Source organism: Crotalus tigris, unplaced genomic scaffold (genome assembly GCF_016545835.1).
Source record: "Crotalus tigris isolate CLP2741 ecotype Arizona unplaced genomic scaffold, ASM1654583v1 scf7180000017764.6130737, whole genome shotgun sequence".
NCBI classification, from domain to species: Eukaryota; Metazoa; Chordata; class Lepidosauria; order Squamata; family Viperidae; genus Crotalus; species Crotalus tigris.
In genome coordinates, this window is record NW_024096618.1 from 5222063 (window position 1) to 5345662 (window position 123600).

General features: G+C 41.4%; 2 protein-coding genes and 1 pseudogene across 3 annotated transcripts; all 3 read left to right on the forward strand.

Annotated features, from left to right (window-relative positions):
- Positions 1-1580: 1580 nt before the first annotated feature.
- Positions 1581-22705, forward strand: SAMM50 (SAMM50 sorting and assembly machinery component). Its single transcript, XM_039341360.1, has 15 exons — positions 1581-1716; positions 2314-2424; positions 3175-3276; positions 4097-4184; positions 6257-6363; positions 6866-6996; positions 9219-9306; positions 10335-10463; positions 10803-10874; positions 12509-12595; positions 14553-14623; positions 17527-17594; positions 19711-19857; positions 20029-20170; positions 22079-22705. The coding sequence occupies exons 1-15, from the start codon at positions 1696-1698 to the stop codon at positions 22122-22124; spliced, it is 1410 nt and encodes a 469-aa protein (XP_039197294.1). The 5' UTR covers positions 1581-1695; the 3' UTR covers positions 22125-22705.
- A 4004-nt stretch (positions 22706-26709) lies between these two features.
- Positions 26710-84769, forward strand: PARVB (parvin beta). 2 transcript variants are annotated; one of them, XM_039341361.1, is made up of 13 exons: positions 26710-27271; positions 54956-55045; positions 56721-56791; positions 59790-59892; positions 62169-62309; positions 66525-66640; positions 67445-67503; positions 70378-70397; positions 71620-71681; positions 72792-72860; positions 73966-74067; positions 80424-80496; positions 83819-84769. In XM_039341361.1, exons 1-13 carry the CDS (start codon positions 27172-27174, stop codon positions 83893-83895), a joined length of 1083 nt encoding a protein of 360 aa, XP_039197295.1. In that variant the 5' UTR covers positions 26710-27171; the 3' UTR covers positions 83896-84769. The 2 variants fall into 2 exon arrangements, with proteins under 2 accessions (XP_039197295.1, XP_039197296.1); XM_039341362.1 differs by lacking the exon at positions 26710-27271 and adding an exon at positions 46572-46633.
- A 37643-nt stretch (positions 84770-122412) lies between these two features.
- On the forward strand, positions 122413-122563 carry LOC120307102 (annotated as a pseudogene).
- The last annotated feature ends 1037 nt before the right edge of the window (positions 122564-123600 follow it).

A 123600-nucleotide genomic window follows, 5' to 3' on the forward strand; every position in this document is an offset into this window, starting at 1 on the left:
CGGTTAGAAAATTTTACTATTAACAGAAATACAAAAGTGGGCAGTAGGTATAAAAAGGTTGACTACCCCTGGAATAGATATTGGAATGAATAGAATAGAATAGATATTGGAATTAATAGAATAGAATAGAATAGAACAGAACAAAACAGAACAGAATAGAACAGAACAGAATTCCTTATTGGCCAAGTGTGATTGGACACACAAGGAATTTGTCTCCGGTGCATAAGCTCTCAGTATACATATAAGTAATAGTGATAATCATGATCATATACAACATGAAAATACATTCCTCATAAGTTGTGAAATACAACACTTCATCATAAATCATAAGATGCAACACTTAGTGGTAGTCATAGCTAAATACTAGCTAAGATAGATGATGTCATATCCTTCCCTCTCTGTTGAGAAAGCGCTGTTCACTTTTGATATAGCCCAGAGGTTTCAAACTGTCAGCCCACAGGCTGGATGCATCATGGTGAAACCGCACCCACCCCATTGCTGGCAATGGAAAAAAAGTCATGATATGTCGCAATACATCACACATGACATTGCAAGTGAGACACTCCTGACATAGGTGCTCTCTTTGACCCTTCTTTTAAACCAGTGGTTCTCAACCTGTGGGTCGGGACCCCATTTGGGGTCGAACGACCATTTCACATGGGTCGCCAAACAAGGCTGTCCGCCATTTTCCCCCCCTTTTCTTTGGCCACGCCCCTGGCACCCGGTGATGTATAAGTGGTTAGGGGGTCACCACAACATGGGGAACTGTATTATGGGGTCGCAGCATTAGAAAGGTTGAGAACCACTGTTTTAAACCATGGTTGAAAAACCAGAAAGTCCAGTTGCCTCTTGAAAAATCACCATTGGCACACCTCTTTAACATTGCCAAGTTTGAAAAACACTTTTCTGGTGGATCCTCTATTGAGCAAATGAACTCTCAGCCTTTGATCCCATGATTTTACAGTTCTACAATTACAGATAGTCCTTGATTTACAACAAGTTGTTTAGTCACCGTTCAAAGTTATAACTGCACTGAAAAATGTGACTTATGACCATTTTTCACAGTTACGACCTAGGCAGCATCCCCATGTTCTCATGATCAAAATTCAGATGCTTGGCAACTGGTTCATATTTATGACGATGACAGTGTCCCAAGGTGATGCGATCATCTTTTGCGACCTTCTGACAAGCAAAGTCAACGGGGAAGCCAGATTCACTTAGTGTCAGAGGCGACCAGGAACTTCTGCTCTCACCGCCCAGCCTACCTCTCAGGGTTGTTGTCGTACCGAGAAGCAAATGGAAAACTCGGTATGAACCCCTTTAAGATACGGGAGGAAAGGCGGGGCTACAACCATCAGCCGGAGGGCAGCGAAGGGGTTTTTTTCGGCGTACCTTTGCTGCCCTCTAATGGCCGCTCGGGCCTCTCGCGGCTTAGGCCCCGCTGCCCTAGGAGAGAAAGAGCCGGTCGAAAGAACTGCCGGAAGTGTTGGCACAAGGGTCTTGGCTAAAATGTCTATCTCTAAAGTCTCACACAAGTGCTGAGGAACCGATCTCCTTCCGCCCTTTTTCTTCTTCGGGCCAATCAGGAAGGACCATCGCCTCGAAGCTTCCGGAAGTGGAGAAAGAGGTGTCTCGCGAGGGGCGGCCGCTGCGCATGCGCGGAGGGCGGAGCGGGGAGCGTTCGAGGTCGAGGCCATGGGGACGGTTCACGCGCGGGTAAGAAGCGCTCGCCCGGCTGACCTTGGGGGGGGGAATCGTGGAGGGGGGAACCCTGTGACCCACGGTGGTCCTCTGGTTGTAAATGGAAGACTACCTGTATTGGTTCATGAGTTATTCACTGTGGATTCTGGTGAGCCCAATAATAAACCCTTGACCTAATGTGCAAATTATTCTCCATCTATGCTGGCTGACGTATTCTGGAAGTTGAAGTCCACACATCTTAAAATTGTCACAATTGAAAATGTCTTAACTTAAGACTCAATAAGTGCTGAAAACTACAGGTGAGTGTCGCAGTGAAGGAATTAAGGAGATGACAGCTATGGAAACAAACTCTGGTGCCCCAAGCACTGACTTGTTGTCCTTCATGGTTAACCCAGGGCTTGTCTGTAGACGCCCCAACTGCTTAATATTTGTAATGAAATAGTGATGCACACCTGTGTTGCATGAATGCATTACCCCTTGTACTTAGGTTTGCAGTGTAAAGGATGGCAATGCTACCTAGTTAATATATACACTTGTTTTTGGAAAAAGAAACAGATCAGTAATCCAGCAGTTTATTTGATTGATTATAAGCTATTGAATCTGCATTTTCAGAGTTTGGAGCCTCTTCCCACGAGTAGTCCTGATTTTGGTGCTATAGGTGAAGAAGCAGAACTTGTGGAGGTTGAACCAGAAACTAAGCAAGAAATTCTTGAAAATAAAGATGTAAGTATTAGGGTTACCTGCCTTCCCCTTGATTATGTAGACCAAGGATCCCCAACAGGTAGCAGTCTGTCCTGTTAGAAACCTGGTGAGCAGCAGGTAATTGCATGAAGTTTCATCTGTATTTGCAGCCGCTCCTCAGCATGAGCATCATTGCCTCAGCTCCACCTCAGAGGAGCACAAACCCTACTGCATACAGCGCAGGAGAGGGATCTAGGTTGTGAACTGCTCTTCCCCTCACCCAGTCTGTGGAAAAATGGTTTTCCATCAAAAGGTGGGGGACCACTGATAGAGTACTGTAAGGTATGCAATAAAAATGATTGCTGTTACAAATGATGCATCTTTAAAACAACAGTGCTTTGTAGATTTAGAAATGACACCTTGCATAAATTCAGGTGGGGTAATGTAGTTAAGTATTATTATTTTTTAAAATCTTAAAATACTTCTTTGGGGAAACATACAAGAAAAAGATGAAGTATTTAATGTTTTTATAAGGGAGGCATTTGTTTGATTTAACTTAACAAATAAAATCCTGGGCTTCAGTTTTGAAGGAACAATTAAAAATATTGGTCTTCTCACCAAAATTGCTTAGTCTAGAATACTCCCAACTTTTAGGTGGGAGAGGATCTGCTTAATATTGAATGTATCTCTTCACAAAATCTGTGTCAAAATCTTCATGCTGATGGAATCTTTACTAATGCAGTAATTTCTAATATCTGCCCATTATTTAATACTTGTTACTTTGCTTTTTAGGTTATCGTTCAACATGTCCACTTTGATGGACTTGGAAGAACTAAAGATGATATTATCATGTATGAAATTGGTGAAGTTTTCAAAGCTAAAAATCTGATTGATGTGAGTACTAAACTTCCCTAACACACTTTCCAAAAATCTCAACAACTACATTGCAGTAACATCTTTATTTAATTCCATAGAAATTTAGAAATGGGATCAACTTGTGTGTCAGAATCTTGCAAAACTTTACTTAAATGTTTTTGATATTTTGGAAGCAGGTTCTGAGCTATATCAATTTGGGATTGTGGAAAGATACTGATTTTTTTTTTCTGATGGACACAGATTTACGAATTTCAGGGATTACTTGTAACATAGTGGTATATAGAGCACTTCAGTATGAATTATCTCAAACTCAGCCTCTGGTTTGAGTATGAAATGAGCTGCCACAGGCATTTTAAGCTTCAGTGTTGCATACTTTCATTAAATTACATGAAACATTCAAGAGTTAATGGCAGTTTCTTTGTGTAGCTTTTCCGTGTTGCCGTGATCTTTTCCTACCCTTCAAAGGCAGTAGAAATTCTGCATCTGATCTTGAAATCTGGATCAGTAAATTACTGTATATAATATGTACCTGTGCACATATCTGAGAAAAGGAACTGATTTTCAAGACAGTAAAATATCTTTGGGGAGTTGGTTATTTTTTTTTAATGGAAGGATAAATACATAATATGTAGTCCAAAGAAATTAAAACCAGATTTTGTAGTTTCTGTACAGTAGTTAGGAAATCCAATTTCTTTTATGAAAATGCAGAGCTCACTGAGTTAGCTGTATTAATTGGCACCAAATTAATGGATGTCAGTTTAACACTTTGGTATTGGAGATACTTGTACTACTTTGATTAAGTTTTGATATGTGAAGCTAAACCTTTTATATTTTGAAGGTGATGAGGAAATCGCATGAAGCTCGTGAAAAGCTCCTTCGGCTAGGAATATTCAGACAAGTTGATGTACTAATTGATACATGTCAAGGTAATAATAACAGAATAATAGAGTTGGAAGGGACCTTGGAGGTCTTCTAGTCCAGCCCCCTGCTCAAGCAGGAGACCCTATAGCATTCCAGACAAGTGGCTGTTCAGACTTTACTTAAAAGCCTCCAGTGATGGAGCACTCAGAACCTCTGAAGGCAAGCCGTTCCAGTGGTTAATTGTTCTCACTGTTAGGAAGTTTCTCCTTAGTTCTAGGTTGCTTCTCTCCTTGATTAGTTTCCACCCATTGTTCACTGCTCTTTGTGCAGTCTACTTTTGAGCAACTCTTCCCAGAATCACATAGTGCAGAACAACTGATAGAAAACTAGGCACTGCTATTTCACTCTAGAGCAGTGTTTCCCAAACTTGACAATTTTAAGGCATGAGGACTTCAACTCCCAGAATTCCACAGCCAGCAACGCTGGCTGTGGAATTCTGGGAGTTGAAGTCCACATGCCTTAAAATTGTCAAGTTTGGGAAACACTGCTCTAGAGATTTTAGGTATCAGAGTACAAGCCATGTCAGCTAGGCTCTTCAGGAACCCGTTCGAACTCCCACTTGATGTAGTGTCTCCCAATTGATGTCAGGGTAGTTAAAGTGCTGTTTCCCCCTATTCTATCTGTTTATAGCTAAATCTTTTAACTTGCCAATCTTGGACCAAATTTATAAATAAAAATCAAGTGAAATAAAAAGGAAGAGTGCAACTTATACGTAGTAATAAGGCCCAGCTAATTCCACGGCCCAAGTCAAGGGATGAGTCTGCTCTTCCACCAGCTCTTCTTCCCATTGTGGAGAGGGAGGCTTGGGGATATCGGCAAATCTTCAAATCCTTTGCTGAGGATTGAAGCAGTTGCAGACTTCGTCCTGCATTTGCAGGAGTGAGCGTGCTGAAGAAGAGCGATAGGAAAGCGTGGAAGGGCCAGTCTCAGGCTTATCTTTCTTCCATAGGCTAGAGCAGTGATGGCGAACCTTTTAGAGACTGAGTGCCCAAAAACTGGCCCCGCCCCTATCCCTGCTCCACCCCCTGCCCCGCCCCCGTTCCGCCCCCATCCCCTGCCCCGCCTGCCCGCAGGGCCACTCACTGCCTCCAGGGCTCACCACAGATCGCCCAGGCAGCCCAGCAGCACTATGGCAGTCACACCCTCTTCCCCCACCCTGCAGCATCAACTGTGCACGATGGGGTGTGAGGGCAGAGTCTTGTCTACGCTGCCTGGCTGCCATGTCCTTGCCTGCGCTACTCAGCGTGGGCCACACTCAGGGGCGACTCTCCTTCAGGGGGGCTGCTGGAGAGGAGGGGGTCACGGGTGGAGGCGAGGATGGGCAACGGCACATGTGCCCACAGAGAGGGCTCTGAGTGCCGCTTCTGGCACCTGTGCCATAGGTTCACCATCACTGGGCTAGAGCTTGGATATTGCTTGCATGCCTGTTTTACCCAGTCCAATAGTCTTTCTAACGACTGTTGCACATTTAGGTGTTTCTTACTTGTTTTGAGGTCTGGTTTGTCCAAATGAGTTTTAAATTGTTATATTAAAAACATCCACTAAAAAGATCAGCGGTAGGACTCTTTGAAATTTCCATAGTATTTCTTAAGGAGGCAAAACCCAGTAACAGATGGAGACCTTTAAGTAGAGATCAGTATTTTAATCAACTATGTTAGAGCTTGAGCCTGGTGGATACTTGGAATCAGACTGCATATATTAGAGTGGGAAATTGGGTGGCCCCTGGGGCTGTCTGCCCTCACTCCCATCAGTACACGACTAGAGTTGGGGATGCAAAGGGTCAGGTGTCTGGAAATTCTTAACTTTCCCAATTGAAGCCTAAAAGAGAATGACGGTAATTTTCAGCCTGGGCCTCTTTGGTGCCAGTCTGGCCCTGTAACCATTACCCCAGCCTGCCCACCAAGCCTGTGGTATCACCGAGACAAGCAAATCACAACTAGTTTGCCCAGTTTTGACATGAAAAATTCTGTGTTAACTAAATCTGAATCTATCTCGCTGTTCAAATGGTGCATATCATTCTGGCAAGGGGGTCAGCACTGTTGTCTTTGCTAATAAATGCACATGTGTGTGGGTTTAGGTAATGACGCTCTTCCAAATGGATTAGATGTAACCTTTGAAGTAACAGAACTGAGAAGATTAACTGGAAGTTACAACACCATGGTTGGCAATAACGAAGGAAGCATGGTAGGTCTTGCATCATTGGCTGCTGCTGAGCGTCTGCTCTGAAATATGATAGCTAGGCCATTTGAATATAAACACAATTTGGCTTCATTTTGAGAAAGTAGTTTTCCAAGTGTACATTCTCCCATTTTTCCTGCTTATTCTATAATTACTTGGAAATACAAGTTCAAAGCTTTTAGATTAGTCCACCTTAAGCTAATGTAAGAAACAGAGTTGAGCACCACCCCCTACAGTTGGACATGACTGGGCTGGAGAAGTCTTTACCTTTACCATCTACCTCAGAGTAAGAGAACAAGAAGTAGTTTCTTTATTGTCTGGAGGAAGGTAGTTAATGTTTTGGTTGATAATAACAAAATACTGAACGATTAATGTTAAGAACTGAAGAATTGGGTTTTCAAGATTGCAGGAGAATGGAAGTTTTAAAAAGCTGACAGAGAAGCTAATGGTAGAGAGTGTGTGTATGTATGAGCCACAGTCTAGTTTAGCATCTTATCATGTTTTACAGGTCCTTGGACTTAAACTGCCTAATATTTTGGGGCGTGCTGAGAAGGTGACATTCCAGTTTTCCTATGGCACCAAAGAAACTTCGTACGGTCTCTCTCTCTTCAAGCCGCAGCCTGGTCACTTTGAAAGAAAGTAAGAGTTTTAAAGTACGTGAATGCTATGGGCATATATTTTAGAGTCTCTAAAGTTCCCATTAGGCTAGTGGTTCTCAACCTGTGGGTCGGGACCCCATTTGGGGTCGAACAACCATTTCACGGGGGTCGCCAAACAACGCAGTCCGCCATTTTTTTCCCCCTTTTCCTTAGCTGTGCTACTCCCTTTTATTTTATTGGCTTTTGAAAGCCAATAGAATAGACTCTCTTGAATAGAGTCTAATTCTATTGGCTTTCAAAAGCCAATAGGAATTGTCCAGGCTGTCTCTGCCCTGCTGAGCCCACCATAAGTCCCATTCTGCAAATGGTGCTGTACCAGTTGAGTAGTCCTCGACTTACGACCAGTTGGGGGGTCACGGCATTAAAAAGGTTGAGAACCACTGCATTAGACTAAGAGGGCTTATTTCCAAGGGCTGCTCTTTAGGTTTTTGTAAGGTTCGAAAGATTTTTCTTCAGAGTAAAGATAATTTTTTTTCCCCGGATTGTACCAATTCTGAGCCTGTTTTTTCCTTTTGTGTAAATAAAAGGTCAGCTGATTTCAGCTTTCCTGATTATTTGCTAGTGGGCAGGATGTCACACCATGCTTTGCATTTTCATTATTTATAACAGTGGCCCCCAACCTTTTGAGTGCCAGGGACCAGTTCCATTGAGGGCAGTTTTTCTGCAGATGGGGGTGGTGGTTTTGTGGATCCCGCACATGCGCAGATGGGGTTTTGCTCGCTTGCACAGCCTGATTCCTGGTACCAGCCCACAGCCCAGGGTTTGGGGACCTCTGATTTATAAGAAAGGGAAAGAGGATGTAGGTGGCCGTTGTTAGATACTAAACTATTGCACAAACTTCATTCTGCTAGGAGAGGAAGAAACCAGAGATAAACTTCAGTGTTCTTAAATAGATTTAATGTGTTAGCAGAAATCTTGAGCAAGTATTTAATTTTTTTTTAATTTATACCCAAAGATACCTTAGAAAGAAATCGTGCTGTTTTTGAACCAATAAACCTGTTTCTGCTTTTGTTTTCAAGGGAGGTTTGGCATGGAAATAATGGACAAGAATTGAAGTACTATTAAGTCTTTATAAAAATTGTTATCTGCCATTCTTTTCTTGAAGAGAACTGTGGCCGTCAGGTGATTGGGGAGAGGAAGGCAGCAATTCCTAAAAAATTGACATCTCACATTTTCCTGCCATTTGCTTCTTTGCACATTGGCACCAGACACTGAGAAAACTATTTGATTGCTGTTAATTCTCCAGTATAGGCGGGTAGAAAATGGTGGTGCCTAATTATAGTATAGACCCTGTGCATACGTGCCCGTCTGTCTGAAAAATCAAGTTCAGAATTCTTTCTTAAACATTTAGCTTTGGCCAAAGGGAATGTTTCGTCCAACAATTACATACCCACTTTATGGATAATTTCCTATATTCCAAGTTCCTCTGTCGAGATTATATTGTAATTTAATTTTGAATTAAGTTGTGCTCCTGGTGTTCATTTTCTGACATGAGTGAACTTTTAAAAGAACAAATGGATGTAGGATTATATAGCTGCTCTTTCTTGTTATTCATTAAGACCAATATTATACCATTATGATAAGAAATTCTGGCAAGATAATCTGAGTCTGCATTCTGCATTATATGAATAGTTCTTATTTTCTTTAAGTCTGGATCTTATCTAATCACTATCATAGATTTGAGCAATAAACAGATTATAGACAGGGAAGAGTCTGTTGTGAGGGTGAAGGCTGTTATATTACTGGATGCCATTCCTGGTGCCTTCCAGATACTTTGGATTTCCTCTCTCAAGCTGTGTTATTTAGATCCTGTCTTATAAATTTCCTGTTTCTTCCATGATGGAAAAATATTTCTTTGGCTAATACAAGCTTGGTTTTTATTACACTGGCACAGTCTTCAAATAGTTGTACCACAAACTAAATGAATGCAAATATCTGAGTTGTTAATATTTCATGAGATACCTAAGATTATTAAGCATTAAATTGTGGGCTACTGTTTTTAATCTATAAGGTTTTTCTTTTAACCCTAACCTTAAAAGCACAAAAAAAATACAACTCTCACTGCAATGGTATGTTTTGTTCTTTAGGGTCAAATCCTTCATAGAGACAAACGGAGTAGAAGTGTTCTTTCTTTCTCAAGTCTATGTTGGAATTTTATTGCAAGGTTTTTTTTATTACATTTGGTGTCTTGTTTGTTTCTAGCATTTCTTTCAATGTGTACAAAGTAACTGGACAATTTCCTTGGAGTTCCCTTCGTGAAACTGACAGAGGGATATCAACCGAAGTCAATGTAGGTAAAATGGAGCCACATTGTCCACTGGTTAGTGAACGATGGTGAATAACTGGGATGGCGCACAGTGCTTTTGACTGGATTTCAGAAAAGTGGTTTAGAGTTAGCAGAACAAACACCTGCAACTGTTTGAGCCTCTGGGTTTTCCAGTCAAATAGTGTAAAAGCCCATTAGGTGTGCCTGCTTATTTTGTGATCCTGGAGAAATAAAAACCATTAGGCAAAGCATACAGTATCTTTTTAGGAGTTGGATTTTGCTTTCATAAGCCAATATCTGGCCAAAGTGATGAGATTGTTGATGGGTTGCTCCTGTCAGATATAAAACACGCCATCGTCTGTGTGGTAACCAAATATTCTGTTGCCTGGGGAATTCTGGGAGTTGAAGTCCAGAAAAAAGTGGCAAAGGTTGAAAAACACTGATAAAGAGGTGGTTCTCGACTTAACGACCACATTGAGTCCAAAAATTCTGTTGCTAGGTGAGACATTTGTTAAGTGAGTTTTGCCCCATTTTATCACCTCTCTTGCCAGATTTGTTAAGTGAATCACTGCAGTTGTTAAGTTAGTCACACAGTTGTTAAGTGAATCTGGTTTTCTGTTGACTTTGTTTGTCAGAAGATGGCAAGGCGATCATATGATTCTGGGACACTGCAACCATCATAAATATGAGCCAGTTGCTGAGCGTCCAAATCTTGGTCACGTGACCCTGGGGATGCTGCAATGGTTGTAAGTGTGAAAAACGGTCATAGGTCACTTTTTTCAGTGCCTTTCAACAGTCACTAACTGAACGGCTCTAAGCCGAGCCTTACCTGTACTGTAGATTATGCAAACATGAACAGAAAATGTTTTACTGCTGTATACGTTTATATAATTTTGCTGATTGTTGATAATAAAGACATTCACTTCGTATAGGTGAATTCATGCTTTATGATATGAATTCAGTCTTCTTAACGTTAGTTCCACAAGCAAACAAATGGAAGATGGAGAAAATGTGTATTTTCCTCACCCAAAGTTTGAACTTATTTCTTTCAGTTTCCTATCTGGAAGACCAACCACACACTAAAATGGGAAACTGTCTGGAGAGAACTCGGCTGCCTTTCAAGAACGGCCTCATTTTCTGTTCGAGAAGAAAGTGGACACTCACTCAAGTCTTCCGTATCTGTAAGGCTTTTTAAAGTTTGAGTGTGAAATTTAAAGTAACGCAGTTTGCCAAATGGCGGCTATTTAATATGGTAGATGAGGCAAAATTTTTAGTGCTGAAAAAAAGGTTAATAAGATGAACGTTGCCCATTCTTGTCGAAAGAAACTTTCAGATCTACTCTTTCTGCAGAATTACGGAGACGTTTAGTTTAAAATTGCCAGAGGATCCATTTTTTTTCCTTTTGAAGGTCTCTAACAATAAAATAAAGAATAATACATTCCAAGTAACCTTTTCCCAACTTACAATGTTAGCATTTAATTCTGTCTCATAAAGCATCACATTTTGTTTCTTGTTTGTAGCATGCCATGGTAATTGATTCTCGAAACACTTCAATCTTGCCTAAACGAGGAGCTTTGCTGAAGATAAATCAGGTACGAATACCTCATTAACTGTAAGTTTCATTGTAATATGGAGAAAAATAATGCTTTTGGATGGGAACAGGGAAAATCCAAATAGAATGGGAAAATTGCATCTGGCAGGGGTTGGGTTTTTTTTTTGTTTGTTTGTTTGTTTCATCAAGTCAGTGTTGACTCCTGGCAACTGCTGGGTAAATCCTTGCCAATATTCTTGGCAAGGTCTCAGAAGTAGTTTGCCGTTGCCTCTTCCTAGAGCTGAAATAAAGGGATTGACCCAAGGTCATCCCAAATTGGCTTGTGCCTCAGGTGGGACTAGAACTCATGATCTCCCAGTTTCTAGCCTGATGCTTTACCACTACATAGCTCTGGCAGTAGCCTGTGAAAAAAGGGAACGGTGAATCCTTGTCAATCACAAATTAAACCTGAGCCAGCACCGTGATGCAGTTGCTGAAAAGGCCAAAGCTGTCTTGCGGTGCATTAAAAGAAGCAAGGCTTTAGATTGTGGGAAATAATTTTTTTCTGTGTCCTGTACAAATAAAAGAGACTATGTGTAAGGGTTGACGTGAGGGGTCCTTGCTGTTCTCTGAGCTTGCTTGTTTTCTTGCAGACGTTCATTACCCAAACTAAGAAACATCAGTGCAAGTAAGGAGTGTGGTTTGCTGTCAGTTTATATTCTGGTGGCTTGCCCTGTTGGTGGATTCGATCTCCCCACCAACACTGGCAGAACAAGCTAGACTAGAATATAATCTAACAGCAAACCGCACTCCTTACTTGCGCTGATGATGTTACCTAGTTTGGGTAATGAAACGTCAGCAAGAAAACAAGCAAGCTCAGAGAGCACCAAGAACCTCCTCTGTATCCAGTGTCCAGGTTTGGGCATCACAGTCTAAAATGGACATTGACAGACTGGCATTCAGAGAAGGGCCTAGAAACACAAGCCTTCCAGGAATAGTTAAAGGATCTAGATACGTTTAGCCTTCAAAACAGATGCTCAAATGGAAATGTATTAAGCCTTCAGTTAACTTGAAGAGTTGTCACGTTGGGGAAGACAGGGAAGGACCACAGCCCATAAGTTAGAACTCCAACAAAAGGAAGCTGAGGCTGGACATCAGGAGGAACTTCCTGACAGTATGACAGTCTGCTGTTGGAATAGGCTCCATGTGATGTGGCGAGTTCTACTTACTGGCAATCTTCCAAGAGACTGGGTGGTTGCTAGAAATGCTACACTGAAAGGGGATTGGACTAGGACAGTGATGGCGAACCTTTTAGAGACTGAGTGCCCAAACTGCTACCCAAAACCCACTTATGCTTTGTCGAGTGCCGGGTGGATGTGGCCAATTGGCTGGGCATGGCCCATTGGGTGGGACTAAAAAGTTCAATCAATTCCAACTTTGCAAGATCTTTTTTTCCCCGTGAGAAGTTGAAATTGACAGATAGAACCTTTTTTTTTTTTTGCACACGGCGGCAGAGGCCTAAAGCGAAATTTTTATAAAACCCAGTGAAGGCCTACGACTGGGGCGACGGCGCGCGTGCCCACAGAGAGGGCTCTGAGCACTAAATTTATTAGTTTAAAATCAGTAGATGATGAGGGACCCAGTTTATTGTCTCTGAATTCCCCCTTCCCAATCTCCCCCCCCCTTTTTTTCCAGGAGCTTGCTGGATATACTGGTGGTGATGTGAGCTTTCTGAAGGAGGATTTTGAACTTCAGTTAAACAAGCGCCTCATATGGGATTCAGTAAGTCCTCCACTTCGGTCTTTCATTCATTGTTCGTGGCAGGAAATGATTTTTCCTTCCTCGTTCATTTGGAATGTCCTTGTCAGACCTGCTGCCACTTAAACTTTTAAATAGAAACGATCCTTGGCTCCATTTGTTGGGAAATAATAATAATATGCAGTAATGCATATAGCCAGAGCTGACCATCGTGTGCCAAAATCCCTTAGTTTAACTTTTTTCTCCCTTAGTTACCTCCCATTGTCCACCCCGTGTGACCAGTCAGATTCAGCCAGGATGTTTTCATAAAGGTCAGTTCAAGTGCAGGATGGTGTGCAGCTGGTGTGCTGGGCGACCTTGAAGCAGCCTCTGGAACAAATACAGCACTTACTTTCGGTTCCCCCCTTGCTTTCCCCCCCTCATCTTAGTTCATGGCACTGAATAATAGGGAATAGTCTTATCACTGAATAGGAGGAAAGCACAAGCAAACATGGAGGTGGCAGCTGAGGGTCATAGCATAGCATGTTTAGAATTTTTATTTTTAATTGCATAACTTACAGCACTGAATGAATAGGTCAATGTAAAATCAGGTCCTTGCTTATACCAGCATTTCTCAGCTTTAAGATGGGTGGACTTCAATTCCTAAAATTCCCCAGCCCGCAAGCGAGTTGATTCTGGGAGTTGAAGTCCATTCATCGTAAAGCTGCTATAGCAGTGTTTCTTAACCTTGACAATTTTAAGGCATGTGGACTTCAACTCCCAGAATTCCACAGCCAGCATTGCTGGCTGTGGAATTCTGGGAGTTGAAGTCCACATGCCTTAAAATTGTCAAGGTTGAGAAACACTGTGCTAAAGTTAAGAAACTGGCTTATGCTGATGAGCTCTTTCAAAGAGAGGAGCTGCAGAGACGTTATTGCTTTGGGTATGTCATGAGGAGAGGTTTCACTCATAGGTTCTTGGATACAGCCGCTGCCTGTCACAGAACAAACTCTTCCGAACGTAAAGATGCTAAGAAAAAGACTCAGGCATGTCTTGAGCAGAGATTTCAAGCTGCTGCAGACCTGCTTGTCACAGCTTGAGACAGCTTGAGAGTCTCTGTGTTTATTGGTTTTTATATACTTTTTACATACATAGGCGTTACCGTCAAATGCTGACATTTTACATTCATAAGTTTAACCATGAGATGCTGACATAAAGTTTCTTCATTGGAAAAATTCCTTCATATAAGCAACTATTTTCTAGTAACATATTACCTGTTCAAAGACCAGGTAAAAACAAATACAGATAGATCAGAAGGAGAAAGAACTAACAAAGGCAGGAAGAGATAGGAAGGAACTTGAGCATATTATTTATTTAGGTAGGTGAGATATTAAGTCAAAAGGGGATGACCTGGCTGCTTCCTTGGGACAAAAGGTATCAAAAGGTTATGAGGTTTGTGGGGGGAAAGCATGGCAACTGCACGTGCAGTTTCCCCCACATCCGAAACCTAAAGCAGTTTCAGAAGTATTTGGTAATATCGTAATGGAAGTTTGGAGACAACTAAAACGTTTGCATGAGATAAAGCTGAAGTTATTTTCATGAGATTAAAAAACTGTTTGAAACCAATTCAAAGTGGTTGTATACAGGATGGTCAAGGAAATAATGTATGCGTCTGTTTTGACTGGCTTTTGAAAGTGGTCTCCAACTTTTTATCCTGCTTCCATCTCCCTAGGACCAGGGGTAGGCAACCTTGGCTCTTTTATGACTCGTGGCTCAGGAATTCTGGGAGTTGAAGTCCACGAGTCATAAAAGAGCCAAGGTTGCCTACCTTGCCCTAGGGAGATCTGTCAGAGCTTTTGGAGGGCACGGGTGCAGATGCTTTTCTGCAGTGGAAATGTTTATTAAGAAAAAAAAAGTCAGTTTGACTAACTGTTTTATTTTTTGCGTATTCTGAATTGTAAACAATAGCTTTTATGTAAAAGAATTCTGTTTTTTTCTGAAGGTTTTCTCAGCTTCTCTTTGGGGTGGAATGTTGCTTCCCATCGGAGACAAACCATCTAGTATTGCAGACAGGTAGGTAGAGCTGATTGGTGTGCTTTGGGTTGGATTTTTTTCTCCCTTACAGGTAGCGCATTTTTGTAAAATTCCCTTGACATATTTCATATACCCTCCCTGTTGAGATCCACAGAACCTATTCCTCCATTTGGTGCAATGTAGGAGTTTGCCGTTGAGCAGCGTTACCTAAACCAGTATTCTTCAGCCTCAGCAGCTTTCAGATGAATGGGCTTCAACTCCCAGAATTCAATTCAAAAGTTGCCGAGGCTGAAACCATGGATGATGTCCAGTCATAAAATCAGGTCCAGCCACTTACAACTGTTATGATTTATGATGAAAATTCCAGGCTGCGTTATGATTGCATGTTGAGGACTACTTATAATGGATTAAAAATTGTTTATCATGAGCATCATGGCATCCGGCCTTCTCAATTCCTGGCAAATAGATGGGGAAGAAATGGAGGTAGTGACAGATTTTATCTTCCTGGGCTCCAAGATCACCACAGATGGACTGCAGCCAAGAAATTAAAAGATGCTTGCTCCTGGGGAGGAAAGCTATGGAAAATCTAGACAGCATACTAAAAAGCAGAGACGTCACCCTGCCAACAAAAGTATGTATAGTCAATGCTATGGTTTTCCCAGTTGCAATGTATGGTTGTGAAAGTTGTACCAAAAGAAAGGCTGAGTGCCAAAGAATTGAGGCCTTTGAACTATGGTGTTGGAGAAGACTCCTGCGAGTCCCCTGGACTGCAAGGCGATCAAACTGGTCAGTCTAGAGAAGATCAACCCCGACTGCTCTTTAGAAGGCCAGATCCTGAAGTTGAAACTCAAATACTTTAGCCACCTAATGAGAAGGAAGGACTCACTGGAGAAGAGCCTAATGCTGGGAAAGATTGAGGGCAATAGAAGAATGGGACGACAGAGAATGAGGTGGCTCGATGGAGTCCCTGAAGCAGTAGGCATGAGCTTAAATGGACTCTAGAAGATGGTAGAGGACAGGAAGGCCTGGAGGAACGTTGTCCATGGTGTCGCGATGAGTCGGACACGATTTTGCAACTAACAACAAATAGCTAGCAGTCTTAATGGACTAGTATCGACTGTGCAGAAGAATATGAAGCTTCTGTTACATTTTTGCCAGTCAACAGTTTAAAAACAGCTTGTCTTAATAAAATAAGTAGATGGACTTGTTCCAAGAATCCATTTAATCAATCAGAAATAATCCAATTATAAAACTTGTTGCTATTTGTAAAATAAAACTGAGATGCAAGATGCAGATGTGAAATACATTTGCTTTATTTTAGCAGAGGAATGTTTCACTGAATTAACGATGAAACTCTGAATAATGTCCTGTGCAGGCCTTAGATAATTTTATATTTGGTGATTGATTGATCCATCTTTCTTAGTACTGATAGCGTTATTGTATTATTATGGTTCATCACGTAGTCAGCCAGATGTTCAGACTCAGTTTGACATTTTTGTCTACCTGTCGAGTCCTTTCCAAGGACCTGGGATAAGCAGATGGATATTTGTGGTGTTAAAGGTATTGCTGCAGGATGTAAGCTGTTCTAAGTAAAGCTGCCTTTTGCAACTGCCTGATGATGATTTGCCAATGCCAGTGGTATTCAAATGGTGCTTCAGTGGTTTTGGGATTGCATCCAAGGTGCCTAGTACTATTGGTAATATCTTTGCTTTCTTTTGCCATAGTCATTCTATTTCTGTTTGCAGGGAGGGGTTTTTCCGTTAGACTAGAATATAGAATATAGAATAGGACAGTGGTTCTCAACCTTTTTAATGCTTCAACCCCCAACCGGTCGTAAGTCAAGGACTACTCAACCGGTCGTAAGTCGAGGACTACTCAACTGGTGCAGCACCGTGTGCAGAATGGGACTTTTGGCGGGCTCAGCAGGGCAGAGACAGCCTGGACAATTCCTATTGGCTTTTGAAAGCCAATAGAATTAGACTCTATTGAAGAGAGTCTATTCTATTGGCTTTCAAAAGCCAATAGAATAAAAGGGAGTAGCATAGCTAAGGAAAAGGGGAAAAAAATGGCGGACTGCATTGTTTGGCGATCCCTGTGAAACGGTCGTTCGACCCCAAATGGGGTCCCGACCCACAGGTTGAGAACCACTGGAATAGGACCTTGGAGGTCTTCTAGTCCAGCCCCCTGCTCAAGCAGAAGAACCTATACCATCTCAGACAAGTGATGGTCTAGCCTCTTCTTAAAAATATCCAGTGATGGAGTGCCCACAATTTCTGGAGGCAAGCTGTTCCACTGGTTAATTGTCCTCACTGTCAGGAAGTTTCTCCTTAATTAATTAATTAATCTCCAGTTTTTTCTCTTGTATTTTGCTGTGTCAGGTATTCCCACATCCACTATCCAGACTTTTTTGATCTTTCTTATTGACAGTTGTGTAGCAGATGCCTATCTGTTTGAATTGTAAAGTCCCAGAGAGCGTTAGCTTTTTCGTTTTCTATTCTTCTATTTTACTTGCTCCATTTTCCCACCAGTTCTTGCTTACAGGCAAATGGTATTTCTTGCAGATCGACTAATGCACTCAAATCACAGGCATATGGCCAGAAAGAGTAAAATAATGCACTATTGTTGCTACTTTGTCATGCGATTGTTTGTTTGTAAAATATAACTATTTGATTAATAGTAATATTAATATACTAATTCAGTTTCAGTTGTTAATCAGAAAAATTCCCTCTCTTTAAGGTAGGGCCCTAGGTTTATTGCAGTACTTGCACTACCCAAGCTGCAAAAGTACAATGGGGGGAAAATGTCAAAATCATTCATAGCCAAGAATATATACAGCAGATTACACTGTAAAAGGTTCAAGTTACAATTATTCGCTTAGCCGTTTATAATTCAGACAGTTGTTTCCCTTCCTTGATTTTTTTTCCCCTCCACTTTTCCTGTAGATTTTATCTTGGTGGCCCGACAAGTGTACGTGGATTCAGTATGTACAGTATTGGACCTCAAAGCGAAGGTATGCATTTCTTTAAGCAATTCCTTTGCAGTTGTGTTAGAGACCAAACAATTCTTGCTGAAAGGTTGCTTAACATTTGAGCAGTTTTACTTGTAAGCTATAAACTTCCATCCTGGCTTGTTGAGAAAAAGCAAGGAAGTGTTGTGATTCCGTGCCAGCCTGTGGTCCCAACAGCTGAGTCTGAGGAATCTGAGGAGGAAGTGGAAGAGGCATTTGAAGGGCCATCAGGGTCAGAGGGAGGTTCTGATGAATTATAGGACTCACGGTTTGATGCAGAGCCTGGGCCCTCCAGTCGTGGTCCTGATAAAGCTCAGCTGTGTGAGGAGAATGAGTCAGATTCGGAGGACTCACATCTGATGGACATGCTAATTGATGCTGGCACACGCCGGCAATTAGCAAGAGTAAATCAGCAGCAGTCAATGCGACAACTCCAGGGAAAAAGGAGAAGGCACTGAGAGGCAACGCCTTGGGACTGCTGTATAAAAAGAGGAGGTGTGGGCGGTGCTGGTTGCTGAAGGCAACAGTTTGCAAAGTACTTCATGGGATTCTGTTCTGTTCGTCTTGCCTGTGACTACTCTTCCGTTTGCATCGTGTTTCATGTGGACTATTTCCTTCATTTGGATTGAGTTTGGCTGCTTTTGTTTCTGGATTATTTGGCAGGTTTGTCACCCATATTAAAAGGGGTTTGTTTTGTTTTAAGTCTCCAGCCTAGTTTTATCAATAGGGGTTTGGTTCTTGTGCCTTTAACAAGGACGGCTATAGGCTGGGATAGAACAGGAAGCTACGCTCTGGAGTCTGCCAGGATTTAGATCTAGAAAAAGAGGTTCTAATTCAAAGAAGAGGGAGATTTTCTTTCAGAGGCTGAGTAGTTTTCAGAACTGTGCCATCTTTGGCCTTGAATGAAGTTGTGGCCCCCAAGAGCACAATCACAATTGGAGTTCCTCCTGAGTTCTCAGATTCTGCTGACAGCGCAAGTGGAGACTGTGACGAAGGTGGCTTTTACACAGCTTTGATTGATGTGTCAGTTGTGAAATTGCATGGAATGGAATGCGCTGAACATAGTCACTTGCATCCTAGTTATGTCTAAATCAGAATATTGTAATTTGCTTTAGCTAGAAGTAAAGACTAGGATAGAGAAAGCTCGAACAGCATTCTCCAAAATGAAAAAGGACTTCTGCAGTCACGACATAAACCTAAGACTGAAAATCAGGCTTGTCAGATGCTATATTTTTTTTATCCTGCTCTATGGAGTAGAGAGTTGGTCTCTGACAGAAGGCCACCTGAAGAGATTAGAAGCATTTGAAATGTGGATTTACAGGCGGCTGTTACGTAGAAGCTGGGTTGACAAGATCAGAAATGAGGAGGTGATCAGCCACCTGGGAAAGCCAAGGGAAATCATCAAATCAATTAAAAAACGAAAATTAGAATATTTCGAACATGTGATGCGACACCCAGAAAAATACGGCATACTCCATTTAATCCTCCAGGGAAAGATTGAAGGCAAATGAGGTCCAGGCAGAAGAAGAACATCACGGCTTCAAAATCTAAGGGACTGGTTTGGACAAAACTCAGCAGCATTTTTTCATGCGGCTGCTGATAAAAACAGGATCGCCAACATCCGATAATGGATATGGCACAAGAAGAAGAAGAAGATTTAACTTCTGTCTAAATATATTAAATCTTACTTCATTCTTTGACAAAATGACTAAATTAGTACACCAGTGAAATGCTGTGGACATGGTATACTTCAATTTCAGCAAGGCATTCGACAAAGTAGATCACAACCTACTTCTTGGTAAGCTAGAAAAATGGAACAGACAGCATCACCCCCAGATAGATTTATAACTGGCTAACAAACCGTACTCAATAATACTGCTGTTGCTTTTTCTTTTTACAGATTCCTATCTAGCAGTTTAGTCTTCTCCATTGGGTATAATTGTGTTGCTGCAGTTTGCTAAGATTTATCAGACACTGCCTGAAACAGTTCATTGCATTTCTTGTGAGACAAAATATCTGCAAAGAAACAATCAATTTTTCTTTCAGATGAAGAAGAACCTTTGCTTTGAAAAACATCTCCTCGATTTGTAATTTGACAAATATTTTTCTGCTGTTTTAGGTGATTACCTTGGAGGAGAAGCTTACTGGGCTGGGGGTCTGCATCTCTATACACCGCTTCCTTTTCGGCCAGGTCAAGGTGGTTTTGGAGATCTCTTTCGAATGCACTTTTTTCTTAACGCTGGCAATCTCTGCAACCTTAATTATGGTAAGGGCTGGACTACTGCAATGCGCTGACCCTGGGGCTGGCCTTGGAAGAACGTTCATACGTTTCTAGGGTGCAAAATGCAGCAGTGCGGGGAGTTATGTATGCTCTGCAAGCTGCATTGGCTGTGCCAGTGTCTGGTGCTAGTCTTCCCATCTTCCTTTTACTTCTCAGGTGAAGGGCCAAAGGCTCACCTCCAAAAACTGGCCGAGTGCATCCGGTGGTCTTACGGGGCTGGCATAGTCCTGAGGCTTGGAAACATCGCACGATTAGAACTCAACTACTGTATCCCGATGGGAGTACAAAGTGGAGATAGGTACATTGGCATTTTTATGTTCCGTTTCTACAGCTCAGAACATACCCAAAGCCCTTTCATGCTTCAAGATGATAATCTCCATGTCAAGCAGAAAATACCTGGGTGCAGGCGTTTTTGGAATAGTCAAAACATCTGTCTATAACTTCAAAGAACGTGTTTCTAATTCAAAATGTTTTGTATACCCCTACCCTTGGGCTGACAGGAGCTAGATATTTTTGTTTGTTATTTTTGTTTGTTTTGTTATTCTTTTTCATTTGACCTAAAATCAAAATTGGGCCTTGAGGGCAGAAGTGTGTTCTAGCAGAGATAAATGCTCCTTAACTTCCTACGAAAAAGTATAGCTTTGATCCTAACATTGTCATAATCTGTTTAGATTACTACTGTAAGTCCACAGGCTTCTGTGTGAGATATAGAGAATTGGTTCTTTTTCAGCGATTGTAAAGAGCGTTCCGTCATTCTGAAAAGTAAAAGAATGAGCCATTCAGGATCACACTCTGATGTGTTTTGCACATTCCAAACCATTTTCAGGCACACAGAATAAGTTGCCTTTGTGAAACAAAAATAAAGGGACTCCTTTGATAACATTAGATCAGGGCTAGGCAGCCTTGGCTCTTTTATGACTCGTGGACTTCAACTCCCAGAATTCCTGAGCCAGCCATGCTGAGGGGAAAGGGAGAACTTTCCAAGCTGAGCCATGCTGGCTCAGGAATTCTGGGAGTTGAAGTCCACGAGTCATAAAAGAGCCAAGTTTGCCTACCCCTGCATTAGATTGATAAAATGTACTATAGAGACATTTGTCCCCCTGTCTATAGGAAGCATCCACAGCCTTTAGCTTTTAGATTTAAAACATTTATTTTTTATTAATGCTAGATGTTAGAAAAATGAAAATAGCTGTAGGAAATAGACCCTGAATCACAAAATAAACCTGTTGTACGCTCAATGGTATTAAAAATCGACTTCAAGGTTAAATCCTTTAGCAAATATATTTTTGTTCTTATTTTTCCTGGAGTTTTGAACAGTCTTAGAAAAAACATCTTTTTGTTGTTATTGTTACATCACTGGAAATTATAGATTGGCTGATCTACTTAGATCAGTGTTTCTCAACCTTGACAATTTTAAGGCATGTGGACTTCAACTCCCAGAATTCCACAGCCAGCATTGCTGGCTGTGGAATTCTGGGAGTTGAAGTCCACATGCCTTAAAATTGTCAAGGTTGAGAAACACTGACTTAGATCCATCTTGATCCAACCTGAAAACCATCAACTCTGTTTTGTGTTGCAGCAAGCAAACCAAATAAGAGGCTGAAAATGCTGGATTGAATTAGGTCAGCGGTTCTCAACCTGTGGGTCGGGACCCCATTTGGGGGGGGTCGCCAAACAACGCAGTCCGCCATTTTTTCCCCCTTTTCCTTAGCTGTGCTACTCCCTTTTATTCTATTGGCTTTTGAAAGCCAATAGAATAGACTCTCTTGAATAGAGTTTAATTCTATTGGCTTTCAAAAGCCAATAGGAATTGTCCAGGCTGTCTCTGCCCTGCTGAGCCCGCCAAAAGTCCCAGTCTGCAAACGGTGCTGCACCAGTTGAGTAATCCTCGACTTACGACCGGTTGAGTAGTCCTCGACTTACGACCAGTTGGGGGTCGCGGCATTAAAAAGGTTGAGAACCACTGAATTAGGTAGAGATGAGAAATTGCCCTTAATGTTGCCAGTATGATTTGTGATCTCTAGTCTGAATACTCAAGCTTACTGATGGAAGTTTGCAACAATTCTATGTTTATTTAGAAGGGATTGTTTCATGGGGCTATCCCTTGGGTCAGTACAAAAGGAGGTTTTATTTTCCAGTAATTTATTTATTTATTTGAAATATAGGAGTGAAACAAAGTGTTTTGAATTTTTTTTTTCTTTTCCAGAATATGTGATGGAGTTCAATTTGGAGCGGGAATAAGGTTCCTGTAATGTTGGTGGCCTTTTGCAGTGTTGGTCCAAAAGGAGCAGCTGAATTTCAAGTGTGATGGGGTGATATCCCATATATATATATTTTTTGAAATATAATTATGTATGAAGGATTAACTTCCATTAAAAACCCCAAAAATATTTTACGTAGTGTTTTACCTTTGATTTGGTCAAAGATAATGTGACCTTTTCTATGGCCTTCAGACCAAGGCTTTGATCCCATCACCCCAGTCATGGATACTGAAATCTCGGCTTCCAGAGAAAATACGAAGACTGTCTGGCAAATTGTCCCTCAACAGAGTGAAATCAGAGTGAAAGAAAAGAGATCATCCAGCTACTGCTACTTCTTGGTGACTTTTGCTAAGGAGAAGATGCAGCAGCAGGCAGCTTCAAGTGCTTGGTTGGTCTTTCTTTTTGAATAAATGCATGTGAGGAGGAAGAACACACTGTGCACGGATTCAAAAAGCTGTCTTTGAGATCATTTCTTTTTTAAAAAAAATAAACCTACATCAAAAGGTAGCACCTTTTCCATCTAAGACATTTTATTATTAAAAAGGCAGAGAATAAAAAATGTCATTACCAGGCAAAGTTTGTTACATTTCCCCAAAATACTTATTTTTAGCATGATTTCTGTCAGCTCTATGAGATAGACCAGATCAGGGACATGACTCACAGAATGACTAGAACTAAACTTTATTGGGATTGGCTCAGGTAGTAGAATCTAGCAAATCTCTCTGTGTTTTCTCCCCCTCCCCGGAAATGCTGGGGGGGGGGGAAGCAGTCTGAGTAATACTTCCTGGACTTGTTCCGCTATTGTTTTTCTCCTAATGGCTTCTGGACAACTTCTTTCAGGTCGTTTCCAAGCATCTCTTTGGATTTTCTGATCTTTATCAAAAAAAAGGATGCCAGGTCAGATGCCAAATGAGATGAGGTGTAGTTTAGTTCCAGCAAGATGGGTTGTATCTCCTTTATGTTGAATAAAAACATCTAACATTGTGGATTTCAAAACATATGATTATTTTTAAAGGCAGTCTTTCCCCCCCACCCACCCATAAACAGGTGTGGTGCATGAATTGGCTCTTTAGGTTACTTCCAGAATGAATGTGATAGTATATAGTAGTATAGATTAGGTAGATCAGCTCTCGATAATTTTAGAAATCACCATTGATAATAAAATGGAGCTTTTTGATTACCGGAATTGCGTTCTCTCACAAGAGACAACCTCAGTGGTTACCAGTTTCTCATTCTACATAACAGTCTTATTTAAATGACAAATGGCTGGCCTTAGTGTCCGTTTTCTCTAGGAATGTCATCTTTCTATGAATCCTTTTTCTTCTAAATAAGTCTTCTAAGAACAGGAAGGTTTTTTGTTGTTCTGAAATTTTGAAATCCTTTGCAAAGTTCAGGTGACTCCTGAGACAATTTTTTTTCTATTCTGCCTTTGAACAGTTCTTTGTGAAAATGATCATTTTAATGACATTTAGTAAGCTTCAGTACCTTTTTGCTAAAAGAATAAATACGTTTAATATTTGTTTATGTATAATTTCCTTATTACTCTCAGCAGCTTAGAGTTGTATAAGCAAACTAAATAAAAGTAAAGAGTGAAAAAATGCTGGTAAAATGCCCTTCTAAATTGCACTAAAGAAAGACCGGGGTGGGGGTGGGGAGGAATTCCTATCTGCTGCTCCTGTCCAGCAGCTTCTTTTAAATTTGTTGGTCTGGTCCTGAACCAGTTTGTTTTGCTCATTTTTTATTCTGCACATGAGCAGGAGAATCATGATCTACAGTCCTTTGCAACTAAAAGTAAAAGCTGATCCAGTCATGAAGAGCATGGATGAACAGGTGAAAAGGAAAACACGCTCTTTCTGAGTTTGATGATGATTTTACGTATCAGGACACAGTAAAAACCATCTGGTCCTTAGCAGTTCTTAAAAAGTAGGTAAATACAACTTCAGATGAACTACAACATATGACATATTACACCATGTCGTTGCTTCTTTTACAAAAAGAAAACCAAAATGGAGAAGCCATGTGTGGAAAAACTAAGTAAACCTTATGATTTAATAGCTTGCAGAACCATTTTTAGCAGTAATAACAATAAAGAATCATTTTCTGCATGACTATCAGTCTCATATCATTGTAGAGGAATTTTGGCTCACTCTTGCTTACAACATTGTTTCAGTTCATAGTATTTCAATTGGGTTGAGGTCTTGACAATGACTGGACCATTGCAACAGCTGATTCTTTTCTTTTTCAACCATTCTATTGTAGATTTGCTGATGTGCTTGGGATCATTGTCCTGTTGCATGACCCAAAGTCACCCAAGTTTTAGCAGTCAGACAGATGGCCTTGTATTAGACTCTAGAATACTTTGGTATACAGAGGAGTTCATGGTCAACACAATGACTGCAAGATGCCCAAACCATCACCTGTGGCTGCAAAACAAGCCCAAACCATCATCCCTCCACCACCACAGTTGATGTGAGATGTTTGTGCTGATACGCCGTGCTTGGTTTTCACCAAATGTGGCATTGTGTATTATGGCCAAACATTTCCATTTTGGTCTTGTCTGAACTATATTCAGTCTTTTTCTAATTGTGCTGCCATGAACGTTACCCTTTAACATGCTAACCAAGGCCTGTAAAGTCTTGAGATTTAACTTTGGGATTTTGCAATTTCTCTTGAGCATTGCATGGTCTGACCTAGGGGTGAATTTGTGGGATGTCCACTCCTGGGGAGATTGGCAACTGCCTTGAATATTTTCCACTTAACAAATAAATTTCCTCACTGTAGAATGATGGACTTTTAAGTTGTCCATCATTGGAAATGGCCTTATAACGCTTCCCAGATTGACGGGCAACAACAATTGCTTCTCCCAAGTTCACTGCTGATGTCTTTCCTCTTTGGCATTGTGTTAACACAAACCTCAATACTGGAGACCAGCAAACTCTGAAAACTTCAGCTTTTATAGAAGTAGTCACACTTGCTGTTGATTAACTGATCAAGGACATTTGATTAGCAAGCACCTGGCAGCTACCGTGTTTCCCAGAAATAAGACCTGGGTTTGGGGTTTTTTTGCCTCCAAAAGAGGCACCAGGTCTTATTTTCGGGGAATGTCTTTTCCAGTCTTACCTTGTGGCGGCACCGACAGCCCCGCCCAGTTGGTCCAGTTCGGCCACTTGCCACCGCTTGCATGCAGTGCCCCAGCCTTTAGTTTGCCGTCAGAGGCCTTCAGGAAAGGCCTCTGCAGCTGAGAACTGAATTCTGGATTAATGCGTGGGGGCCAAGGGGGTGGGACGCATGGGGCAGTTCCACCCCACCACCCCCGCCCTAGCTTGATTTTCAGGCATGTGCCTCGCCCCCAAAACTAGGGCTTATTTTGGGGGTAGGGTTTATATTAGGCTCACCCCCAAAAATCAAGCTAGGGCTTATTATCAGAGTAGGCTTTATTTTCTGGGAAACAGTACTTAGCCCAGGGGTAGGCCACCTTGGCTTTTATGACTCGTGGACTTCAACTCCCAGAATTCCTGAGCCACCATGGCTCAGCTTGGAAACTCCCTTTCCCCTCAGCATGGCCGGCTCAGGAATTCTGGGAGTTGAAGTCCACGAGTCATAAAAGAGCCAAGGTTGCCTAGCCCTGACTTAGCCTCTTCACACCTATGGAAGCAGTAAGGGTGTACTTAGTTTTTCACATATGGCTTCTCCATTTTGGCTTTCTTTTTGTAAAATAAATGATGACATGGAGTGTTGTTGTTCATCTGAAGTTGTATTTACCTACTTTTAAGAACTGCTAAGGAGCGGATGATTTTTACTATGCCCAGATACGTAAAACACGAGAGTGTATTTATTCACACGACTATTCACACGTCCATGATAGCAGGAGGAAAAAAAGTCTGGTTATCTCTTTCCTGCTAAAATATTTTATGAAAAGACACTCCTGGTTTTACAATACAGGTAACCCTCAACAGTTTGCTTAGTGACCAATAGAAGTTACAACGGTATTGAAAAAAAGTTACTTATGATCATTTTTCACACTTATGACCATTGTAACAATCACGGCCATGTGATTTACATTCAGATGGTTGACAACTGACTCATATTTATGACCGTGGCAGTGTCCCGGAGTCACGTGATCTGCTTTTGCGACCTTCTGACAAGCAAAAGTCAATGGGAAAACCAGATCCACTTAACAACCGTATTACTAATTTAACAACTGTAGTGATTCGGTTAACAAACGTGGCAAGAAAAGTTGCAAAATGGGGCAAAACTCACTTAACAAATTTCTCCCTTAACAACATAAACTTTGGACTCAATTGTCGGAAGTTGAGGACTACCTGTAGTGGAAATCAAATCCCCCCCCTTTTTTTCTTGGCCTCGGTAGTTTCCCATTGCTGCCTTCTTTGTCTTCCTAGCTAGCCTAACCTACAGCCCGGAGATTTCCTAGTGGTCCCCCGATCAGCCTCAACCCCAGGCTTGGCTCAATCAAGAGGCCTCAGCAACCTCCTCTCCCATCCCCGCCCCACCACGCCCCGAATCCTGTTGCAATTCGGAGTCGTTTTCCTCCAGCTTTAAGAAAGACACCGAGAAGCCGGGAACCCTTTGTCAGTCTTCAGGGCCAGGCTGGGAGGGAAGGGGCGGGGCAGCCCCTCCCGAAAAGAGGGACACCTCGTCTGGCAGCTGCAGCCGCAAGCGCCGGGGCGGGGGGCGGACGAGCGAGCGGGCGTCTCCGCGCCATTACCGGCGGGCTCTCGCCTCTCCGTCCAGCCCCCCCGAGCAGCGGCGCCTCGCTCCACCCGCGGCTCTCCCCTCACCGCCCGCGGACTTCCTCGCCGTAGCAGGGCGCTGTGAAGGGAGCCGGGCGGCGCGATTCCGCGGCGGCTTTCCTGCGTTCGCCGCGCCTGCCCGCTGAAGGGGCGGCGGCCAGGAGGGGTCAAGAGGCCGGCGCGCGTCCAGCCTCTCTCGCCCGGCGGTCCATGTAGCCCGGCGCGGAGAAGCGACTGTCCCGTTCGCGCCAGCCCAGCCCAGCCGAGTCCCCACCGCCGCCGCCGCGATGTCCTCCCCGGTGCGCTCGCCCCATCGGACGAGGAAGGACGAGTCTTTCCTGGGGAAACTCGGAGGGACGCTGGGCAGGAAGAAGAAAGCCAAGGAGGGTGAGTAGCCAACGGGGGGAGGGGGGAGCAATCGGCGCGCCTCTTTCCTGGGCTCCGAGCGCGGCCGGGACTACCTTCTCCGGCCCCGCTTCGAACGAGATCCGTCGCCCGCGGCTTGTGCGAAAGGCTTAGAGCCGGGCAGGTTAGGAACCATCCCAGCCGGAGCGCTCCGGGTGAGTAGCAGCTCAGGAGAGACCTTGTGGTGGAATGAATCCGTTTCCCGGATTTGAGTAAAGGGCACCACTGTGACCCGCCCCCTCCCCCAAAAAAACATCCTGCAAACATCTGCAACCCCTTGCCAGGTGAACATCAGTACCTGGATTGGGTATGTTGTGTTGAAGGCAGCTTGAAGCCTGTGTTGTGTATGGCCTCTGCTCCCGAAGAGAGCATCTATAGGTAGTTCTTGACTTATAATAGTTCATGTGGGGACTGTTCAAAGTTACGACTTGGCACTGGAAAAAGTGACTTATGGCCGTTTGTCACACTTCCAACCCATTGTGGTATCCCCTTGGTCACGTGATCAAAAGTCAGACGCTTGGCGACTGACTCATATTTAAGACGGTTTAAGACGGTTAGGCTCATGTGATCATCCTTTCTGATCTTCTGACAAGCAAAGTCAATGGGGAAACCAGGTTCACTTAACCAAGTTACTAACTTACCAACTGCAGGGATTCACTTAACAATTGTGGCAAGAAAGGTTGTAAAGTGGGGCAAAACCTACTCAACAAATATCCCACTTAATAACAAAAATTTTGAGGTGAATTCCACCAAGGAAATAGAGGTGAAGTCTTAAAAGTATCCTGTTTGATCCCTCCCTTCGGCTTCCCTTCTCTGCATTTCCAGTTACTTGGTGGAAATTTTCATAACTATTTGATCCATGCAAAATGATCCTGAGGGGCCTTCAGCTTCCTGGTTAATAGCATTTATGTATTTAGACAGAAGGACCCAGCTGAAATCTCACAGTGAGATTTGCTTTGCTTTTCTGGAGATCAGTAATACTGTCCTACTCTACAAGGTTGCTGCTAAGATCCCTGAGTTTATGCATATGACATAATGATGGTCATTTTTAAAATACCTGGCCAGAGAGTAGAAATTTAAGGGAATGTAGTTAGGTCAATAATTGAACTGGATGATCCCTGGCCTTTGTGTCACCAAGCTGTAGAAAGGGTTACACTGAAGTGGAGTTTTTATGATGTGCAATCAACTAGGTTGCAAAATGAGAATGTACAGATAAAATCTGTAAAACTGGAATTAACCCCAAAGGAGTCTTTTTTTTTTTTGCTTTTTAGAGACTTGTAACCTCACTGACCGTAAGAATCTTTTTATCTTGCTTTCTCTGAGTTGAGCTCCATACAGATTTAATACATCTATGTGTTTCATCTTGAGGGTTGCATTAGCAGCAGCAAATTTTAAATGGTTTGTCTTTTTCTAAGATAATTTTTCTACCTGACAGGCTTGCAGTTCTGAGATTTCTTGGTGGTCTCTCATCTTGAGATTAGCCAAGCTATGTGCAGATTAGCATTTATTGCCTTGACCGAGAGATGGGGGACTAACATAAGAAAAGATATGAATTCATGTATTTTTAAGAACGTTAACATTTTAAAACCAAAATGAATGGAGGTAGTTCCCCAATTTACAACTGTTCATTTGACAACACTATGTATATGTATATATCCAAACTAGACTGTGTTGTTCCTCTGTGTCATATATGTGTGTATGTGGATATATGCATAATCTTTTGTCATGTTTATGTAGTGTATATTGGTTACCCTTTGAGAGCTGAATGCAACAAAATTTCATTTTAATGTATGCTGACTGGGGTACATTTAAAGTAACAATAACATTTATTCTGTTCCAGGGGTCCTCAACCTGTCTGGGTTGGTGGCCCGGTGGGAAAGGAAGGGGCAGGCACCTTTATGCATGCATGCATGCACATACACGCAAATGTGGCTTCGTGTCCGTGCATGCAAACAGGGCTGTGAGCATGCGTGCTCCACAAATGGGGCTGCTAGCGCTGGCACGAGGCTTGTGGCTCAGCTAGAGCCGGTGTGAGGCTCGTGGCTCGCAGTTTGGCTAGCGCCGGTGCAAAGGGGGGTGAGTGCATATGCAGTGGCTACTCACTCACGCGGCCTGATGGCGAAGAGCCACGGCCGGGTAATGGGCCATTGCCCTTAGGCTGGGGACCTGTTCTAATGATATAAAATCAAAAAAAGTGATTTATTATTTGTACTCAGATAACTCAGAATCTTCATAATCTCTCCTGGATGGTGGGGAATGGAAGGATTTATATTCCTTGTAGACAGCTTGTCATTTGCATTCTTTTATAGCAAGGGTGTCAAGCTGCTGGCCCGTGGGTCAGTTTCATCATACCGAAGCCGCACCCACCCCATTGCAGGCAATGCAAAAAGAGTCACGATAAGTTAGGTGACGTGGCGAGTGTGATACCCGTGTTTTTAGAGAGCGGTTGGGGCCATTTGGAGGTTTTCTGTGTCCTCAGAATCACCTGAGTAGTACAAATGTGTATGGAGCCTTCTGGTTGCAGGCTGCAGGAAGCTTCTTGTATAAGGAGGGAAACGTCTTCAAAGAAAAAACAAGAAAGTCCAGTTGCCTCCTGAAAAAGCACCTTTGGGACAACCATGACCTGGATGACTGAGACACTTCTAATTAAGGGCAGATTAAACAATGGCTTAGCCTCGAAAGAAAAAAAGAGTGTGAGGTAAATACTCAGGATCAGCCTATCTTCATTCTCTTGAGTATAAGAAGAATAAGAGAGAGTTATTAGACCCTTCAACAATAAAGTAGAGTTCCTGCAGCTTTGTGTTCAGTACTCTGTTTCCTGATCTGGTCTACTGCAGAGGTTGTCTTCTGTCACCTGCTGAATCCTTTCTCCATAAAGATGCTGGCTGCTGCTGAGGGGACATCATAGAATCATAGGGCTGGAAGTGATTTTGGAAATCTTGCTCGTCAGTCTCCTGCAGGAGCTCTTATATCATCCTGGACTGCGGTGTTTCTATGCCACACATCTAAAATCAGGCAGAGTTTCATTGACACTGTTGTGTAATGCCTTCTTGACATTTTTGACTACACCCTGTAGAAATTTTGAGTTCGACCTGAAACGAGCTGAGCGTGCAACTGCAGTGTCCATCCCTAGGCTGTAAGCTCAAGAATTGGTGTGAATCGTGCACTTAATATGTCGGACATCTCTCCGTGTGCCTTTGTACACTGCTTTTTCACCACCATCTCACTAGACTTTGCCCAGCCCAGTGCGGACCATCCCATTTTGAGGTTGATACGGGAGCCCCAAACATTTGCAAGGGAACCATTTTGCCTCCCCCCTCCCGATTTCTTTAAGATATATTTTAAAAGGAGATAAGAAATGTATGTAATAGAGGTAGGGAAATCAGATATTAATAGAGAAAAATCGGTAGATTTTTCACAAAACTAAAAAACAATTCCCACACATCCTTAGAAGCTTTAAAGCATTAGGAGATATTTCATATTCGTTTTTTGAGTCAAAATACACATGTCCCTGTTAAGTTTTAAGATAAAAGTATTCAGTGGACAAAAAAGAAAAAACCATCGATAGAAAATGATACTTTCCACTAATACTCCAAATCAGTGTTTCTCAACTTTGGCAACTTTAAGATGCATGGCTGGCTGGGGAATTCTGGGAGTTGAAGTCCATGCGTCTTAAAAGTTGCCAGGGTTGAGAAACTGTTCTATAAATTTTTCAGTAAATTAGAATACGGGCTCCAAAATCCTAATTTTGGGTGTGGCACAATTCTAGGGATAAGACTGTATCCAATAATTTAATTTAAAATTAAATACTGCGTTGGATTTCCTTTATAAAGACAACATTATTTTAGACCTCTAGGCATTCACTCTGCATTCTTCCCAAGCTTCTACTTCTCCCATCGTGAAGACTCCCCCCCCCCATAGGAAGCAGGAAGGATCTGGCAGGCCAGGGGTCGGCAACCTTGGCTCTTTTATGACTCGTGGACTTCAACTCCTAGAATTCCTCAACCAGCATGGCTCAGCTTGGAAACCTTTCCATTTCTCCTCAGCATGACTGGTTCAGGAATTGTGGGAGTTGAAGTCCACGAGTCATAAAAGAGCCAAGATTGCCTACCCCTGTGGCAGGCCTTATGGTTTCTTGGGGTTGCAACTGCTGCTTTTGGGGTGTCGTTTTGCCACCTCAGTGGTGCTGGAGTATGGCAGCTTAGACATGGTCACAGGCTTGGCTGAGACTGATTGGTGCTGATAGTGCTGCAAAACGCACAATTCCAGAGCCAAACACAATTAGTTTAATAGGTTAGATGTTGGCTATACGGTTAATAAAACAGAGCTGACTTCACTAAAATGCACCGTGAAGGGCAATAGGGTTTCCAGCTACTACAGGGCTTAAATGCTTATTGTCCAGAAAAATCAGACAGTAAAAGGACAGATATACTTTTACAAAGTGGCTATATGTGAAATCAAGACGATAAGTTATGGGCTTCATCATTTTTATACTCACTGGGATATGACTGATCTCAAAGAGCTAAGCAGGGCTGGAGCAGAATGTTTTTGGAGGAAGGAAGACTACTAGGAGATGTAATTGGGAAGTTCAGAACACCTGGAGGAAGTCAGGAGCTAACCAATTCCACAACGTTGCCAACATTGTCATATCTTTGACGTTGGGTATGTTGGGGTTTACAGATTGGCATTTCTATCAAGTGGGGAGATTTCAGAGACTGAAGAATTTGGGCTGAAAAATGAGCTATCTTCCTTTCTCTTTCAGTACAGGAAGTTCTCGACTTCACAACCATTCATTTAGTGACTTTTTAAAGTTACGATAGCATTGAAAAAAATGACTTATGACTGTTTTTCACACTACGGCCATTGCAGCATCCTCATTGTTGCATGGTTAAAATTTGGATGCTTGGCAACTGGCCATGAATTTATGACACTCATGGTGCCCAAGGTCATGTGATCACCTTTTCTGATCTTCTGACAAACCAAGTTAATGAGGAAGCCAGATTCACTTAACAACCATGTTACTAGCTTAATGCTGTGGTGATTTACTTAACAACTGTGGCAAGAAAAGTCATAAAATGGGACAAAACACCCTTAACAACTGTCTTGAGTATGGACATGGAGCAGAAACCCAGTAGAGACTACAAGCATAGGGTATTGTCCACTTGAAAAGTGTTTCCAGGACAAGCTGGGTTTTTTTTGTTTTGATCATCAACTGGGAGTCCTGTGCGTGGATGGAAAGGTTTCCATTGATGAATTAAGAGAGCATGAAAATGTTGTTGGTTGTCAGTAAGTAAGCAAGTAAGCAAATTCAGCAAAAGTTGGGTTCCTACTTTTTTACCATAGGTATTTTGTGCTGTACACAGAGTGAGCACATCTGCAGGCTTTGCAGACTCTTGATTAAATTGTGCAGTTTGGGTTGCATAAATAATGATCTCATCTGAATTGTTGGATTTTCCATTCTTTAGCTTGGAGAGAAATGTCTAATTAGTCGATAGCATTATGCACCTCTGTTTACTTTCTAAAGACTTTTTTCCCAGAAGAACTGAATCTGGCTTGAGACCGTGACCCTCTCCCTCCCTTCTTTTGTGTGTAATTGGAAGAAGGGGATGCACTAGAAGAATTACGGATAATGGACAGAATTTGGGAAGAGGTGGGTGGGAGAGAATCAATCTGAACAAATGAAATTACTCTTCTTTAATAATGCTTATGGTTAAGTGAATGACCAACATGTAATACGTATGTTGAGGTAATTTGGAGGAGGAATCAAACTGCAAAATAAATTTGTGAAGCGGAACGATTCAGAGGAAGGGCAAGATAAATTCAGAATTGCATGGAGCTGATGAGACCCTCAGAAAAAAAAGATGACAAGTGTGCGAAGAAGAAAAAGCAGTTCAAAAATTATGTGGCTTTGCAGAATTTTGCAAGGATACAGAGCTACAGATAGGAATAGTGATTGGGCATGGTATAAACTAGATTTGATTAAATTTGGCCGCCTTATGATCCCTTTGCTCACTGTTCTTTTTTTGCATGTTGTGTAATTTTGCATTACCCCAAAGCAGCTGTGCATGTGAAAGCATGTGTGTGTGTGAGAAAATAATGAAATAATAGTGAACAAAAAGTTCTTCTGAACATGTCATTTGTCCTGAATGGTATGGGTCAGTGATGGCGAACCTTTTAGAGACTGAGTGCCCAAACTGCAACCCCAAACCCACTTATGCATCGTCGGGTGCCAGGTGGGTGTGGCCCATTGGCTGGTTGTGGCCCATTAGGTGGGCGTGGCTGCAGTGGTAACGGCAGACTGGATGGGACTAAAAAGTTCAATTAATCAATTCCAACTTTGTAAGATCTTTTTTTCCCCGCGAGGTTAAAATTGACTGATTGAACCTTTTTTTTTTTTTTTTTTTGCACACGGCAGCGAAGGCCTAAAGCGAAAAAGTTTTATAAAACCCAGCTGAAGGCCTAGGCCTGGGGCAACGGCGTGCGTGCCCACAGAGATGGCTCTGAGTGCCGCCTCTGGCACCTGTACCATAGGTTCACCACCACTGGTATAGGTCTCCTGCTTGAGTAGTGGATTGGATAGGAGACTTCCAAGATCCTTTTCAACTCTATTATTCTATATTCTATATACAAACGTCTTCACCACTTTTGGTCCCAGAGGGTTCATATTCATATTCATATTCAAGTAGGAAAAGTGCTTAGAATCCCAGAGAATGGCAAGTGGTCAGTGACCCAAGATTATTCCTTATATTTCACTGATTATTAGGGCTATGTCTGCTTCAAAAAAAGGTTTCAGAAGAAGTGCTTCTGTTTTTATAGAAACACAGCACTCTTTGCTGTTCATTTGTGCACCCATAGGTTTAAAGCAGTGGTTCTCAACCTGTGGGTCGGGACCCCATTTGGGGTCGAAGGACCATTTCACGGGGGTCGCCAAACAATGCAGTCCGCCATTTTTCCCCCCTTTTCCTTAGCTGTGCTACTCCCTTTTATTCTATTGGCTTTCAAAAGCCAATAGGAATTGTCAAGGCTGTCTCTGCCCCTCTGAGCCCACCAAAAGTCCCATTCTGCAAACGGTGCTGCACCAGTTGAGTAGTCCTCGACTTACGACTGGTTGAGTAGTCCTCCACTTACGACCGGTTGGGGGTCACGGCATTAAACAGGTTGAGAACCACTGGTTTAAAGGATATTTTAGACTATTTTTTTTCTCAACCGTATTAACTTTACAGTATGCGGGCTTCAACTCCTTGGGAATTCTGGGACACAAAGTCTTCACATCTTATAGTAGATAAGACTGAGAAACACTGATTTAGACTTTAATAGAAACCTAAAAAAAAAGACACAACTGCTATAATTAGTGGTGGAAAACTGTATTCCTGCATCTCCCCAAGATTTCCTGAGCTTTTTAAAAGCTTGCACAGCTCTAGTGATATATGCTATCCATTTGGGGAGAGTTTTAGCTTCAGAAGCAGAATACAAAATACCAGGAAAGATGCCTTTCTAAGGCCATTTTAATTTAGTTGCCTGAGAAGGCTGCTCTTTGTGAAATCTATTGGCCTTCAGACTGATTATTTGTACAAATATGTCATACCTAATTTACATATGATAACTGGCAGCCAAGGAACAGAAGTTGAGTTGCTTATTGTTGCCCATTTGCCCAAATTGCTTGATTTTGTGACCTTCAGCTAATGTTGGAAGGCACATGAACCAGATCCAGTTCAGAAATGTTGTTATGGTTTCTATTCCTTCCCGCACCCCCGATTTTGGACCTGGCCTGCTTTCTACAAGAATGTGTGTTCTATTTCACTAAGTTGTAGATCTTATAGGAGGTGTTGTGGAAAAAAAGTCAGGTCTGGTAGCACCATTTCCAACTAACACATTTTATGAAAAGGCAGACACTTTTATGAGCTCATGAAAATCTTTTCTGAAAAGGTATTACAGTAATTGGAAAAGTGCTATCAGATTTCTTCTGATCCATTTCTTTCAAGTAGACCTCTTACGCCCAGAAGTATGAGGACCTCAGGAGCCTTCGGCATGCCACAAAAAAATTCAGGAAGATGTTCTCGATAAAAAATCAATTATATTTGGCCAAGTCTCCAATAATAAAATAACTTCATATTAGAATTTTCAGTCTTTCCCCAAAAGAACAGTTTTTTAGGAATTTCTCAGCTTTTACCCTGTCTTACCACTTACTCATATTATTGGACAGATTAAATTTTCTTAGGGTTCTCTAGATCAGGGGTCCCCAACCCCCGGCCCATGGACTAGTACCGGGCTGCGGCATGCCAGCAACGGTCCGTACAAACAAGGAAAGCCCCATCCACGGGATGCAGGCAGCACACAAAACCACACATTCTTCGGTCCGCGGAAAAACCTCTCTCCACAGAACCAGTGCCTGGTTGAATTAAAATACTGAGAAAAGAGCTAGTGAATTCCTTTCTCTTTTTTTAAGTAGGTACAAAATTCCCTCTTCAGTGGAAAGATCTGTTAAGGATCATTCGGCCTATGTCAGATAGGCTGTTTGTCAAAAGCATTATTTGCAGAGTGAGCATCACTTCCAGATAGGAAATTTCATTTTTGCCCTTTTATCCTTTCCTTTTCCTGAAAGGGAGATGATAAGAAAAATCCCTGTAGAATTTGTGGACAATAGACCTATGTCACCTTTGGCTTGTGGGGCCTCTCAAAAGCACCAGTTGCTTTTTTTTTAATGGAAAAAGAATTAGAAAAGATTATGAACCAAGTAGATGAAAAACATCTACTTCTGCTTCATTGACTATGCAAAAGCCTTTGATTGTGTGGATCACAACAAACTGTGGCAAGTTCTTAAAGAGATGGGAGTACCAGACCATCTCATTTGTCTCTTGAGAAACCTATATGCGGGTCAAGAAGCAACAGTGAGAACCGAACACGGAACCACTGATTGGTTCAAAATTGGAAAAGGAGTCCGGCAAGGATGTATACTGTCGCCCTGCCTATTTAACTTATATGCAGAGCACATCATGAGAAAGGCAGGGCTAGATGAATCAAAAGTTGGAATTAAGATTGCCGGGAGAAATATCAACAACCTAAGATATGCAGATGATACCACTCTAATGGCAGAAAGTGAAGAGGAACTAAAGAGCCTCTTGATTCGGGTGAAGAAGGAGAGTGCAAAAGTAGGCTTGAAACTCAACATTAAGAAAACCAAAATCATGGCATCCGGCCCTCTCAATTCCTGGCAAATAGATGGGAAAGAAATGGAGGTAGTGACAGATTTTATTTTTCTGGGCTCCAAGATCACCTCAGATGGGGACTGCAGCCAAGAAATTAAAAGACGCTTGCTCCTGGGAAGGAAAGCTATGGCAAATCTAGACAGCATACTAAAAAGCAGAGACATCACCCTGCCAACAAAAGTGCATATAGTCCAGGCAATGGTTTTCCCAGTTGCAATGTATGGCTGTGAAAGTTGGACCATAAGAAAGGCTGAGCGCAAAAGAATTGAGGCCTTTGAACTATGGTGCTGGAGACGACTCCTGCGAGTCCCTTGGACTGCAAGGCGTTCAAACCGGTCAGTCCTAGAAGAGATCAACCCTGACTGTTCTTTAGAAGGCCAGATCCTGAAGTTGAAACTCAAATATTTTGGCCACCTAATGAGAAGGAAGGACTCACTGGAAAAGGGCCTAATGCTGGGAAAGATTGAGGGCAATAGAAGAAGGGGACGACAGAGAATGAGATGGCTGGATGGAGTCACTGAAGCAGTAGGTGTGAACTTAAATGGTCTCCAGAAGATCGTAGAGGACAGGAAGACCTGGAGGAACGTTGTCCATGGGGTCGCGATGGGTCGGACACGACTTCGCAATTAACAACAACAACAATGAACCAAGCAGGATCAAAGATATGTAACACAAATAAATGACTAACATACAAATAGTAAAATTCAAGGAAGCAAACATGGGATCTGAAATGTCAGGAAAATTAGGTTTTTTAAGCTTATTATTAAGTTACTCATTTATGTTTCTCATCAGTTATTTTAAATGGAAACTAAACATCACCGTTTAACTTAAAAATACTCGATTTGCATAATATAAATCACTAACCAGTTTGGTCTAGCACCAGGTTAGAAACCAGGACATGGTGAATTCTTGTCCCACTTAGGCATGAAAGCTAGCTGGATGACTTTGGGCCAATCACCAACAGAGAATGAGTTCTAGTTCCGCCTTAGGCATGAAAGCTAGCTGGGTGACTTTGGATCAGGGGTTTTTAAACATGGCCCTTTTATGACTTGTGGACTTCAACTCCCAGAATTCCTTAGCCAGCATGCCTGGCTGAGGAATTCTGGGAGCTGAAGTCCACAAGTCATAAAAGGGCCAAGTTTGAAGACCCCTGCTTTGGACTAATCACTCTCTCTCAGCCCAGTCCACCTCATAGGGTTATCGTTGTGGGGAAAACAGGAGGAATAAGATTGGACATATTCATCACCTTATATTATTTATAAAATAAATAACTAGAAGCATAGTCTATAATAAATTAGATCAGCATTAGAAATCAGATGCTTTGAGTATTCAAATCATTCCATCTGCGCACAACCGTGTCTGTAGGATACATTCAAAAAAAGTCAAGATGGTGGCCACAATGGGGTCAAAGCTGTACCTGTTTTTTTATGTGTGATGACACAGAACCTTGGCCCCTCTATTGTGGCCACCATCTTGACTTTTTAAAAAAAATATTTTATTTATATAAATGAGGAAAGAGTAAGAACAATACAGGTATGGGGGGAAGGGGGTGGGAAATTTAGAATGGAATAAGGGTAGGTACAATAATCTCGTACTTTAACAAACAAGCAAACAAGCTACCATCCGAATCATAATAGTGAATGAATATAATTTGTATCATAGTCAGCCATTTTAAAATAAGATTGACTATAACAGTATTACTAACAATTAGTAAACAGACAAAATTCATTTATGTAAATAAACATAAGTAGTATAATCTCAACATCATAATTGTCAACATTAACGGTTAAGTCACTGAAAATAAAGATGTTATCAACCTATGAACTATAACTCAATTAAAAAATCCATCATCTATTCTATAATATTAGATTCTTTTCAGATTCTAACGCGTCTCTAACCATTGATAAAATTTTCCCAAGTTTTAAAATAAACTGAATCATCTTTTTCTTTCATCTCCAATGTTAATCTATCCATTTCCGCACAATCTAAAATTTTAGTAATTATAGCCTGATCAGATGGTAGATTTTCATTTTTCCAAAATCATTTTCAAATCATTCCATCTATGCACAGCCGTAGGATACATTCAAAAAAAGTCAAGATGGTGGCCACAATGGGGTCAAAGCTGTACCTGTTTTTTTATGTGTGATGACACAGAGCCTTGGCCCCTCTGTTGTGGCCACCATCTTGACTTTTTTTGAATGTACCGTATCTTACAGACACCCCTTACAAAAACATGCCAAAGTAAGAAATAACTTGGCACTATCATTTCCTTTTTTTTTTTTCCTTTTCCTTATCTCAAATGGGGTTTGTTGTATTTGTGCCGATATAGGGCAGATAGCAGCAACCTGTCTGAAATGAAACATTAAGCAGATATTGATATAGTTAAAATTTGGACAGAATATCACTGGGAAATTTTAGGGTAGGAGACTAAAAGAAAAAAAGAGAAAATCCATCCTAGAAGAAAGAAGCTCAAATCACGTCTGTAGTATTGTCCCAAAAGCTGCATGAAGGAGGAGTTCATGAACTCCTGAGAGTTGAATTTAGACTAAACAAGCTTTACATTAAAAAAAAATCCCACCTTTATTTAAATCAGTATAGATGTTTTTTCTTCAGCATTCCTCAAGTTATTAGCGCCAGGAGTTTGCATAATTCTATCTGACATTGTGAATTCCTTCTTTTTGACACATCAGGGATTTTAAAGCAATATTTTTCTACAGGTGAAACTTTAATAAATAATAACAATCTGTTCCATCTGCAAGAGGCTTGGGCCTCAGGAAAGGATTCCAAAGAACAATAAGCGGAAGTGTTTTGATCCAGTGGAATGTTTCAAAGATATAACAAAAAGATGGAGTAGCAAAAATGTTAAGAACATTTTGGAATGTTTTTACTGAGATATTCTTCAAATTTAAAAGTTACTGAATAGGTTTCTGAAGGCTTTGCATTGTTTTCTTTTTTTCAGCCATTCTTTAGCTCTTTTTTTCCAAAGTGCTGTTTTAGTGGGACCTCATAAAAGATTATATTTGAAATAAATGCTTCTTTTCAAAGAAGGTCTCATTTTATGACTGTTGATAATATGAAAATTTTGGGCATGTCTATAAAATTGTCCGTGGGTGGACCTTGGTATTTGCAAATACAATTCAGCATTATTTAGTGTTACCCTTGTTTTTTTTTAATTGTCATGGTAAATACTTTCTTTGTACAAAATTGCCATGCTTGCATTTTAAAACAAAACAAAGATCTAAAGGAGCTGAATGCAAATGTCTTCCTTATACTTTCCTTGTCTTGAATATTTGGTCAGTTGCGTTGACAGGTTGATCCTTGTGAGAAAAGATTGCAGAATTGTACAAGGATGGGAATATTTACTTTGACTTCCTTAATTATGACTTGCTTCCTCTGTAACAGTTCGGTGTTTGATAGCACCAAAAACTTACCCTTAAGATCCTTCCTTTTAACATTTTTTTGTGAGGCTGTGGTGCTTAATCAGCATTTTAGGAATAATTGGGTGGGTGTTCCTTAGCTGAAAGTATTTTAGGAATAATTGGGTGGGTGTTCCTTAGCTGAAAGTGGTAGAGTTAAACCGTTTTGTCAAAACTAAGCTCTAAGGCAGTGTGTTCTCAGCTTTGGAAAGTTTAAGAGGTGTGGAGTCCAGTTCCAAGGATTCTGGGAGATGTAGTCTGGACCTCTCAAACTTCATAAAGTATAGGTAGCCCTTGACTTACGACCACAATTGAGCCCAAAGTTTATGTTGTTAAGTAAGACATTTGTTAAGTGATTTTTGCCCCATTTTATTACCTTTCTTGCCACAGTTGTTAAGTGAATCATTGCAGTCATGTTAGTAACACAGTTGTTACATAAATCTGGCCTCCCCATTGACTTTGCTTGTCAGAAGGTCGCAAAAGCTGCTCACACGACCTAGGATACTGCAGCCGTCATAAATATGAACCAGTTGCCAAGCATCCAAATTTTGATCACGTGACCATGGGGCTGCTGCAATGGTCAAAAGTGTGAACAAGGGTCATAAGTCATTTTTTTCAGTGCTGTTGTAACTTTGAACGGTCACTAAACAAACTGTTGTAATTCACTTCCTCTAGACAAACTCTTCTATAAAGCATGATACAGAAAGAAGTGTGGGAAAAAGTCTCTTAATAAATACCGTATTTTTCCGTGCATAAGACGCTATTTTTTCCTGCAAACACCCTGTTCAAAAACCAGCTGTGTCTTATACAGGTGCAGCGTCTTATACATGAAAAAATAATGGTAACCTCCGTAGCCCAGGGCATGCCTGTGTGGGTTCTTTACATACCGCTGCTATGCCACCTGGTACAGGAGGATATCGCTGGCCCGAGATGCCGCCTGGATGGGGAGAAAACTGGCCCGAGATGCCCCCTAGTGCTGGAGGATCGCGCTGCCCCAAGGATGCCACGGGTCCCACTGAAGCTGCCTTCTATGACCCGTTTTTCACCGGCGCAGCTCGAGTGAAGCTTCAAGAGGCTCCGGGAAGCCGCCTCAGTACAATGATTGATGGCCGAGGGGGTTGGCGGGACTAAGCCTGCAGAGCACCATCTGATTGGAGGAAGTCGCCTCCCTTGTGTGATGGCATGGCCACTTGTTTTACTGCCACTAAAGATGTGGTTTGTTTAATATTTAAAATGTTGATTTCTGAATTTTTCTTTAGAAAATTGGGGTGCCGTCTTAAACAAGGGTGCATCTTATAGATGGAAAAATATGGTAGTTTTTTAACTTCACAGTCCAGCCTTGAAGTATTCAGTATTTACCAGTAGAACCAGCTGTTTGCATTTCCATTCCACACTATTCAGTAGGCAGTGCCATTTTTGATAGTTTGGACTTCTTGATTACTAGGAGTAGTTTTATTTATTGAGCATGAACAAATAAGCGCAGTACAAGAAATAAAACAATTGGTGCAATCATGTATTAGATTATATACTTACAGCCATTTGTTCAATAATTGTTCAAAGTTACAATGGCACTGAAAAAAGTGACTGATGACCATTTTTCAAACTTATGACCATGGTCATGTGATCAAAATTCGTGTGCTTGGCATCTGGCATTTATTTATGACAGCTGCATAGTCCTGGGGTCATTTGATCACCATTTATAATCTTTCCAGCCGGTTTTCCAACAACGTTAATGGGAGAAGCTAGATTACCTTAATTACCGCATCATCAACTTAAAATCTGCAGTGATTTGCTTAACAACTGTAGCAAAAAAAAAGGTAAAATTGGGCAAAATTCACTTAACAACTGCCTTGCTTAGCAATAGAAATTTTGATCTCAGTTGTCGTAAGTCAAGGACTGTCTGTAATTAGAACAGCAAAATATAAAGTTGCGACCTTCTCAACAAAAAGATGGATACATTTTCAAAAATAACAGGTGAAAATTACACAAGGTCTACAATTTATAGTATTAATGAATTTTAAACTGATATAATGTGTCATAGAGTCATAGTCATAAAAGAACTGTAATTCAACTTTGCTCTTTTGGAGCAGCAGTATCCAGGTTGGCCACCAGGGGCAGACTGTTCTACTTGTTCTGGCTCAAATAACAGAATTTTGAAAACTTGACAATGTCTATATATCAAAGAAAATAAAGGAATAACAATCGTGAGTTTCTTTCTAATTGATTTCCTGGATTTTAAAACAGACTTTTGTAACTGTGACTACAGAGTTTCTTCAAGACTTACCTCAGCTGGTTGTTGTGGGGGGATAAAACTGGGGAAGGGGAGGCTGTCCTATCCATACTATTCAGAAATCTCAGAGAAAAAGTAGGATAGAAATGAAATAGATCCATGTTTTTCAAACTTGGCAACTTGAGATGTGAAGTCCACACATTTTAAAATTACCCAGTTTGAAAAATGCCGAAATAGATTAATCAGTTACTTTTGCTATTTTGGAATGCAGCTTAGACAAAGAAACATTTTGACTTGAGCCTTATGATGACAGTCTTCTCCTTTTGATAAATTTAGCAGGAAAAAGAGAAGCTCTTTGGTTATTAAAAGTGATACCAGTTTATTACCATATTCCTACATCCCCTTTTTCCCCACTGCATAGAGGTGAGGAGCTAATTCAGGAGTCAAATGCGTCTTAATATTTCAATTTTCCTTGATAATAGAAGTAATTTTTGAGTTCTTGGCTAGGCTGCAATTTACATAAAAATGAAAATACCGGTAGTGGTAAATCATTGCAATAACCTTAGGTATCCTTTCGTTATCATTGTTATTAAAAGTTTTATTTTTTTAAATGCTTGACTTGTATTTTCAGAAGCTGAGCATGCAAATCTTACCACAGATTGCTTGCAGCTCTTATGAGGAAGCTAGCAGAGCAGAAGTCTGTCTCTTTGTCTGTGCATTCCAATTTTATTGTGGTTTATTTGTTGTATTGAATGACAAGGTCGTGAGAAAATATACAAAGAAATGTGTATATACTTTAATTAAAAATAATAAAGTCCAAAAAAGTAAAAGATCCAGAACCACCCTAGGCACTTTGAGACTCAACTTGCAAAATGAGACATTTCAGTGAAAGGAAGAAGACTGCATCCAAACTGAACACAGTAAGGAACAAACAATTACCAGAAGAAATGAGACAGATCAATGGCAACATGTCATCATAGAAGAAAAAAACCAACCAAGAGCAATGCCCTTGCTGTCTAATTCAGCCAAGATCTGTGCAGCCCCAATCGATCTGAGCAACTGATTTCCTAGCCTCCCCCTGGACGAAAGCATGCAGACACCTGGAGAAGGGACATCACCAAGTGTTCCTGTGATAGGAAGAAAAATAGCCCAGACTTTTCCAAGAAAAAAGGCTGAGTGATGGTGATAGGAGACTCACTACTACTCAGGGGAATGGAAACAGCAGTCTGTAGACCGGACAATCAATCTAGGGAGGTATGTTGTCGCCCTGGAGCAAAAATCAAAGATGTAGCTGAGAACTTTGCTAAGATAATCAAGTCCACAGATTACTATCTCTTTCTTCTCCTTCATATGGGTACGAATGACCAACAATGAACCTGAAAACAATATCAAGAGACTATGAACAACTTGGCAAGAAAATTAAAGAGTTAGGAGTACAGGAGGTCTTTTAATCTCTACTTCCAATGACAGGTCAACATCCAGTGAGGGAATGGGAGTGCCCACAGCAGCAGCTGAGAGCTAAGTGACAGTGGAAAGGAGCACCCAGAGCAACACATCGTACCCCAAAACGAGAGAGAAGCAACTAAGGAGAAATTTCCTGACAGAACAATTAACCAGTTTGCCTCAATTAACAGTTTGCCTCCAGAAGTTGTGGGAGCTCCATCATTGAGGTTTTTAAAAAGAGATTGGACAACCATTTATCCAGAAAGGTATAGGGTGTCTTGGTTATACAGGGGATTGGACTAGAAGACCTCCAAAGTTCCTTTGAACTCTGTTATTCTCCAGCACTGGAGATGGATAATCCACTCAGTGGGTTAAGACTGTATTCCTTGCCCAATCAGATCAGTCAGCCAAAGTTGCCACGCCTGTCCTGGACCACGACTTCCCAGTCTTGACTGATCTGGCCCAGAGAACAGGCGTACAACTTTGGCTCCTAGGCAGGTATAGTTCCTTTCCATTGGGGGATTATCTTCTAGTAGCTGGAATTGCTTAGTTTAAAAGTTAATTAGAGATAATTTAATTCAATTTAATTGATTACTCTAAAATTCCCTTACTAAATTGTAAGACTCAGGAAGTCAGATTCCCTTCAGGGGAAACCACCCTCACTTAAAAGGGGGAATTCCCTAACTCCCCTCCCTCATCCAAACCCCAACCCCCCACCCTCCCACAGCCGGAGCAGCCGGCAGCCGCCTTAAACAAACAGGGAAGCTTGTGCAAGCCCGCGCGTTATTAAAAAAAAAAAGACAGACAGAAAGGCAAGCGATTAGTGAGGGGAGCGGAGGACAAAGGGGACGCATGCCGGGAGGGAGATTGATTACGGGAAACAGCTGGCGAGCGAAGGAGCAGTTTCTTTCACTCACCAGGCTGCTCAGGGTCATTTAAACGAGGCGCCATTGTCTGGGCAGCTGGGAGCACGCGCGGCTCTTTGTTACAACCGCACGTGGCACAGGCAAGAGGGGAGACTTTCTGCGCATGCCCGGCAGCCTTTTTAGCATAGGCGCAGTAGTCTCCTGCCTCTTTAGCACATGCGCAGTAGCCTCCTGGCCTTTTAACACATGCACAGTGGTCTCCTGGCAGCGGCGGCCATATTTTTGTGCAAACAGGGGATCCAAGGCTCCCCGAGAAGCCTAGGTCCAGCCGCTGGAGTAAATTAACAGGCAAGCAGTACTAAAGTACTAGAGCATATATATAGCGTTCAAGAATTTGTTCAGTCTAGTTTTTAAGCAATCATTAAACCACGATTTCACAAAATAGGATTCATCATGCTTTTATATTGATAAAGAGGCAGCCATAAGCAACCACATTATCTATAATTCAAGAGTTTAACTTTTGGGTGGCTATTGTTAAAAAATTGGTGATCGCTTTAGTATTCCCCATATTTAAGAAATACATAATTTTATTCCCCATTCACATTATATACATCTCTGAAGACTTTTGCTCTTGCAAAACTGTATTAAGCAAGTTTGCAGATTTATGAGGCAATCATGGGCAAGGCTATTTATTTATATCATACCTTTATTATTTTTACAAATAACATATTCAGCACGTATTCCTCCTATTTTTCCCCACAACCACCCCTGAGGTGAGTTGGGCTGAGAGAGAGAGTGACTGGGCCATGGTCACCCAGCTGGCTTTCATGACTAAGGCAGAACTTGAAGTCATGGTTTCCTGCTTTTTTAGCTTGTGCCTTAACCACTAAACCAAACTGGCCTATGGGGATGGGTGACCCATTTTTCCATTTCCAGCATAACAAAGTTAGTGGCCAGCTTTAAGAAGCTTCTCTAGGGTGTCCACTAAACATAAAACTGAATCTTTTGTTAAAGTAATTTCTATTGTGTCAGTATTATTATGGTTGGCTGCATAGTCAGACAAATGCTTAAACTGGATCTGGCATTTTTATCAACATATTGAGCCCTTCCCAGTATGAATAGGTAGATGGTGTTAAAGGTATCCTTGCAAGTAAAGCTGCCTTCTGCAATTCACTGATATTGATTTTCTCAAATTTTCTCAAAGTTACCATGGCAGCTGCAATGGTGCAGTTGACGCTCTGTGATGTGCATAAAACAGCTGCAACTTCAGTTGCATTGTTATGCCCGCTGTCTTGAGTTTTTGGACCACAGCCTACAGATACCTCTCAAAATGCAGTGAGCTGGGCATGGGAAAATGCAATTTATGACCAGGAAAAAGGTACACAGGATTCTGTTTGAAGACAGAAGATGAGATGGTTTGTTCCCCCATCCCCTCAGCTTTTAGCAGGAGTGCTGTATTCTTGGTTTCATTCCAAACACCAATGTGAAAGTTTTGCTCTGTTCTTTGTGGCCCCTTGAAAGTGGAAAGATTTCAGCTATCACCTTCCAAGTCTCTTTCCTGGGTTGGGCAAATGGGATTATTTGCAAATGTTGGTTGCCCTCTGAAGTTATGACCCTTGTCCAGTTTTTCTTTGATAATTTTTGAAGAGTGAAGAATTAAACCAGTAAAATGTAAACTAGCAGGCCTTGTTTTGCAGCAATGAAATATTATTTTGTAAGATTTTAGAAAGTCAAGTGGTTCAAAGAATTGAAGATGGAGTCCCCCTGTAATTAATAATCCCTCAGAATGACTGGACCAAAGATATTGTCATTTTTTTTTTGTCAGGAACTGGATTAGAGTAGAGCTGAGCAGTTTACTTACTGGCTGGCCACAATCAACCAGTTGGTTGTCTAACCAACAGTTATTCGAAAGTAGTTGTACAAACAAGTCATATGAGGAAGAGAAGAGTTGAGGTCGCTGTGTGGTTTCTTCTGTTTTATCGTCTTCTGGTTTCTTCTGTTTTATCGTCCTCTGCCTGATCTTCCTGCAGAGTCATTTGTGTAAGTAGGAGGGTTTTGTTCTTAGATTTCCAAATAATTGCTCTCTATAATTTCAAGCAATAGTGGGCTTTTGCAAATCCAGAACAGAAGCTGTTCTTGCACGTGTTTCTTTATCCTTGGAGGGATCGATCGTCAGTTTAACAGTGAGTTGTTTGCTCCTCCTCCTCTGTTCCTTTTGCTTCAGAAGACAGTTAAACGCTTAATTTATCTGAGACTTACATCACAGAGAGGATACTAGAGTTAGTTAACACTGATTATTTTAGCATTCCTCTGCTGACTTGTGCTCAGTCTGTAAGTTTGATTGGAGACATTTCCTTATACAAAGTCTTATAATCTTGACAGAAGAGCAGTCTGCCCCAATTTGATCCCAGTCCTGTCCTGCTGAGAACGAACGGCTGAGATAATTTAACAATGAAGATTGAGTTGGAATAGTTATTGCCAAATCCAGATGCAGTTTATCATTTCCATCTGTTTTTTTTTAAATTCCCAGACTAGATTTGTGAGTAGCCTTCCATCCAAATACCAATGTGGTTCAACTGTGCTTCACTTTTTAAGATCAGAAAAGGTCTTCATCTGATATTTTTTTTGCTTCACAGGAACCCCAATAAATATGGAATTGTTGTGTTTTAATCTAAGCCATGTCCAGGCAGTCTCTGAGAATTGGACATGATTGGAAGAAAAAAAAAAATCTAAGCGTTTCTCAACCTTGGCTATTTTAAAATAGGTGGATTTCAGCTCCCAGAATTCCCCATCCACTATGGGTTTTTAAGTCCAGCCATCAAGCCTCCATAAATAGAGTTCAAGTTTCTTTTCTTTACCAAGGAAAATATGGGCAAATTAATTTGAAAGTTTCGTTTCTGAGATTTGATTCTATGATGGCTCATTGACAGAAGGAAATCAAAACTCGACATACGATTCTAAACCATTGGAAATACATATCTTTTCTCAACGTAATATTTTTCAGTTTCTAGCCCAGAAGAATTTATAATTATGTTTTGTCAGAGGTGAAAAGAAAGTGTCAGAAGTAAGTCTGCATCCTGGTTCATCCAAGCTGGGGATAAATAAGCAACATGGCGACTGCTTTGGGAAGAAGGTTACAGTTTATTGAAGAAGCAGAAAGATGATCCTTGCAAGAAAGAGCAGAGGAGAAGAAAGAGGAGTTGAGCACATGGGCAGTAGGTTTTTATACCCCCTCTAGCCTTGTTTGGAATACTTTCCTGTTCCTGTGGCATGAACCTTGAGGCTATTTCTGAGTGTTTTCTAGGCCTTGATATCTGTGGTTTAATCCTATTATCATATCCTGCTTCCCAGGTGATGGGGCTAATGACTCTTAGAGTTTGGATGGGGCATGCAGATTTTCTCTTTGTATTCTTGATTGCTCTGGCTTCAACTTTCTGATGGCTTTACATCTGAACTTGCATGGGACTAGCTCTTGCTTGGGGCAGATAGGTAGATTTGGGGCCAGGTTTGGTTTTAAAAAGTCCTTTTGAGGAAAAATATATTTTTCTGCCCTTTTAATATTTCCTTCTCTGGGCTAACTTCCCTCAAAGGAAATTAGCATAGTAAGCAAGAGGAATGATTACAGACGGAGAAGATTTATGTATTTAGGTTTATTAGGATAATGATAGTACTAAAATTACTTTTAAAAATATTTTAATAGGTATTTAAGGGAAGATGGGCATCATTTATTCAATTCACTCAAGGTCCTCAAAGGAAATCAATGACTGCCCTTAGCAATCCAGCGAGAGACCCAGAATTCACAGAAGTTCCAAGTTAAAGCCCTATAAACATGTTTTATCATCATTATTTTAGCCATTGTCTATCCACTGCAGGATGAAGGCCACTTCCACATGTTTCCTACCAATAGGGTCCTGAGCTTTCTTTTGCCAACTGGGCCCACAGTACTTGCTGATGTCATCAATCCATCTTGTTTTAAGTCTCTTTCGTGGACCCTTTTTATCAAGTGGGATTCATTCTATATTTTAGTCCACATGTTTTGGTTTGTGTTTATTTACACAAAGGTCAAGGTTAATAACCCTGAAAGAGATAACGGAGAAATTTCTGACAAGGCTAATTGTTTGGCTCTATTTCTTGCTTGTCAGTAGCCTTGCCACTTGTGATAAGTTGAAATTTCTAAATAGCTGATTCTTGCTTATTCCGGAGTGAAAAGGTTTGAAATGGAGAATACATCAGAAAAACGACAGTAAAAAGAATGATGCTTGTTCCTATTTGCAGAGTTGTCACTGTTAAAATAGCAAAGTTCAGTGCTTTGATTCTCTATAAATCAAACACTTTGTTTGCATCGTGTTTTTTTTTAAATGGGTTATTTATACATAGCATTCTAACTGATAATAAAACAGAGATCTTTTTAAGTTGGTAAGTTCTCCATCCCAGCTTGATGTACTCAAGAGAGCAGCACTTGTGTCCCATAATTAGCTGCTCTATTCAGTGGCTTCACAACAGCTGCTGTTTTTCAATACTGTGAAGTTCAGATCTTAGACCAGAAATAACTGCAGCTAAAATTAAATAGTACTTATCATCTAGCTTCTTTTGAATATCCAGATTACCATTCAGAGAAACTCATTTGTGGAGACAATGTAGAAAACAGCTGCACTTTATTTTCAGGGGCTATTGACTTTTAACTGCTAGATTTTTAAATTGCTTTGCAAGGGAACTTGTCCTTGTTTGCATAAGATAACGTTCTATTCTATGACTTTTTGGAGAGGAGGAGGAGAGGACAGTTAGATTTTGAAGTTGAGTAGTTAACTTAGTGTTCTGTGTTTCTGTCTGTGTTTCCTGAAAAATCTTCTCTTCAGGATAATGTACTGTAAAGCATTATGGAACGTTATATACATTTAAGTGCTATTGTTGCAATGATGATGTTGATGCATGAACAGTACAGAACAAAATAACAGTTGGAAGGGACCTTGGAGGTCTTCTAGTCCACCTTCCCTGCTCAGGCAGGAATATACATATACCATTTCAAACAGATGGTTGTCCAATCTCTTCTTAAAAACCTCCAGTGATGGAGCACGCACAACCCCTGGTGAGTGTTGGCAAGTTGTTCCACTGATTAATTGTTCTGTTAGGAAGTTTCTCCTAGGTTGCTTCTCTCCTTGATTAGTTTCCATCCTTTGCTTCTTCAGGTGCTTTGGAGAATAGATTGACTCCCTTTTCTTTGTGGCAATCATTGAGGTATTGGAACACTGCTATCATGTCACCCCTAGTCCGTCTTTTCATTAAACTAGACATACCCAATTCCAGCAACCGTTCTTTATATGTTTTAGCCTCCAGTCCCCTGATCACCTTTGTTGCTCTTCTCTGCACTCTTTCTAGAGTCTCAACATCTTTTTTACATCTTGGTGATCAAAACTGGATGCAGTATTCCAAGTGTGGCCTTACCAAGGCATTGTAAAATGGTATTAACACTTCACGTGATCTTAATTCTATTCCTCTGTTAATGCAGCCTAGCACTATGTTGGATTTTTTTGGCAGTTGTAGCACATTGCTGACTCATATTTAAGTGATTGTCCAACAGGACTCCAAGATCCCTCTCACAGTTGCTACTATTGAGCAAGGTACCACCTATACTATACCTGTGCATTTGGTTTTTCTTCCCTAAATGTAGAACCTTACTTTTTTCATCATTGAAATTTCATTTTGTTAGATGTGGTGAAGTGGTGAAGACAAATTAGCTTTTATTTCTTCACTAGGTATCCTGCTCTTCTTAAGAATCCCAGGATGTTTGACAGGGTTAAAAGGACCAAAATCTGCTGGTAGGAAATCTGATACATAATCCCTAGAGCAGTGGTTCTCAACCTTTTTAATGCCACGACCCCCAACCGGTCGTAAGTTGAGGATTAAACCGGACGTAAGTTGAGGACTAAACCGGTCGTAAATCAAGGACTACCCAACCGGTTGTAAGTCGCCGGCCGAGGCGTAGCTGGCAAGCGGCAGAGACGGAGCAGGCCGACTATCAGCTGGGCCACCAGCTGGCCCAGCCCAAGGGAGGTAAGGCACCCGCCAGAAAAGGAGAAAAAAATGGCGGACAGCCTTGCTTGGCGACCCCCATGAAATGGTCGATCGACCCCAAATGGGGTCACGACTCATAGGTTGAGAACCGCTGCCCTAGAGATTAATGGATCAAGATGGTCTCATTATGAGTTGTCACCGGAACCCCACTGGCTTTGCATGCCCTTCTATCAATTCCTGAAGATACCAGCAGGAATTTTTCATACGTGCCATGCACGGACAGTCTTGTAACCCTCTTTGTGATCTTAAGCTCAGCTTGAGGCCCTGAGAAATGCCAGTTGCCTTTTGTAGGAATGCCCCCCCAACTGTGACATATTTTCCTTTTTCCCTGGGGTATCGTGTTTTGATGGGTCCGGTATCGTCCATTGTCGTGGGCATTTGATGAGCAATGGGTTAATCTTCTCCAAAGATTGAGAGCCAGGAGTCCTGTTCACACTCAGAGAAAATGGCAGCTATTTAGCTCCTGTGTAAAGCATCCATTCTTCTTGAATTTCACTCAGTCTTGCCAGGGTATCTTCTTTTACACCCCTCGCCTCTGCTGGGATTTGCCACTGCTTCTGGAGTCACTGTGACCAAATCAATCCAAGTTTGCTGGTCAGTTTCTACCCTTTGGACTGGCAACTCTGCCTTTCGGAAGAAGGCAACCTTAATGCTACCGGATGCTAGTATGGCACCTCGGCTTTGTTAAAAAAAAGTAAGAAAACAGGAGGTAGGAAAAGATATGAGTGAATGTTAGCTGCACGAGAGAGATCTTGAAGATATCCAGGCCTTTCTCTGCTAGCATAAGGCCTGGTCTTTGCCATGCTAGGCAGATGTGCAAATGGCTTGTGAGGAGAAAGCATACTTGCATTTCTCTGCCTCCCCCACCTCTCCCAACTCACTCTAGGACAGTAACAAGAAGAGAATAGTTGTGTTGTGATTTATTTTTAGTTCCACATTCTTGATTCGGCTTCCGAGCATGGAGATTGCATTGGGAAATACTGGGTGCTGCTGTTTACATCATGCAGAGACAACAATTGGCTGAAAATGGATCATTATAAGAGATGTTGATTATCGTTTGAAGTGATACAATGATGCACTGTTATAGTACCGCAATATGGATTAGGGTCAGCTGTTTTTAAGTTGTAACTGGAGCTGTGCAATTTGGATTCCAAGAAAGTGCAGAAAATCTTATCACTGTTTTTTACCTGCAAAATTTATTTATTTATTTATTTTATTTATTTATTTTTAAAATTTATAAACTGCCCCACTCCCGCAGGACTCTGGGCGGCTAACAATAAAAACACCATAAAACATGACAAAACAAACAGTACAATAACAGTCATCCAGGGGTCAGATTTTATAAACCCCAGGCCTGCCGGAAAAGCCAGTTCTTAAGCAGCTTACGGAAAACCAACAGGGTGGGAGCGGTCCTAATCTCCGGGGGGAGCTGGTTCCAAGATGTGGGCGCCATCACAGAGAAAGACCTCCTCCGCGGCCCCGCCAAATGGCACTGCTTGGCTGATGGGACCTGAAGGATGCTTTAATGCATTAATGGCAACTGAGTTTTTTTGTAATATCAGGTCATTCAATTATCTTGCACTACAGTTCCTATTATCCTCCTCTCACATGGCTAGTGGCTGTGCAGGGTATGATATTACAGTCTAAATCAGTGGTTCTCAACCTTTTTAATGCCGCGACCCCCAACCGGTCGTAAGTCGAGGACTACTCAACCGGTCGTAAGTCAAGGACTACCCAACCGGTCGTAAGTTGAGGACTACCCAACTGATCGTAAGTCGAGGACTTTCCCTGCCCGGGAGCGCCGCGCATGCGTGGTGCCGCCCCCTGCGCCGGCCGAGGTGTAGCTGGCAAGGGGCAGCGACGGTGTAGGGCGACCACTGGCTTGGGCCACCAGCTGGCCCAGCCCAAGGGTGGTAAGGCACCCGTCGGGCCCCATGCGCGCCAGCAATCCTCCCTGCGCCCGCCGGCCTCCCACCTCCCACCCCTGGCCCCTTACATTTTTAGTAGTTGCTCAGCAGGGAAGGGTGGAAGCTTCCAGACAGCTCGCCTTCGCTGCAGACAACTTGCAGCGCCGTTTGCAGAATGGGACTTTTGGCGGGCTCAGCAGGGCAGAGACAGCCTGGACAATTCCTATTGGCTTTTGAAAGCCAATAGAATTAGACTCTATTCAAGAGAGTCTATTCTATTGGCTTTCAAAAGCCAATAGAATAAAAGGGAGTAGCACAGCTAAGGAAAAGGGGGGAAAAATGGCGGACTGCATTGTTTGGCGACCCCCGTGAAATGGTCGTTCGACCCCAAATGGGGTCCCGACCCACAGGTTGAGAACCGCTGCCCTAAATCAATATTTCTCAACCTGGGCGACTTTAAGAGGTGTGGACTTCAACTCCTAGAATTCCCCAGCCCAGGGAATTCTGGGAGTTGAAGTCCACACCTGTTAAAGTTGTCAAGGCTGAGAAACTCTAGCCTAGCTTATTTGAAGGGTGGTGCTAGGCTGGAGAAGGTGTCTACAGAACGAATTAAGCCTACGTAATCATAATTGGTTGGAAAGGAAATCCTTGGTAAGTACTACCGTAAAACTGGGAAGATAAAACAGGGGTACCTGGGTTGAGGTAGGGGATTCAAAAAATCAGGAAGGCACTGCCACTGTGTGATGTAAGTTTCACCTCTTTTTTTGCATGCATTGTGGCCAAAACGCTGCCTTTTTTCGATCTCCCTTCCACCAAAGGATGCCTCTGATGTAGAATCCAGACAGAGAGCAAAGCCAATGATGCAGAGAAGTGACTCTTTCTGAAGAAAACAGTTGAGGATAGCCTGGAGGTGACAGGGCTGGAGTCAAAAGGATCCAAGCAGGATGGAAAACAGTCCACCTTTGTTCTGGTGTTTTCAGTTTTTGTGAGTTGGCCTCCTTCAGTGCAGTTTTATTGTCTGGAACGCAATAGTTGCTGCTTTAGCAAAGACAAAAAGGTCCATTTTATTCAAGGCCTCTGGTTTTTATTTAATCTGGCATCTGTTTTAAGGCTGAGTAAGTTGAAAAGCCGATGCAACCAACTGGATTGACTCCATTGGTCTCTGTCTTATTCTTGAAGAATCCAGAAATGCTTCATATCCAGCTCCCAGTTTGAAACTGGCTCACGTTTTGAAGAGTCATTCAAAAACCTGCTGTTCAATCATTGGATACTAATTTCTGGGAGACTTTTCTTTAGCATTTACAGCATGGCTGCTCCACTTCTGTTTTACTAATTACAATTCTCAATCATTTAGCATTTGAGACTCTTATATTGTTAATAGTCTTTTGCTCTTAAAATTGATTGAGTAGCAAAATAAAAGACTATGCTGTGGCTTATTCAGAGTAGAATAGGAAAGAGTAGAGTAGGATAGGATAGGATAGGATAGGATAGACCAGACCTTGGAGGTCTTCTAATCCAACCCTTGTTCAAATGGTTGTTCAATCTCTTCTTAAAAACTTCCAGTATTGGAGCACACACAACCTCTGGAGGCAAGTTGTTCCACTGATTAATTGTTCTAACTGTCAGGAAATTTCTTCTTAGTTCTTCCATTGTGTTTCAGTAAAAACAGAGGAAGATACATGAAATTAAAACAAATATTGTTTTAATAACTTGGAGGAATAAAGCAGACTGCTTAATATACCTACCACTTTCATATGCTGCTCACTTACATGCTTAGTTTGTAGATTAAATTTTGCTCTTGTTTTATAGTTATAAAGATACTAAGAATTTTATGTGACTTGGAAGTAGCATGATTATTTAGTATCCTATGACTATCACTGAGTGTTGTATCTGATGATTTATGATGATTGTATTTTATGTTTATGATCATGATTTATCACTAGTTACTTGTATGTACGTTGAGAGCTTATGTACCAGAGACAAATTCCTTGTGTGTCCAATCACACTTGGCCAATAAAGAATTCTGTTCTATTCTAGAAATGTTCAGTTCTCTCCAACAAATGAGAGCATAATGATTTACGTTTGATTTACCTCTCCAATATATCATCTGAATTAATTACAGTCACTTGAGGAAGAATGAAAGGAGGTAAAATAAAAATGGAAAAGACTCTTCAAAAATTTCAGATCGTGGAATAGTTATGGACAGGGCTTTTTTTGTCATAGAACGCCCAGAACGGAGTTCCGGCACCTTTTTTGGATGGAACCTTGTAGGGTAGGCAAGGTGGGTTGTATGATATGTGTGAGTTCCAGCACCTTTTTTTTTTTTTTTTTTTTTACAAAAAAAGCACTGGTTATGGAGTACGGCTACCCTAAAAGGGGGGGTGTTTAGCATAACTTTAGGCAGCCCATTCAATCCAAGCAAAGAAAAATACAATCTATAATAAAGCATTTGGCTCCTGGTAGAAGTGAATCAAATTTTAAGCTATATACCATTATGAAATATTTTGGGCCTCTCCGTTCTTTCAGTGTCTGATTTGCAAGAAGAAGGAAAAAATGCTATCAATGCACCGATGTCTCCTGCTACAACTGATCTTCATCCAGAAGATACATTACTGGGTATGTATGAATGCAACATCACAGACTTGTGATGTGAACAAAAGAGTTTTGTTTTCTGTGTGGCTGATTGGAAAGGACCGATGATATGATGCTCCAGGATCCTCTCTCTAGCTGAAATGTTGTTAAACAACATGAGATTTCTGAAGTAAAATTAACAGTTCATTAATAGAAGAACTGATGTATCCATATGCTTTCCCCCCCACACATGCAATCCAAAATTATTTTTTTATTGCTGACATTACCCAGATCTGGAACAAAGATCATCTAAATTAGAGCTAGCCAAAGTTGAAATTATTTTCAAAATGTGTGAGTTTTGCACAACTTCCTTTGGATTTAGATTAAGTACTTTCTGAGCCATACCCTGATACGAGTCTAATCCAGTAATTAATTCTGAGTAAAAATACAAGCTAGTATCTATTATAGAAGTATGACTGGAGAAAGAGGATGAATTTTTATTCTCTCTTTGCTTCCTCCCTGTTTGAGAACTACAAAGGTCAAGTCTTCTGCAAGCAACCCAATGTTACATACCACAGGATCTGAAAGCCCAGTTCACCAACATGTCCTGTTCACCAACACAATGTAACCCTTCATGCAGTGCCTTTTTCAATCAATCAATTAGAATAGAGCTGGAAGGGACCTTAGAGGTACAATCCCCTGCTCAAGGAGGAGACCTTATACCAGACATATCAAACACAAGGCCTGGGGGCCAGATGCGGCCCGTGAAGTGGTTTCATGTGGCCCGCGAAGCCATCCTGGAAACAGTGAGGGAACGGCCCCCGCTGCCCTGGCCCAGGCCGGCCGGGAGCCAATGTACAATTTTGTGGTTGCCATCTATGCTGAAACGCATTCAGTCTTAGCTCCACAAGGCCGTCCAGAAACAGCGAGGAACCAGCCCCTGCTGTGTCGGCCCCGCCCCCTGGGTGCATGCTGGGGAAGTGTCACCCTTTGTGAGGAATGAAGAAATGGACCATGCCTTGGCGCTTGCCCCGTCCCACCCCCTTTTGCCAGAGACCCTCAGATCTGTCCCACTCCTGCCCAGGCCCCCACAGGTACCTTTGACGCGAATGATGTAGAGCTGGCCACACCCACCCAGTAGGCCACACCTACTCCATCCATGCCCACCCAGTAGGCCGCACACCCCCACCCCCTCGAGGGCAACCACAGTGCTGATGCGGCCCTCAATGAAATTGAGTTTGACACCCCTGCCCTATACCATTTCAGACAGGTGGCTATCCAGTCTTTTCTTTAAAAACCTCCAGTGATGAAGCACCTACAACTTCTGAAGAGGAAGCTGTTTTACTGATTAATTGTTCTGTTGTTCCGTTAGGAAGTTTCTCCTTAATTCCAGGTTACTTCTCTCCTTGATTGGTTTCCATTCATTGTTTCTTGTCCTACCTTCAGATGTTTTGGAGAATAGGTTGACCCCCTCTTCTTTGTGGCAGCTCCTCAAATACTGGAATACTGCAGTCAATGTTCATCCCATGTCCTTCTTTTCTCTGGACTATCCATACCCAATTAAGATAATTGGATTCCTTTTCAGGTTGATGAGATAACTAGTTTTTGCCATTTATAAATCAGATGGCAGCTGATGTCTTTTAATAGCAATTTCTGAAACAACGTGCTTGTGCTTGTGCCATGATGGCTTTAACGAAGAGCTTCTTTTTGAAATTGCCAGAGGAAAATGAAGAACGTACCATGATAGATCCCACTTCAAAGGAGGATGCCAAGTTTAAAGAACTTATCAAGGTGAGGAATGCTTCAACGCAGAGGTTTGCCTTTCTTTGATGTAGTTTACCTTAAAATGAAAGTGTTTTGATTTTGCATTTCTGGTAGCTGGTAGTACAGGAAAATGACTGCTAGAAAATGTCTCCCTAGAAAACACATTTGGAGAAACTATCACAGGAGAAGCCACTATAAAGTAATAAATTTTAGGCAGTAAATCCACTGTATTTCGTGTCCACATTTTTATTTAAGAAGGAAGCTTAGTACGATACATTAAAAAGAAAAAAGAAAAATCATGACCGTGCCTTAAAGAATGAACAATAGGACTAAAATCCGACAGGCAAGAAATCCTTGATTCAAAAACGTAAGTTAAAAATATTATCTGATTTGGCATGTTAGTATTTTCAGAAATGCCACCTTTATTATTTCTCCATCCTTCTCTTAATATTGGGAAGAGATGAGATGTGGTAGATCTCCTCCTGTATTTATTTGTGGAGAGATTTAGGAAATTGAATTGTGGTTGAAGGCATACTACATTATGTTTATTGTGCCAATGTTGGAAATATTGTACTTTCTTCTCTGTTGATTTACAGAGCAAGTTGTAGGTTGGTGTATTGCAGAGGAAATCTCACTTGGTTGGGGGGGCAGCCCAGCAAGAAAATCTTATGCATACAGAATGCTGAGTGGGGAAATACTGGACATATCAAGTAGATAGATGTTTGGATGAAAAATGCCGTAAAAAATGATAGCCATCTTCCGGGATGACAACGATATGTTTTGCTAGTCAGTCCAGGAAAATGGATTGAAGGTTTAACAACCACGGTGTCCACAGGATGTGATCAAAATCTGCAAGATTGTGGATGTGAAATCCTATTTGAAGCCTCACTTTTTTTGTACCAAGAGGCAGAGCTTTAGTTGTGAAGCTGCACCCACCCCCTTGCAAAACACCTGCCACCTGGGCACCCCTACTTAAGCACATCAGCGTTCGGTCCACCTTTAGATTACTCTGTACATTCCTTGATAGAATTCCTTTTGTGAAGAAGCATCACTCAAATAATTGTCAACTGACCCATCACAAGACCCTCACTTGACACACCCACACCTCAAGCCCTTATAAACAGAAGAACACCAAAACTGACATCCTCTAAACTCCACTGAAGATGTTTCCTAGCCTGGTAACAAGATGTTCAGAAACCAACCCACCAGCTCAGAGAATGAACCTTCATCCTCAATAATTGTCATTTTACTTATTTATTTATTAAATTTATGTGCCACCCGTCTTCTCCAAAGATGATTGTGGATGGCTTACAAACATTAAAAGTACTACACATTAAAATAATAAAGAAAAAATAATAGTAATAAATAAAAAGATGCGGGGAAGGGGAAGAGGAACATGAAGCATATGAGGAGATATCTCAATAAATTTCAATATTTCAGGATGTTTTTTTTTCTTAAAATTTATATATGATAAAAATGCAGTTTCATTTCAAATATAAAGTCCATTTTTTCACTGTAATATGTATAACTTTCCAGTACTTTACACCTCTACCACATATGATAAAATCTTGCTTTTGTTTATGACATTTCCAGCAATTACTGTATGATTTTCTCTCTAGATATTATTATTGATGAATTTATATACCATCTGTAGAACATTTTTGAAATTTTCTACTAAGTTGTAACTTGGCATAAGTGGTACAGATTTAGTCCATAATTTTTCCCATTGTTACCATTCTTAAAGTGCACAAAACCTTTTAAAATTTTATTATTTGCAAAAATAAAAATAAGGATTTATATCAATATTAATCATACATAGGCTGTTTAGTTAGTGCTATTTACTGTATTTATATCAGTATTATGTAATTTATCAGTCTAGATTAATTAGTCTGACTTTATGAGACAATTAAACAATAAAAGGTTAAATATACAAAATAATATAAACACATCAAATTTCTAAATAGTTTTGTGGCTATTAAAAGCAATACAGGTAGTCCTCAACTGCAATTGAGCCTAACATTGCTGTTGTTAAGTGAGACATTTGTTAAGTGAGCTTTGCCCCATTTTATGATCTTTCTTGCCACAGTTGTTAAGTGAATCACTACAGTTGTTAAGTTAGTAACCCGGTTGTTAAGTGAATCTGGCTTCCCCATTGACTTAGCTTGTCAGAAAGTCACAAAAGAGGATCCCATGAACTTGGGACACAGCAACGGTCATAAATATGAATCAGTTGCCAAGCATCTGAATTTTGATCACGTGTTCATGGGGATGCTATAAAGGTTGTAAGTCTGAAAAATGGTCATAAATCACTTTTTTTCCCAATGCCAATGTAACTGAACAGTCATTAAATGAACTGTTGTAACTTGAAGGCTATCTATATTCAGTTGCTTTCCTCACAGTATTATTTAGATCAGTGGTTCTTAACCTTTTTGAACGAATCGCCCCCTTGAGCCAATGAGGAAGTTGTCATCGCCCCCCTCCCCCAACATAACCTCTCAATCACAATATAGGAAATAATTCTTCAATTTATACAAACACTTTTTTTGTTTTCTTTAAAATTGTCATCAGGCAGCACATATCGATGCAAATAATTTATTTCCAGTCTTTTCCCCATATCTCCCATATTCTGGCCAATGGCGTGCCACTGTATGGGTAGAGGCTGCTACGCAATGCGCATGAAGATAAGCGATGCGTATTCACATATGTACGGCGTTCTGTACTGAAGCTAGCTGGAGGAACATTTGAAAACACAATTCAATCCACTAATAGCGAGCGATCTGATGTTTTTGTATGGCAGATACAAAGCGATTCATTGTACGAAAAAGTCTCAAAAGTGTCCCCCAAACTTCTCGCTCCATCGCCCTCATATCGCCCCCTTTATGTTCCTTCGCCCCCATGTCACCCCTTTTTGTTCCATTGCCCCCCTGAAAAATGAAATCGCCCCCTGGGGGGTAATATCATCCAGGTTAAGAACCACTGATTTAGATGACTTGAATAATTTCTTTCCTCTTTCATCATTATCCAGGTCTTGATTGACTGGATAAATGACGTCCTGGTTGAAGAAAGGATAATTGTCAAACAGCTTGAAGAAGATGTCTATGATGGGCAAGTGCTACAGAAATTGCTAGGTGAGGTATTATGTGTGAAAATGGTGGATAAGGAGTTGGCCTGGATAAAGCAAAGTCAGGGTTAAATTTTGACATGTTCCTGTATGAAATGGCCTTTGGCAATGATCATGTCGAATCCAAGCTTCTTCACTAGACTTGAAAGTGATCCTATGCTGAGGTCCTTGAAGGAGGGGCAGGGACTTGGCAAACAAGCTTAGTCATTTATTAGCTCCTTTTAAGGCAATGAGACCACATCAGTGAACGACTAACCATATTAGCTCAGGGACTGGTTATTTTACTTTCCTCTACATATATCTTATGGCAAATATTTATGTGAAAATCAGCACAAATGTCCACTTAAAGCAAACCATAAAGTCGAGAGACTTTGTTCTGGAAAGATTTAAGCTTTTGTAATGTGTGGAATATTCTCAAGAATGAAGCTATGTAGGAAGATAAAGGCACAAAGTGGTTCTTGAAATGAGATGGTTCCCATGTGAACTGGATGGGGTGATGGCACTCAAGTGTAAAAGTAGCAGAAGGTGTGCAAAGAGACAGAAGAGAACCAAGTTGGCATTGGATAAATCTTGTTGGAGGAGAATTGTAGTTTATTTACTTATTTAGCGTATGGCATATCATATATTGAGTAGCAATATATATTAACATTTCACCTAGATTAGTAAAACAATATAAATGTTTAAAAGATCTATGTTCAAATACCAATGTCTAGGCCAGGGGTAGGCAACCTTGGCTCTTTTATGACTCGTGGATTTCAACTTCAGCTGGTCTAGGCCATTTGACCATTGAAGCGCAGCATTGTTTATCAATCGGATACTGGACCGATATATGCCCTCAGCTTACATCCAGTCACAATGTGATCTACAGTTTGACGTGAGACCCTACAGTCACACTGGGAGAGGATACAATGCCCCATTTATACAGAAAGTCCCAGCAGATGCCGTGCAAAGTGTGACTCCTCTTCAGGATTGCCCATTGCTGACATGGTAGTTCAAAGGCACCTTTGTGTGGAGTCACTTATATGTCTTCCTGTATCTGGCATTCAGCAACCCATTTGATTTCTATTGGGAATCGATGTTAACGTTGTTGGGCAGATGTTGTGCAAGTGGGGGATTCCTGGATTTGAGTCTTCCAGTTGATAAATGAGAAAGGTTGGCAGTGACTTGTTCCTAATTTTTCTGTATTCTTTCATTAGTGCATCTTGCCTTCGTAAAACTGGCAGTGATATATAGCTCAGAATAGGAAGCCAGCAAATTGGAGTGGTTTTAATACACCCGTTTATAATCCTCATGATGTCAATGATTCTGGCGTCTAAGTTACCAATATGCCAGCTGCTGTTACGCCATGCAGGGGCACAGTATTCTGCTGTGGAGTAGATCAACCCTAAGGCTGGTGACCTGAAGGTGGCAGCTGAAGCAGCCCATTTAGTTCCACATTATTTCTGGACTATGTTGTTCCTAGTGTTGATTTTTGCTGCTGTATTCTCTGGGTCATCTTATAGGAGAGAGTCCAGTGCGCTATTACTCCAGTGTACTTTAGATGGGGATTATAGGGGAGTACAGTACGTCGTTTTTTAAAGTAATCTTTTGGGGCTTCATATGCTAGTTTGTTGTTAAAGTGGAAGCATGTAGTTATGTTTTGTTGGTGCTAGAAGTGAACCTCCAGACAGTGAATAATTTTCCTAAGATTTTAAAACCCTTGGACAGGACTTGCCTGCCACCTCCAAGTGTTTTTCCTGTACCGCTGGCCAAATCATCAGGGTATCAAAATTTGTATATATATAAGTTGACTAGTGTAGGTGTCATTACAGATTCACTTTGTGAATCATCACATAATGGAAAGTACCATGCCTTGTGAATGTCCTTACTTGCATAATTCAAACTAATACAGACTGCTCAGTGCTTGAATGTTAGCAAATGAAGCTCTTATTTCAAAAACTTAAATAATAACATTTGCAAATGTACATCTGTTTCTAGGTGTCCTAACTTTCCTCTATAGCAATCACAATTGGGACCTGGAACTCTGTCGCTTTGTGAAACGGTCACTAATAAACTGTGCTTGTGACTGTGGTTACAGTTTGACTTCAGGTTTCCTTTGGTTTTATCTCCCTGGGAAGGTTGCAAATGTGAGGATTGACTGCGTGGTTGCTTTCTCCTCACTGTCATAACTGCGAGTGGTCAATAAATGAGGACTGCCTGTAGGGCCAAAGTTGTTGCAAAGGCCTTCGTAAAGACTCCTGCCTTCCCTGAACAATCTTCTGCTTATCTGTGTTTTCAATCTAGAAAAGCTAGCTGGTCGTAAACTAAATGTGGCTGAAGTGACACAGTCTGAAATTGGACAGAAACAGAAATTGCAGACTGTACTGGAGGCTGTCTATGATTTACTTCGACCCCACGGCTGGACGATCAAATGGAGTGTAGACCGTAAGCATCGGGCTTTGAAAAGCATAATGGATTGTTTTCCACTCTGGAGGTCCCAGGGAGTAAAAGATAACCCCAAAGAGCGCTGAAGCACTATTGCTGGCAATATCTCAATGTTTCAAGATTTAAATAGGGGGATCCATCTCTTACCTTTATTTCATTCAGTGTTAAGGAAAGCATATGAAAGCTGTGTTGTACAATTAATATGGATTAGATAAAGTTGTTGTATTTGCATATTTTTAGCATGGCTCTGTGCTGCCCATCACTGGTAAAAAAAAATAGGGCGTTCACCAGGATAGTAGGATACCTCCTTTTTAGTCACTCAGATTAAAATGGGGCAGTCATAATTTTGATTCCAAATTTCATCTATACCTTACAGCAGGGGTCCCCAATCTCTGAGTAGTGGCCCATTACTTGGCTGTGGCCTATTCCGAATCAGGCTGCGGGAGAGGCGGACCAGCGTGCATGTGCGCACGCTGCTCCACTCATGCAAGTGGCAGGCTGGCACGTGGGTGTGTGCGCTGTCCCACTGGTTGTGTGGTCCAGTTCCCCTCTCTCCCTTCCCAGCCGGACTGCCAAGCTGCACAGGTTGGGGACTGCTGCTTTACAGCATACCTTAGTCAGAAAAGCTACAAGCATGCTTTAAAAAAAATTAAATATGTTTTTTCTCGGGATCATGTCAGCTACAAAGAGTTTCTGTTCAAGCCTAAGAAATACTTTAATGGGATCTTGAGAGATGGCACATGTAGAGGAGGAAAAAAATAGCAAAATTTGCCAAATGGCAGTGCAGAGTCATGATCGAAGCCACACCCATTTTGCCTGCAGATACAAAAGGGGTGGGACTTTGTGCTACCTGCCATTTTCCAGAATTTGACATGCACCCCACTTACACCTAAACTTCTGTATGCTGCAAATCACATTCACCTGTGACTGCATTTTGGGCGCTCAGCAACTTGATCACATATAGGCTGTTTGTAGCATCCCACAGTCATGTGACCATGATTTACAAATGGTTTGGCAGAAAAAAAAGACACTTCCCGTTTCTAGCAAAAACACCTCATTGTGAATAACATAGCTTAAAAACTCCAGTCTTATTTATTTATTTATTAATAAAATTTATATGCCGCCCAATCCCTAGGGACTCAGGGCGGCGTACAAAATTAAAACAATAAATATAACAATAAAAATAAGTGCATTCATACAGCATGTCCCAATCGTATCCCGGCCCTCCCGGGGACATCAACCCCAGGCCTGCAGGAACGGGAGAGTTTTAATGGCTTTCTTAAAGGCTGGCAAGGTGGGAGTAGTTCGAATCTCTGGGGGAAGTTGATTTCACCACGTCGGAGCCACCACAGAAAAGGTCCTTCCCCGAGGGCCCGCCAGCCGACATCTGGCCGATGGGACCTGAAGGAGGCCCAATCTGTGAGACCTCACCGGTCTCTGGGAACTATGCGGCAGTATGCGGTCCTGTAAGTAACCTGGTCCTAAGCCATGAAGGGCTTTAAAAGTAATAACCAACACCTTGAATTGTGTCTGGAGACCCACAGGAAGCCAGTGCAGCTCACGGAGGATAGGTGACACGTGGGTGTACCTTAGCTTTACGATTGTGGCACTCACTTAATGATCATTGCAGAAAAGGTCATAAATTTGGGTCAGTCATGTGATGACCTGCTTTAAGTGTCGATGATGATCAACTTAGGACCATAATTCTTGGGCTGAATTATAATTAGTCAAAAATTACCTGTAATAAAGTTTTTAGACCCATTTACTGGCATAAATGGACTCCTTTTTTTGTCTGCATTCTTTATGAGTGTTTTCCAGGTTATTCTTGAAAGAGGGTCTGGATTTACTGCATTGGAATGAGAATGACAAATAGATCTGAGTGCTTTGTTGTTTTAAATTCATCCAGATCTTTTAACAGGCAATGGATATAAAAAAAAAAAAACCTGAGAAAGTGCAAACGTTTAGAACATCTCATCACATGTGACCTGGCCAGCTTTCCTAATCTGCAGAGCTCCCCTTATGCCCACAGTAGCAAAAATAAATATTAGCATGCTTCTGCCACTGATCTGATACAACTTGGCTTTATGCCATTGCAGCTACTGGAAACCTCTGACTGTCTGTATCTCAGAATAGCACCTGCATTGGCGAAAGAGTGGGAAGGGGTGCTACTGCCTTGTCCTACCGCAAATTATCTAGAAGAAAGGACACTGAGCTTGGACCATCTGGTTCTTGGAGTTCATGTGATATTTAATGGGAAAGCCAACTGATTCACAACACTCATGAACTTTCACGGAAGCATTCCTATTCAGAGGCAGGCTGTCTTATGCAGTGGCACAAAGGCTGAGATCTTGGCAATGTGTCCTTTGCTGTCAATTTTATTCCCAAGCAGTTGGCTAAGGGAAGCACTTGGGATAGGCAACTGGAGCCCACTTCTTGCCAGCTCAATATTACGCATTTATCTGGAAGCCAGTGTCACTGAGTTCCATAGAGTAGAGTTTCCAACTTTGACAACAAAAGTTGTGAGTTTCCAACCTTGGTAACTTTAACTTGCTTCGAAACAAGATGGGCAGCAAATACATTTAATAAACAACTCCCCCCCCCTCCAAATTCCCCAGCCAGCATCCTGTGAGTTGAAGTCCACACATCTTAACGCTGCTGAGGTTGGGAAACCCTGCAATAGGGTTTTGCAGAAAGGGTCGCCATCCTAGTTTCTGTTTTTTTTCTTTGGTCCTGTTGGGCTGCCTTCTCATGTTCAAAGTAGTCATCAGCCCCAGATGGCGGAGGCTGGGCGTGTGCGCCCCACGGCCAAATTTGAAAGACACCTTCGTAGGGAGTTGGGTTGCCTTGAAGAAATGGGCTTGGCTGTGGCCAGGGAGCAGCAGGAGAAAGGAGATCCAAAAGGAGAGATGGAAGAGGCAGAATGAGGCATCTCTTTCCCCTTCCCAAATTTGGGCCAAAATGAAAAAAACCCGCAGGTTTATGGTTTTGACATAAGGTCTGAACGAATAAAGCTCCTTCCAATTAGACGGCATCAGCAAGGGTGGGAGGACCCCACAGGTTGTGATAAAAGAGAGGCTTTCTAAAGATTTTTCTGGATTTACTTTTGGATATGACAATTGCAGTGAAATGATTATATCAGACATGTCAAACACAAGGCCCGGGGGCCGGATGCGGCCCGCGAAGTGGTTTCATGTGGCCCGCGAAGGCAACCTGGAAACAGTGAAGGAACGGCCCCCGCTGCCTTGGCCCTGGCCCAGGCCAGCTGGGAGCCAATGTACAATTTTGTGGTAGCCATCTATGCTGAAACGCATTCAGTCTTAGCTCCATAAGCCCTCCCCCCCACATGGCCTGAGAGGAACAGTGAGGCTCCTCCAGTGGACCATGCCCTGGCACTTGCCCTGGTCCCACTCCCTTCTGCTAGAGACCCTCAGATCTGTCTCACTCCTGCCCAGGCCCCCACAGGCACCCTTGACGCGAATGATGTAGAGCTGGCCACGCCCACCCAGTAGGCCACACCCATACCATCCACGCCCACCCAGTAGGCCGCACCCACCCTGACCACACCCACCCAGCCTCCTGAGGGCAACCGCAATGCTGATGCGGCCCTCAGTGAAATTGAGTTTGACACTCCTGGATTATATGCTCTAAGGGGGAAAGACTCATCTTTACCCACAATGGACAAATGGATGATGAAAATAACAGAACTTGCTGAGATGGTCAGTTGGCAGCTTTTTAAGACATTCTCTAAATTTCATGCTGATTGGAAAACCCTTATTGACTTTTTGCATGATACAGAAAAAAAATGAAAGTATGATGTACATTTTTGATGTTTAGGGAAAAATAGGCATTATAAAAAATGTAATAATGTAATCCTAAGGTAAGAGGTTAATTTACACTTTTATATTTTTTTCTGCACTTTTAGCTTGTTCTTTCCTTATTTGTTTTCCTTTTCTTCTCTCTTTATTCTAATTAATAGTTCTTGTTAGTTTTTATTCTTTTTCTTAAAATGTAGGTAGATAGATGGATGATAGATAGATAGATAGATAGATAGATAGATAGATAGACAGATAGACAGACAGACAGACAGACAGACAGACAGACAGACAGACACAGACAAGCAAGAGTTTCCTGGAGTGGAATTAAATAGGCTCCCATCTAAAGACAGCCCAGCCCATTCAAAACTTGCCTTGATGATTTCTTGGTTTCTTTCTTCAGTGATCCATGGCAAGAACCTGGTGTCCATCCTCCACCTGCTGGTAGCTCTGGCTATGCATTTCCGGGCTACTATTCGGCTCCCTGAACATGTTTCTGTGCAAGTGGTCGTTGTAAAGGTAGGTACCCAAGAAAGATGTTAAGCTTTTCATGCATGTGTAATTAAATTATGTGGTACTGTAAAAAGAAAAAAAATGTAATAAACTCTCACTTCAAATTGATTTGTTTAAAAAAAACACAATTTTTAAAATGTAGACAATGCCAGTAGTGCCCATTGCTATTGGTTTGATCCAGTAGAGCAGGGGTCCCCAACCCCTGGTCTGTGGGCTGGCACTGGGCTGCAGCATGCCAAAAACTGGGCTGCACAAATAAGTGAAACCCCACCCGCAGGATGCAGACAGCACACGAAACTACGTCCCCTCCAGTCCGCGGGAAAACCTCTTGCTCTCCTTTGCCCTTTTTCCTAAGTCAATCTTTTTTGTAACGTGGTGATCAAAACTGGATGCAGTATTCCAGGTGTGGTCTTACTAAGGATTTATAAAGCAGTACTAATATTTCACGTGATTTTGATTCTATGTATATACAACCAGGGACTGGGTTTTTTTGCTGCTGCACACTGCTGGTTCAAGTTTAAGTGATTGTCTCATCTAAAGTTTGTCCAGATGTGGGTGCAATTTTTTTTCATTTTCTTTTTGCTAAAGGCAGGAAAGTGTATCTGGTTAGGTTGTCTCCTGCCTTCAGAGAGGTTTCACACTTTTATTATTTCTATTGGTTTGAGAAAAAGGAGAACTGACCCTTCTCTGATTCTGCTCCTCTAGTTAGCAAAAATATCACACTCACTTTTTTGTAAGGTTTCATTCCCATGCACTTCTTCAGTTAGTTCTTTTAGCTTTTCACTAGCCCTGACTCTGATTTTCTTCCAGAAGCGAGAAGGGTTACTTCAGACGGCCCATGTGACTGAGGAGATCACTACTACAACTGAGTAAGCTCTGTGTTTTTATTGCTGTGTGCACAAAGTTGAGTTGCTTCATTTTGGCTGGCACATAGAATTATTCTTTGGAATCAGATCAGAAAGCCTCACTTTCTTTATCCTCTTATTGGGAGTCTCTCTTTAATAATTGTAATATTTATTGATTTTATTTAGGCAATTCATTTATCCACCCATCTCACAACAGTGGCTCTAAGTGGCTTAAGTAAGCATTAAAAAGCAGACACCCCACTCAGTCCCCCAAACGTTCAATAACACTGATTACCAATACTGATACACCAAAGCAATTACAGTTTAGTCCTCATTCAGCAACCGCATCCTCCAGTGACCATTTGCAGTTATGACAGTGACGAAAAAATAACTTTGCAACCTATTTTCACCTATATCATTTCTTTTCTCCAAAGAGAAAAGGCAGAGCAAAGCTGAAGTAAGATAAGCACAAGCGCTTAGTGACCACTCTTGAGTTGCTGGTCTCAACTGTGGTTGCTAAATGAAGACTACTTGTATATATCGCACATACCAAGGGTCCAAAAAACAACAACAAAAAAAGCATTCCAGGGACAGTAAATAAACAGACTCACTATCCTGACAGTGTTTCTCAACCTTGACAATTTTAAGGCATGTGGACTTCAACTCCCAGAATTCCACAGCCAGCAATGCTGGCTGTGGAATTCTGGGAGCTGAAGTCCACATGCCTTAAAATTGTCAAGGTTGAGAAACACTGTGCAAAGATCTGCCAGCCTTGCTCTTTTCCTCCCTCTCCATGCAGAAGAGAGAGAGCTTACTTCCTGTTGCTCTTTTCCTTGTTCAGTTTCCCTTCTCTCCTTCACGTCTCCCAGAGCTTGTTCTTCCTTTTTTTCCTGGCAGAATTGGGAAGGTTCCCGGGGTGGCACCAGTGGTGGGATTCAAATATGTGAACAACCGGTTCTCTGTGTGGATGCCACTTCCGGAAGTCCATTCTGGGCCTAGGCCAGGGGTAGGCAATCTTGGCTCTTTTATGACTCGTGGACTTCAACCCCCAGAATTCCTGAGCCAGTATGGCTCAGCTTGGAAACCTCTCCCTTTCCCCTCAGCATGGCTGGCTCAGGAATTCTGGAAGTTGAAGTCCACGAGTCATAAAAGAGCCAAGGTTGCCTACCCCTAGCCTAGGCAACAAAACATTAGCTGCCGAAGTGGTGTGGCTGAGTCCCACCACTGGGTGGCACCCTTGAGGTGCTGACTGTGGTGATCTTCTCAGCCAGGTCACCATCATCGATCACTTCCTCTCCTGGGTTGTTTCCTGCAGTCCCTGTCTGCGTGTCACTCAGCAGTCTGGCCTCGCTGGTCATGATCCTCACTACCTCCAAAGTAATTTTTCAAGTTGCAGAGGCTGATGTGGGATGCGGGTTTAAATCCCCTGGTGTGGTATGTCCTGATTTCCCGATGAAGTTGCTAGAAGTTACCCTAAGTCAGGGGTCTTCAAACTTGGCCCTTTTATGACTTGTGGACTTCAACTCCCAGCATTCCTCAGCCAGGCACGCTGGCTGAGGAATTCCAGGAGTTGAAGTCCACAAGTCATAAAAGGGCCAAGTTTGAAGACCCCTGCCCTAAGTAAATAGGCAAAGCAGCTTTAATGCCAAAGGAAAGCTGAGAGGAGCAGTTTAAACACATAAAGGGCTTCTTTGCTGATAGTGAGGTTCCAGGTCTTCCTGTGGGTTCCAGAGCAGCAGGTTGATCCAAAGAAGAGGTCATGAGTTTTCCTGGTGTCTGGGTGCTGCTCTCCTGGATAGCCAAGGTTGATTCCCAAAGCAGTCAGGGAAGAACTTCAATTGGAACCAGTGTTGATGGAAGCTGAAAGGGTGGTTTAAGTATGCAGAAAAGGGCTTTCCTCACAAGTATTGTCCCTTTGTCCTGCTATGAATTCCAGCATGGACTCTTTCTTCTGGCTCCCGTAGCCTATTGCTCCTCTCTTTTGGAGAAGGAACAGATTGTGGTATATATTCTCCTTTTTAGTTGTGTCCTTTCTCCAAAACAAACATACATACATACATACATACATACATACATACATACATACATACATACTGATACAGTATACTGAGCTGATACAGGTAAAAGAAAAGAAAAGAAAGAAGATTTCTTTCTCCCATATTTGGGCTGACAGGGTGTTCATTCAAGGTAAAAATCTCCTCCCCCTGTCTCTTTCCTGATACAGCTGACAAAGTGAGGAGAGCCTGTGGCTTAGAGGTTATAACATCTGCCTAACATGCAGATAGCCCAGGTTCGAATCTCAGAAGAGTAAGTTTGGCTGAAGAGAGTTAAAGGAACTCGAAATAGCTATACCATTCTCTCTTTATTCTTTGTTAGCAACCTAAAAAATACATACATACATATATACATATATTTCCAAGCTCTTTCCTGGTACCTGTCTGGGATGACTCTGGTTTCTGAAATTCCCGATCCTGAACTCTTCCCTTTCAGAGGAAGAAATGGCATGGTGGGGCAAGAAATCTCTCCATCATTGTGAGTGGGAATTCAGGACAGCTCTCTCACCATTCAGGCAGCAAAACAGACCATTTCCTGCCATAAGACATAGAGATTAGAGAGGGTCAGAAATGGATGTCAATGGAAGCAAAAAAAGTCCTTGGAAATTCATACTGTCATTCCATGTTGTGCTGGGGGATGATATATGGGTGGGGGAGTTAAAATTTGTTCTAGAATTTTGTAGAACCAATCAGAGAAAAATGCCCTCGGCAGTGTGGACAGCAATTCTGTCTGGCTTGAAAAACTCTGCAGGCTAGAAACATCATATCAAGAAAAAAAAAAAAACTTAAGAACTATGAACATTTAGAAAGTCATTAACTTTTTGTTTAAACTTCTTGTTTCCAGAATGATGATGGGAAGGTTTGGTAAGTAAAAGATTTTAAACTTGGAAAATAAAAGTATCTCGAGAGCAAGATGCCAAGTGAAATTGTAGCTTAAATAGTGGCTTAAAAACTCTTCAAATTTATTATGATTAACGATATGAAATATTTATCATTATCACCTCTGCATTAAGCATTTTGTGTCTAGGTTGGCTGTAGTTTTGCTCAGTCCAGACCAAGGGTGTTCAAACTTGGCTCTTTTATGTTCTAGTCCCGCCTTAGGCATGAAAGCTAGCTGGGTGACTTTGGACCAGGGGTCTTTAAACATGGCCCTTTTATGACTTGCGGACTTCAACTCCCAGAATTCCTTAGCCAGCATGCCTGGCTGAGGAATTCTGGGAGTTGAAGTCTACAAGTCATAAAAGGGCCAAGTTTGAAGACCCTTGGTCCAGACCTTTGCTGAAGCTGGGGACAAAGTCCTGCTGGTCTTCCCTGTTGCATCCTTCCATTTTCTCTAATTTCTGGGCTTCTCAATCAGCATGCTGGCTGGGGAATTCTATGAGTTGAAATCCACATATCTTAAAATTGGCAAGGTTGAGAAACACTGGATTAAAACTTTGTTCTGCTAATAGTCAAATCCTGATAAAAGTAGGATGCTATGTTGACCCAATAGGAAGATAAGGGTTCCTGGAGTGTGTATGTGTGTGTGTGTGTATCTGTGTAGTTTTGTGCTTTTATGTATGAGAACGGTTTGTGTGTACAAGAGAATGACTGCTATTTGCAATTGTAGAATGAATTACTTTCATAAATGGGATGTTACATTTTACAGGCAGCTAAATTTAACCAGTGGTTGTTGATTCAAGTAGATATTTATTTTCCTGCTGTCTGCTGTTTTGTGGGCCTGTGGCTTCTGACACATATCTATGTCCACATATCTCTCTATACACATTGTACACATATAGAAGTATAGTCTTACTTATAGAGAGATGTACATATTTATAAGGAAGAAAAATCCACGGGATTTGGTTGGGAAACAAGGTAGCATATGATATTTTTGTCTTGTGTTTACTTTTATTTGTTCTTTTAGAAAACAATACCATCTTAAATTTAAAACCATCTTCCTTTTAGATAAATTCATTATGTTTAGTCATGTTTTCATTTTATGCTGTGCTGTATATAAAAATCATTATGTATAATTCTTTCCATTGAATTCTCAGCATTTTAACAGTCAGTTTAATAAAGCGTTTCTTTTTCTCTCCTAAACCAGAACGAGATGCCTTTGACACACTCTTTGACCATGCCCCAGATAAACTAAGTGTGGTAAAAAAGGTAAAAAAAAGTGTTTAAGGAACCACTTCATTACTTTGTTTATTGCTGAATGCTTGCTTCCCTTGGTGCACCGAAAAAGCATCATCAGGGACCAATTTATGCAACTGAATGAAGAACAGGATAGTTAGACTCCTGAGTCCTTGACTTACAACAGTTCATTTAGTGACCATTCCAAGTTACAGCGGCACTGAAAAATGTGACTTAGGACCGTTTTTCACAGTTATGACCTTTGCAGCATCCCCATGAGCATATGATCAAAATTCAGATGCTTGGCAACTGGTTCACATTTATGACCATTGCATAACATCGGCACTGCATAATCGAAGCCAAAAAATGAATTCCCCTCCCCTGGGCACATAGTATCAAAGCACAATTCCCTCCTCCAATTAACAGTCATAAATCACATTCCCCAATTAGCTTGAAGCGCTGGTTTCCTCTCCAGCTCTCCAGCCCGCTAATTCTTTATCAGCTCTGGGCTCAATAACCTTGATTCTCACGTTAGGTTTAGTGTTGTTATATCTAGCTGGACTCTCATTCACATCCCCCCTCCCAGCATCATTTACTGTAACTCTAAAAGCGAAAGAGAAAAGATGGCTACATTTCCATCTATTGTCAATGCAAAAGCATCCGATGTTGGCAGCATTGACGATAGCATTACCCAGGGTTGAACTTAACTTTAGATAACTTTGTGCTCAATGCTGTATCTGTTCATCAGAATAAGCTTGTGGAAAATTATTGGACTTCTTGGGCCAGTTATGTGAAACTTGTTTCAGTTCCCCTAAGTTCCAAATATTATAAATTTTGTTACAGCTCTACAGGAGTTGTACAAAAGGGGGAGGGGCAGAGTGATGCAGGCAGCATTTTTGGGTTTTCTATATGTATCACTGTGCCGCAGGCAAAGCTTCTGCTCCTTTTATTAAGACTGAGAACTTGACTATGCTGCTGTGCAGGACCTAACAATTGAGTGGAAGGCTTGAATGTTACTTTGAATTCTAAATAGTTAGACTCCGTTGTTATTATTGTTGTTATTGTTATTATTATTATTATAAAAAAATGAATATTGGTTGGATATTTATTTTTCTAATCACTGTATTCTTCCCCACTTTTCAGTCCTTGATCACTTTTGTAAACAAGCACTTAAACAAGCTGAATTTGGAGGTGTCGGAATTAGAAAGCCAGGTAAGAGATCTGGGAACAATATTGGATATTTATACTCTAGCTATTTGGGCCAGTAATAAAAGCTGCTGATGAACTGCTGGTCATTTAGAACTGTCTTGGTAACCAGCTTATTTTGTTGCTTGTGTTCCCAAATATGGATGGGAGATTTTCAGGAGAGGTTTTTCCATGTGGACAGCCATTTGCTTGAGCAGGGGATTGGACTAGAACAGTGATGGCAAACCTTTTAAAGACTGAATGCCCAAACTGCAACCCAAAACTCACTTATGTATTGTCGGGTGCCGGATGGGCGTGGCCCATGGGGGGGGTTTGGCCCATTGGGTGGGCGTGGCTGCGGTGGTAACAGCACACTGGATGGGACTAAAAAGTTCAATCAATCAATTCTAACTTTGCGAGATCTTTTTTTGTGTGTGTGAGAAGTTGAAATTGATTGATTGATTGAACCTTCTTTATTTTTTTTTTTGCACACGGCGGCGGAGGCCTAAAGCAAAAAGGTTTTATAAAACCCAGCTGCAGGCCTAGGACTGGGGCAATGGTGTGCGTGCCCACAGAGAGGGCTTTGCGTGCCACCTGTGGCACGCGTGCCATAGGTTCGCCACCACGGGACCTCTAAGGTCCCTTCTAACTTATTACTCTGTGTTCTACGCAGGTGCCATTGCACTCTTCAGTATCTGTCAGCTCAAAGGCAAGATTGGGAGGCTTTTTCTCCCATAGCTGGAGGCCAGCTGAAATCTGAATGGGAATTGATCAATTCCTGGGTCACCTGGGAATACTTTGGGGATTCTTCTAGACCAGGGGTTCTCAACCTTGGCAACTTAAAGACGTGTGGACTTCAACTCCCAGAATTCCTCAGCCAGCAAAGCTGGCTGAGGAATTCTGGGAGTTGAAGTCCACGCGTCTTAAAGTTGCCAAGGTTGAGAACCCCTGTTCTAGACATTTCCCCTCTTAGCTGCAAATTAATACCCAAAACTGTTGACTGTTCTGCTCAGACTCAGCCTGCCCAAAATGTTCCCGATGGCGTGGTGGCCATGTTGGCTGGAAGTTCTTCAGCCCAGTGAAGTTATGCTGCCCCTTGATTCTCATCTTCCTATCTGGCCTTTCTTCTCAGTTTGCAGATGGCGTCTACTTGGTGCTACTGATGGGTCTCCTTGAAGATTATTTTGTTCCTCTACATCACTTCTTCTTAACACCTGAAAGTTTGGATCAGAAGGTGAGCAGTAATTACATCGGGCCTTTTATTTATTTATGAAAAGTTATATGGCTTCAGGCAGCTTATAAGGATAAAAAACCAATATATATAAAAAAAGCAATAACCCCCCCCCCATCCTCCTGATGACAACAGTCAAATAAGCCAGGTCCCCAGGCCTGTTGGCAAAACCAGGTATCGAGGGCCTTGTGAAAGTGTCAAAGTGGGGGCCAATCAGATCTCTGTGGATGATGTTCCATACAGAGGGAACCACCATGGAGAAGCCCTTCCTGGTCACGTTTGATGGACCTCCCTAGAAGAGGAGAGCTATAGCCTTCCATGCCTCCCTTATCTGGTGGATCAGGTAAATGTGATGTTGTCCCAAGTCATGTGGGGCTTTGAAGATGACAACTTGCACCTTGAATTCGATCCAAAAGCCAATTAGCAGCCAATGCAGTTCCCCCAGGAGAGATGACACGTGCACATCTAGGCCTGCACAAAACCATGCGAGCAGTTTGAACAGTTGAAGCTTCCGGATACTTTTCAAGGACAGCCTCATGTAGAGGAGGCAAGAGGGGAAGTGACTAAGAACGTGGGTAACTGTGAACAGAGATTATCAGGCCAGGAAAGGGCACAACTGGTGCAGAACCAGCAGTTGTGAAAAGTCCCTCCTGGCCACGACTGCCACCTACTCCTTGAGTAGGAGTTGTGAGTCCAGAAGAATCCCCAGATTATATACTAGGCCAGTGGTTCTCAACCTGTGGGTCGGGACCCCATTTGGGGTCGAACGACCATTTGACGGGGGTGGCCAAACAACGCAGTCCGCCATTTTTTCCCCCTTTTCCTTAGCTGTGCTACTTCCTTTTATTCTATTGGCTTTTGAAAGCCAATAGAATAGACTCTTGAATAGAGTCTAATTCTATTGGCTTTCAAAAGCCAATAGGAATTGCCCAGGCTGTCTCTGCCCTGCTGAGCCCAGCAAAAGTCCCATTCTGCAAACGGTGCTGCACCAGTTGAGTAGTCCTCGACTTACGACCAGTTGAGTAGTCCTCAACTTACGACCGGTTGGGGGTCACGGCATTAAAAAGGTTGAGAACCACTGTACTAGGCCCATCTGGGGCAGTGCCACTCCAGCCAAGACCAAAGGTGGCAATTCTGTAGGGACTAAAGAACCTCAAACCCAGAGCCTTTCCGTCTTGCCGGGCTTCAGTTTCAGCCCATTTCTTTCCATTCAGTCTTTAACAGTTTCCAAGCACCACAAGAGGGAAGTCACAGCTTCACTTAACTTACCATGGGCCGAGACATCAGCATATTGATGATATATCAGCTCAAACAGAAGTGGAGAAAGTCTTGAACCCTGTGGGACCCTGCAAAATGGGACAGGGGCTGAACCTCTTGTTTCCTGTCAACCAGTGGTGGGATTCAGCCGGTTCACACCGGTTCAGCAGAACCAGTAGCTAAATTTTGCTGAGCTTGGAGAACTGGCTGAATGCACACTGCTTCCAGAAGTCCAGTCTAGGCCTGAGAGTCTTGAAGGAGTCCTCCCAGGCCTAGAACGGCCCAGGGGAAGTGCATGGATGCCACTTCCTGAAGTCCATTCTAGGCCTCGGAGGCCCAGGCCTGCATCCAATGAGAACTGGTTGTTCAGGTACTTGAATCCCACCACTGCTATCAATCCCGACTGAGGGAGTCCAGAGGAAGGAAGTGAACCAGACCAATATAGAGCCTCCCAACTCCTGAAGCTGCCCAAGAAGGATACCACGGTCGATGGTGTTGAAGACTGATGAGGGCAAGTAGAGCAAGAATGGACCTGCTACCACCACCCCAACTCTGCCAGATATCATCAAAGAGCATGACCAATGCGGTTTCCATTCCATGTCCAGGCCTGAACCCTGACTGGAAAGGGTCTAGATCAGGGGTGTCAAACTGCCGGCCCATGGGCCGGATGCGTCACGCCAAAACCACACTCACCCCATTACCGGCAATGGGGAAAAAGTCGTGATACGTCACGACACGTTGTGTTGTGAGTTTGACACCCCTGGTCTAGATAATCCATTTCATCCAGGACCCTCTGGAGCTGCCACACAACCACGTTCTCAACAACCTTCCCCAGAAAGGGAAGATTGGAGATGGGATGAAGATTATCCAAAAGGGTGGAGTCTAACGATGGCTTTTAAAGAAGAGGTCAGACCACAGCCTCCTTAAAATGCTCTTTTCTCTACTGCTCTTCCAGGCCTGATTGTTGTTTTGGCTACTTCTGGTAGAGGCAATCCATGACGTTTCCTGAATACAGATAGTCCTGACTTATGACTGGTTGCTTAGCACAGTGGTTCTTAACCTTTTTGAACGAATTGCCCCCTTGAGCCAATGAGGAAGTTGTCATCGCCCCCCTCCCCCAACATAACCTGCCAATCACAACATAGGAAATAATTCTTCAATTTATCCAAACACTTTTTTTGTTTTCTTTAAAATTGTCATCAGGACATATCGATGCAAATAATTTATTTCCAGACTTTTCCCCATATCTCAACTGTGTGAAAAAAGTTTGGTGCCACCCGTCACTTTATCCCCAAACTTCGTGATACATGTATTTCATTATTATCTTATTTATTCAAGACACTTAAATGTAATGACCACTGAAAACAAAATTCAATTGCAAGAAAGTGAAATGCCTGAAAAGAAAAACAGTAACATTTAATGATTGAATTACAAGTGAAATTTAAGATGCAAAAAGAAATATAAAAAGGGCATAAGAACAAACCACAATGCAGGAACTAAGAATTTCAAGACGAAAACTCTGAAACTAAATTAAGATTCGAGGAAAGTATATATAGCCACGCACACTGTAAAAAGGAATTAAAAAGACACAAAGAAAATATAATATCCAACTGGAGTGCATGCTAAAAAAGTACAATACAAAATGTTTTACAGAGCCACTCAGCATGCGATATTTTGAAAGAAGCGCTCCCCCCTCCATCAGATATACAGTGATTCACTATACGAAAAAGTCTCAAAAGTGTCCCCAAAATTTCTCGCTCCACCGCCCCCATATCGGCTCCTTTTCGTTCCTTCGCCCCCGCGTCACCTCTTTTTGTTCCATCGCCCCCCCTGAAAAACGAAATCGCCCCCTGGGGGGCAATATCGCCCAGATTAAGAACCACTGGCTTAGCAGAAGCAACTTCAGAACTGGTTCATAAGTACTTTTGGAAGGTTTACTGTAACTCTGACTGGTACTAAGAAACCAGTCAGAGTTACAATAAACCCTCCAAAAGTACTTATGAACCAATTCTGAGGTTCCAATGGTCACTCTCTTCCCCCCCTGTGGTCACATGACCATGTTTCAGGTGCTCAACAACCAGCCTGCATTTAGGGCTGCTTTCAGCACTCTGTGGTCACATGACTGCAATTTATGATGTTTTTTTCCTGAAAATCAGCATTTACTTTTGGTTTATGGCAAAAATGCCCCATAGCGGACAATGCGTTTGCTCAAACAGCCATAGTGCTTGCTTAATGACTGCAGATTCACTAAACCATCATGGTGATTCACTTAATGACTGCTGCAGAAAATTGGGTCGGTCACATAATGACTTGCTTTACAACCATTGTGACTTACAGCCATAAAGAGCGGGCTCCCTTACAGTTGTTAAACTGAAGACTACGTGTAAGGGACTGGACTGGTCAGGTTACTAGTCTGCAGTTGTGTGAAAATATGCTGTGAAACTTAGCTACAAATCAAACCACTTCAGCAACTGGCGAGTCACAGCAGCAGATCCAGTAGCTTCACTGTAGTGCATGGGTAGCATGCGTGAGAGCACAACATTGAAGGAGATCTAAAAATAAATAGTCTTGCCTCGTCCAGCAATAGCACTAGCCTGCAGATGAAAGTTAAGTGGGATTGGTGTGATTGTTGTTAGTTGCGAAGTCGTGTCCGGCCCATCGCAACCCCATGGACAACGTTCCTCCAGGCCTTCCTGTCCTCTACCATCTTCTGGAGTCCATTTAAGCTCACTCCTATTGCTTCAGTGACTCCATCCGGCCACTTCGTTCTCTGTCGTCCCCTTTTTCTATTGCCCTCAATCTTTCCCAGCATTAGGCTCTTCTCCAGTGAGTCCTTCCTTCTCATTAGGTTGGTGTGATTAGTCCCCGGATAAGACACCACCAAGTGATCAGACTTTTCCCCATAGATGCGAATTCTGATTGCTGTACATTGAGAACGAGATGTTGCTATCCCCTCTTTTTTAACAAGGCCAAAATACCTCTGTTGCATATTGGAGTGGGGGGAATAATGCATTTGTGTCAGAGGTTAGGAGACTATGCATTTCTGTACCAAAGGCGCTAGGGTAGGGGTGTCAAACTGTTCATACTGAAGCTGCACCCACCCGATTGCCGGCAATGCAAAAAGAGTCATGATACGTCGCGACACGTCACGTGACGTGGTGAGTTTGACACCCGTGCACTAGGAGGTCTTTGTCATTTAATGCATCCTGCTTTCAGAATGCTCCGGAAAAGGTGAACATAGACCTTTGGAATTCTTTAATGCTGATGCGATGCCTTATACTACCAGCAGGAGGCAGCAGTAACGAATTGAGAACCAAGCAAGAATTGGAAAGTGCAATCAATCAACTTTTTAAAATCACCATTAATTCCAAGAGGGCTTTCCCTGTTTTTACTGCCCCAAGTTACATTGCTATGGATAACTTTAATTGAATTGTTTCTTGCTGTGTCAACATAATCCTTAATACTAGCTCATTTTTTTAAAAAAAGGGAGAGAAAGAAAGAGAGGCAATTGTGGAAAACTATTGTCCTGTTACAAGGAAACATTTTTTTTTTTGTTCACCCTCATGCATTTATAAATGTCATTGATCCTGCAGAATTATTAGATTTAACCCTAGGTCTGCCTTTTTTTTTTATTTATTTATTTATCAAATGTATATGCTGCTCATTTTAATGTGAGACAACTCAGGGTCTTTATAATATACTGTAGTCCTCAACCAAGGTGGTTACTTAACACTTATACTCCATTCGTTGTATTTTCATTAAGATGCAATGGTTGGTACGGATGCTCAGATTGTCTTGTCTAGACTTGGAAGCTAAGCAGGATCAGACTTGATTAGAACATGGATGAGAATCCAAGGAAATCCCAGAGTTTAGTTTAAAGTGGGAAATTAAAAGACACCCTAGAACAGATTGGCAGTGCTTTATGACATTGCCAAGACAACTTCCATTTGCCAGGCAGTCCATTTGTTAAGTCCTGCCTACTTTTGTGACTTTTTTGCCATAGTTGTTAAATTAATCTGGCTTTCCCCATTGACTTTCCTTGTTGAAAGTCAGCTGGGATGTTGCAAATGGCAATCCCGTGAGCCTGGGATGCTGCTACTGTCATAAATAAACACCGGTTGCCAACTGCCCAAATTTTGATCATATAATTGTGAGAATGCTGGAATGGTCGTAACATGTGATGATCAGTTGGAAGTCACTTTTTTTCAATGCCATTGTAACTTCAAACAGTTGTTAAACAAGTCATTGTAAGTCGAAGACTATCTCTACATGCACCTGTCCCTGGAAGCAGAGTTGAACCGAGGGCATGTATTCTGTAACCAATTGGTTCATTATATTAACTCCTTTTGTATATCTGATCTGATCTGATCCCCCCCAGATCAGGGGCAGGCAACCTTGGCTCTTTTATGACTCGTGGACTTCAACTCCCAGAATTCCTGAGCCAGCCATGCTGGCTCAGGAATTCTGGAAGTTGAAGTCCACGAGTCATAAAAGAGCCAAGGTTGCCTACCCCTGCCCCAGAGTGATGTAAGTGACCTGCAACAAATGCCTTTTCAACGTGATCCATATTTACCTGAAGGGAAGGCAACCTTGGATGTAAGAGGCCCAAAAGAAAAGTAGGCAGGAAAAAAAAAATAAGGCTGTTAACTGCCCAGTCAGAGACTTTGTCTAGTTTTGACATGTTTTTTTTTTTTAAAAAAATGGACAGAGCTTCAGCTGCATCATTACTACTGTCGTCTTGACTTTTTTGACCACACCCAGTGGACACCCCTGCAAACAGACAATACATAAGGGGAACCCATTTAGATGAGCCCAAGTCAACTATTTTTCAACATTGGGAACTTGAAGATAAATGGACTTCAACTCCCAGAATTTCTCAGCCCAGAGAATCCTGGGAGTTGAAGTCCACACATCTCAGCATTCCTACAGTTGAAAATCACCGGCGTAATGTGAAGAATGCATGGTTTAGGCCTCTCCTTGCATTGGATGAATTCAACTCATGAAAGCTTTTGCCTTTTCGTAACATTGGTTACTCAGAAAAGGGGTTACTAGCCATTACAAGAATCTAATCCCATCTTTATGTTGTCTGATTCCTTCTTCAGGTTCACAATGTCTCCTTTGCTTTTGAGCTGATGCAAGATGCCGGGCTCAAGAAACCAAAAGCGCAACCGGAAGGTACTGCCTGAACACCTGGGTTCTCAGAAAATGAACTTAGGACCTTCCATGTGGGTTTTTATGTCTGACTAAACCAGGGGTAGGCAACCTTGGCTCTTTTATGACTGGTGGACTTCAACTCCCAGAATTCCTGAGCCAGCATGGCTCAGCTTGGAAACCTCTCCCTTTCCCCTCAGCATGGCTGGCGCAGGAATTCTGGGAGTTGAAGTCCACGAGTCATAAAAGAGCCAAGGTTGCCTACCCCTGGACTAGAGGAAATGAACAACTGTTTCTTGCAAACGAGAACAGTATTAAACTAATCCTGTCTGCCCTAATGCCACTGGGAATTTTAAACCCTAAGCATTACATGCAAACTAAAACTGTTCTCCTGGAAAATTCTCGGACAACACTAACCATAAAACCTCACCATAAATAAAGCCATTAAACTGGCACCTTCCACCAGCAAGATTAGCAAAAATGTTTAAAAATATGTCAGATACAGTAGATGCAGCAGTTAGAGTGCAGTACTGCAGGCCACTTTAGCTGACTGTGTTCAGCAGGTCAGCGGTTCAAATCTCACCGGCTCAAGGTTGACTCAGCCTTCCATCCTTCCGGGGTGGGTAAAATGAGGACCCAGATTGTTGGGGGCAATGTAAATATATATATATACATTGCTTACTGGTGTACACCGCTTAGAGAGTGCTTGCACTTAAAGCGGTATATAAGTCTCATAAATAAACAAACAAACAAACATAACATAGGCACGTATTATCACATTTGGTGGACATGTGGGAAGGCAAAGGCCTATTGGAAAAACATACATATGTAGTTAGAAAAAAATATTGGGTGAACAAGTGGATTTTAAACCTGAACTTTTTTTACTAGGCATTATGTCTGAAAAGACTAATAAGCAGAAATTATATTTAATTCTACACATTACCATAACAGTAAGAATATTTTTTGCACAATACTGGAAGAATGAAGGATTGCCATCAGAGGAAGAAATAATCACGAAAATATTGGAATGTGCAGAGATAGACTGACTAACTATGAGGCTGAAAGACAAAGAAGATACAGACTACTATCAAATTTGGAATTTATTTTATTCTTGGTTAGAGAAAAGAATGAAGGATTAGGAACTGGACATGTATTAGCTTCGCAAACTCCAGACGACTTGTTGATTGAAAAAATTAACATATGTTGATGGAAAAAAAAATAAAAAAATTGATAAAAAAAAATAAAGCCATTAAATAAAAAGCGAGAACATCAAGGATGTTTATCCTTAACCTTAAATTGTACTTCATTCCAAACAGGAATGTTTAGCTCGAAATGTTCAACACAATCTGTGCCCCAAGATGATTCTTAGATTAGCACTAAAGATAAAAAAAAAATAAAGGCTTTATTTCTTCCCAGATTATTTCTTCCCAGAGAACCCCTAATCCTAAATTCACTCTAATGCCAATAAGAATTTTTATCCCTAATAAATATCCCCAATACTAGGATAATTCTGAAACTATCACTGAAATTAACTAAGCATGATTTCACCTTGATGCCAACAGGAAATTTAATCCATAAAGGTATAAACCAAAACTAGCACTAAAAATAATAATAAAAAAAAACATTCTATTGTAAACACAAGGGGACAAACTGAAATTAACCTGATATCTCCAGACACCATAATGTTAAATGTTAGTATATTCTAATTCTGAAAGAAATATTTTTTACAGGTCACCCTTGATTTAAGGCATTCATTTAGTGACTATTCAGTTTCATCGGCATTGAAAAAATCCATTTCACTTTGAATTGTTCCCGTCTCCCACTTCTCTCAAGTTTTGTATTATCTACAGATCTGAGAAGCATTTCCTTAACCTATTTATCGAAGTAATGAATGAAAATATTGTGGAATCTTAAAGCTATGAAAATCCCAGATTGGTTCTTGAGAACTTGCAGTTAGATAAATAGCTGAACATTACATTTGTCTTCTTTACAGCCATATGAAGTTTGGTTTCCCCTGCCCTTTGTCATTCTTCCCATAGGGAGGAAATTTTTTCTACAGACTTTTTTATCTTAGGTGTACAATTTGCTTTGGTCTACAGTTTTCTTTTTGATCCTTTTTCTTCAAGCTGCTGAGTTGCTCATTTTTCAGGCCAACAGATTGTTTTGTCATGTGGGGTTGATCGGCTTCTTGCTTCTTATTCTTCATTTTATAAGAATAAATTCAAAATAGTAAGCTGCAAAGCCTGGAAATTTCAACGTCAAGCCATTTCCCACCCCCAACTTGCTAGCAAAGCTCCAAACCTAAAAATTACCAAGTTCTCTAGTACAGTAAGTGTATTTCAACACTTGTTGAATATTAATGTTCTCACCATTTTTATATGTACCTAAAAGAGTGAAATTGTCACAAAGACAGGGGAACAGCCTTGATGCGCCCCCAGCCTGGAGTCTCCTATGCCACTCTGCTAGAGTTTGGTAGCATAATTGCCTAAAACCAATGCTGTGATTTACTGCCTTTATAGGTGGATTTTAATCCAGTTATAAAATCCTTTAAAACAGGGGTGTCAAACTCAATTTCATTGAGGGCTGCATCAGCATTGCGGTTGCCCTCGGGGGGCGGGTGCGTGCGGCCTACTGGATGGGCGTGGATGGAATGGGTGTGGCCTACTGGGTGGGCATGGCCAGTTCTATATCGTTCACGTCAAGGGTGCCTGTCGGGGCCTGGGCAGGAATGGGATAGATCTGAGGGTCTCTGGCAGAAGGGGGGTGGGACAGGGGCAAGCGCCAAGGCATGGTCCATTTCTTCATTCCTCACAAAGGGTGACACCTCCCCAGCATGCAACCAGGGGGCAGGGGCATGTGACGGCCTTGTGAAGCTAAGATTGAATTCATTTCAGCCTAGATGGCCACCACAAAATTGTACATTGGCTCCCCGCTGGCCTGGGCCAGGGCCAAGGCAACGGGGGCCATTCCCTCACTGTTTCCAGGATGGCTTTGTGGGCCACATGAAACCACTTCGTGGGCCGCATCCAGCCCCCGGGCCTTGTGTTTGACATGTCTGCTTTAAAACAATCCTTTATAGATCTCTGAAACTGGCAGGAAAAGAGAAAAGCCTGTGAATGTGATACTCGCTGTTTTCTTAGTTATATTGGCTCTAAAAGAAGGAACCAATATTAATTGGAAAAGAAAATTAATGTAAGAAATACCAGCTGCTTTTCCTATACGATATTTATCATCAGAGTTTGATGTTTCCGTAATGGTGGTGTGCTTTCCCTTTTTCATTTGCAATTCAAAAGCCTGTTTTGGTAAAGAAAAACCACTACATGTTTTCATTTTGTTTATCCCTCAGATGTTGTGAACCTGGATCTCAAGTCCACCCTGAGGGTTTTATACAACTTATTCACGAAGTACAAGAATGCAGAGTGAATGAAGTTCTCCAGAGACTGCAAGGAGTGGGACAGGAAACTGCTTTTGATTTTTCCTTCCTATGTTTTGTTGTATTTCCAGTCAGTTTCCTAACTTGGTGGCTTTCAGTTGGGTCGGTAGGCAGTTCCTATTATCTCAAGGGAGTGAGACCGGTTCAAGAATGAAAGCTGTTGTCCAATAATCTGGAAGCAACCAGGTTGGGAACGGCTGATTTCTGTTTGCTTTTTGTGTTGTAAACCCCTCCGTGCTCTGAGCCCATTTGGAAATGAAATTTTGCTCCCTGGAATATCCGTGTTCTACTTTCGCCTGCTGCAGAACTTCCTTACAATCTCCTCTGTGGTTATTCCAGCAGTGGGGGTTGCAAAAGGCCTGGCATTGTTGAGAAGAAAGTGCCCTGTCTGGAGCTTGGCATGGGTTTAGTCTGAGCTCCACATCTCACTTCTGAACATGTTTTGATAAATTGCTCCAGTCCCATCACCTTAAGAGTGTAATGGAAGTAACACTGACCTTCTTGACAAGGTCATTGTAGCGCTCGCAAAGGGCAAAAGCTTATAGGAATGCTAATTGTGATGTGGCAGCTGGTTTTTTTTAAAATGTATTCTAGATGAGAATGATAGAGAGCCATTTGGGAAAAGAGAGCTCCCGTTTTCCAGATTTTACAGGAGTGATTTTATCTCCTTTTTGCTGTGATTTAGACACATCTAGGCTTTCTTTTCATCTTTTGGGGGGCTCTGATCTAAGGCTCTTTTCTAAATCTTTGACTGCATTGCTTCCTTTTTGATATCATCTTATCCCAGGACTTCACTCCGTATATTGTAAATCTCTGATGGCATAGTTGCCTGTTTTGAATAAAACAGATCTTTTCTGATGAAAATTCTGGGTGTGTAGAGTTGTTGGTTCCCACAAAGCTTGGTTTGCAAATGGGGATTCCTGCAAAGGAACGATAATCTTTAACCCTAAAATATGCACTCTGGATAGCCTAAGAATGGTAACTCTTTGCAATGTGCAGTTTGAGCTTTCTCTTCTTAAAAATGAATTCAAAGTGCACCACAAATTTTCCATAAAGATAGTTCCTGAAGTAAGTCAATAGCAACAGTCTTGCAAGGTAGGCTGGGCTGAGAAGAAGTGACTGAGCTCAAATCATTTTGTATGGGACTTGAACATGGCTCTCCCCACTCCAAAGTCACTCTGTCACACTGCTCTCCTTCGAATAATCCAGGAATGAGAAACAAAGTTTTGACAACATTTGTATGCTCTTGGGGTAATCTGTCTGGGTGGATTGGACATGCTACCATCTGTCTGGGTGGATTGGACATGCTACTGACGTGATCAGTACCCAAAGGAAATTGGATCTTTTCTGTCTTGATTTTCTTTTTTCCTTGCTCCCTGTTCCATAGAAACCAAGGGTGCAATTTGATCACTTAGATCACAGATGTCAAACTCGCCACGTCACGTGACCTGTCGCAACGTATCGTGACTTTTTTCCGCATTGCTGGAGTTGGGGTGGGCGTGGCCTCCGCATGATGCCACCGGCCCATGGGCCAGCAGTTTGACACCGCTGACTTAGATCAATATTTTTTAATATTCCCCAGCCAGTGAAATTCTGTAAGCCCTCTTTCTGAGAGTTGTGTACAGTAGGGAAGTGCAGGTTTCCATTTGATTTTAATTTTTTTAACTGTTCTTTTTATGAAAGGCTTTAAAGAAAGAATAGAAACAAAAACAAATGTGTAAAATGAATAAAACGTAGAATGCAAATAATGGACCACCGGTAAGAAAATAAACAAATAGAAAAATAGAAAAAAAAACACTATTTTCCAAAAATCAGTGCAATTACAGTAAACCTATTTCTTTGAAGAAAAAGAAAATCCCTATTAAACTTTAAAAATGCCTGCTTAATGGGGCATAAATCATTATCCTACGCTGTAAAATATAATGAATCAATACTAGAAATCTAATTTTCCAGAAAGTTGAGTTATAGACTCTGTGTAGAAAAATCTAATTGGGGGTATTATACAGAACCACACGTTCAATTACGCTCAAGGAATTGTTTCCAATTAGGATTTAATGTTATGTTGGATTTCTTTTTTAATCCTATTTAATGTTTTAAGACGGTTTATCAACCTTGGCAGCTAAGACATGTGACCCTCAACTCCCAGAATTCCCAAGCCAGCGTGCATCTTGAAGTTGCCAATTTCGAGAAACACTACATTAAGGAGTTGCAGACATTCGTCTCCCCCCAAAGGCCTTACCAAATCTTGGCTGGGGTTCTCAGGTGACTGATATGATCAGAAGTTGGAATCTGCATGGTTGGTACTGTTCTCTTGGGGATGCTGTGGACACATCTTTTCTCCTCTGGCCACCCCTGTAGCCAGGTTACCCCATGCGGTTGTGGGGGAGACATAATGCCTGACTCGTGCTTTGTGTGATCCTTGCCAGATCTTCTGGCTGTTGAAAGAAAAGTCTTCATCCTGGTTCATCCAAGCCGGGGATAAATAAACAACATGGCAACTGCTTTAGAAAGAAGGTTGCAGTTTATTGAAGAGCCAGACAGAAAGATGGTTCTGGCAGGAAAGAGGAAGAAAAAGGACTGAGCACATGTGGGTATTAGGTTTTTATATCCTCTTGAGCCTTTTGTTTGAAGTAGTTTCCTGTTCCTGTTTCAGGCTTTGTATTTACTGTGTCATGTATTCTGACCTGAGTCTGGGTGTGCCTTTCTGGTATTCTTGGTGGTGGTGGGTTAATCCTATTATATATCCTGCTTCCCTGGTGCTGGGGCTAATGACTCCTAGAGTTTGGGTGGGGTATGCAGATTTTAGGTGTCTTTGTCTTCCTAAGTTTCTAGCTCCAACTTTCCTGATGGTTTACGTCTGCATTTGTACTGGGCTGGCTTTTACTTGGGACAGAGACTTGGGAGCAGGGTTGGTTTCTGCTTTTAAAATCCTTTTGAGGAAATATATTTTTCTGCCCTTTTAATATTTCCTTCTCTGGGGGGGATGACTTCCCACATGGCAAACACAGCCTGTACAGCAGGTTGGTTCAAGCCAGGCAAGAGAGCTTTGTTCAGCCCTTGGGGACTTGCTGATTCTACTGTTAGAAGTAAGTCTTCATCCTGGTTCATCCAAGCCGGGAATAAATAAGCAACATGGCGACTGCTTTGGGAAGATGGTTACAGTTTATTGAAGAAACAGAAAGATGGTTCTTCAGGAAAGAGCAGAGGAGAGAAGGAGGGCTGAGCGCATGGGCAGTAGCTTTTTATACCCTCTCTAGCTTTTTGTTTGGAATAGTTTCCTCTTCCTGTGGCATGAACTTTGAACTGAGTCTGAGTGCTTTTCTAGGCCTTAGTATCTGTGGTTTAGTCCTATTATGTCCCAAAAGTCATCTCCTGCTTTCCTGGGGCTGGGCTAATGACTCTTAAGAGTTTCTTTGTCTTCTTGAGTTCCCTGGCTCCAACCTTCCTGATGGTTTTACATCTGCATTTGTATAGGGCTGGCTCTTGCTTGGGGCAGAGAGATAGATTTGGGGCCAGGTTTGGTTTCTGCTTTTCAAAAAAATGCTTTTAAAAATCCTTTTGGTGAAAAATATATTTTCCTGCCCTTTTAATATTTCCTTCTCTGACTTCCCTCACTGCTTTGTGGTTGATTGCAGTCTTCTCCTCTTCCTCCTGCTGGGAAGGGGTTTTGCATGGCCATTTTTAAAAAAATGATTTTACTTACTTGATTTGATTTGATTATTTCTGAGGACTGTCATGCGAGCACATAGATGGGGTCCCTGACCAAGACTAACCCTGCAATGATAGTTCCCACACCTACCTGGGCAATAGATGGGTTCCTTTTTGCTGCTCTTGGTGGGACAGGTGGTAGTATTTTTTGCCTCTCCCTTCTGATGATGCTCAGGCCAGTTCCCAGTTGTGTGTTCCCCATGACCAGCCACAGGAACTGGTAGGCACAGTGCCAAAGCTGTGCTTCTTGATAGCTTATTGCCAGCACTTCCACTCCCATATCTGCACTTTTTGACTCTCTGCTGCTTGCCCCCTCTGCTCCTCCTTCCTGTCACAGGGATTTTGAAGAAGAGGGTAGAGCTGTTTTGGAAGTACCCAACGGGCAAGTAAGAAGAGAGGAGCACCAATGAAGTTCCATCCCATTTCCTCCCCATTAGTGCTGGCTGTCATTTGAGCATCTCCCTTTCTAAGCATCCCCATGAACTTCCCCCACCTCACTTTCATGATGGAGAGAGATGGTTGGTAGTTTTTTCACCAGGGTGAATCAAGTGAATCAGAATAGAGCTGGAAGGGACCTTGAAGGTCTTCTAGTCCAGTCCCCTGCTCAAGCAGGAGAACCTGGCCTATACCATTTCAGACAAGTAATTGTCCAGGCTCTAAGTTAAGGTTATGCCACTGTCTGCTATGATTTGGTGCCAAGCAAAGACCCGCCCCAACTTATCATTAAGTTATCAACACCCCAAATTTAGCATTATGATAAACAATATCTGTCCCTTATTTGATTAGCCATGCATTTGCCCAAAATGGCATTCCTAGGATTATTCTATTGCATCACCTTATGGGACTGTGTTGACATATTGATGGTCGTTGTGTGGCCTGAGTAAAGATTTGATAGTAGGTCTCAGAAAATAGAATCTTCCTATGATATTTAACTACCTTTCCAGTTGTTCTCTTAAAGAGTCTTTAAGCCAGTCTTTATTTTAAAAACTTAAAAATACATAAACCAAATGCAATAATAACTGAGTGAAAAAGAAGGAAAACTAAGTCTAAGAATGGAAGGAAAGAGTTTGCTTAAAGATTATGGGTTGGCAGGAGAAAATCCTTCTGTATTGTTTTTGGATGGGTACAAACACTCATCTGCCATTTGTCTAGCCTTTTTATGGCTAAATAATGACTTATTTGAAAGGACACCATCTGTCTCCCAGAGTCTGTTCTCCTTAAAAAGAAAAGGAAACTGGCCTTGTAATGGTGTTGCCTTATAGCCCAATGCTTTGTGAACTGGTGAGAAGTTGATTACAGAGGAAATGTCACCAAATTGGGCTTCCTGTGTTGAGATTCAATACCTTTCCATTGTGCAATATTCTCTTAAACACAAACATATAGTATTAGATTTGCTAATAGGACTGTGGGAAAAGGTTGCCTGTTTTGGTGTATGAGCTGGGTGTAAAAGACTTTCCATCATTTCTACCACTTACTTCATTTGTACTTCAGCATTAAATTTGAAATCTGAACAAAGGTTATTCCCAATAAAAATGAAAAATTTTAAGTCATGAGCAATTTCTTAAAGATTCTATGCAACAGTGGTTTGTTAATGTGGTTTGTCCAGCTGCTACAAAATACCCCAGCCCCTTCATGGCAGGCGGAAACTTCCTTAACAATACAAATCCTGTTTCACTGTAGAACAGAATAGAATGATAACTTTATTGTCAGTTTGAATGTACACTAATCGGCATACATTAAAATGAAATTTCATTGCAGACAGCTCTCAAAGGGTCACCACCTCCAATATAGACTTCGTAAATATGACAAAAATAAATAAATACAGAATTATGAATATACCTGACACAGAGAAACAACACAGTCTAGTTCGGATATATACATGTACATGGCGAGAAAAACGAATCTTGCTTGTTTACCAGACGGATGGCATAGGGAACAAAGCTATTACAGAATCGGGTAGTCTTGCTATAAATACTTCGAAACCTCCTCCCAGAGTGGAGCAACAGAAACAGACCGCAAAATGGATGTGTGGGGTCCCTAACAATGCTTTGAGCTCTAAGCACACAGCACTTATAAGCAGCATCCTGAATACCAGGGAACAAGCTTCCTATGATCTTCTCGGCTGTCCTTACCATTCTCTATATGGACTTTCGATCTGAGGCACGGCTGCCACCAAAACCAGACAGTGATGCAGTTTGTTAAAAAGCTCTCAATCATGCCTCTGTTTAAAGTGGCCAGGACAGAAGGAGAAAGATGTGTTCTCCTCATCAGATGCAGGAAATCCAGAGGCTGGTTTGACACTGTAGTATTGTAGCTGTGCAAATGTTTCTGTGCACAATTCAAAGTGCTGGTTCTGGCCTGTCAAGGCCTTCATACCAGCAGCAACATATCTTCAAGACCATCTTCTTCAAAGATACCCCATCCGTCACGTGCCTTCAGATCTGGAAAAGACGCTTTGCATTTCCCTCTCCACCAGTCATGATGTGAGCAAGGTGGGAATCAGGTGTAGGAATTTTTGGAGGCTGCCCTACCTGCTTGGAACAGACCTGTCTCCAATGGCTCAGGTGATCTTCATTGCATTTGCAATGATCCAGATGGGGAAAATGGAACTGTGCATTTAGGACTTGGCTGGACTCCTGCTATTTTAAAGGGCATTTTAGTTGTGTTAAGTTTGAGTTGTAATTTTAAGCTGAATAATTTACTTGTGTATAATTTGATTGTTTGGTGGTTTTAATGGACTATTTGTGGATTATAGTTTTTAATCAATAATGAGAGTCATGTAGAGTCTATTGGATGATGGTAGGATATAAATTACATACCAACAAATAAAATGATTAAACGTCTGGCACAGGAGGGCAATATGCCAATCAAATGTCATGACGCCTAGAGATAATTGATATTTATATCTGTTTCAGTTTAAAAGAAGAAATATATAAAGCCAAGTTCCCAACATGACTCTAAATTGGAAGCCTTGCAAAAGGTAAATTATATTTTCCAGATTTATATTAGCTAAGAAAACTGCAGTGTCTGATCATTTTCTGATGATATAGCATTTAGGAAACCTTTTTGTTAATTTGGACAGGTTAGCTGATCAGTTTCCCAATCAGATGTATTTTCAGGATGGTGCTACTTAGGTATCCTGCTGCCCTAAGATAAAAACTTCTGATTATTTCATGGACATATTCATGTGCTTTGCTTTTTACACATAGTTTACCAGTAAGTTTTATCAATTTCTCAGTCTAGAGATATCACCCAAACAATCTTAGAATTCTCCCATCCATACACAGACCATGGATGACCCTATTTAGCATCTGAGATCAGTCATAGTAGATTAGAGGTGCTGGCATCTGTTGTTTAGGCCAACAACAAAGTCCTAGTTCTCATTCTGTAAGAAATAACTAGCCATACCAATGCTAGCAATATGGCTGTTGGGATACCTCTTAGAGCAGTGGTTCTCAACCTGTGGGTCGGGACCCCATTTGGGGTCAAATGACCATTTCACGGGGGTCACCAAACCATGCTGTCCGCCATTTTTTCCCTTTTCCCTAGCTGTCCTACTCCCTCTTATTGGTGGCCACACCCACTTGGGGGTCACCACAAAATGGGGAACTGTATTATGGGGTCACGGCATTAGAAAGGTTGAGAATCACTGTCTTAGAGGGTTGGAGTAGTTTATGGAGTGTCTGTGGTATGAGAATAACAAGGCAGATCCAGTTTATTGATCTGTTGGTCCTCCTTGATTCGGTTGCCAAAGTGGTAAAACTCAAAATAGTTTCTTTATTCTTATTCAACCAAGACCCGTTATTCAGCAATTGCTCTTGAACTGGTCACCGCCATTCTCCAAGTTAATTGCTCCAAGTAGCCCGGCACACCCGTCCCATGGCCCCCGTGGTCGCTTCTTTAGGCCTCCAATGCTGCCGGTTTCCCAGCACACCCCCCCCACACAACCCCTGCGATTGCTTCTGCACACCATCGCTGCTGCCAGGTGCCTGGTGCACCTACCCATGGCCCCCACGATTGCTTCTGTATGCTGCCGATGGCTGGCGGACGAATTCTGGGAGTTGAAGTCCACAAGTCTTAAAGTTGCCAAGTTTGAAGAACCCCGTACTACCATAATGGAGGCTGCCAATTACAGTCATATGTGGCAAGGGTTGTAAAACAGGCCAGTTTTATGACCATTTTTTGTGGTGATTATTCAGCAAGTGCCACCGTCGTTAAATGAACCCACGCTTCACTATGGATGTGGTTTTGCTGAAAACTGCCAAGTGCTGGTTTTCAGAGAAACCATTATAAAATGTGATTATGTAGCTGCAGGACGCTGCAAATGGTTGTAAATACAGCTGTTTTGCCTAGCTCCCCAAATTTGGTCATGGAGGGCCCCTGACTGTCAGAATTTTAGAACAGGATCACAAGTCTCCTTTCCCAGGTTGTCTTTAACTTCAAAAAAATTTTGAAGTTGAAAAAATTTTGAGCAAAGAACTGACAACATCCTAATTAAAGAATTACAGGAAATTGTTCTATCATGGGGATTAGTAAGACCTTTTACAGAGGTGCCTGAAATAGCTATTCCTATTTCTCTATCACAGTTTGACAGTTCTAGTGATAGAGGTGTATTACACGCAGGGGAACATCACAACTGAAGCATCATCTCTTTTCTGAGTGCTAAGGTAACCAACTTTTTTACAATGAAAAGGAGGACACAAATAAATTGAAGAAAAAAATATCGTAAATAAACATTTTATTCATTGCAACAATAATATAGAATACACTAAAATATGATAAATGCATAATAAAAACATTTGTAACAATAACATTTTATATTGTAATTATGCTTACATGCCGTGCCCCCGCCTGCAGCCGCCCTGCCAGCACTGCTGCCCCGCTATGTAGAGTGGGCCCCGTGCTCCTATAGCACGGGGGGGCAGCCGGCCACCACCACCACCCCTCACACCCCCGCCCACAGCAGCCCCGTCGCCCCTGCCTCTTGCACCCGCAGCCATTATTGCCTTAGCAGGGCCGAAGATCAAGAGAAAGTTACCGTGGCGTTGCCGCTCCAGTCTCCTCCAGGTATCTTTGGGACTAACTAGGAGATGGTGTAGTTGGGTAGCAGGGAGGGGTGCAAAGTTCCTACCAATTCGCCTTCGCTGCAGACAACTTACATGTGCAAAGTTTGCCGGCCGGGTGTTTTGGCGCGCTCAGCAGCAATTCCTATTGGCTTTTGAAAGCCAATAGGGGGAGTAGCACAGCTCATGCAAAAGTTGAAAAAAAAACCCATCAAAAAAAGGTGCTGGAACGCCGTTCTGAGCGTTCTGTGAGGGAAAAAAAAGCCCTGCAGATTAGTCTTCAAATATCGAAAAGGAGGACATGAAGGAGGACACTTTTTGAGGGAGGACAGAACTCACAAAAGGAGGACTGTCTTCCCTAAAGAAGGACGGTTGGTCACCTTATGAGTGCCCTCTTGTACAAAAGTAGTAATTCTGCCATCTGGTTGAATTTGACCCTTTCCTGGGGAGACTTCTAACTGGGTGCTATTGGCAAGCATTCAAGGCCACCTCCCTACCCAATCAGTGAAAGTTTAATTAGGAACAGAATCAGGCAGACATGCATCTTAGACAATAACCTATCTGGCTCTGATACGTTCCCAGTTAAACAGCACAGATGGTGCAACAGGCTTTCCTTGGCTACAGCTGAGGGAGGAACAGATGCCTGGTGATCTCTTTTCCTAAATTTTGCTCATGCCAAGTGGCTTTGCCTGCTTCAAGAAAATTGTTGGGGCTGTGTGTGTGTGTTGGGGAGCACAACGGGATTATATAAAAATTACCGCCACGGATTTCTCTTTTTAGAAGGAAGTGTGAACAGAACAAAATCATTTCAATATATCTAATTTCTTCCTACTTAATTTTTTTTTTACTGTAAGCCAGTTGCTAAGAAATATTTTGCTCCCTGATTTCCTATTTTTTTTTATATGTGCATCTAAGCTGTTTTTACAGTTGCTCTAAACTTGCAACATATTCTTCAATATTTGTCTGATGAATCCATATGACTCCATTTAATTCCCCTGTTTTCTACAAGGATGCTTATGGATAATAATAAATTTGGCTTTGGTAGTGAGAGGTCCTTTATTTAAAAGCACATCCTTTGGAAAGGAAATTGTCTATATCCGTCTTGACTTGAAGTCATATGTATGAAGCAAGCACCAATGGTGTCTGTGTTTGCCCTGATAAGGGGCAGTGTTGACAAGAATCTGTTCCCAGCATTGGCACCAAATATTTACTATTCTCTCAGTCATCTCCCCTAAAAATAGCCTCTGCAGATTTTTCCTTATCAAATTTTATTTTATTAAATTATGGTCAATGATGAGAAAGACTAAAAAATAAAACTCAGGAACAATAACCAAATACAACTAAGATACCAGGTACTGGTTATTCTATTATACATTTGATTTTTCTCATCTCTGAACTGCATCTTGTAGGCTATAGCCAAATGCTTAATTCTGTCAAAATCCTTTAGAGTCTTGGGTATATCCTCCGAAGCAGGGGTGTCAAACTGCCGCCCCGCGGCCCAGATGCATCATCCAGAAGCTGCGCCCACCCCATTGCCGGCAATGGCAAAACCGTCCTGATACGTTGCATGATGTCATGTGACGTCGCGAGTTTGACGTGTCTGCTCCAAAGCATTAGCAGAATAACAGAGTTGGAAGGGACCTTGGCAGTCTTCTAGTCCAACCCCCTGCTCAAGCAGGAGACCCTGTATCATTTCAGACAAATGGCTGCCCAGTCTATTCTTAAAAACCTACAGTGATGAGCACTCACAACTTCTGAAGGCCAGCCATTCCACTGATTAATTGTTCTGTCAGGAAGTTTCTCCTTATTTCTAGGTTGGTTCTCTCCTTAATTAGTTTCCATCCATTGCTTCTTGTCTTGTCCTTCAGGTGCTTTGGAGAATGGATTGACCCCCTCTTCTTTGTGGTAGCCCCTTAGATATTGGAGCTCTGCTATCATGTCAACCCTAGTCCTTCTTTTCATTAAACTAGACATATCCAATTCCTGCAACTGTTCTTTATATTTTTTAGGCTCCAGTTCCCTAATCATCTTTGTTGCTATTCTCTGTACTGTATTTTTTCTAGGGTCTCAAAATCTTTTTATATTGTGTTGGCCAAAACTGGATGCCATATTCCAAGTGGGGTCTTACCAAGGCATAATACAGTGGTACTCAAGTGATCTTGATTCTATCTCTCTATTAATGCAGCCTAGGACTGTGCTAGTCTTTTTTGCCGGCTGCAGAACACTGCTGGCTCATATTTAAGGTAGGACTCCAAGATCTCTCTCACAGGTACCTGCTATTGAGCCAAGTGCCACCTATTCTATACCTATGCATTTGGTTTTTCTTGCCTAAATATAAAACATTACTGTTATCACCATTGCACTTAATTTTGATAAATAGGGCAGTATTTAAGTGTGTCAAGGTCCTTCTATATCTTGAGCCTATCATCTGGAGTGTTGGTTATTCCAGCCAGCTTGGTGTTGTCTGCAAATCTATCCTCTCATCTAAATTGTCTGTGAAGATATTGAAGAGTACTGGTGTAAGTACCTTGCAGTATATTCCGCTGCATACTTCCCTCCATGTAGATGCAGTTCCATTGAGGACTACATGTTGAGTGTGGTTGGTCAGCCAATTACTAATTCATCTGGTGGTGATGCTGTCTAATTCACATTTTTCTATCTTACCAAATAGTAGATTGTGGTTTACTTTATCAAATGTCTTAATGAAGTCCAATTAATTATGTCCACAGCATTTCACTGGTGCAAAAATTTAGAGATAGAACTAGAATTAAGGAGAAGTTCCTGACAGAGAGAACAAAACCAGTAGAATAGCTTGCCTCTCAGAGTTATGGATGCCCCATTGCTGGAGGTTTCAGAAATAGACTGGACAACCATTTAACCAAGATGGTATAAGTTCTCCTACCGTGTGCAGCTGGTTGAATTAGAAGACCTTTGAGGTTCCTTCCACTCCTATCATTCTATATTCTATGTTGAAGAGCATTGGGTCCAAAACAAAAGCTTGAGTGCTATTGGCAAGCAGAACATTTGGTCAACTTTTCCCAACTTTTTGCCACTCTTGATCATTGGCCACATGGATGGAAAAGGAGGAGAAAGGGCAGTCTAACATGATCAAAGGACTGGAGACAACCCTCACTCATTTTGCATCCCTCTTTTTGTTCAGTGCCTTGACAGCTGGGAATCCATAAATAAGGCAGTTAGCTATTTTTTAATAACATATTTGTTTCAAAACACATTTGTTTCTGGAGGAGGATGGTTGAGTACTGCTGAGCCTGCTGGAGAATGTGACACTTAGCCCACCATTTCATGACACCTTGTAGCTAAGCCAGAAGAATGTGTTTAAAACTTTGTCCTGCGGTTCTAGGTGTTAAAACCAATCTTTGGATGAACAGTCAGAGCGTTCTCTGGCTAAATACTCATGGGATTTAACTGATCCCTAACTGAAAGGATATATCCATTTCCTCTTTCTATTCACAATGTATTCATTCTTTATTGAAGGCTGTAAATCAGCCATAATACTGTCGGTCAAAACAGAATTAACAGTTTTGTTAATTTCAATTGTAAGGATGCTCAAAGCAGGTAAGTATTATCAACTAATTGCAGATTGTGGGTCTGATTAATTCCACAACTGAATTTGAATCAGGAGTTTGGATGGCAAACAGCTCAAGCCAACAGATGTCAAATTCCCAGTTCAGTAGGAAAATGGTTCAGAGAGGAGAAGTTTAAATACTACCATTTCAGTCTGGGACTGAATCTGCTTCAGGATAACTTTGTCATACAAAAGGAAGAAGAAGGAACCAGAGAGACAACTAACTATATACTGGACTGAATTGTTACTAACAGGATGAAATGACTGAGTGAGTTGAAGTTTCAGGAACTTTGGGGGAGAGAGAGACCATGCCATACCTGAATTCACCATAATGCAATAACAGGTTACTAAACCAAGTCAGACCACTGTTTTAGACTTTAAAAGAGTTGACTTCTAAGCCAAAGAAGAAGGGATTGACACCAAAGGACAGGACAAGAAGTAATGAATGGAAGCTTGTTAAAGAGAGATCCAACTTAGAAGAATAAATTTTCTGCCAGTTAGAACAATTAATCAATGGATATTTTGCCTCCATCCTCTGTAACTGATGGAGTTATAGGTGTGCCATCATTGGAGATTTTTAAAAATCAAAAGATTTTTCAAATGGACAATCATTTGACTGTGATGGTATAAGGCTCCTGCCTTGAGCAGGGGTTGAGCTAGAACAGAAATCCCCAACCTTTCGGGCACCAGGGACTGGTTCTGTGGAGAGAGGTTTTTCTGCGGACTGGAGAATGCGTGGTTTTGTGTGTTGCCTGCTCCCCATGGAGGGGGCTTTGCTTGTTTGTGTGGACCGGTTGCTGGCATGCTGCGGCTCGGTACCAGTCCACAGACCGAGGGTTGGGGACCCCTGAGCTAGAAGATCTCTGAGCCCTATGTTTCTATGATCATCAGTTCTTCAATTCATCAATTCTGAGACTCTAGAAAGAGTACAGAGAAGAGCAACAAAGATGATTAGGGGACTGGAGGCTAAAGCACATAAGGAACGGTTGCTGGAATTGGGTATGTCTAGTTTAATGAAGAGAAGGACGAGGGGGGACATGATAGCAATGTTTCAATATCTCGGGCTGCCACAAAGAAGAGGGAGTCAAGCTATTTTCCAAAGCGCCTGAGGGCAGGACAAGAAGCAACGGGTGGAAACTAATCAAGGAGAGAAGCAACCTAGAACTAAGGAGAAATTTCCTGACACTTAGAACAATTAATCAGTGGAACAATCTGCCTCCAGAAGCGGTGAATACTCCAACACTGGAAGTTTTTAAGAAGAGACTGGACAGCCGTTTGCCCAAAATGGTACAGGGTTTCCTGCCTGAGCAGGGTTTTGGACTAGATGACCTCCAAGGTACCTTCCAACTTTATTATTATTATTATTATTATTATTATTATTATTATTATTATTATTATTATCATTATCATTATCATTATCATCATCATCATCATCATTATTATGGATCATCGCACAGTCAGCCAGATGTTCAGACTGGATTTGGCATTTTGTCTACCTATTGAGTCCTTACCCAGAACCTGGGATAGGCAGATATGGATGTTTGATGGTATTATAGATATCGTTGCAGGATGGAAGCAGTTCCTAGTAAGGCCGCCTTTTGCAATTGACTAATAGCTAATTTATCAATGCCAATGGTGTTCAAGTGGTGCTCCAGTTGTTTTGGGATTGCACCTAAGGAGCCTATTACTATTGGTACTACCCTTGCTTGCTTTTGCCACAGTCTTTCTATTTCTATTTGTAGGTCTTTGTATTTTGTTATCTTCTCCAGTTCTTTCTCGTCTATTCTGCTATCTCCAGGCACTGCCACATCTACTATCCAGACTTTTTTGTCTTTCTTATCGACAGTTGTTAAGTCTGGGGTGTTATGTGGCAGGTGCTTGTCTGTTTGAATTCTGAAGTCCCAGAGCAGTTTAATTTTATCATTTTCTATGACTTTCTCTATTTTATGATCCCACCAGTTTTTGCTTACAGGCAAATTATATTTTTTGCAGATCTTCCAATGCACCATTGTTGCTACTTTGTCATGCTGCTGCTTGTAGTCAGTCTGTGCAATCTTCTTGCAACAGCTTACCAAGTGGTCCACTGTTTCTTCAGCTTCTTTGCACAGGCGCACTTACTGTCTGTTGCGGTCTTCTCAATTTTGACTTTGTATGCATTTGTCCTTAAGGCTTGGTCTTGTGCAGCCAAAATTAGTCCCTCGGTCTCTTTCTTCAATTTTCCTGCTCTTAGCCATTGCCAGGTTTTATTATTATCTGCTTTCCCAGCTATTTTTTTCATGTATTGGCCATGTAGTGTTTTGTCCTCCCATGCCTCTATTCTGTTCTTCATTTGGTCTTTCTTTTAGGCCAGTTTGGTCTCTCCAGTAGTCAGTAAGCTTTCCTGATATACTAATTTCAGTGCATCTTCATCATTGTTCTTCAGATATTCTTCCAAAGCCATTTTTTCTTCTTCAACCATCTGATGTACTTGTAGCATTCCACGCCCACCTATTTGCCTTGGTAGATAAAGTCTGTCAATGTCACTCCGTGGATGAAGGGCATGATTCATTGTCATTATTTTTCTGGTCTGCCTATCCATTGCTTGTTGTTGTTGTTGTTGTTGTTGTTATTATTATTATTATTATTTGTAAGGAAAATAGAAGGGAAATTTTGAGCCATAGATATCCAGTGATGTATTTTCCACAACACGTGCTCCTACTAGAGCAGAAGAACCAGACACGGTGCCAGTGAATTAACTCGTTGAAGCTCAAAAGAAACCAAGGGGCTGGACCAATAGGCTAAGAAAATGGACACTGCCAATGCCAATACAATGTTGCCAAACATTTAACAGAGTAGATTCTGTTATTTAACCCCACAACAGAACACTACCGCATCATTTCTATAAATAACCCTGTTGATAGTCTCCAAAGAACAATAGTAATAATTTTCATATAGTAAGTTAAGTTTATATTTTTAATAAACATTTGCATTTACTGTTCTTATGCAGTTTCTAAAACAGTATGGCGAACCTATGACATATATGTCAAAGGTGACACACCACAATGTTTTGGGTGACATACTAGTGTTCACCAACAGCTAACAATTCTCAAAGGCATGCCTGGGGAGACCACATGGGAATCAGACGTTCGCTTCTGTCCCTGCTGGAGCCTCCCAAAAGGGCATTTCTGTATTTCTATATTCTTGTATTGCTCATTTTTATTTAGTTATGATTGGTTGGTGCAGAAGAGAAATGAAAAAACATTCTAAGGTTTTATAACTTTTCTTGACACTAGATGGCACTGTAGACCTTATTTGGGTGCTTGTTTGAGTTTTTTTGTTTTTTGTGTGAATGATGGTTCTTCTATGACTGTAACATGAGTTAAGCTCCTGCAGGTTTCCTTTTTTGTTTCCTGCAGTGCTGCTTTCTTTCAACAAGCTGTGTCCCTTACAAGGAACAAGAGGGAAATTACAATTGCTTGCAAATAGAGCAACTTATTTTCAAGGGCTTTAACCCGGAGCTAAAGCCAAATCTCCACCAGCAGGACTTGGCCATAAAATGTTTACAATACTAGATTCACTTCCTAAGAGAAGAGGAGCATATAAAAAAGCTTGGAGTTTGGGCACATTTCTTGAATTCCATGGCTCTCCACGATGTAGACCATGTTATCTTCTTGGGCCAGCTCTGTGGCTTGGTAGTTTTGCGCCACTGTGTGGCAGTGATTCTAATTCTACTTTATATATATGGTCATGCCGCCCAAACAGCCATGTTCAGCCTCCTGGCAATCATGTTGTGAGGTTCCTCAAGGTTCAGGCTTGGCTTCCCTGCCATCTTATATCTGCATAAAGTTGTTGGGAGAGGTCTTAATTTAAAGATTTGGTGTGAAGATGATGTTCAGCAGTCTCTCCTTTCAGTCTGAACCAAAAGAGGTGGAAGAATTAGCTGGATTTGCACCTAAGGGCAGCAATGGACTGGGTGGGACAAATGGCTGAGTCTGAATTTCAGGAAGACAGAATCTCTCTTGTTAACCAGTATTTGCTCCATGTGTTGGTCCTAACTCTGATGGAGGGTGAGGTGCCTTCTCTGGGACCAAGTAGAGATTTGAGGGTGCTCTTGGAGGCTAAGTGGTTGGTAGAGGAGAATATGACCCCAATGATCAAGAGCTCTTATCCACAGCTTTGGCGGGTAAATCACTTCTATACCTTTCTCTCTGGAAATAATCTGTCCTCAGTTGTGCTTATGCTGATCACTTCAAGAATGGATTAGTACAATATGATAGCCCATGAAGATCTACAGATGAAGCACAATAGTATATAAGCTTGAGAGACAAGTGTAAGTGATTCTTTCAACAACAAGAGCCCTGCAGTGTAGTCCCAAAGCAACAATTACACCCCACAAATGACAGTCATCCCTCCCTCTTGGAAATGATGTCTTCCTTCAATAGATTTCCCTTTCTTCTTGAGTATGTTATAAACCAAACAACCAGCCAAATAGTAATCCTGTTTTAATGCTTTGGGAGGTTTATTTATTTAGTCTGCTGCAGTCTAAAAGATTCTTAACAGATTACAGCCAGAACAATAAATACCCCTGGAAGAATTGCAAATGACTTGGAAGTTTTCTGGTCTAACCCCCTGCTCAAGCAAGATAAATATACCATTCTGTACCATTCTGGATAAATGGCTGTCCAATTTCTTCTTAAAAACCTCCAGTGGTGGAGCACCCATAACGTTCCACTCATTAATTGTTCTCATTGACAAGAGATTTATCTTTAATTCTAGGTTGGATATCTCTTTGATAAGTTTCTATCCATTCCTTCTTGCCTTTTCCTCAGATGCTTTGGAGAATAGGTTGACACTGTCACCTCTGTGATAGCCTCAGACACGACTGCTATCATGTCACCCATAATCCTTCTCTTTGTTAGACTAGACATATCCAGTTTCTGCAACTGTTCATCATGCATAATGCTTTTACCTCCTAATCATCTTGGTTGCTCTTCTCTGCACTCTACCTAGGGTTTTAACATCTTTTATGTGTTGTGGTGACCAAAACTGGATGCAATATTCCAAATGTGGTCATCAGTGCAATATATAGTGGTATTATAGTGAACTTGATACTAGGACTGTATTAGCTTTTTTGGCAGCTGCAACACAATGGTGACTCATACTTAACTGGTTGTTCAATGGGACTCCTAGATCAGAGCTTTTCAACTGGTGGTACGCGTACTACTGGTGGTACGTTGGCACCTGGCAGGTGGTACACATACAACCAGTTGAACAGCACTGTAAAAAAATGTTAAAAAAAGAATAAAAGTGGATGAAGTGAAGCGGCAGCAGCACCTGACAGGCTTGTGGGAAAGTCAGCTGGAACTGCACGTTGCCTGGGTCCTACTGAGAGCCCAGGATCAAAGTGCGCAGCTCCAGCTGATTGGCGGCAGCCTTAGGGGTGGCAGGCAGCCTCACGCAGTCTTCTGGTGGAGATTCAGCTGGAGCTGCGCGACGGATTGCTTGGATCCTGCTGAGAGCCCAGGATCGGCATGTGCAGCTCCAGCTGATTGGAAGTGGCAGGCGGCCTCACCCAGTCTTCAGAGATTCAGCTGGAGCTGCGCGAGGCATTACCTGCCTGGGTCCTGCGGAGAGCCCAGGATCAGCGTGTGCAGCTCCAGTCGATTGGGGGTGGCAGGCAGCCTAGCAGTCTTCAGGCAGAGATTCAGCTGGAGCTGTGAGAGGCATTGCCTGGATCCTGCTGAAGGGGAGAGAAGAGATGATATTAAAGGGGGTAGTGGAAGAGAGGATATTAAAGGGGGTGGAGGAAGAGATGATATTAAAGGGGGCGGGGGAAGAGATAATATTAAAGGGGGTGAGAGAGGACTACCTGTACTTTATCACTTTTTTCCGGGTTTTTTTTTGGGTCATCAAGTTTTTGACACCTTGCTAGGCTACTGGTGGTACTTGAATATTGCCATATTCTAAAATGGTATAATCGGTGAAAAGGTTGAAAAGCCCTGTCCTAGATCCCTCTCGCTGTTACTGCTATTGAACCAGGTACCACCTATTCTATATTTGTGCATTTGGTTTTTCTTGCCTAAATACACAACCTTACTTTTTGCATTTTGTTAGATAAGGCTTAGTGCTCACGTTTGTTAAGATCCTTCTGGATCCTGAGCCCAAAGTGTTGGCTATTTCACCTGGCTTGGTGTTGTCTGCAAATTTGATGAGTTCTCTTTCTATCTCCTCCTCTAGATTATTTATGAAGAACTTACTACAGTTCATTTAGTGACTGTTTGAAGTTACAACAACACTGAAAAAAGTGACTTAGGACCATTTTTCACACTTATGACTGTTGCAGCCTCCTCGTGTTTACATTTGGATGCTTGACAAGTGGTTCGTATTTATGACGGGGTCATATGATTTCCTCTTGTGGCCTTCTGACAAGCAAGGTCAACGGGGAGGCCAGATTTACTTAACAACCGTGTTACTAATTTAACAACTACAACGATTCTCTTAACAAAAATGGCAAGAAAAGTCACAACGTGGGGCAAAACTCACTTAATAAATTTCTCACTTAGCAACATAAATTTTGGGTGTGAATGCTGCTAACATCGAATGTTCTTTCTTTGACAACATATGGAGATGCAGCCATTTTCCTTTACTTTATGTTTTACTCTTAGAGTTAGAATTAGATGATACTGGGGGGAGGGGGAGGAATGCGCTTGGGAGGTTAGTTAGACAAAACAATAATGCATAAGGGTGGGAACCAAGGTTCTTTGTAATAAGAGATGATAAGAATTGGTGGGTTGTAGAACTGGTGGGAAAGCCAGCATTTCAAACTAATTAGAGAATGTGATTTATGACTGTTAGTCGGAGGAGGGAATTGTGCTTTGATACTATGTGCTCAGGGGAGGGGAAGCCAGATTTTGGCTTGAACTATGTATGTGCCGATGTGTTGCTACTCGAATAAAGATTCTTTAAGGTAAACAATGCCTTGAAGTTCTTTGAAGAGTTTCATCTGTTGGAACCATGACTTTGGGGTTGATTGTGGTTGTAAGTCAAGGATTATCTGTATTGGGTGTAACACTGAACCTTGGGGTACCCTGCTGCATATTTCCTTCCATGTAGATGTAGTTTCTTTGAGGACTACAGATTGAGTGCAGGCAGCTGAGAATCCATCTGGTGGTGATGCTGTCTATCCCCCCTTTTTCTATTTTACTAAGAAGTAGGTTGGGGTGTACTTGGTCAAGTACATGACTGAAGGTAAGTAAATATTGTAAGTATATCAGGCAAGTAACTAAAATGCAATAAAAATAGGTGGTGACACCAGTTAAAAAACAAGAAATTGGGCTTTAATAGTTTCCTAAAGCCCAACAAATTGGGAGTTGGTTGGCTTCAATCTGAAGAGGTAGAAATGTGTGATGGCTCCTGTTTGTGCTTTAATCCTTCTGTAACACCTATTAAATATTGATTTGCTTTTACATTCATATCCAGAACACTCTCTTCATTTTTCCATATTTTTAATTTATCGTGTTGTTCATTTTTCTCAGGTCCTCCCCTAAATTGACTTATTCAGCCTTATGCATCTGGTTACCTCATATTTTTACATCATTACAAATAATACTGGCTCGTGGCTCAGGAACATGGCATCAGATTGAGGTCTTGAGACTCTCTTTATAATGTGGGATAAATGGAACGCCTAAATTACATTTCAGCATTATCCAATGAGAAAGACAAGAACTAGCAGATAATTCATGGATGGAGACGAGAGAGAGAATTGCAGGCTCTTTAAAAAAATAATAATTTATATGCATGCCCATTTCTGATGGGGCCTCTTGAGAACTGTTAATGGAGAGAAGAGCAGATCAACAGGTTAATCTGTCAGGAGGATATGCACATGCAAGATAAAAATCTTGAGCAGGAGAGATGTTAAAATTTTCTTCTTGAGTTGCTCCTACCTTCTGAGCATCAGAAAAAATCCCACAGGTTCTGCAGCAGATGTTGCAAAAAAAAAAACAAAAACAAAACCCACAGTGAAGAAAACCTAGATATGTTTACTGCCAGGAAGTCAACCGGAGGCTCTGATACACAATTTGGAACCAATCATTGAGTTTTATTTTTTCATTTATTTATTCTTACTTTAAAGCATTAGATATTTATGTATATTTAAATCAGCTCCGAGCTATGGAATTTATTAATTTCCCAGTTTGTCAAAATAAATATGTAAAGAGTGAAGGGAATTGATGAATTAGATTACAATGAAAAGACATTCGGAGGAAGATATTAAAAGACTTGCCCCTATTTAGAAATGAAAACTTATTTTGATTAGAGTCCCTCTAAAGAAAGCAGGGATACGCGGTGCCTTGAATCAGTTCTGTATTGCATTTCAAATACAGACACTCCTCGACTTACGACTGGTTGCTTAGTAACCATTCAAAGTCATGACACACATCCTTGAAGAGCTACTTAAGGCATGGCTTCAAAATAACAATGGCTGCAGCTCCTGGATTCTTGGCAATTAGCTCACCTTTACAGTCATGTGCAGTATTCCGCGGTCACAATTTTTGACATTTTATGTCAGTTTCCAGCATTTACTTTTGGTTTTCAGTCAGTGGTGGGATTCAGCCAGTTTGCACCACTTCGGCAGAACCGGTGGCTAATTTTTTGTTGCCCAGGCCCAGAATGGACTTCTGGAAGCGGCATCCAGACAGAGAACCGGTTGTTCACATATTTGAATCCCACCACTGTTTCCAGGAAAAAAACACCCATTGGGTATAATGGAGTTGTTTAACAATTACAGTGACCACCACAAGAAATGTAAAGTCGATTCTGGTCACATGGTGGCCTGCTTAATGACTGCAGATTCTTTTTTATTAGTTTGCTCAACAACAATAACAAAAAAAAATGCTGAAACTAAAACAAGTCAAAAAGTGTGATTATCCCAGGACCCATATGCTTATCTAAGTGACTTTGAAAACTATTTGCATTTTGTGTTCTATAGTAGTTAGAGAAGAAGCTGAGCAAGCAATTACCTGGAAGTAAATCCCACTGAATATAGAACATAGAATCATACGACTGGAAGGAACCTCAGAGGTCTTCTAGTCCAAATCCCTGCTCAAATTAGGAGCTCTTATACTGTCCCAATCAAATGGTTTCCAGTCTACTCTTGAAAGCCTCCCACAATCCCGGGAGCAAGCTGTTCTTAGTTTCAGACATTGTTCTCAGTATCAGGAATTTTCTCCTTAGTTCTAATTGGATCTCTCTTTAAAAAGCTTCTACTCATTACACCTTATCCTACCTTCACCTGCTTTTGAGAGTAAGTTGACTCCCTCTTGTCTGTGATAGATTCTCAAGTAACACAGTATTCCAAGTGTGGCTTCACTGGTGCAGTATAAAGTGGTATTATTACTTCATGTGATCATTCTAGATCAGTGGTTCTCAACCTTTTTAATGCCGCGACCCCCCACTGGTTGTAAGTCAAGGACTACTCAACCGGTCGTAAGTCGAGGACTACTCAACTGATGCAGCACCATTTGCAGAATGGGACTTTTGGCAGGCTCAGCAGGGCAGAGGCAGCCTGGACTATTCCTATTGGCTTTTGAAAGCCAATAGAATTAGACTCTGTTCAAGAGAGTCTATTCTATTGGATTTCAAAAGCCAATAGAATAAAAGGGAGTAGCACAGCGGACTGCATTGTTTGGCGACCCCCGTGAAATGGTCGTTCAACCCCAAATGGGGTCCCGACCCACAGGTTAAGAACCACTGTTCTAGATGCTATCCCTCTGTTGATGCAGCCTAGGACTGCATTGGCTTTTTTGGCAGCTGCAGCACACTGCTGGCTCATATTTAAGTGGGGACACTAGATCCCTATATCCCCTTCACAGATATTACTGTTGACCCAGATACTGCCTATTCTATACCTATGGATTTGGTTTTTCCTGCTTTCTAAATTGTTAGCAATTCCCCTTCCCCCCACTATTGGTGTCATCTGTTAATTTGATGAAATCATCTTCTATCCCCTCGTCTAGATCATTAGTGAAGATGTTGAAGATTATTGGACCCAGGACAGAATCTTGACATACCCCACTGCATGCTTCCCTCCCATAAGATGTAGTTTCATTGAGGACTACACACTGAGTGTGGTTGATCAGTAAACCGTGAATCCATCTGATGGTCTATCCACATTGTTTTATCTTATTAAGAAGTAGGTTGTGGTCTACTTTGTCAAATGCTTTACTGAAGTGCAAGTATACTATGTTCACAGCATTTCCCTGATCCACTAATTTTGTCACTTTATTAAAGAAGGCAATAAGATTTGTCTGGCATGACCTGTTTTTAACACACCCATGCTGGCTTCTAGTAATCGCCTTGTTCATTTCTAGGTGCTCACAAATCTGCTACTTGATTATCTTCCCCGGGGTTTTCCCAGATATTGTCGTAAAGCTGATTGACCTATATTTTCCTGGATCCATTTCCCCCCTTTTTGTAGACTGGAACCATATAAGCTCTTTTCCAGTCTTCTGGTAGTTCTCCCAGACTACAGGAGCTTTGAAAGATTCTGTTCAGTGTCTCCAAGATTACGTCTGCCAGCTCCTTCAGAACCTTGCGATGTAAATCATCTGGTCCTGAACATAGAATGTACTTGACTAGGGTGGATAGGTATTCTTTTACTAATTACTTGTCTTTTTAAATTTTATATCTCTTCTATCTCTCTTGGTGTTGCTTTAGATAGGTTGGGCTATTTCTTCCTTTTGTGTAACAATAGATACAAAGAAGGAATTAAGCAATTCTGCTTTCTTCCAATTGCCTATCACCTTCTTGCTGTCTCCTCCCAGTAGTGGACCTATCATTTCCTTGACTGCTTCTTACACAAACATCTCCTTCTTCTTCTTCTTCTTCTTCTTCTTCTTCTTCTTCTTCTTCTTCTTCTTCTTCTTCTTCTTCTTCTTCTTCTTCTTCTTCTTCTTCTTCTTCTTCTTCTTCTTCTTCTTCTTCTTCTTCTTCTTCTTCTTCTTCGTCTTCTTCTTCTTCTTCTTCTTCTTCTTCTTCTTCTTCTTCTTCTTCTTCTTCTCCTCCTCCTCCTCCTCCTCCTCCTCCTCCTCCTCCTCCTCCTCCTCCTCCTCCTCCTTCTTCTTCTTCTTCTTCTTCTTCTTCCTCTTCTTCCTCTCCTCCTCCTCCTCCTCCTCCTCCTCCTCCTCCTCCTCCTCCTCCTCCTCCTCCTTTCTCCTCCTCCTCCAGTTTTAGATCATTCTGACATTAGCTTTTCTGACTCATTCCTTGTAGATTCAAGTTATTTGTGGATATTTTGTATTATTTATGTGCCCCTCTTTCCATTTTTTATATTTGACCTTTTTGTTCCTCAAAGTTTGTCAGACAGCTCTTTATGCAACCATGCTGGTCTCGTCTGGTTTCTTTTATTTATTTATTTATTTATTTATTTTTCTGTGGTATTGTTTTTGCTTGGGCTTTCATTATTCTCATTTTTCAGGGTTTCCCAAGAGTCTTGACCCACCCCACTGATAGAATTTTGGGAGGGCTTAAATCTGCTCATGCTGGTTCAGTTGAATTCATCTAAAATCTGGATTCGAGCCACTGTATTTTCTCTACTATCATATGCTTACAACACTTCTTCCTTTTCCCAGTCATTGACAGGAAAAGGTTAGATTACTTGAGGAAAAATTGAACTGATGGAGTTCTCCATATGAAATCATAGATGAAGTTAGGTGCCAGACATGCTGCATAATATAAAGAGGTAGTTAATATTTTTGCTGCAACTTCATTTCTGAGATAGCTATTTTTTTTTATTTTGCAATTCCACTATTCGTGACAGCTGGCTATAAAAAGATCAAACATTATAGGCTTCTCAGTCCTGTTTGAAACATAAATTGATTTTTTATCACCCTTGTTGGGAATCCTTGCAACTGTAAGCTCTCTGTAGCTTCTAAGCTAATCAGAAATCAGCTGATTTTCAAGGGAATAATGGCTGACTCTAAGTTGTTTTCCTGGCAGATTTTGCCATTTGTTTTTCAAAGTTTTTGTCTTCTGAGGGTATCACAGAAAACTTTCTATGTTGCAGAGCCAAAACTTTCCTTTAATATAACCAGGCTGAAAAGAAATAAGTATTCCACTTTTTTCCCCCTTAGCATATTCATGGATTTTGTAAATATTTCCCTACAGTTTTAACATTACATCTTGAAAAATGCAGTGGTCTATAAAACCCTTTTTCTAAGCCTGTCTTTCTGCAATTGAAGTCAACATTTTTCAAATTTAGCAATGCCATTTTAGGAGCACAAGTGTTCTGGCTGTGCTAATTTTAGAGAAGGACTGGGTTTCCATATCAGGGGTATTTAGGGGTAGTGAATAATCCCTGGAAAAAGATCTCACCAATTGACATTGGATTATTGGGAGGGGGGGTGGGAGGGTGGGGAGAGAATTGGACTGGACAAACTTTCACCATATTCAAGACTTTTAGAGTGTAAAAAATCAAGATGACAGCTATGGCTATGCAGTCAAAACCTTTTTTTTTGCATGTATGTGTTATGTATATAAAAAAAGGGGAGAGCTTTGACTGGATAATCGCAATTGCTGTCCTGATTTTTTTAATTTTTTACTTCCACTATAAAAATGCCACTGATCACAGTGATTCAGCCCATCAGTGCAATAGGTCCTTCTGTCTGGGTTGCATTGGACTGTCAGGTCAAATTGACCCAACTTCCAATTGACAATTTAAATATGCCCAACATCCAAATCAAGTTGATGAATTTCAATCACATGGATCCTATTTTATAAGTTCAGATAACAACAACAACAACCTATTTGTAGGTTTTTGAATTTCTTTAGAATTGGAGAAGATAACAAAATACAAAGACCTACAAATAGAAACAGAACGACTGTGGCAAAGACAAGCAAGGGCAGTACCAATAGTTTTAGGGGCCTTGGGTGCAATCCAAAACAACTGAAGCACCACTTGAACACCATTGGCATTGACAAATTCGCCATCAGTCAATTGCAAAAGGAAGCTTTATTAGGAACAGCTTCCATCTTGTGACAATATCTGTAACACCATCAAGCATCCAGATCTGCCTATTTGAGGTCCTTGGTAAGGACTCGATAGGTTGACAAAAATGCCAAACCCAAGTTGAACGTCTGGCTGACTGTATAATAATAATAATAATAATAACAACAACAACAACAACAATAATAATAATATGAAATATCCACATCTGCCTATCCCAGGGCCTGGGTAAGGACTCGATAGGTAGACAAAATGCCAAATCCAGTCTGAACATCTGGCTGACTGTGCGATGATCCATAATCATCATCATCATCATCATCATCATCATCATCATCATCTGTGGCAAAAGCAAGCAAGGGTAGTACCAATAGTGATAGGCTCCTTGGGTGCAATCCCAAAACAACTGGAGCACCACTTGAACACCATTGGCATTGACAAATTCCTATTAGTCAATTGCAAAAGGCGGCCTTATTAGGAACTGCTTCCATCCTGCGACGATATCTGTAATACCATCAAACATCCACATCTGCCTATCCCAGGTCCTGGGTAAGGACTCGATAGGTAGACAAAATGCCAAATCCAGGCTGAACATCTGGCTGACTGTGACATGATCCATAATAATAATAATATATTTACTGCCACATGGCCAATATTATTGGAGAATAAGGGAGAGAGGAGACCTTAGGTTCAACAATCAAGCCCAGCCCAGGTTAACTATATACCTGAAGATTTTTATTTTATTTTTCCTGTTCTAACATCTCCTTCCAACCAGCTTTACTGAATGATCCTTGGTCCTGGTGTTTTGAAGAAAGAAGAAGATGGTCTGCCTATTCCTTTTCTCCATATTCAGTTGGATTTGATAGCTAGAGGTCATATCCTTATACATCATATCCCTATTGACTTACCTTTTTTTCCATCAGCTAAATGTTCTAGCCATTTCTTAAGAGGAAATTTTTGACACTCCTTTTCTTTTTTTTATTAAAAGTTTTAATAATTTTTAAGAATTACAATCGTTAGTGCTTAGTAAATAACATGTTGTCTGGGTTCACATATTTAACATTAACTTCTTCGATGTAAAATCTATTCAATACTGCACAATCCAATATTTTTTCCCTGATCCTCCTTTCTTCCCAGTATTTTTTCCATTTTCCCCTCATTACACAATTACAATTCTTGATACTATTGAGGTATACAAACTTAGACATCAACATCTTCATCATATTTTACTAATATTATACAAATAACAATGACATCAATTCATAAATCAATATCCTGTTTTTCGTGCTCTTGTTAAAGTTTGATTTCCCATCAATATTTAAAGTATCTTTGTCAGTTATGATTTTTTTCAATATTAATTACATTTATATAGCTAAAAATTTTATCATGCAACCATTCTTCATATGTTTTATGTTCTCCAGGCCTTTAATCATCTTAGTTGTTCTTCTCCAAAGTCTCAACAACTTTTTTTGTAATAAAGCTGAATGCTGTATTCCAGGTGTGGCTGCTGCCGCACATTGCTGACTCATGTTTAAGTGATCGTCCACTAGGACTCCAAGGTCCCTCTCACAGTTACTGTTTTTGAGCCAGGTCTCGCCTAATCTGTACTTGTACCTTTGGTTTTTCCTGCCTAGGTGTAAAACTTTGCCTTTCTCCACATTAAATTTCATGTTGTTGGATAGGGCCCATTGTTCAAATCTGTCAAGATCTTGTTGGATACTGTTTTCTTCTGGGATGTTGGCTATTTCTCCCAGCTTAGCCCATGCATATAAAAAAAGGTGGAATTTCAATTGCACTGCCACCAATCCATGTTGACTTTTTTGATAATATCTGCTGGACATCCCTTCATTCACCTGAGTAGACAGGCCCAAAGCCTGTTGGGGTGTCTCTGCTTTTTAGAAATTAGATCCCTTCCAGACAGAGTGCATAATGTACTCATTCTGGCAAGCATATAAAGCCGACAATAATGCTATGCTATTAACAGAAAATGGCTTTTCAATATATACTTATAGTCCCTAATAAATGCTTTGCATGAATTGACTTATCTGTATTATTAGTAGCTTTTCAGATACACTCAGCCAGTAGTTTTAATAATCATGTAAGTGCAAATAAGACACTGCCACCACCAACGACGCCTGCTGATAGAATGACAACCTGTATTTCAAATGATGACAACATATATTTAGGGAAACACAGCACATCTTAGATCACAATAGTTTCTTAGCCTTTGGCACTCCTGCAGAAGAACGATTTTGCTGTATCCCCTCCAACATACAAATACAAAGTTTCCTTACTTTCTATTCATTTTTTTTTTTACCTCCGTGGTATTTTATCCCTATTTTACACATAAGAGATATTCTACAGATACTTAAAACAAAGGTTCTAAGAGCATGCATTTGTTAGAGGGCAAAATTGCTTTCTTTCCAAGGATACATACTGTAATGGAATTGCTGATACAATAAGTAACCACAGAATCCTATGCTTACTTACTAAGTCAGTTCTCCTGTGTTCAGTGGTGGCTTCTTCCCTGGGAGATTTTTATGAGATTGGTGCTTAAATCAAGGGTGCAATCGGGCACTTAGAAAGGTATTTATCATATCCACGTGTCCTGAAGCTTGTGCAGAATTTTAACCTCAGTGGAGGAAAGCAGAAAAGCTACCTTACTCTTGTTGAACAACTAAGCAGAGTCCAATTGTTCAGAAATCAGGTTGTACTATTGAGAGCTACCTCTCAAGAGTTGACTTCAATGTGAGGGCATTTTAAGCTTTCGGGTCTTAATCACAGATGAAAGAGGCATCAACAGTAACCTTTGGTCTAAGAAAGTGGTAAGGTTGCCCTACTTTGTATCTGTAATGTTGGACAGAACACATTTTATGCCTGTGGTTATACATTAATCATAGGAAAGTATAAAATTTCAGCATCAAATTTCTGGGTGTGCAGCTAACGAGTAGGCTGGCTTGGTCGTTCAACAGCAAGACACTGGTGAAGCGGGCATAGCAACATCTGCATTTTCTGCGTTGCATGAGAAAAGCACATTTTCCTTCCCCTGTCCTCACCACTTTCTACAGAGGGACGATCGAGAGCATCCTGTCATATTGCATTACTGTCTGGTTTGGAAGCATCACTACTTCAGACAGGTAGGCGGAGCAGAGAGTGGTGAGGATGGCAGAAAAGATTATCGGCAGTTCACTCCCTCCCATCCAGGACATAGCACATAAGCGTTGCTTGAGCAGGATCTGCAAGATTGTCTGGGACGCTACACATCCTCTTCACAATCTGTTTTCCTTGTTACCTTCTGGGAGGAGTCTTCGTGGTATCCGAAGCAGAACATCCAGATTCAGTCACAGTTTTGTTCCATACAGTATTAAGCTTGTGAACTCTCAAGCTTCTTCTTTCCCCTATGCATTCAAGATGGACAGTGATTAATATTTATATGTATTTATATGTAAGGGTGTAGATATATACATATGTTGTACATAACATGTTTATATGTGTGCTATGTATGTGTACACTTTTGACAGCAGGCAACCGAATTTCATTTTTAATGTGTGCCAGTGTGCCCACAGTAAAAAAATGATATAAAGGTTATCTTATCTTATAAAATTCACAAGGGAAAGTCATATAAATGGTTTGAAATCTCAAGAACTCATCTGGAGCTAGTTTTCAGTGCTGGAACCCCTTTGGACACGGGGTACCATCATTTCCAGACTGATGATTTTGGCACCTTACACAGGTGCCTGTTGTTATTGTCATTGGCACTTGAACATGGGAGAGGTGCGAAGACACTCAGAACTGTGTAGAACCTGCTATTCCAACAGCACATGACCTTACGGGGATTTGGCTATCCTGCTGCTTTTGAAGGACAAGGTACAAAATAAAGCCAAAGAAAATTTTCTCCTACTCCTCATCTGTCAGAGAGAATTACTGCCAAAATGTAGGAAACATCTGGTTGAGGCTGAGCTGTGGCTGCTCTGATGACATTTATGATTTCTCCTGGAGACACCGTGACAGTCAAGATTTGTGTCACTTTTGAATCCACCCTGATAGAAATCTGATAGAAATCTGATATGTCGACTTGAATTCCACTCTATGACAAGTCTACATGTGTCACATTCATTTTAAGAAGCATTCTGACCTAAAATTTCCTCTGGTAATTCTGGTTTGTTTAAATTTTTTTAAGCATTTTAAAAAAAACCCTGCAGTGGTAATCTAAAGACGCCCTGAGAAATATTTGTTGAAGATCTCTTTAATTTTTTATTAACAAAAATAAATAAAAAGGGTTGTTTTATTCTCACTCATGACTTACACTGTATTTAAAGGTCTGGTAAGACTAAGATGTCTCAATCTGGAGAAGAGGTTCAGAAGCCGTTCCACAGAGGTGTTAAACCAGGGGTACGCAATCTTGGTTCTTTTATGACTCGTGGACTTCAACTCCCAGAATTCCTGAGCCAGCATGGCTCAGTTTGGAAACTCTCCCTTTCCCCTCAGCATGCTGGCTCAGGAATTCTGGGAGTTGAAGTCCACGAGTCAAAAAAGAGCCAAGGTTGCCTACCCCTGTGTTAAACCCTGTGTATTCCAAAACCCTTTTTTTTTGGAGATTGAAGAAAAATGCCATACATATGGCTTCATAGGGTTGCAAAATACTTTGGAGATCTTCTAAGTCCAACATCCTCACTCTGGGCAGGAATCTTCAGACTGTCCCTCACCAAAGGTTGACTAAATCTTTGCTTGAAAACTTCTAGCAATGGAGCCCCAAGGCTCCAGGTGGGAGGCTGTTTCACAGCTCTCCAGGTCAGGAAATTCCTCGTTATTTTGAGCTGGGATCTTCCTCTGAAAAGCTTTCATGGATCTACACTGTCCTGTTATTTTAGTGTGCTAGAATTCTAATACACCCTTTCCCCAGGATCTCAAGGTGGGCTTAGAATAACTTCCTAAGTACTGCAGAACAGAGATCCCCAACCCCTGGTCCATGGACCAGTACCAGGCCATGGCATGCCAGCAACCAGTCTGTACAAACAGGCAAAGCCCCATCCGTGGGATGCAGGCAGCACACAAAACCACACCCCCTCTGGTCCGCGGAAAAACCTTTTTCCGCGGAACCGGTCCCTGTTGCCCAAAAGGTTGGGGACTTCTGCTGCAGAACTATGAACCCTGAGATTTGGACATTCTTTGGTCCAAAAGCTGCTTTAACTTTGGGATTATATTAGACTGTAAGGATCCACCCCACTTTGCATCTTAAGAAGACAGAACTCTTGGAATAATTCTTCCAACAGGCATCCTTTATTAAGAGAAAATGGTTGCAGGCGTTCTAGACAGGACTTGGGGTCCAAGCTCTCCCATTCAAGGTTTTAAGGGGTTCCCCAGTAGCCCCACCCAATCACCCCTTCTTCCAGTGACAGTCTCAGGCATTACACTCCCACCCCCTTTTCTTTACTGCTGGCTGGATGGAGACTTCAGAGAAAACTACATGAAAGGTAATAGCCCCATTGTTATGGTTAGTCCTTTTGGTGATACACACATCCAGTTCCTTTGAAGTGTACTGAAGGAAGTGAGGGCCATAAAGCCCCTTTGCTCACCCCCTTCCCTTCATCGTATGACAGAATCCATAGAAGGCAGAAATGGGGTTTTCTATAATTGGTAACTAGAGATGAAATATAATTGGATTCTGACATTAACTTTATATGACCTGTTTGTTTAAATCACAGTTTCAAATACCGTGTAGAATTTTTTTTTTTAATGATGCCAGTCTTCTTTCTCCTTTTGTTTTCCAAGACAAATGCTAGATGCCTTCCTGTGGATTTTGAGCAGTGTCTCCAAAGGTGGCCATTTCTTTCTTTCAGGCATATCTCTCAGCTCAGCTGCATCACCACTGACTATTTTCTTTGTCTGCTGTCAATTTTTTAGTCCTAGGAAACGAAGTCCTGTCACCCAGGTGAACTTCTGGCATTATATCCAATTCTCTGAGGGTGACCCTCGTGGCTCATTGGCTCCTGCAGCACAAAGATTCTCCCTCAAAGGATTTCTTCCAAAGCTACTTTTTCCCCCTGCTACATTTCAAAACTGCATTTATTTGCTTTGCATCCAGCTAGCCTGATGGGTGCCATCCTTAGCATTCCCTCAAAAAAGCTCACATGGAAGTCATTTCCTGCTGCTTAGAGACAACACACACAAGGGGGGGGGAGTGAAAGAACTACCACTGTGCTACTTGCGAAGAGTCAAGGGTAGGGAAGCCCACACAGGGCAGAGAGGAAATAAAATGACTTTATTTTATTTTTAAAAAATTGTTCCCCGAACTTTAGAATTTCTTATACAAGTATAGACCCAGTCTATATAAAAGTTTGTATTAAAGTTGCCCACTTTGTTTATTCTTATCCCCCCTCCCCCCACCCCATAAGCAGCTAAAAACTATGGCTGTTTGTACATGATATGTTTGCCAGGATTAACTCAACCTCCACTGAATTATCCCAATTTGGCTGTGTTTTGGGGTACAGTGACTTGAGCAAATTACAATGTCATCTTCTTCCTGTTTTATTTTCCTTTGGAGGGGGGTGTAGCTGCCTTCCAATCATCCTCCCTGGGGAGCAAGATGTTGATGAAGATGATGGTTAGCTATCACTTTGGAGTCAACTCTATTTATGACCAGATAGATTTTCTCCATGACAACCTATCAGTTAATCTGGTCCTTTAGGTCTTCCAACAGTGCGTCCATCACTGCTATAATTAAGTCCATCCACTTTGCTGCTGGTTGCCTCTTTTTCTCCACCTTTCCCAGTATTAGAGCATGATGTGTCTGAAGCAAGATAATTTAGAGCCTGGTCATTTGTATCTCAAGTGAGAACTTTGGGTTGACCTGTTTAGTGACCCATTACTTTATTTTTCCTGACTGTCCATGGTATTCTCAGGAGTCTTCTGCAAAAGTATCAATACTACTTTTATCTTACTACTTCAGGGCCCAACTTTTGAAGAGGTAATGTCCCATGAAATTTCATTGTATACTGTATGTGCATGCACGTGTTTGTTCATGCTATGTTTAGCTAACAATTTGGTTTCTTGGACTGCGAAGTGGCTGAGTGTATCTGTATTTTATAAAGATGGCCTCTCTATGTGCTGTTTTAAACTCCTCCATTGCCAAGAGATAGAAGGGCATCCTGGAATTCACTTGTTGCTGTCTGACCAGGGCTAAGCTGTGCTCCTTCTGGGATTAAACTAGCATCAGTTTCATTTCTATAGTCAAGTGTCTTTATCTCCAATCCTTAAAAAAAAAAAATCTGTCCCTACACAAGTAGCAGGGCAGAGTAGAATCATAGAATCATAAGGCTTCAAGGGACCCTGGAGGCCTTTTAGCCCAACCCCTGCCCAAGGCAGAAGTCCTTATTCTATCCTGGCTATCCAATCTTTTCTTGAAAACCTCCACCAATGGATCACCCACAAAACCAGGAGGCAAGCTAATCTGCTGACTAATAGTTCTCACTGTCAGGAAATTCCTCCGTATTTCCAGGTTGGATCTCCCTCTGATGAGCTTGGGGCCCCATTGCTTCTTGTCCTCCCCTCAGGTGTTTTGGAGACCCCCCTCTTCCCTTCAAGTATTGGAAGACATCTATCATGTTACCTCCAAGCCTTCTCTTTGTTTGGCTAAACTTACCTAGTTCTCTGCTCTTCATATGGTTTAGCAACCTGAGTAGTGCAAATGGATGTGGAGCCTTCTTGGAACTGCTGAAAGGACTGTGTTGTAGACTGGAGATAGATGAAGTCGTATCCCTCCCCCTCTGTTGAGAGAGAGCTGTTCAACAGAGGTGGAAGGATATGACATCATCTATCTCCAGTCTACAACACAGTCCTTTCAACAGCCTCAAGAAAGCCCCACATCCATTTCCACTACTCAGGTGACCCTGAGGACACAGATAAACCTCTAAGTTTATCAATGACCAATTGTCTGCAAGGAGTATAAATTCTTCCATTCCCCACTATCCAGTCAGAGCTGAAGAAGCCTCTTGGATGAGGTGAAATGTCTTCAAAGAAAAGTCCAGTTGCCTTGTGAAAAAGGGCCTTTGGGATCACTATGACCTGGATGGCTGAGAATCTCCATAAGCACAAAACAAAGATTGCACAGAGTCTGGAAAACCCAATAACTATTCATCACACAAGGGGTCCATCAGCCTACTCTAATCCAAAGCATGGGTACACAGATTTAAAGAGCAGGATGGGAACCCAATGAGTCTTGGAGGAATAGCGTCCCAGAAAGCAAGGAAGAGGAGGCCCATTACACCAGACGACAAAACTGTAACAAAATGTAGTGACATGAGTTTGGAACGTAGCAAATGGCTCAACATGTAGTAACATACCGGGGGGGGGGGAGGGTCACCAGAACAAGTGTAAGTATCTCCAAGGAGGTCTGTCATAACTTTGAATGGTTGCTAAGTGACCAGTTGTAGGTAGAAGACTACCTGTAGTATGCTTGGCATTGTGTGATTTCTTTTGGAAAAGCCATTATAGAAGCAGACAGGAGATCAGCTAAAGGATTCTTTTGTGAGCAAATAGCTTTAAGGAGATGGATTGAAGCATGGATTACAGTTTTAGAAACAATTCATTGCACAGAAATAGTACAATGAATTATTTCAGAAAAAAGTAATCCCAGCTAGGATACATCTGGTAACTGAACTTTTAATCCACTATTTTGAAATAATAATTATTCAAAATTTAACATTATTTTAAAAACAGTCTATAAAGACACTCTTCTTCCATCCGACATTTACACTTGGGGTTTACATGAATGCAAATATGTGGTTTTGGCAATCATGCTTTGCCATTGCTTTCTTTCCTCTCCAGCATTTTCTTGTGATATCCAACCCAAGCTGGACTTTGCTACATTTTCCAAGTGCTACCCACAATCTGTAATCCTTCAGTTCTAGCTTACCATAAGAAATGGGAGGGTGATGTGAACAGAATGGTGGAATGGGATCAACATCATTCCTACAGCAAGTGAGGATTGCTGTTGGGTCCAATGCTTCCTTTTAAAGATGGAAGGTCAAAGACCTGCTCCTGCTTTTTAGACAGGCGTTAGAAGCTTGTGAATGAGTTTGCAGAACACAAAGTCATGAACCAAAGTCATGAATGTTCTTCTTCATCTTCAGTGGTAGGACAGAAGACCAGATGAGGATTGCCAAATCTGGATGGTCATGAGATGCACCAAAGACATAGTGACTCAGCTGGTTATCCAGATTTTTGGCACATGGATCAATCTCTAAACAAAGCGGGCACAATTAAGCATTGAGAAAGAGGGACAGTTATTGTAACAAGTGTCCATCCCTGCCCCTATCTCTGGGTGAACTAGGGAGGGGCCTGCCTGAGATGTTTTTTCAGGTTACTTGAGAAAATAACCTGGGCTCAAGCTTCTCTTATCTGACTGACCCTTGCCTTAGTTATGCTTCTATCCTCCAAGGTCATTCCCTCTTGCCTCTACAAGTCCTTTACAGGTCTCCTTTTCAGCCTGTTCCCCAGGACTCCTTGAGAGCCCAAGACTCATATCCAGTGTCAACAACATCATCAACAACAATAATAATTTTATTGTCATTTTGAATGTACACCAATCGGCATACATCAAAGTAAAATTTCGTTGCATGCAGCTCTCAAAGGGTCACCACCTCCGATATGCACTCTTTGTCTTCTACACTGGCAACTTGATACAAACGATTAATTCTAAATTGCTACCTCTGATATTCTTGTGGGTTTGTTGAGAGAATAAATATGGGCATTTAATGCTGCTACATTGGATCCCCTCAGTGACCTTTCTAGAAAGGAGCTGTCAGGAGATGAGACGGATACTCTGGTTCGTTCTATGGCCTGGCAGCACCAGATTTTTGCCCAAGTGGGCCTTTGTTTCAATACTGGCTCCTGTTAGCTCCTATTTGCTGCTTCCCTGCCGTGGTCATGGAGAGGAAGAAGAAACTTTAGGCCATAGCTCTCCTTTGCTTGTCTTGCTAACGTTCTGCAGCCCATTTGATTTGCTTTTTAAGACATTATAATATTGAAGTATGAAAATAATCATCCCAAATTGAAAGCACATTTCACTGATTGACACAGTCAGATCTCGCCTTGCAGAGGACACTGAACTGTTCCAGAGAGGAAGAATGAGCTGGCTTTCATCTTGTGTGGTTTGTCTTTTCTGCAGTCCCTCTCTTTCAGCACTGATAGATATTTATAAAGCAAAGCATTTCTTGCTTTTCCTGGTCCCCCCTCCTTGTATTTCCTCACTACCAGATCAGGATTGCAACATCCATAACAATTACCAGAGGGCGCCAAAGTGATATGGAAAATTAATGCTTTGCTGCCATCTAATGGCTGTTCAGATCTTTGCAGCCCAGAACCAGAAGTCCTAGCAGCAAATAATTTTAGGAACTTGGGGAAGGGAATTGTGAGTAAAAGGTGGGGCCCAGAAAGATAAGTAACACCCTTCATGGAGTGTCCAATGGCGTGGAATTTTTAAAAACGTTACTTACAAAGTCTATGCTTGTCTATGATTATAATAAAGATGTACATGATTTACAAGAGCTCTTCCTTTCATTTCTCTTCTCTTTCATTCTTCAAAAAAGGTTTTGGGGTGAAGAAATAGCATCAAACCTTTAATCCTTTGGACTTTTGTTGAATAGTCTATCTTTTCATGACCACAGAATTGCTGCACTTGAAATTCTTAAATCCAAAATGCATTTGCACATGAAAATGGGGGTGGTTTTGTTAATTCATGAGCAGAAGAAATGTAGATGCACTGGGGGATCAAATCTGTAGATGGGAATAAAGATACTTGAGCTATTTTGCTGTAGCCCATTGTTTTGTAGGAGAAGACCGACCTGGCATGATTCAGCTGGGTATTTTCTTCTTGGCTTGTAGGCCTGGCAATGAGAAAGGCTTCATGATTGCCATCTTATCTCTTTTGTAATGTGGAATCCTATGGAGTATATTGTGTTTTCTTCTGGGCTCCTTGTCATGCCATAAAGGTTCCTTTATGGCACTAATATGAAATAGACACAGCATTCCCTATTTTGCTTTTTTTTTTTCCCCTTTCAAGTACCTTCTCAGGCACTTAGAAGTGTTCATTGATATTGTCCAACACAATATAAATGTGAGTATACTGTAGAAGGTTTCTCTTTCTAAAAGGAAAAAACACCAAATGTTTCAATCCTTTGATTGCATAATGCACAATTATTTTTCTGCTGATATGTCATTACCTCATCTTTCTTTGTTCTTGTTTACAGTATTTTCCTTTTTTAAAATCTTTCTTTCGCATCTTCCCCATTGTCTTTTGTGAAAAAAAAGTTATCGTAAGCAGGAATCAGGTCTTTGTTGGCATCAGCCCAAAGTGGAAGATTAGTTAAATCAATGAAGTTCATGAAGCTGGATGTCTTGGAATTCTGTCTGTGGAATCAAAATGTAGCCCTTCTCTATGATGGTAAATAAGTCACTTGCCTGACATGGCCTGGATGCCATCTGTGTAAAATTTCTGTTAAGACTTATTTTGCAGCATTCTCTGTAATTGTCATGGAGGTTCTTAGTATTAAATTGTGAGACATGGGATGATTGAATAATGCCATTATTATAGCATTCTTCCAGCATAGCTATGGCAAGGAGGTTTTATTTAAACACTGATTGAGAATATTTATTGGAAATGCGTCTGATTTTTAAAAAGCAGTAATTCTTCAGTATTTTATTCAAACTGCAAATGTCATGGTTCCTAATTCATATTCTACTATTTTGGGGAATCTCTTGCTGGCATTTATTAGAAGCCACTACGATGTCACATGCTCCTTGAAATCACCACACAATGATGAAAACATAACAGAATAATGTCATGACTCAAATTATGTTCCTTCCCCTCCTAACCCCTCTTCATCTCTTATGGCTTAATTCAATTTATTTCGCCTTGCATTTCAACTGCAGAATTTGTTAAATTGGGAAAGGGAAGGTTTCTCCAGAATTTCATACATTCTATTTAGAAAACACATTTCATCTGGAATTGTATAACACAGGGGTCTTCAAACTTGGCCCCTTTATGACTTATGGATTTCAACTCCCAGAATTCCTCAGCCAGGTATGCTGGCTGAGGAATTCTGGGAGTTGAAGTCCACAAGTCATAAAAGGTCCAAGTTTGAAGACCCCTGGTCTAACATAACAGGAAGCAGCCTCAAACAATGACACCCAAATGCTCTTCCACATAACTGGAGACTTGACAGCTACCAAATAAAAGCTAACGTGCCCATCAGAGATAAAAATGGGAAGATACTTCTTGGACAAGAAGAACAGGGCATATGCTGGGCTGAACATTTCAAAGAAATATTACATCCAATTGTAAAGCAGCCCATCACCCATTGATCTGGCTGTATATATTGAACCAGTTACTCAAACAGAAGTGGAAGGATGTGGAGACTGCAGCTGCAGTTTGAAAATTGTGGAGTACGCTTGTAGCCCAATTGTGCTTAACACAGGACGTGATGATGATGTATGTCTGATATGAATTTAAGTCTGTTCTAGATGACCTTGGAGACGACTGAAAAGAAGACAGATCTTTTTACAATGAAAGGAATATTGAAAGGAAGCTAGACATCTTTATAATGAAAAAAATATCTCCGTTTACTGTAGTTGGATCCATTTCTTCTCCCAATTTGGAGGATATTTAGTTTTTTTTAAAAGAAATTTTAGTGGGCACACCTGTATCCTTTCAATTCAAAATCTGGAAACTCCTCCCTTTTAATGATATTAAAAGAAGCTAAGTATGATTTAGTTAACCTTGTCCTGTAGTTAAGCTTAAGCAGGCGCCTTAGCAGTAATGAGGGTCACAATCTGCCTGGTAGTGGTTGCAGTAATGTGATTGCAGCCACATCCCTTTTTTACACTCAGATGTCACGCTTGCCATTGTGACTGTCCCTGCAGGCACTGGTGGTTGGGCCTGGCTGGAGATTTTATTGCCTTTACCTTTATTTAAGCTTTACATGTCCTCTTTCTTATTCTGAAAAAAAACAAACCGATTTTTAAATGCCAAGATGGATGCCTTAGTTTTTTAATCTCCCCCAAAACAGGCAGCTGCTGTTTTCTGACCACAAAGCTCAAAATTATTAGAACCGAAGACTTTGCTGGAGAGCTTATAGTAGCAAAAAGTTCTATAAAGTTGAATTCTCCCTCTTCCTTCCTTATCTGGCAGGGGGGAACACCATGATCACAAAGGTGTTTTTTCCAAGGTGAGGCTCATCCCTTGCACTCCAGGTGTACTGTCCTGTGATTGCCTTCTCCACATTATCATCACCATAATTAGGATGGTTTACTGATAATTGCTCAGGCCAGAGAGCCACATCTCTGTCCCAAAGGAGGAGCTAAGAGAAGGAGGAGGGGCCAAAGGAAGTAGGAGGGGCCAAGGGAAGATCTTTCCTTTAGGAAAATAAGAAAGTGCAATGTATCACAAAACCAGAAACTGAATGAAGAACACGGGTGGGAGAGAAACTAGTTGGAAGGTTGCAGCATGGAAAGCTCTAAAGCACACATATGTGCATGCACCTACCTACACACACCAAAGTATGGGGAGTTAAAAAAAAAAAGATAAGCCATACCCCAAAGAGCTGTGTTACTAGCATTGTTTGAAATGTGTATCAGATGTGAAAAATCATATTCATAACATGACCCATAACCATCTTCACTTTGCCGTGCTAATTTAATGCCAGTTTAGTTGTGTTAATTAGGTGTCTAAATGAAAAACAATGCAATCGGTTGATAAGTGCGACAGAGTTAAATAAAGGCTGATAAATCTTGAAAAAAGTTTTTGGGAGTATTTCTTCTGATGTCAGACGATCATCTCAAGAAATCAGCATTTGTGAATAGAGGTGCTTGGCTCACTGATTGAAATTATTCTCAATCAAATGCTAAGTAGATTACTGACAAAACATTTGAAGTACAGAAAGAAATTGTAGCTTACATAGAGCTCACCTCTTTATTGAATCCTTTTATTCTCCTTTTCAAAAAACTGAAAGCATTTTAGCTTATTCTTTAAGCCAACCCTAACCCCACCCCCCCGGCTCTTCCGGAACAGTTTATGGAGGTTAACAATAATACTAAGAAAATCCACTTTTGATTTGAGTTTTAGGTCATGATAAAATATAAAATATCAAAAACATAATTACTGAATGCCGCTCTACTGCTAATTAATGTGTTTTGCTACTCTGTTTTCCCTGAGTCTTGGAGCTTGGAGAGCTCACCCAGTCACTTTTCATTTATCTCATTATTTTATTGCTGCCTTTTTTCTGACATAACAAACTTGAAAGTCATTTTTTTAAAAATATGGCTGATGTGCAGGATGACAACTCTTGGCACTGAACTGCAGTGA

Excerpts from the sequence above, each read along its gene's own strand:
- SAMM50 (XM_039341360.1), top strand. The coding sequence starts at position 1,696 with ATGGGGACGGTTCACGCGCGG. Across the intron at positions 1,717-2,313 it reads TGGGGACGGTTCACGCGCGG|AGTTTGGAGCCTCTTCCCAC; the intron begins GTAAGAAGCGCT and ends CTGCATTTTCAG. Across the intron at positions 17,595-19,710 it reads TATTGGACCTCAAAGCGAAG|GTGATTACCTTGGAGGAGAA; the intron begins GTATGCATTTCT and ends CTGCTGTTTTAG.
- PARVB (XM_039341361.1), top strand. The coding sequence starts at position 27,172 with ATGTCCTCCCCGGTGCGCTCGCCCCATCGGACGAGGAAGGACGAGTCT. Across the intron at positions 66,641-67,444 it reads TGCAAGTGGTCGTTGTAAAG|AAGCGAGAAGGGTTACTTCA; the intron begins GTAGGTACCCAA and ends ATTTTCTTCCAG. Across the intron at positions 71,682-72,791 it reads AACTAAGTGTGGTAAAAAAG|TCCTTGATCACTTTTGTAAA; the intron begins GTAAAAAAAAGT and ends CCCACTTTTCAG.